The 144,179-nt window shown below is 45.6% G+C and overlaps 6 protein-coding genes, 1 long non-coding RNA gene and 1 pseudogene across 11 annotated transcripts in view; 3 read left to right on the top strand and 5 right to left on the bottom strand.

Moving 5' to 3' along the window:
* The window catches only part of igsf21a (immunoglobin superfamily, member 21a), a 164,371-nt gene extending 153,758 nt beyond the window's left edge, over positions 1-10,613 (top strand). The window contains exons 7-10 of the mRNA XM_077007700.1: positions 1-6; positions 2,696-2,888; positions 6,666-6,704; positions 9,142-10,613. The exon at positions 1-6 is cut by the window's left edge and continues 80 nt beyond it. Of these exons, the coding sequence (XP_076863815.1) occupies positions 1-6; positions 2,696-2,888; positions 6,666-6,704; positions 9,142-9,218 (315 nt within the window). The 3' untranslated portion in view covers positions 9,219-10,613. The remainder of the gene's footprint in view (positions 7-2,695; positions 2,889-6,665; positions 6,705-9,141) is intronic.
* Positions 9,599-23,852, bottom strand: cfap107 (cilia and flagella associated protein 107). Of its 3 annotated transcripts, none has more exons than XM_077007706.1 (4): positions 23,716-23,852; positions 21,074-21,184; positions 18,436-18,610; positions 9,599-9,675 (listed from the first exon to the last, which is right to left on the bottom strand). In XM_077007706.1, exons 1-4 carry the CDS (start codon positions 23,824-23,826, stop codon positions 9,608-9,610), a joined length of 465 nt encoding a protein of 154 aa, XP_076863821.1. In that variant the 5' UTR covers positions 23,827-23,852; the 3' UTR covers positions 9,599-9,607. The 3 variants fall into 3 exon arrangements, 2 of the variants coding, with proteins under 2 accessions (XP_076863821.1, XP_076863820.1); XM_077007705.1 differs by lacking the exon at positions 9,599-9,675 and adding an exon at positions 17,447-17,826; XR_013131560.1 differs by lacking the exons at positions 9,599-9,675; positions 23,716-23,852 and adding an exon at positions 21,892-23,651 and having other exon boundaries at positions 18,573-18,610; positions 21,074-21,468.
* Positions 13,320-16,618, top strand: klhdc7a (kelch domain containing 7A). Its single transcript, XM_077007699.1, has one exon. The coding sequence runs from the start codon at positions 13,473-13,475 to the stop codon at positions 15,831-15,833; it is 2,361 nt and encodes a 786-aa protein (XP_076863814.1). The 5' UTR covers positions 13,320-13,472; the 3' UTR covers positions 15,834-16,618.
* A 425-nt stretch (positions 23,853-24,277) lies between the features above and the next one.
* aadacl4 (arylacetamide deacetylase-like 4) lies at positions 24,278-31,585 on the bottom strand. Its single transcript, XM_077007701.1, has 4 exons — positions 31,150-31,585; positions 25,695-25,920; positions 25,533-25,596; positions 24,278-25,433 (listed from the first exon to the last, which is right to left on the bottom strand). Exons 1-4 carry the CDS (start codon positions 31,324-31,326, stop codon positions 24,641-24,643), a joined length of 1,260 nt encoding a protein of 419 aa, XP_076863816.1. The 5' UTR covers positions 31,327-31,585; the 3' UTR covers positions 24,278-24,640.
* A 1,561-nt stretch (positions 31,586-33,146) lies between these two features.
* dhrs3b (dehydrogenase/reductase (SDR family) member 3b) lies at positions 33,147-40,834 on the top strand. 2 transcript variants are annotated; one of them, XM_077007703.1, is made up of 7 exons: positions 33,147-33,438; positions 33,597-33,858; positions 38,571-38,714; positions 39,008-39,127; positions 39,576-39,814; positions 40,079-40,204; positions 40,316-40,834. In XM_077007703.1, the coding sequence occupies exons 2-7, from the start codon at positions 33,664-33,666 to the stop codon at positions 40,398-40,400; spliced, it is 909 nt and encodes a 302-aa protein (XP_076863818.1). In that variant the 5' UTR covers positions 33,147-33,438; positions 33,597-33,663; the 3' UTR covers positions 40,401-40,834. The 2 variants fall into 2 exon arrangements, with proteins under 2 accessions (XP_076863818.1, XP_076863817.1); XM_077007702.1 differs by having other exon boundaries at positions 33,561-33,858.
* Positions 40,835-72,523: 31,689 nt separating this feature from the next.
* lrrc38b (leucine rich repeat containing 38b) lies at positions 72,524-88,168 on the bottom strand. Its single transcript, XM_077007698.1, has 2 exons — positions 86,414-88,168; positions 72,524-74,357 (listed from the first exon to the last, which is right to left on the bottom strand). The coding sequence occupies exons 1-2, from the start codon at positions 87,039-87,041 to the stop codon at positions 74,119-74,121; spliced, it is 867 nt and encodes a 288-aa protein (XP_076863813.1). The 5' UTR covers positions 87,042-88,168; the 3' UTR covers positions 72,524-74,118.
* Positions 88,169-112,563: 24,395 nt separating this feature from the next.
* Positions 112,564-115,142, bottom strand: LOC143527096 (uncharacterized). The gene is made up of 3 exons (XR_013134029.1): positions 114,902-115,142; positions 113,254-113,307; positions 112,564-112,797 (listed from the first exon to the last, which is right to left on the bottom strand). It is a non-coding gene; the product is annotated as an uncharacterized LOC143527096 (long non-coding RNA).
* Positions 115,143-120,811: 5,669 nt separating this feature from the next.
* The window catches only part of LOC143519272 (ephrin type-B receptor 2-like), a 25,129-nt pseudogene continuing 1,761 nt past the window's right edge, over positions 120,812-144,179 (bottom strand). The window contains exons 2-14 of the transcript XR_013132442.1: positions 140,419-140,538; positions 139,247-139,452; positions 138,188-138,312; positions 135,668-135,830; positions 134,244-134,352; positions 133,331-133,395; positions 131,117-131,239; positions 130,783-131,030; positions 127,106-127,320; positions 126,859-127,009; positions 124,416-124,610; positions 122,879-123,034; positions 120,812-122,278 (exon numbers count right to left, since the gene is read on the bottom strand). The product of XR_013132442.1 is annotated as an ephrin type-B receptor 2-like (transcript). The remainder of the gene's footprint in view (positions 122,279-122,878; positions 123,035-124,415; positions 124,611-126,858; positions 127,010-127,105; positions 127,321-130,782; positions 131,031-131,116; positions 131,240-133,330; positions 133,396-134,243; positions 134,353-135,667; positions 135,831-138,187; positions 138,313-139,246; positions 139,453-140,418; positions 140,539-144,179) is intronic.

Here is a 144,179-nt window from a genome sequence, read left to right as displayed (position 1 = left end):
TTCCAGGTAGGGTCTCGGGGGGTAAGTGGATGGGTGGGGGTAGAGGGGCGAAGCTGGGACCATGTTCTGTTGGATTTGAGGGGACTTTGTGTTCAGTTAAGCCTGTGACAGCTGACTGCTACAGTGGCCACTTCCTACACAGTGCAATGAACAGAGAGTATTAGTCAGGTTTGAAGCCACTGTTAGCTCTCTATATGATATCACTGCAAATGCAGTAGGTCTGTCCTAAAGTGTTGGCTGTCTCTGATGAATGACATGATTCAATCATGCGTCTTTCTGTAAAACCAGTCAGTCAGTCAGTGGGTGTTCAGAAGAGAGGAGTTAGATGTGAAATCAATGATCCCACAGAGCCATTTTGTGCAGCAAACTTGCTAGCTAATTCCAGTTTATTTTAGAGTGTCTTGTGGTGTTTGCTTACTAGCTAATTCCAGCTTCTTTAGGGCTTCTTGTGGTGTTGACTAGCTGTTTGCCAGGCTCACCTCCAGGCAGGCTGATTGAAAACTGCACAAACCATCTGCCAGCTGTATGTTGTGTGTAACGTACATGTGTTTCATTTCTGGCTGCATTCGCTTGCTGGTTTTGGCCAAGCACACATGTGTACACGTGTGGTGTGTGTGTGTGTGTGTGTGTGTGTGTGTGTGTGTGTGTGTGTGTGTGTGTGTGTGTGTGTGTGTGTGTGTGTGTGTGTGTATGTGTGCTCTGTCAGCTTAGAGAGGAAATTAAACAGCCAGCTGTTTCAGTGCAACTATCACAACCAGGAAATCTCAATCCCACAGAATAATGAAACAGTGAGACTAGGCCGTGGATGCAGGACAAGCTCAGGACACTGATACGCCCTTTAAATAATCTCTGTGGATCTTCATGGCCGAGTGGACAATTGATGAGGCTGTTTGTTTTTAATACACTGTTATTGTGTTGGATTTGCTATAGTGGCTGAAGTGCAGGTTCCAGGGGCAGGAAGTGGCAGGACTGGACCGCAGGTGGTAGATCTAACAGGGCACATAACAGTCCTGTGCTCACCCCATGATCTCTGAGTATTTATCTAAAGTGCTCCGTTAAATATTGTTATGAGGGGTCCCTCCAAACAGGCTTCACTGGAACCTCCAGCTAAATCTGAATTTGCTCTGTACTAGCGAATGAAGATTTATATGCATCAAATAAAGAAACTCTCCTTCATCCCTTACCCAATCATGGCCCAGGGTTTCAAGTGTAGATAGTGATAACACGTGCATTTCTCTCTTTCTCTCTCTCTCTCTCTCTCTCTCTCTCTCTCTCTCTCTCTTAATGGGATTTTAAAAAGAAAAATAAAACATTTCCCCCTTTGGTTGATTTTCTGTCTTCAAAGACCATCACTCTGGTTCATATTTTATTTTCTTTTATATTTATTTTCTTTTATATTAGTTTCAGTTTCTTATTGATGGTTTTTCTATGTGGAGATGACAGGGGTATATCTCTGGCCCACTTATATTTCCACATTTGCTCATCTCTTAAACTCCAAAAGCCAAGAGGCATATGACAGAAATGTCTGCGTGAGCGCGTCCATACTTTCTTTTCTTCCTTTCTTCCTCTCTTCCTTTCTTCCTTTCTTTGAAAGTTGACGGTGACCTGACACTACATCACATCCAGCACAAACTCATTTCACTGCTGTCACAGAGTGAGTGTGGAGGGCCAGTCACACACACGCCCGTGTCTCCTATCGGTCATTATCAAAGGTCGCAACCTCTTCACACAAGGCCTGCTAAGCCAGACGGATGATGCCAGACACTTACTTATCACACAGAGAGCATAAGCAGCTTGTTCTTATCAAGGCTTTGGCTGCAGTCAATTATCCTGTTCCATCTCTGGATGGTGCAACAGCAGATCCAAATGGATCATAATTCACAATGTAAAAGCCACACGTGGAGTTTGTTTTCCTTCTAATGCCCAGAGATCGCATCCTACACCCCATCTTATAACAGCCTTTAGTACAGCATGTGCACGCGCAAACACACACACACACACACAACCTCACACACATACTGACACACACACACACACACACACACTCACACGCACACACACATTTGTTTAACGCATATGCTGTATAACAAACCTAGATATTTTTTCAACTGAATTCTATATCATTGTGTGAAATGCAAGACCTTTGGCACCGAATTAACAGATACACTATAGTGCTTTCTGTGTTAAATTAACACTGGTGTATTCTCTCTGCATTTGTTGTGATTTGCCTGTAGCTTTGAATAACCTTCAGTCTCTTGGCCTGCTGCTCAAAGGCACTGCTCTTTGTGTAGTGAATCAGTGGTGCTTGTTCTCTGGTTCAGTTCATGCACATACTCAGCTGGGTTTCCACTGTAGCAAAAAGAAAATCTTGATTATTGTTGGGATTCTAAATAAAACTTCATTAAAAGGAAGAGGAACTGTGCTGACTGGCATGTGTTGGATCTGTAGGGAGAATAGCAGAGAAATACTAAATTAAACAAATGATTTATTCATAATGTTAACTTACCAAAGCGTTGTGCTAATGGGTTTCTGTTATTGATATTACGAACTGTTTCATTGCTTCGGTTGCTTCTTTGTGTGCGTGTGTGTGTGTATGTGTGCATGTGTGTGTGTGCGTGCGTGTGTGTGTGTGTGTGTGTTCTCTATGCTTGTCTGTCTCTGTATTTCTCACCACACACTCTTAACGCTCCTGCAGAACGAGGTGTTCCCCGAGCCACTCTTCACCTGGACGCGGGTGGGGGGGCGTCTCCTGGATGGCAGCTCCGAGCAGGAGGGGAGGGGGCTGCTTCTGGAGAGGGTGCCGGCCGACCTCAACGGGTCCATGTACCGCTGCACCGCCCAGAACCCGCTGGGCTCCACCGACACACACACACGCCTCATTGTATTTGGTGAGTGTGTCCTCAGAGTGTGTATGCACACACACACACACACACTCACACACGCCTCATTGTCTTTGGTGAGTGTGTCCTCAGAGTGTGTATGCACACACACACACACACACACCTCAGTCTTTGGTGAGTGTGTCCTCAGAGTGTGTATGCACACACACACACACACACACACACACACACACACACACCTCATTGTCTTTGGTGAGTGTGTCCTCAGAGTGTATACACACATACACACACACGTTGATGTGCACAAACACACATGCACAGGTGTGTCTTCAACAAAACCTGAAACACAATTAATTTTTTTGTTGGATTTCAGAGATGTCTAATGTTTCTCTGATTTATGTTATAACATAGAGTGGATATATTTATTTGGAGCATTACTTCAATATTTTGTTTTCATCTCAAATAAATGAATCACGTCCACCTAATACACACACACACACACACACACACACACACACACACACACACACACTCCAACTTTTGACAAAATTATGTCCTTGGACACTGCTGTGAAGCATTGGGCAGAATACCAGTGAAACATCCACACCATGTGTCCTTGTACATTACTGAGATAAAATTATAGATAATGTAATTCCTTACGGATATACCAACCTACTGATTCACTGCATACAACCATTATTGCATATATCCTGCTCAAGGACCACATACACTATTTTCAAAGAAAGTGTAAGACGTCCATATGTAAAGGCCAAAACACATCCTGTGTAAGATGCCTGTGTTAGACGGCTGTGTTAGACGCCTGTGTTAGACGCCTGTGTTAGACGCCTGTGTTAGACGCCTGTGTTAGACGCCTGTGTTAGACGCCTGTGTTAGACGCCTGTGTTAGACGCCTGTGTTAGACTCCTGTGTAAGACGCCCGTGTAAGACCCCTGTGTAAGACACCTGTCTTTCCCTGTTTTTAAGGAGAGAAAAGTTTCACCCCCGTCTCCGTCTTTTATGTGTCTTTATACTAAACAAGACGAAGCTTTCCAGGTTGATGCCAGCTTGTTGCAAGTCATCACTGCACCTGTAGATGTCACTGTTTCTCACTACCCTGCCATGTGCCTGGGTGTGAGTAGCTGTCATTCTCCAGGGGCACAATGACGCTGGTGATTATCAGCCGGATTAGTGCAGCAGAGATACACACACATCAAATACACACACATACACATGTGCAAACTCACAAACTCAAAATATGTGCGTATTTTTGTTATGCATAAGAAATATATGTATGGACTTCTTTAGAAGTGGTGTTACAATCTCGCTTTTAAACTGGGATTCCTGTATTTCCACACTAAAGGGCGTACTTTAATAGCTTGTCCATAAGCTAAGTGGAGTCAGGTGCGCTAATCAAATGAGATGATTCCGGAGGCGTGGCTTAGTGTCACCCTGCCCTATAAGAAAGCTTGCTCAAGGGCAGTCTGATTATCTCTTTGAAGAGGTGGGTCTGATTATCTCTTTGAAGAGGTGGTTGTGGACTCCACTCAACAAAAATCTTTATGAGGACATTTGAAGAAGAATTTCAGACATTCATAAAGCGGCATGTAAGTGGAAGAAATTCCACACTGTCGTTGTGTTCCCGAGGAGTTGAGTTCCTGTAAAGATCTCTGTACAGGACATAAAAGGGAGCTCTAGGGTGACAAGACAAGACCAGTTTATGTGTCCACTATAAGACAGAAGGTACATGAAGGATGTTGAAGAACAATGAACGAGCTCCCGCAGGGCTCCTGAGACAATGTCCAATGGACAGAGGAAACAGTTGTGAGAAAATCTGGCAGAAATGTCCTGCACATCAACTTCAAAATCTGCATCCCAAGTGTGGTGGAAGACGCTCGGCGGCCTGGGCCTTGTTCACTGCCTCTGGGCCTGGCGGCTTGCTGTCTTTGAGGTAGCAATTAATTAAACATTTCATCATGAAACTTTACAGGAGAACCGGAGGATTTCTGTCTGTTACCTGAAGCGTAATGGACCTTGGATGAGGCAACAAGAATATGGTCCAGAATTCAGGAGTAAATCAGCAATAGAATGACACAAACGGAATTAAATTCATGTTCCCAGAATGGGAAAGACAGAACGCAGAGCTCAGCATAGTTGAGATGAATCACCTGAAGCAAGTTGTTCATGCAAGGAATCTCAAAAATGTCTATGAAGTGATTGTGTGTAGAGAATGAAAAAGGAGGCGCTACCAGATATTTAATACAAATGGTCATTTGCATTTTCTATCCAAGCTTTGAATATTAAATAATATGTTCACTAATGACGAGATGCAGTTGTTATAATGTACAGCTTATCAGTTTAGGTAGTTATTTCCACTTTATTGACATGTTTTTATTTGTAATACACAAATCCAGGTAATTCGTGGATATCTACACGAATTATTTGCTCTTTTATTTAAAATTTTTTCTTGTGGCTGCACACACATTAAATCTGTTACACCCCAGCCCCCCCAAAAAAAAGTCACAAACAGTTACAATCGCACACAAAGCACCATTATGTTTCTAAATACGGCATGTTAAGCATGCATGATAAACACAGCCGTCCAGGCCGAGTGAGGCGTCTTCGTTAGGCAGCAGAAGCCCTGTCTTTGTCCCGCTCTCTCCTGCAGCTCCAGATATTGAATTGAAAAAAGGACAGGCAGTCCATTAAGTGACAAATCGCCTGGCAGCCATACCCTCATTAACATCTAAAAATTCACAAATCGCTGGGCGGGCCGAGGGGGGAAAGCCATTTGTTGGGAAGTGCTGCTTTGCGGAAGGTGCTGTCTCTGGGACAGATTGAGCACAAAGAGCATTAATGCCCATTTAACGGCCATGACTAAATCCAGCGGCACACCACCTAACTGCTGCCCCCGCCACCACCCCCCCCCCCACCCCCCCACGCGGGTGCCATGGGGCGAAGTGGACCGGTCTGACGTCTCCCTGGTGCGGCTGGTGGAGTCCCAGGAGTCGGGTAGAGGCGGTGCAGGCTGGGTGACTGAACACTGACATGTTGGGCACAGGACTCCTCGTTACCCGTCTGACAGCCGCAATAAAGAATCGAGATTAGTAACAAGACCGAATGGAGCTCATAGCTTAAGGGGCTGGCAAGAGATGTGTGCCATAGAATAGGATGGGAACGCACTAATGTGGAAGATGTTTCTGGGATGATGCTAGCTGTGCATGTGGGTGTACAGATGTCTTCAGAGGGCTCAATAAGGTCAGAAAGGTCATGTTTTTAAAAACAGAGACAGCTCTTCTGGTCAGGATGCCAGTAAGAGCGCAGGTCTATGATACAGAGCCCTTCTTATTATACGAAAGAACAACAAACAAACCCAAATAACATTGACAGAAAATCTTTGCTTGAATATCCACAATGCACTTCTGCAGTGGTCTCTGAGTACGGATTCACGCGATTCGTTTTAATCACACTGGATTCTACAGGTCGTCTCTCCGCCCTGCAGCCGGCCACGGCCTCATCATCATGGTGGCACTTTGACAGCCTTTCTAAACCATAGCTGAACTTTCTGGCCTGTTACTGTTACTGAAGAAAAGCACCTCTCCACGACACCACACTGTCATGTTGTAACACTTTCTCTAGCCCAGCAGCCAATGACAGCTCTTACTGGTGTATCTAACACATACTCTTTCTCTTTCTTTGCGTGTGTGTGTGTGTGTGTATGTGCGTGTTTCTCTTCCTCGTCCCTGTCCCTCTCTCTCTTTCTCTCTCTCTCTCTCTCTCTCTCTCTCTCTCGCTCTCTCGCTCTCTGTCATCTTTCCTGTTCTACAGAAAACCCAAGTATGATGAAAAACACACAGAATCAGAACAGTAAGTATGGCAGCAGCGGGTGCTGTTCACTGTGAGGGGTTTCTGGGCTGGTGTGCAAGAGAGAACTTTTTTTTCCTTTCTCCTGCCTGCTCTTCTGTTCGAGGAAGCCCTGTGACATATTTGAAGAGACAAGAGAGCCAGTCATGAAGAATCACTCTAGCCCATCCTTTCAAACCAGCGTATGGATTGAAAATTGGATCCTCACACTGGTAATATTTGTGGGCCTCCGTGAGGAAGAAGTGTGCTCCTGGTCCCCATCGTGGGAGGAACTCCCTAAGCCAGTTAACAAGCTGCCTTCCCCGCTGAAGCTGTGGAAGTGTGGTGTGACCACGCTGCCTCCTCGGTGGAGGAGGCGTGGTGGCATCGCTGCAGTGGACGTGCCGTTGGAGTTTGCGGTCTGTTAGAACCGAGCCCTTCGTGAGGAGAGGAGGAAGGGGCCGCGTGTTCCTCGCTCGGGGCGTGCTGGGCCTCTGCACGATCGTGTACGCGTTAGTGGCTAGTCATCACTTTCACCGCCATGGACCTGCTGCACACACAGCACACTGATCAACTCCAGTTGCTTTATGCATATCTTACTGGGCTCATTTGCAGTTTCTTGGAGACTCGTATGTAAAGATGACAGATTGTCAAATGGAGGAATGGAAATGTGGGAGACATCCTCCTCACTGTTTCTCTCGCTTCCTTTTATGCACTCTCTCTCTCTCTCTCTCTCTCTCTCTCTCCCTCCCTCCCTCTCCGTCTTTCACGATCACCTTTCCCCTATGCACTCCGCAGTATCTACGGATGCTAATTTGAATATGCAAATCCGCCTGTGAGCAGGTGTGCAAATGTAAGGACAGAATCGGGGCGCGGCGATCGCGGCTCTCCAGCAGAGCCTCCAGACGCCCCTTGTATGCAAGTCAAATGGCTCGTAGAACAAGGCCCCGGGGACGGTGCCGCACGCGCGCCTGATTGGCGGTTTGAGCCGCACACCGGACCCTCAACACCCTGCACTCCAGCTCACAAAATGCCCCGCCAAACAGCCGTGCTGTTCCTACGAGTCCGTGCCGTGTGACTAACAACTCCTGCTACTGGACGACGGTGGATGGTGATAGAACACTGCACAAAGTGCCCGTGTCGGCCGTCATCTTTGCGCCGTTATTGGAAATTGTGTAATATGTGTACGAGTTGTGCTTGCAGTCGCTTAGCATTAGCGTGCAGCTCACTCAGAAGGGCTTTATAGTGCATTAGGCAATTACAGGCCACCGTCGCCAACTCTGCTGGGTCCTTGCCGGCTTCGCCTCCTGGTCGCAGCTTCAGAGAGGCGCTGGCAGGAGGAGAGACCGTACGCATGGCCCTCACAATGAGTGCAAGAAACTTCTGCGGTGCACCGACTTTAAAAGGCTTTTTTGGGAGAAACAAATATAATATGATTGCAAATCATAATTTAAAAAATCTTTCATTTCGGTGCACCCAGGGAAAACTCACGCCATGCTAGCGTTCAAAAGATGAATGGAAGATAGGGACTACCTCTCACAATACCTCACTGAGTAATCATATCCGCTATTCACTCCCGTGACACGCTTGCCTTGAGCCTCACGGCCCCCCTCCATGCTGAACACCCACCATTGTGTGTTGAAGGCATCATTTGGTTCCAAACATAAATGCTGCATGTACAGATGTGGGAAGAAGCATAAAAAAGAACCATCAGACCATATTTTTTCTTTTCTCAGAGGATCAGGTTCCTGCTCATTCCTGCGTCCACTGGTCTCGGGGTCCAGGTGATTTTGAAACGGCAGCTTTTTGAAAAGTGCAGCAGATTTTATAGAGAGACTCCTGAGCGGCTAAATCCCTCCTGCAAGGGTCTGAGCGGAGCGAGCTCGCCTGTTTCTTCCCTGACTGTGACCTTCTACCTGGGACCACTGCTCACCATGCTGGTTTAGTGTGGCTCTGTTACACACACGTCAGCTTGTTTCTGGGAGCAGTGCAGCCGCGCGTGTTCCGCAGACCAGACGTCTTCTCTGGAGCTCCCACTCTCCAAACCCGTTCATCTGTGCAGCTGCTATTGTAAAATGAAAACAGAAAGAGACACATTGTCTTGTAACTGTGATTTACGATTGTTAGTTACCCTTTTTCAAACGGCATCCCTGTCATTTGCTTTACGTCCTGAATATAATCCAGGTGAGTAATATAAAACCAAGCAGTTAAAACGTGTGCAGAATGTTTTGATGAAATGCACGTTTATATCGACAGGTGCAAACACCAGCTTTCCTGAGCTCAATGTGTATGAGCTATGACTTTGTGTCACGTTCTATTTTAAATAATTTATTTTGCGTTTACATATTCCATCGTCCATAAGAATGATAAGGGGTGTATTGCGTTTGACAGAAGCTATGGGAAGCCGTGGATGGAGGCCAGTGGAGATGGCTTCTCTGACCATGTGCTTCGCCCTTTACAGGTGGAGCTCCTGGCTGGTGTGTGGTGGGACTGCGGTGGCTGCTGATCGCGCTCACAGTGACGGCGGAGCTGACGTGAGCCTCCGTCACGGGGACAGGGAACTACGCGAAGAAATAAGAAGATAAAAAAAACATAAACAAAACAAAACAGGAACGCCCACACTTACACGTCAGCTCCGAGCAAGCACACACGTTCACATATCCTCACACACACTTGAATAGATTGTGAAGAGACCCACCTCGTGTCAGTCTATGGAAGACATCTGTATCCTCACCAGGGGGCGCTGTGTTCTCTATCTTTTTTTCTTTTCATGTAAAAACATGAAAAAAAGCCCCATCGATGAGGACGATGACGATATCAGTGTTTATAATAATAATTATTAAAAAAACAGTATAAGAAACAACACCCTACATTTAATTGCCCCACCTACAATTTAGATTTTCTTTTTCTTGTCTCACCTCTGTCAGTCAGTAAGAGAGATCTGTCAGTGTAAGAAGAAGAAACAGGATCCTGGACTTTAGTCTGGGTCTGTGGTCTGGACAGAAGGGAAGGACAAAGGCTAGCAGCTGTTCCTTTCAGGGTTTGCTCTTCTCCACCCAACACCACCCTCCTGTTCTCTAGCACAAGCAGGACACCCAACCGTTTCGGGACGCCACTCTTTTGCACCGTTTCTGTTTTTAGCACACTATTCTTTCTCGAATGGCTCATGGCTGGAATGTACAAAACAATCAAATAAGCAAACAAAAATAGACTTGATTCTGAAGTCCTGTGAACTGGTGACATTTTCTTTGAAGAGTAAAGGAACACCCTCTTTTTAAATGTATTTTGTGTACATCCCTGTAAATAATGAGAAATATATATAAAAAAAAATCAGATTCAAAGTTATAAGTGGGTTGGTGGGGGGAGGGGGGTGTAAAGGGTTTATGGTGAGAGAACTTGGAGGTTAGCATTCAATGGCTTTACTGCTTACAGTCCCCCTCAGTCTGTGTCATGAGAACTCATCCCAAGCCTTTCTAAGAATGGTTAACCCAAGAAGCCACGCCCCTCCTTCTGACCTCATGTTCCATCACAGTGCGTTGCCGTGAGACAGTCTTCAAAGGCCAGAAAAGTGAACCCATCCCTAACATGGTGTACGTCTGCCAATCCACAGGGCCGTGGTGCATGTGACCTGATGACTATTTCTCCTCTGCGGGTGTTTGGGGAAACCCCGCCCCCACCCCCACCCCCTGCCTCTCATCTCCTCCCCCCACCTGTTTCCTCCTTATTTTCTTGTTGCATAAAAATATTCAGTGACCTACATTGTGTACAGTATGTGACTCTTTCCTAACAGTTACTGCTAGGATCATGTTAACCATCATGACCCCCCCCCCCCCCTACTCCATCCTCCTCCCTCCAAAACAGCAAACTGAGTGTAAACAGGGTTGCATTTGTTTCATATCACCTGTATTAAAAAAATAGAGATGATCAACTTGACATGGCTGTGTGTGCTGATCCTGTGTATACTCTGGTCTGACTGAGGAGATCTAATGCGTGTTTACATCTGTGTACAGTTAAATGACCCTCATGCAGTCAACCACCAGCGATTTTGATTCGCTTCCAACTTTGGGAGAACAAAGTCAATATTTGCAGTAGCGTGTAAACTGTATTGAAGAATATGAACTGAAGAATACTGGCCTTGGGACTTGTGTGCTATTTGTCTTACATGTTAGTGTGTTCACATTTTATCCTGCACTATCTTTTGTGGAATTTTCCATTGACCTGTTTTCCAAATTAACGGACTTTTCCCCTAAAACCGATCACCCTTCACCAGGCTGGGTGTCAGACGACCAACCTTTACATCTGGAAGCTACTCAACAGCCTGGTCCAGCAACAGCCTGGTCCAGAAACAGCTCGGCTGGCTTCCCCCTTTCATCCAAACCCAAATGCGGTGCCTACAGCTTCTGTCTGTCTGGGCTTTGCTTGTTTAAAGTGAACTCCAGCCTCCCCCCTATTACTGCAGACAGACGAGAGCTAAACTCACTCCAAAGCCTCCTTAACTCCCTTCTCCACAAGCCTCCTGCCATCCATGGGCTGCGCTCTTAACACTTTTATGCTGGTGTGTACCTTTTTGTCCTTAGCCGCACACCGTCTGCCAGACTGCCCCTAAAAGTAATCCTATGATTTTTTTTTTTTTCCTTTTCCCCCACATTCAGAAGAATTGCAATTTAAGCCATTCCAGACACACCGTGTATTAAGGGATTAGGATACAAGCTTGGGTAGGAGGAGAGATTGTACGAGCTTAATGAAATAGGGCAGAGTCCCCATCCTATTCGGGTTAGTGTTCTTCCACTATGAGACTGGCTTCTTTAAGAGCACTACCGCCAGAACGAGGCTTGTTCCTCCCCTCAGTTGCAACTCTCAGATTGCGTTGGTCTCTTTTTCTTCCAGTCTGAAACATTTGTTCCATTTCAGTGCTCTTAGATTTGATGATCCCACCTAACACAGCCCATTCCTTTTCATATCTCAATTCACATTCACAGAAGGCCTGAGAATAGGCCTCAAGTTCAATAAAAGCATCAGAAATGGCTCAAATTGTCATTTAATGGTTTAATTATTCCGCATGAATAACACCCACCAAACCATTAGTTTGTTTACAGAATGATAGCGTTTGTGAAAGAAAGACCTACAAGCAACATGCTGTTTTCAACAGTAGCTTCAGGGGGAGAAAAACACCATTAGGACTAGAATATGCAAAAAGAATCCCCCAAAAAGCTCTGCCATCCGTGTGTTTGAAAGTAACGGATGTATTTGAACAGACGTACATGAAAATCAATTGCACATAGATCCGATTGTAATTAATTTGTGAACTGCACTATGCCTTTAGGTGTTATTGGTGTTATTTATGCCTATTTCTGAATCCTGTTTTAAATGTTTTATCGATTACTGGATTATGGTTATCACATTTTCTATGGTGTTCATATCTGTGCTATTTTTCCACTTCAAGGGAAGCAGTCAAAGGATTGGAAGCCTTGTGGTTTTAACAGTGTACAACCCAGGCCTTCAGTATCTATGGGTAGAGATATTATTCTCTTGAATGATAACTAAAAAAAACCTTTCACTCTTGACAAATGTACAATTTCAAATGGATTTTGTTATAGCAGTGTCAATGAATAATCCCAGCCAGGGTTGGGATCAAATTCACTTGGTATATTTTTGATATCAACTATAACAGACAGAGACTGACAAAATTCACATGCTGTCAAACCCACCGTTCTGTTCAATCCTCCAAAATGCTCCACGCCACGCATAGAAAGCAGACGGTTGGGGGAGCAGTCCTGCGTAACACAGCTGTGAATTATTCAGACCCAACTGTGTTTGCTGGTTCGGGTTCCCTCAGAGCAGACGGAAAAACAGTGCTATCAGGTACCAATGAAGTGCCTTAGTCCAAAATAGACAACATTCAGTTGTTTGACTGAAAAAGTTCTACAGTCACCAAGGAACCATGGTACACCAGAAGACTTGAATGTTTCATATAACCATCAACAGAACTCTCATCAAAAGAGCTTTAAATCTCACCTGAGTGAACATTTTGAATTAGAATAGAAACCAACGATTCCTAGAAACAAGTTTGAATATTTTTTGTATTAGCAAGGAAGTCTTTGACTGTGCAAACAGCTGTATTCTGGTCATTCTAACCCTGCATGTATTTAATATTTCATATCTGATATCTCCACCCAACACAAATGCTACGTCTCCACTGACATAGGCCTATGCGCTTAAGAGCTGGTTTCTGCTTTTAAAATCCTACAGGCCTATGTGAAGATAGACCTAAACCCTATTCAATGTTCCTCCTTGTAAAACAGTCCTTATTGTCATCACACAGCTTGCTTGAAGACACAAGCCTCACTTTAAATGCTATATTGTTCACTGTATGAATACGAGAGAAATGGCCTCAGTGCTTCTTTTCAATTTTACATTCTTTAAAGCAATGTGAAGCCACTTACTCAAATGAGAGAACATTTTACTGTTACCTGCAAATAACTCTTAGATAACTCCCTCCTGGGACCAAAGTAAAAACCCAGACAGTGTCATATATATGGCTCTTTAACACTGAGTTTATTGCAATTGCCTGCACCAGATGGAACAATACCTTGGTCTCCACCCCATGGCGTGCAGCATGCAAATTCTCTTCCCCGCAGGTATCAGGTTGCTAGTCCTCTGTGGCGAGGCAAAAGGAGTTGACAGTTCGCTTCTGTCCTCACCAGCGAGTTACACAGGCTGGGATGAGCTTGGAGCAGCATCCCAAGTAAACATCCAACATCCAGCGAACTGCCAAAACCTTTCAGGCCAGAAATGCCAATAGCGGATCTTTTGGGGGTGCGCTTTGACATGCAGCTCCTGGGAAAGTTGACCTTGTCTGTGGCCGCCGTTGTCCTCATCTCCTGGGCTTACAGATTCTACAGCTCCAGGGCTCAAGGCCAATCACAGATCGACGACACAATCCCTCTGCCCAGCAGCACTGAGACGGGCCCCGAAGCCTGCAGCAACTGCACACCAACGTTGCAACCGCAGGATAGAGCCACAAAAAAGGAATCTAATGGAGAAAGTCTGTCTGCTAGACAATCCTCTGAGGATTTTGGGCAAGAAATCTTTGAACCAGAGAAAACAAATGCCGTGCTTAAAAGGGAGCAGCCTAAAACCTGTACTGAGGATTGTGCAAACAACGCAGTGGAAAATTCCCCTTCGCTGGGGGAGTATAATGTGGAGGATTGTGGCCAGTATGTGCATGAGGCAAAGTATGAGGCAGAAGAGCAGATAGCAGAGCTGACTTTAGGAGCTCCTGACCAGGCAAACACTCCTACCGGCAGTCCGGATGGGTCTCGATCGCCCTGTGTGCTACGAAAACTTGAAGGTGGCATTGAAGTTGGCAGAGAGCTCAGGCAGGAGTTGGGTCACTTGGGCACTTTCTCTATGTTCCAGTCAAAGGCAGAGATCAAGATGGAGAATGCTGACCTGGTTGTGGATGGGCCAGGTCATCAGAACACTGGAGTACGTGGGAAGATTTATGATTATTATGTTGAGACATGCTCGCATTTTGTCTCTGATCTCAGCCCCACCCAGTCTCTGAGCCTCACCCAGTCTCTGAGCCCAACATTTGGACCGTGTGACGCAGGGATTTCGTTCGATATGCAACTTTCAGGATTATCCAGTATCACGGGCAGATCACAATCGCCATGCCCCCTACCTTCCTCTTTATTGATTAGAGATCTGGAACCCTCACCTGAGGTAGATATGCCACCTGTATCTCCTATTGGATCAGAACCGGCAACCTTCAGGCCAGCTCTGATCCGCAAGGACAGCTACCTCGCTGCAGCCGCCCATTCTGAGGTCCATGTACCTCTTCCTCCTCCCATGATCCCACCACTCCACACCCATACAGGAGAACCTTCCACTGAAGCACCACTACACTCGGCCTGTGTCTCTCTGAAAGAAACACCAGACGACGAAGACGAGTCCTCTGATGAACCGCGAGTACAAACAGTGGCCCGAGCCAAGTTTCTGAACTTCCCCCGGGAGAACGTGGGAAGTTCAGAGCTGGAGTGTTTAACTGGAAAACTTGATTTAGGCAACTGCCTGGAGGCACTCGTGCTGGCCAAAAGGCACGGACGCAGTGATCTCCGTGAGGCTGCTCTCCGGGTGATGTCCGACAATTTCTTTCAGGTCCTACGAGATACGACCCTGTATGGGCAGCTGAAGGCAGGGGAGCGGGATCACATCCAGAGGCAACGTATGAGTGGCAAGAGATGCTTAATGGTGGCAGACATGGAGTCCCCAGACTGGAGTAGACATCTGTCCCAGTTGACTAAATCTGAGGATGTTAAAGCATCCAGTGGACTATATTACTATGATGACTACAAAGACACCTGGCACCTTCAGTGCCAAATCCCTCAAGAAGTCTTATCCAAGGGTTGCGCCATGTGCACAATGGACAACTACCTGTTTGTAGCCACAGGCTTCCAGGGCACTGGTCGTCTAGCGGTACCTTCAAGGAAGGTGTTTTGTTACAATCCTATGACATCCATTTGGACTGAAATTAGCCCGATGAATGAGGCCAGGCCTCACTGTAAGCTTGTGACCCTGCAGGATCATGTCTACGCCATCGGAGGAGAGTGTCTATCAACGGTGGAGCGTTATGACCCCAGGACCAACAGATGGAGCTTTACCGCCCCGCTGCCCAACGAGACCTTCGCCGTTGCCCACCAGGCGACGGCTTGCAACGGGGAGCTTTTCGTCTCAGGGGGCACTCTGAGGTATACACTCTTACGCTACAACCCAAAGACTGACATGTGGAGGCAGAGCTTGATAGTCGGGAGCAAAGAGAGGACCACAGAGATGGTGGCAGTGCGGAACTCTGTCTACCGCTTCGACCTCAGCCCCTCTATGGGCATAAGCGTTTATCGCTACAACCCCATGGCACGGCTCTGGTGTGAGTGCTACTCCAAACGGATGGCGCATTGCCCCGCCTTTCAGTGTGTTGCCATGGATGACATCATCTACTGCGTCAGTCGTCAATTCACCCTGAGGTTTCTTGCCGACGACGTTACACCAGGGTTCGTGGCAGAGGATTTAAAAGTCCTCTCGGCTGCTAAGGGCATCCTGTTCCCTTTTGCCCTTGCACTGCCCGATAAAAGCACTCTTCAGACCAGGGTTTGAGCAAGGTCACCTCATGCCAGTGAAAGACTAAGTGGTAAGAACTTGCTGTTCATAGTCGAAGACTAGATTAAGCCCTCAGTACGTCACTGCTATGCATAGTCGTCCTAATCAGTGGCAGTAGAAGTGAAATATCAATGCTATTAAAGCCAGTAATTGTAAAGCAAGATCAGATTCATTACACACTCTCAGCTAGATAAATCTCCCATTTCAATGAGAGCTGTTTGTTATTGGGGTTTTCCATCCTCTCTTGGGTTTAAGTAAACTCTTAAATCTTGCTAATGCCTAGTGCTATTGCTTAAGTGTTTCACTCAAATATACTGTTCTGAAAATCAAATATACTGCTAAGAAACAGTGTAAGCAAAATGTCAAATAATCAATATGTTGAGCAAAGCAATTACCGAAGCAGCTGTAATGCAAAACCCAAATGGTTGTCATTTCTTGGATTTATGGAAGGCGACATAAGCATATTCATGACATGCTCTCATTCCTGTTCGAGAACTTGCATGCATGAATAATTTGAGATGATAAATTATTAAACGTCTTACGCATGTCCTTTACTGAAGTCAGTGTGTATTAATTGTTGCATGCAGACAAATGAAGAAGGTTCTCTTTAAAAGCAATAGAACAATCTCTGGTACTGCATTTCCTTCTGTGTCTGTCACGTTCCTAAGGATCACAGCCATATCAAGTACCTGATATATCTTCTTTGAATCTGTTATGTCAGTTATCACTTTCTGTATATAACTGTATTTATTAGCTCATTATTTATTTATACATTTTCACCAAATTAGAGGCTGTATGTCAGATGTTGGTGAAAGAAATATCTTAGTAGAAATTTGTCATGTTGAATACATTCAATGCAAACAATCCTGCTGATGAAATAAATTCTGTAACACAATGTGCCTTACAAATGAGGATGTGTAATCAAGCCTTCAGTTGCTGCTACACAGAGTAATGAAAGCACATTTAGATTTAACAGTGGTGAGCGGTCCAGTGCTCCACACCTGTCATCCTCGTCGGCCTGAGATCTGAGACTACAACACCATCGTGTGGCCATTACAGGAAGTTGGAAGGAACTCAATGGGCTAAGACCACACACACATTTGTTTGTGTTGTATCCAGCAGACTGACAGAGACAGATAGAGGGGTTTAGCTGCATTGCCAGACAGCAGGGAAACTATGACACAGATGGACGACCATCAAACATAAGCATCTTTGATTCCTAGTAATTACCCATGTTGATTTGCTGTAATTAAACACCTAATGGAATGAGAGTTGAACAGGTACCATTAGAATCTCACAAACCTGCCTCCCTTTCAGATTCACAGCACTGGACTGAACAGTTAATGTGTTTGTAAAGCTTTTCTGATACAACAATGAAGCGAATTGCATCCATCTCAGATATGAGTAAGAATAGTATTTGCAGGCCATTTTTTAATAAACTGATAAACATGGATTGGCACATATAGCTAATTGCATTTCTGTTCCTCTCTCTTTCTCTCTCTTCACACATACTTAAGTGATACATAAACACAAATGAAAACAAAACCATGGCAAAAATGCTGAACACAGAAAATGTAGTAGACACATAAAACCACACAACAAAGGCATGCTGAAAACCCCGAGCACTGTTTAATATTATTTTATTTGTTTCATGTTATCACTACTGGCCTTCGGCTGTTTACAAGTCTCACCACTGTTCTGTGGTTCTTCACCAGTGGACGGCAAGATTATACACACAACAGAGGCGGGAGCAGACAGGCTGCATCACCAGGCCCATGGTTCCGTCCCGGGTTCTGCCCTGAGTTCCGCTCCTGGTCTTGGCTGCTGCCGGAGATCAAGCGGGGCACTCGGGCGTGACGAGGCTGGCAGAAAGCACTCGTGGGGGGGAGGGTGTATGTGGCCGCATACACACTCAGCATGGGCACCTTTGCCCGCTGTTGCTCCACCCGTGCTCGCCACATCTCCACCAGACCGTAGTTAGTTGGAGGGCCTGCGTGTGTGTGTGTGTGTGTGTGTGTGTGTGTGTGTGTGTGTGTGTGTGTGTGTGTGTGTGTGTGTGTGTGTGTGTGTGTGAAGCACACACATGTAAAAGAGAGAGGGAGAAAGATGGGTAGGAACAGTAGGAGAAAGTGGAGGACTCAGCTGTTATGCTCTGCAGTCATTAATTACACAACTGACAGATTTGGAACATTTTCTCTCTGGGTGTAACTTTTAGCTACATCTTCTCATAACACACCACCATAACAAAGCCTCCTTTTTTTCACAAAACCTATAGCCAGATTCCCCTAACACACCACACCAAGCATTTATCAATTAACCCATCATCCATCAGTCACATTTGTTGGATGAATCAACCTAGGCGTGAAAAGCTGCAGTGCAGTCTTACCCCTGTGGAGTTTAGTTTCAGCACATCTGGCTCTGTTATTCAGGTACTACTGAAAACCTTGATTAACCAGTTCAGGTGTGATAGATTAAAACTGGAAATAACTCTGTCAGAGCTCTTAAATGAACTCATCACACAAAAAATGCACCACCTCCATACTGGCGGTGTGGGCACATCCGGCCTCATTCACAAGCACACAGAGCTACGGTTCAGTACCGGTTATCGGGTGGTCAGATCTCTCAGGGACCCAGGCCAGTTTGTCAGAATGCCAGGTGCGGTGGGCGGGGAGATGGGCGGGGACTCGCCGACCATAGGACTCATCATAGAGAGAAAGCAGGTAGTGAGAGGTGGGTGTGTCATGATGGGAGAGAAGAATCTTGGAGGGAAGACCCTGCAGGAATACAGTAGATGATACAAACAGTGACGTTAAATCCCACAACGGCTGAACTGGGTTTGTTTTATTATTATTATTTTAACCAACTAAATAGATATGGCTTCAATCACTGCAGTATAACATGGATGCAGAGCTTGAATTGCCCTCCTCTTTATGGCGTATCTTGAATGAAGTCTGACTACTGCATCTAATGCATTATATTGTATTTAGCTTCCTGCTGCAGGGTTTTAACAGGACAGAGTGTAGACATATTATAACGGTTTCTCAAAGTTCTGTATGCAGAAGAGCAGCCTCATGGATTGAGTCTCTGCAGCAATCACTGATTATTCAAAGATCCATTCAAGCAACTACAGTCTTTCATCATGATACTTATGTACCAAGACAACAGATTACCAATGGTGACTGGTATGGGTGTTTGAGTTCCAGCAAAATGAACCAATCAGACGAGGCACCAAGCGGGCCCGAGTCCAAGTGAATCGTGCCCTGGCCCACCTCTTCAAGCGGGCCCGGGCCCGGTTAACTGATCCGGGCCCGGGCACGGTTGGAGCGATCACACTAGCCAAACGAACCGTGCTTCGGCAGGGAACCGTGCCCGGGCCCGGATCACAGACCCTAGTGTGAGTACGCCCTTACTTGTTACTTGCAACTTAGTGACTTGTTCACATGTCTGGGTGTTATTAAAATAAATGCAAATAAAAACCTAGCTAAGCTAACCTTAGCTAGCAGACAAACCCAGATTAATACAATACTAAACTGGCTATAGCTGAATACAAGCAAAGAACCAACTAAGAGAGAGAAGCTGTTTTACTATGAGGTGATACCACTACACCAAACATTCCCAATGACAGACCTACTACACTCAACGTACCCAATAACGGACCTACCACACCCAACGTACCCAACAACAGTGCTACTACACCCAACTTGTCTTGTGCCTACCAGTAACCCAACAAGACTGTTGTTGTACGGCGTCGCTACCAGAAACAGCAACGACAGAGTGAGGCACCAAGGGTGAGGAATCAGTGAGGTCACTGGCAGAGTGAGAGGTGAGTGAGGTCACTCCCTGTAAGTGTGAGTGTAGGGTGACCCTTGTGAACAGAAATGCAGTAATGAATTGGGAGCCACCAATTATTTACAGCTGTGTCTACAGCAGTCTATCCTTTATAGCAGTCTCTTTCATTAACAGTAATCTCTGTTGTTTACAGCAGTCTCTTGTTTACAGCTGTCTTTCTCATTTATAGCAGTCTTGTTTACAGCAGTCTTTCTGATTTGCAGTAGTCTCGCTTACAGCAGTCTCTCTTGTTTACAACAGTGTCTCTTCTTTACAGCAGTCTCTCTTGTTTATAGCAGTCTCTCATATTTACAACAGTCTCTCTTACAAAAGACTCCCCCTGTAAATCACAGGTTCCCGGCCACCAGCTCACTCATGCTGAGAACTGCCATGCACGGTGTAATTGCTGCAGGGTTTTGATGAAACACTCTGGGCACTTATTCAAGCTCGAAGAAATTTGAAAAGGTGGCAGCTGTTAGGCAAACCCATAAGATCTGTAACAAACAACAAAGTGCAGATGCTTTGCAAATGACAGCAAAGAGATTCGTCATTGTGCTTTTAGGACAAGGCTCACATTTACTGACAGGAGGAAATTTCAAGCTTCTCAAGTTTTTTTTTTTAGTCCTTGATAAACTTGTCTACTTCCTCAACCATCACCTTGGTGTAAACAAGCATTTGTCTTTCGCATATTGTTTATCAGAAGAATCAGAACCCAACAGGGAATTGATAGAACAGGCAAATGCACTTCAGACCATCCAAGACGTCACATTTATTAACAAGCGGATGCATTTCAAATCATTTATTATGTCTGGGCACGGCAGACCTCATTTAAAGATACGAAACACAATGCAGAGTCATAGGACTCTGTCAGCATCCGTACACATTCATTCAACCCTGCAGTTCCCACCTCGGCCGTTTCCAGCAGAGAGGACCAGGGCTCAGGTTCCTGCATGGAACATGAAAACATGGACCAGGAGCAAAGATGACCTCCATTCCAAAGACTCTGCAGCTCCAACAGCAATTGGATCATGGCTTATAAAAACTCACCTAGACGTCTGGCTGAGTCTGAATGAGTCCCGTTATCCTGTGAGTATATGGGCTGTGCAATTACGCTGTTGGTTTGAGTGAGTGATGGTTTAGTCTTGATTTTTGTTTCAGTGCATCAGTGCATGCGGGGAAATAAATAAATAAATAAGGTGATGTGGAGATGTGTATGATCCAGGTTAGCTGTATCATAAGTACTGATCTTTTGTAGCTAAATCGTGAGTACTGATCTTTTCAGGTCCGTGATACAGCTTTTCCCTGCTGTATTAGTCAGCAAATAATGAAAATTGTGGCAAGCTGGGCCCTGGGGAAATGGTGAGATGTTCGGAGATGTTCTGATCGTTTAAGTGGTGGATGGATCAAACCTCAGATCGACGCAGTGCAGTCCTCCTCACAATGACATCCGGCTTGTGCTCCGACTGGGGCCGGAAGTCTTGCCGATGGGTGGTGTTCAGTGGCTTACACTCCCGGGTGAACTGTCTCGCACACATGGAAACAAACAGAGAGACAGAGAGCGTGTGAGACAGAGTCAGAGGAGGACAGATAGAGAGACAAAGAAAGAGACAAAGGGAGAGAGAGAAATAAGGTGAGAAAATAGCTTAACCTCAGCGCTCAACAACCAGAGCACATACTCAGCGTCCGTATCGATTGGGAATGGCCGCACTGTATGTCTCTCTATCTGAGCTGAGAGCAGGGCAGCTGCAGGAGACCTGGACGATGGCCATTCATCCGACGTCTCAGCTCCTCAAGCACTCCAGCTCTGTTGAGCAGGCCGAACATGTTCTTATCAATGCTACATAGATCTGGCTCTTGCCTGGAGAATCTTGTTCTCGTCTATTGAAGACCTGGATGTCTGGGGTTCAGGCCACAGAGACTAATTCCTTTGCACTCAGAAACAACTGCAGCTGTTTGCAAGAGCAGCAGCAGCTAATGAGAACTGCTGACCTGGTTCAAATAAGCATACAAATGAAGCTAACTGTAACTCATCTGTAAATCATCTGTTCGATCTTACAGATACAAAGGTGCCCTTACGTAAATTCAGCGGTATAGACAGCGGCAAGTTAACATGCAGGATAAATCAAAATGGCTAACATTCAGAGCTCAGATACTAAACTCTGGGATTTATATCTTATACACTTGCTGTTTCGAGTAGTCTTCAAAAGATTCTTTAGCCCGTACCCACCCGAAACGATTCATGCACGCTTCTGACCACGATCTGTGTGGTCACATGTCCACTGCTGACGGTGGTACTGCGGACCAGGATGTCTGATCCTCGTCGTATTCCCTCTACACCACATCCGTTCGTCAGTGTCGTGCACCTGCACTACTGCCGGGGGGTTCAGATTTCTGCAGATTGGTACCTATTGTTTCTGCCTCATTCATATGGCTCACATGAAAAGCAACTCCCATTAGGTGGCAGTGGTCCAAGAAAAATGAACCCTCATTGCTGAGGAAGCAGTGCTATCCTTGCCTAAATAAGTCTTTTTGTCTGTGGTTCCTTTGCACTGGAAGTAAAGTTGGCATTAAGTTGGCTAATGACTTGGAATCAACAGAGATGAAATGCACACATACCACCACATTGAGAGAAGCTTTTGGAAAGTGTTGGGTTTTAATTGTTGATGGTATAACTGTCTCTATTTCTGTATTGCTTGATGTACTTAAAAAATATGATCTTGGTGAACTGCTAGACGAGCAGTTTAATTTTACTAGATTAGATGCCTTGGCTGACTAAACGTTAATCTTTCTCTGCAATTTCTAAGTTTATGAGTCACAAGAGGACATAAATCATAAGATTTTGCTTTCAGGACCAAGAGAAAATAAGTTAGGGTATTAAAAGCAAGAAATAGCAATCCCTGTCATTACAATACTGCTGTTAAAACCACAGCAACTTGCACATGGCTTACAGGCTAAAATGAACTGCACTCGTACCAGTATCTACTGCATATCCATGTCCCTAACATCAACAACGCAGGCCACGCTCTGCTGTTAGCAGTCATGTTTTTATTACAGTGCAGTGTGCCTTTGTGGTCTATGTCTCATCTCACTCACAGGTCTGGGGAAAGAGCTTGACAACCTGCTAGACTCCAGATAGTTCACGTTTGAATCTTTTGAAGTCTGAAGATTGTTCTGCAAAGCATGTAACAATGGACCTGTGTCTCCATGGGAACCTGTGTAGGTTCTGTGTAGCATGTGAAGTCAAGCAGAGGGTTTGCAGGCCAAACTCTGCTCTCTTGTCCTCATTTACTGCCATGACTGGGCATATCTGTGGTCTATCTGTGTGGATGATGAGAGGGTCAACCAATGAGAGTGGTCACTCTGGCTCTGCCATACCATAAATGGTCATGTTTCAGGACCTTAAATCAATGTCCTACCAGTTGTGAGTTCCTGTGGCTGATTCCTGATTGTTCTCCTATGGTGGAGAAGAAACCATTAAGTGCTTACCTTTGATTGGTCTGTGGTGCCAAACTGTTCTTGGTCAAGAAAAGGCTAAAGCAATTCTGGGCCTGGGTGTGTTTTTCTCTGAGAATAGAGCTGTGTCAGACCGAGGAATCTCTCTCCACTGGTCTTGTGGGATTGCTGTCTCTCTCTCTCACACACACGTTTACACCCTCTCTCTTTCTCTCTCCATTTCATAACTAACGTTCAGTTCTACATGTTCTATTCCACATTTGAGTGAGGTAACATTCCATTACCTTATAACAATATAGTGAACAATTGTACTGTGTATCTTATTGGCTCATATGAATCCTGTGTCACCTTGAACCCACATGAAGCTCAAGTCTTCAGCTACTAACTAGACTGAAGAACCAGCTGTAGTTTTATGCATAGACCACACCCATTCTCTGTAAATTATCCAATAAAATAAATAAACCAATAAAATAAATCATGTACATAATAAAAATGTCATGTACATTTATCATTACACTACATTTAGGCTCATTTTAAAAGTCTGTCATGTGCCCTGTGTTCGTTGAACCACGCCAAGGTTGGTGCTGCATCGTAATACCTGTAGCCTCTCCTCCGCCCAGTTCCCAACCAGAACTTTGTTGGAGTACGTCTGCTCTATCCTCCACCCGGGCTGACTCCATTTGTTATAAGCCACGTCCTTTCCCTGCATGCTGTAACCTTTACAGTAACTCTACGATCCGCACCTGGCTGTTACAAACACTGCAGCATGGACAAACTAGAATGGAAGGTGAAAATGATATGGGCTACAAACCTCTATTGTGATACAGTAACAGTGTGTGTGTGTGTGTGTGTGTGTGTGTGTTGGGGGGGGGGGGGGGGGGGGTTGCCATGGACACAGCAAACATTCATTCTGCAACTGCAGAAGTGGCCACGGAACTGAAGGAGATTTGGACTCTGCTCCGAGTGCATGATAAACACTCCCGAGTTAATGAACGTCACGTCACCTGCACGGCCCATTGGAATGTGTCTGAGCCTCATACTAATGACGAGCTGCATTAGTTGAGGTGTGGGATGAATCTGATACACACACCTCTCAACCTGTTGGACTTTGTTCTGTACAACTGAATAGAAAATTGAAAGAAACCACAGACAAAAAAAAATAAATCACGCACAATAACTCATTTGTATGACCATGTGCATAAACATGTTAGTTGATAGAGAAATCTGTGTAACAATGGGCTTGATTATGCCGAATTACAGATATTTTAGAACCTTGCTTATAATTTTTTCTTGCATGTTTCTTGCTGCATTCAAAGCTCGGTCGGTGGATTTGATGAGCACAAAATCATTCATCTATCTCTAATCATCTTCCCTTGGAGACAGACGCAACTTCTCATCTGTTCAACTGTTCATGTGTTTTGTGTTGTTCACAACAGATACAAAGGCACGTGCTTATGATGTTTCCATGGTCATGGAGCATCATGGGTAGTATATTTACGGATTATTGCTCAAAAGTGCAGGCTCTACAGCGTCTTTATGTAGTTCACGGTTTCTTCCATGGCTCTCTGACCTCCAGGAAAGCTCAAAGCGCCTTTGTTAAAGAAACAGAATATGCCATGGAAGCCATCAGGGACGTGGTACCAGGTGACATCCACGCCCAGATCCTTCAGCCTCTTCTGGAACAGGACCCCTTCGTCCCGCAGTACATCGTACTCACAGGTCAGGATGAAAGTGGGTGGAGTGAGACACAGGACATCATCCTCGGACAGCAGAGGGGAGACATCGGGATGCAGGCTTTCTTTGACCATGTGATACAGCTCGCTGTCGTAGGCCACGTCCGCCTGCCTTTGGACACCTCGCTGTGGCACTCTGCGAAACTCCGGCGGCAGGTTAGCCGGGTCCAGCCACTTCCTGTAGCGCAATCTCAGCTCGGGGGGAACGTGCTTGCCTTCCAGAACGTCAGTACAAATGGACATGTCCCCACTGAGGTACTGTAGGTAGTAGAAGGCCATGCGGGCCCGGAACAGCATGGGCACCGCATGGTTCTGCAGGTATGACGGCAGGTTGAAGTCGGCCATCTGCAGCACGGGGTAGATGAGGACCAGGGCGCAGGGTGGCACCAGACGCCCATCCCGTCTCTTCGTCAGCCTCTGGCTGAGAGCGGCCACCAGGTTTCCCCCGGCGCTGTCCCCGCCCATCGCCACCCGCCGCGGGTCCACACCGAAGTCACGCCTGGCTACTGACAGGAAGTGACACGTGGCAGCTTCACAGTCGTCCAGGGGAGCGGGGAACCTGTGCTCAGGGGCCAGTCTGTAACTACCAACAATACAAACATGCACCATTTTATAGCAATCTACATCAAAATGTGAAAAACGTTTTGAACGTTACTGTGCATATTATCACTTTTGACTTTACCCAACGGACACGACGGTGGTGTCGGTCTCTGTCGCAATGTGCTGACAAACCGCATCATATGATTCTAGGAAAGTTGATTAAAGGTGATTTATTACTACAACTCGAGCACATGCAGGTCTGTGATCATGCGGTCTGAAGAAAGCTCCGGGCCGGGCGTGTTACCTATACTCCCGAAGATCCATCCTCCACCGTGGAAGTAGAGGAGGCCTCTCTTCAGCTGGGACGGGCTTGCGGTGGGTTGGTACACCCTCACGGGCACCCCGCTGAACGTCAGGTCCTTAATATGAAGCCCAGGAGGAGGCGGCTGTTTGCGGGGCGCAGCCAAACCAAATAACCACCGGGTAAAACCCACCTGACTACACAAACCCAGTCGTTCCAAGATCTGGCCCTGGAAATTGATTAAGCATACAAAGCTCTGTAAATATTGTAAATAAACTAATTAATAATAGTTTTAAGCAAAAGGTCCCCAACTATAAAAACATCTATAAACCGTAAGGAATTTGGCATAATCATAAACATCTTCATATCAAGAGATAAACTCAAACAGCTTTCACAGTACAGCAGATAAAAGTCCATTTGACCTATGTTTTGGTGTTTGTACATGAATTAGAGTTATTCAATGCTTTGTTTAATCCCCTTGAGCGTGAGCAATGAGTCAGCGATTACATAACAGACCACTACAGACTCTCCCATGGCCTTGCACGCTCACTGAGCATGCTCAGTTCACCGTTGCAACGTAATGCAGGTGCTCGAAGTGGACCAGTTCTCACCGGTACACAGTTCCACATTTTACTCTTTGATGTACTGTGACATTTATTTATTTTGCATACCAGCACATCTCACATGTTCGTACTCTACTCTGCCCTCTCCCAATCAGGTTCCGGGTGATTCATAATGACCCTGTATAAACTACATTACCCAGGGGGCACTATGTGACATTAAGTCAGTAGAAGACATTAAATGTTTTAAGTGCTAAATCATTTAAATATTAAATTCCCTGTAGACATTAACAATGTAATATTAAATGATTTGCTAATGCCGCTCCATACACGTGCCAGCGTGTGAATATGGGGAGTTTTGCACCCACTTGAAGCACTTGATACGACCTTGTCTAACCGTAACAGGTGTGATTGTGTAAATGGAAGACATAGGGGACAGGGGGTTTTTACAATCTTCACTGCATTTGTATGTTGTATGTACTAATATTTACAGTGGTGGAATATATACACAGACAGAACAAAGTGCACACCGGTACAAACGTCAAAAGTGACCCAGGCCAAAACAACAAACAAAAACCACACTAGAAATACACAACTATACTAGCAGGGTGAAAAAAAGACAAACACTACACTGACTTCCTATATACAAACAAAATGGCCACCATAATAAAACCACCAGTATATACAGTTTAAGGGACAAGCAAAATCAATGTCAGTAAACCAGGCAACAGAGTCACACACAAAATAGCTGTAGCTCCTAAAACCTAACAGCAATAGTGCCTCCCAAAGTTTACACACATTATGGCATCTGCCACTTGTCTAGGGCCAACAAAGCGGTGAAGAGGAGCATTGTTAAGTGTAATGTTTAAATGCGTGTTGTTGAATGTTGTTCTTTGATGAAGTCTTACTGTGTAATTATTGTTTAGAGATGTCTACCATCCGTCTCGTGTTTTTTTTTACCATCTCTTCACACATTTCTCTCCATCAGTCCTGATGAAAACCGAACTGAGTGGATGTGGACATACGGACCCAGTGCAGAAGCCCTTTGTGTAGGCTGTAGCCTCCAGCTGCATGACCGTGTCATGTGTAGGAGGAGCAGGTGCCTGTACGGTGTCTGACAGCTGTAGTGGGAGACTGGGCAGGATGTGTGGCTGACGCTGGCTAAGATGGCCTGTGTGTGTAAGACTGATGCTGAAGGAACTTGTTTACATTCAACTGGCCGGTTTACTGCACAGACGAGGACCTGCTGTCTACCAGTCGCTGGAAAACACATGCCACAGGCCCTGGTCCAGCGTTTTTGCACAAGTGCACCTATGGACAGGCACATTGAACGTCCTATCTCCCTTCCCAATACAGACACTGGGTACTGCTATGTTCCTGTAGCCATAAATTATGTCAGATTACGTCCACGGCATGGACACAATGTGGATGTGTGTGTGTCAAGTCAAATTTATTTATATAGTGCTTTTCACAACACATGTCACAAAGCAGCTTTACAATCGTATGGGTCCAGATCCCTAATCAGTCCCACCAGGATTTCGCGGGCCTTTTTTGTGATTGTTGCGGGCTAAAATGTTTGATGTTGCGGGTGTTTTTCAAAAAAAGTGCGATGGAAATTGAGGTGTGTTTTTGCTTTTTTGTGAGTACATTGCAATAGGGAGTAAATGTTGTATGGTTTCCTCTATTTAGTAGTCCATTTTAATTATCTATTTACCTATTTATTCAGGGTTGCCAACATTTCAAGATCGCTTGGAGTGAGATTTGAACCTGGAGGAGGCGAACATTAATTGTTGACGGGGCGGGGTTAGCGAACGTAAGTTGTTACCGGGCGGCCTGTAAAATGAACACAAATTAAGTATTATATCGAGATCGATCGCCAGTGGTTGGCGCCAGAGTGAACTAGTAACTCAGATATGGATCAGAGATAAATAAACTTTATCTCTGACTTTAAACTTTATCTCAGTTTAAAGTTTAAACTTATAAACTTTCTCAGACCCTCGCCGCTTGCATGCGCTGCAGTGACTTCGCGGGCTACCGTTGCATTGTGGGGAATGTAGTGTTTGTGCGTGCAAATCACCATCGGGCGGCCGGGCAGGTTCTAATAGTAATTAAATATCATCCAGGGGGCCATAGATAATCAAAGGTTCTTGTTCCCCGGCCAAGTAATCACAGTCCCTTCGATGCAGATGGTGTGTGTATGTGTGTACATACATACATTTTATTTTATATAGTGGGGAAAATAAGTATTTAGTCAGTCACCAATTGTGCAAGTTCTCCCACTTAAAAAGATGAGAGAGGCCTGTAATTGACATCATAGGTAGACCTCAACTATGAGAGACAAAATGTGAAAAAAAAGAGAAAATCATTTTGTCTGAGTTTTAAAGAATTTATTTGCAAATAATGGTGGAAAATAAGTATTTGGTCACCTACAAACAAGCAAGACTTCTGGCTGTCACAGACCTGTAACTTCTTTTTTAAGAGGCTCCTCTTTCCCCCACTCATTACCTGTATTAATGGCACCTGTTTGAAGTCATTAACAGTATAAAAGACACCTGCCCACAACCTCAAACAGTCACACTCCAAACTCCACTATGGTGAAGACAAAAGAGCTGTCGGAGGACACCAGAAACCGAATTGTAGACCAGCACCAGGCTGGGAAGACTGAATCTGCAATAGGCAAGCAACTTGGTGTGAAGAAATCTACTGTGGGAGCAATGATCAGAAAATGGAAGACCTACAAGACCACTACTAATCTCCCTCGATCTGGGGCTCCACGCAAGATCTCAGCCCGTGGGGTCAAAATGATCACAAGAACGGTGATGAAAAATCCCAGAACCACAAGGGGGGATCTAGTGAATGACCTGCAGAAAGCTGGGACCAACATTACAAAGGCTACCATCAGCAACACACTATGACGCCAGGGACTCAGATCTTGCAATGCCAGACGTGTCCCCCTGCTTAAGCCAGTCCATACCCAGGCACGTCTGAAGTTTGCTAGAGAGCATTTGGATGTTCCAGAAGAGTATTGGGAGAATATCATATGGTCAGATGAAACCAAAGTAGAACTATTTGGTAAAAACACAACTCGTGGTGTTTGGAGGACAGTGAATGCTGAGTTGCATCCAAAGAACACCATACGAACTGTGAAGCATGGGGGTGGCAACATCATGCTTTGGGGCTGTTTCTCTGCAAGGGGACCAGGACGACTGGTCCGTGTACATGAAAGAATGAATGGGGCCATGTATTGTGAGATTTTGGGTGCAAACCTCCTTCCATCAGCAAGGGCAATGAAGATGAAACTTGGCTGGGTCTTTCAGCATGACAATGATCCCAAGCACAATGCCAGGGCAACAAAGGAGTGGCTTCGTAAGAAACATTTCAAAGTCCTGGAGTGGCCTAGCCAGTCTCCCGATCTCAACCCCATCGAAAACCTTTGGAGGGAGTTAAAAGTTCGTGTTGCCCGCCGACAGCCCCAAAACATCACTGCTCTAGAAGAGATCTGCATGGAGGAATGGGCCAACATACCAGCAACAGTGTGTGCCAACCTTGTGAAGACTTGCAGAAACCGTTTGACCTCTGTCATTGCCAACAGAGGATATACAACAAAGTATTGAGATGAACTTTTGTTATTGACCAAATACTTATTTTCCACCATTATTTGCAAATAAATTCTTTAAAAGTCAGACAAAATGATTTTCTCAATTTTTTTTCACATTTTGTCTCTCATAGTTGAGGTCTACCTATGATGTCAATTACCGGCCTCTCTCATCTTTTTAAGTGGGAGAACTTGCACAATTGGTGACTGACTAAATACTTATTTTCCCCACTGTATGAGAGAGAGAGTACTGTGCAGAATGTTTAGGTGGGTGTTTCTAAAGAATGCTTTCAAAATCTGAAACCGGAGTAAAATAAGAGTTCATCTAGGCTTGAATGATAAACCAATTATACTAAACCGGTGGTGATGATCATAATTTTCTTACGCAAGTTGAAACACAGTAATTAACTGAAACTGTAACACCTGTGTAGGAAGCTTAGAACGTAGTGAGGAACAGCTCAACTCTGCTACAAAGGTGAAGCTGTTTCTCAGTCACTTGTCGTACACCGTGGCAAGACAAAGGGTAGTTCTTCTACATCAGCAAGGTCTCCCCCAGGCAAATATTTCAAAGCAAACTGGGGTTTCAAGATGTGCTGTAGAAGAAGCGCAAAGAAATGTTTAATGTTGAAGTTCAGCAGATGATGGACACATCATGTTTGCTTCCCTTCAAAATCAGAAGATGTCCAGTAGTGCAATCAGCTCAGCACTGTCAGAAACGAGTGGAAGTCAGGTACACCCATCTACCCAGCAGTGGCCTTCACAGAAGAACTGTGGTCCAAATGCCATATCTTCAACGTGGAAACAAGGCCAAGTGACTCGTGTATAGGAAAACATAGGAACCAGGGTGCAGAAAAGTGGTAACTAGAGGAGTGATGAGTAAAAAATGTGAAATATGTGACTAACAGAAGGCAGTTTGTTCTCTGAAGGGCTGGAGAGTTGCACAGTAACAAGTGTCTGCAGGGAAGAATGGTGGAGTGTCCTTACAAGTTTGGGGCTGTAGTTCAGCAAATGGAGTTGGGGATTTGGTCAGGATTATTAGTGTCCTCGGTGCTGAGAAATGCAGTCAGATACCTATCCATCATGCTTCATCCATCAGGGAGGTGTCTGATTAGTTCCAGATTTATTTATTTATTTAAATTCATTCACTTTGTATTTTGTTAACTGAAAAACTATTAACACTTCTATTTTTAAAGCATTCTTACTTTGCGTTATTTTAAACACCTGCCTAAAACTATTGTACAATACTTGCACAATCTACTTAGATCAACAGAGACACAATTCTGCATTTTTTTTGCACACTCACCAAAACTGCTGTTCCTACAAAAACACAATGCAGTGCATGGAGCTTTCGACGATGAACAATTCCAGGTGGAATTTCCGAATTCATCGCTTCCGAATACACCAAGCCAACGCACAGCAAGCAGAAGGCCGCAACCAGGGCGGCGAATCCAATGATCAAAATCGCGGTTCCTATGTACATGTCTGTCTCGGAGAGGGCGCGGGAGACTCTGGGCTGGAGACGCGCTCGAGCTCTACTGCCTGCACGCGCCTTTTCATGACGCAGACACGTTATCTCGTGCCTTTCGCAACAGTTTAACCGGTTGACCTTCTAAAGGTGGAAAAATCGCGATAAGAATGCCTCACGCTTTAATATTATTTTAAAAAATACCTCAGTGCTCACATAATTTGAAGTAAAGCCCCTATAATTACGATAATAGTGGAAGAACTAAACGTATGCAACAGATAAATCTTCGTTTTTTAATGCGTATAGGCCGGGCGTAACCCACTGTTGTTCAGTGGCTGGCACGAGAACGCACAACTGCGTCGTCTACGGGGTGTTGATTTAATTAATCCTCGTAACTTTCCCGGATGATCTATAGATGGCAGTGACACTCTAGCTGATGAATGCGCCGCAGCACCCGGCGCTGACACACTCCATGAAGTGATACACGTCCTACACCAGAAACATCGCGCGCTAAAACTGTGCACGACATAAAGGAAACACTTCTAGTTTGTCATTTCGGTTTTTAATTCCCGTGCTCTTTTCGTTTGCTTCAAGCGCTTCTTCGCTTTCGGACTGTTGCAGATGGAGCACGTTTCATGGCGCCACATTTTCCACAGCCGTTTAGCCGCTCCTCCGAGGCTCGGGGCTATTACCGAGACGCTGCGACCAGCACAAAGCCGCCATTGTGAAGTTGCATTTACACTCACTCCAGTTCGGGCAGGCCATTCAGCATTTACCCAGTAAATGCTGAGGCCTGGGCCAAAACCCACACGCTGGAATCTCTCCGCCAGCTCCTGGATTTACAGTGGGGCTTTAGGAGGTATTTACAAAGGTCTCCGTGTTCTTGCCCTCAGCGTCCAGAGGAAATGGTTCTCTTTGCCCGGGCCTGGAAGCTTTGGAGTGTTTGTGTAACACCGCCAGAGGACTTTGGAGGAAAGAGGCCAAAAGCCGAATCCCTCGACACACAAACGTGCGCGCGACCACACACACGCGTGCACGAGCATTCAGTATCAGCCTGTCACTATTAGCTCCGCGCTCGTGGCCATGCCATTATAACGTTCAACACCTTTGTATAAAGGTCTCATTTCTCCGGTCTTAAGCGAGATCAGCTGAGCGTGCGGAATGTGATGATGAAGACACTGGGACATTATTCCTCACCAGGAGATGCCCATTCAAGATATGAACGTGCTGAAAAAATCCGTGTCAAATGTTTGGTTCCTGCCTACAATTTACATGCTTACATGTCCTTTAGCAACATGTGTAGTAATGCTCGGAAACGTCTACTACCTTATATTAACTGTAAATACCTTATTTTAACGGCACTGCTCTTCGCAATTAAAACTTAGAATCACAGAGTATCCCAGTTTTCATTTGTCTTGTGAGCAGGAAACTTCATACATTTTTTGCTTAACGAAAATGCTTCTTGTCAAACCGGTTGGAGGAAATATTACCCTGTGTACGACACAGCTGCATTTCAATCACGTTCACACTTGCGACTACTTGCGAAACTCCTCCGTTACCACAAAGTAGTGCAGTTTGATTCTGTGCACTCCTGCAGCAGTGATGCCTTCAGTGAATAGCTGTTAGGCGTAGGCACGGTTCAGCTGTGTATAAACATTAAATATTTCATGTAGAGTACAATCTGAATCTACAATTGGTTTCAGTTCCCTTCTAAAAGATGACCGTCCTCGCTAAACAGAGTCGATCATGACCGCCGGTTGAAAAGGCAACAGAATTGCTAGTGTCGGGGGGGTGAGGGGTGGGGACAGAGGCAGGCGAAAACACCCACTCACAGGACACTCCGTCAAGAAATACTCCTCAGCTGTCAATCAGGATTAATCCGCACTTTAAAAGTCCTATCAGATCCGAGATAGTGTCATAGCCGTATTCTCACTCTTGAAGAGGTGGTTCCGTCTGCAGCGATAGCGCAGGGCACGCGCGCACCACTGCCGCCACCAGCGCGCACCACCTCACACTTGTCGCTGCGGGACCACAGCGCGCTGACACTGTTGAAGGACTACACTACTTCCATTCAGCTGGTGCATAACTGAGGAACACTATATTACTTCCAGTCGCCTGCAGAACAAGGTGCGAAAATGAAATACACTCTTCTCTGAATGTAATCTTGGAACACCATATTGGTGAATAATATACGAGAGGATCAGTGTCAGCAAAGATAGACGGTGCGTGTGTGTGTTTCCCCCCCAAAGCGTTAGCCCTAAAGCACAGGTCACTTTGGGCTGCAGGGACTAAAGCGGACCAGTTTCAGGGAGCGCTGACAGAAGTGAACCGGGCTACTCGCATCGGTGTGCAATGGATATCAGAGCGGTGTGCTCCGTGCTGCTGCTGCCTGTTCAGATACTCTACTACACTGTCAAGGCAAGTTTGCGCTTCTTCCTGCCGAGCAGCCGGAGAGACTTGAGCGGGAATATTGTGTTGATCACCGGCGGGGGACGGGGCATCGGACGTCACCTGGCCAAGGAGTTCGCCAAATGTGGAGCTAAAAAGGTAAACACGAGTCACAAACGTGCGCGTGGTGCAGATGGCAGCGTCACCTGGTTAAAGCTTAAGCGCTTTTAATACCTGTTAACTAGATGTATTCAAAGGGTAATTTGATACAAAGCAAGTGATTTGTAGCGCTAAAATAACTGACAAGATTTCGTGAACGCTGTTATGCTCACTGTCTTTGTGCAGCTTGTTATGAACTTTTGATAATTCTCTGTCCTGCAAAGGGAAAATATAGAGCACAGCAGAGTCAGAGAATAACCAGGAACGACAATAGAGTCTTTCTTCTGGGGAAATGCTTTGTTTACTTCATTCATTAACAGATATATCTGATTCATTAATTCATAGGGACTTAAACATGACCTTTAATGCAACAGTGCAGAATGGTACATCATTTACCATAAAGAATAACACAAAGTAGCACTGTTGCAGTACTTTGGAAATAACCCAATATGCCCCAGCCATGCCCACTGTGGAAGAGTACACACACACACACACACACACACACATCCAGTGCTTTTAGGCTTCATGTCCTTCAGGGCAGGTCTGGATCTAAGTGTGTGTTCAGTGGCATCCCTCTGAATGGGAAGAGTAGAGCGGTAAGACCATGAGACACCTCTGCCTCCTAGACCAGTCCCTCTGCCTCCTAGACCAGTCCCTCTGCCTCTTCCACAGAGCCCTGCAAGGCTGCGTCTCATTCCCAAACACCAAACCTTGCTCATTTCCCCTACACATTTTCACTTGGCATTGTCCATCAGTTTTAGTATTTGATGTGTATTAAAATGGACCCAAGCCTGAAATGTGTCCTATTAATTAAAAAACACTCGTAAAAGTCGAATTTTGTAGTCGTTGCAGCAGAATGTTGTGTCATTATGTCTGTGTGTCACTATTCGGTTTGCTGTGCACTGCCAAGATGTGTCTGATTTACGGCATCTGTAATTGTAAACACAGTTCCGTGCAACAACGCAAGTGTGTTCATCCTTGCATTGTGGATTCTCTTCGGAAAAGAGAGGAAGAAGAGGGAATGAATGCTTCGTATTCCGTAGTTTCTGTTTGAATGACCATAAGGCTTCAGTGACCACAATAACAAAGACGTCTCCTTAGCCCAACCACCGGGTTTGATTTATTTTTGTTATGACTGCTTTTAAAACAAAAATAAGATGACAACCGTCCAGCGCTTTTCCAGAGGGCCGGGCGTGGACTTTGGCATTCCGTGTGGTCAGAGTTACTAGAAGCCCAGCCTAAATCACTAAATCATTCAGAGAAAACACCAAACATTCATTGTTCCTTGCCAGGACAGCTCCCTAGGGAGGTCGCGCGAGGCGGCCGGCCACAGAGCGCGCTCTATACAGCAGCTCCACAAAGACAGACTCCCTCTCTCCCAGCACGCCGTCACTGGCCATTGTCAAGGTGTGAGTGTTTTACGAACAACACCTGTGCTTGTTAGCCCATTCTTAAGGGATTGTAATGAGGTTGACAGCCCAGAGCCCTCAAAGCGCTTTGAAAAGGCAGAAAGTCCTGTGGACCAGCCCTGCCTCCGGGTGCAGATTGTCCTGCTTGGCTCCTGCCTTCTATTGAAGAGGCCGTCCCACGCATCACTGGATTTCAGTTCAGCAAGACCTCTGTAATTAGAGTGGAGCCTTCAGGTGTTCCTGGCCTCACACCATGGGAAGCACGCAAACGCAGGCGCGGTGTGCTGTTTATTTAGATCACCTAGCAGCTGCCATCAGCCTAAGGGGCAGTGTGGAGCCATTCTGCTTTTTTGCCTTTTTTTATATGCCCAGGGCACAAGGACAGCCCCAAAGGTGCTGAGGTTAAAGCTGGTGGATAGGTGTTAAGGAAGTGAGCCTCATGTAAAGTGTGTGTGTGTGTGTGTGTGTGTGTGTGTTGGGGGATGGGTGACCAGGAGCATACAGTTCCCAGCTGGGCAGTGCCCTGCGGCTGACCCCATGGTCTCCACACTAATTAGACAGCGGCAGGCGGCTGCCTCCTGAACTCCCCATCTCCCCTTCTCTCACACACACACACACACACACACACACACACACACACACACACACACACACAAAGTAACAAATTCCCATAAAATGCTGTCTGTCAAGAAACATTTACATTACTACTGTGTCCTACCGATTCGTTTTCAACAATTATTAAAATCAAAAACAGCATGTGAGCAGAAGAGCACAGGGTTACAAACCACTCCGTACTGGTCTTGAAACTGTAGTTAGGACTACAACCACACAGAGTCCCGGGGATAAACCGTCCATGCAGGGGACAACAGTCAGCATAAATGTATTTCTGTTGTTCATCATGTATGACTATTTCTGTGGTTGGAAGCCACAGTCCAGGACCAAAAACTGCTTACTAAAATCCTCTGGGTCAGTGTTGATGACTTCAGGCAGCAGTGAGTTTGCACTGTATGACAGGAGTACTTAAGGCATGTGCTTGTTATATTTCCCTGTTGTGTGCTAATGCAGTGTGGTTAGTATTTACTTTAAAGACTTGTGTTAAATGGCTCCTCGATGACTGTGTTGGAGGGCCCCCTCATGAGATCTGTTCTCTAAAGAAAGTATCAGGTGTGTTGTCAAATCCCATTATAACCTTAATCTGGAGCTCTCCAGTAAGTCCCTTAATAGCCAAGCAAACAGAGGAGATGCATGCAAACACACCATGCCAGGTTTGTCCAGTGTCGACCAATCACGGGAGGCCGACACACCGTTCCCTGAACTGGCTCTCATCCGGAAAACAAAGGCGGGGAGGTGGACTCCCCCGCCCTGCTGTGCATGGATAAACCATCTCCATTCACTGGATTTAGCACAGTGAGACAGCAAACAATACATTAAGATGCCTAAGGTTAAGACCCCTGTGGTTAATTGCATTTGAAGAAGATTCTGCCTTTCCTTACCCAAATGGGATTTTATGTGGAGATAATAGAACTGGTATTTTCAAAGTGTCGAGAAATCTGCTTTTGTCAGGAACCTTTGCAAGGCCTGCAATTTAGAATCTACATGCACGTGTCAATTTAGAGTCCAGATGAGTTGGGCGGCACTCTTTTAGGAAAGTGACACAGGAGATGGAGACTTCCACAAGAAAGAAGAATGGACACAGAATAACAGGGCTGATCATGAGTAGCCCACCATTGCTCCAGAAATAAGGTGCATTGTCAAGTCCCAGTTATCCAGCAGTGTGAATGGTTAAATGAGCAGCATCTGTGTGAATCTGATCATTAAAAGCTCAATGTTGTGGGAGAGATATTTATGTTAGTACCTTTGATTGGAGGGTTAGGTGTTAGGTTGCAGACTTTATTTAAATTAATCTTATCTGCTAATGGCATTGCAGCGTAGCTACAAAGTCAGTTTAGTACACGTTCTGAGAAGAATGGGAAATTCTGGAATTGTGATTACACTTAATCATAGCTGCAAATACATAATGTATAACCTCTTGTGCAATATATGTAAAAAATATGATAAAAATATTTCATTACTATGGGTTGTCATGCACTGTCCACAATTTTAGCTCCCATCTGTCTCTCACTCTCTCTCTTCACACACACACACACACAAACAGTATTTCCCCTGTGCTACTCAAAATGGCTGGACCCATATGCTCATCAAGCCATGTAATCAGACCGTGTGTGTGTGTGTGTGTGTGTGTGTGTGTGTGTGTGTGTGTGTGTGTGTGTGTGTGTGTGTGTGTGTGTGTGTGTGTGTGTGTGTGTGTGTGTGTGTGTGTGTGTGTGTGTGTGTGTGTGTGTGTGTGTGTGTTTATGAGAGAGAGATAAAGAGGAGGTAGCATCATTGCCTATTACATTACCTTTCACTGACCCCACAGACTGACGGATCTAATTGGCCAATCACTGGTCTGCCCCAGCCAATCCACTCACACGGTCATCTCTCTTAATCCTGGTCATCTCTCTTAATCCCTCACCAAAGTATGTGTGGCTTGTAAAAAAAGGTCTCCCTTTTCTCTCAGTGAAAGGGATTCTTCTGTTCCTCACATACCAGACTCACCAACAAAAACACATTTCATATGCTTGGTTGGTATAGGTGTCCTTTTTACGATGTCTTCAGAGAGGTGGAAACAAACACTGGGAGCTTATTAGCAACGTCAAGCAAGGTCAAACCAAAACGGGGCAGGAGAGATTTCTGTGGCCAGCGGACCAGCTGCTCACAACCAGCCAGATGTGCAGTTGCCTCAGAGCGCAAAGCCGAATAAAATGGGTAGCCATTAGTGTGCAAACAGGAGCTTTACATTAGCAGGTAAAATGGCGTTCGGATGGGCAGTGAGTCCTGGGTGATCTGACTATGGAAAGGTTAACTTAGAAATTTTCACATTGGACATTTCTACATAGTGATCAATTTCTCATTGTTTTTCCTACAACCTTCCAAGACCTTCCAAGCAATGTGGTTAAAATTAAAAACAGGCTTGGGCCGATCCCGTAGTCTTATACTGGCCTACAATGCTGTATTGTTTTAATCCCATCGACTACAATGGTTTCACTGAAATGTGCACCACAACCTGAAGACCTCATAGACTAATTTTCTCATTAAGTTTTTCTCTTTAACATTAAATTTGCATATTACTTTAGTTCTAATGGTTCAGCGTCAGCTCATTCAAATTCGCCAGCCATTTTTTTCTTTTGAAAACCTCAGCGATGCATTTTTATCGTTCTTACTCGTGCTAACCTTTGAACTGTGGTCCCTGTCTCCAATCAGCTGATCCTGTGGGGCCGCACGGAGAAGTGTCTGAAAGAGACGTGTGAGGAGATTGCCCTCATGGGAACAGAGTGCCACTACTTTGTATGCGATGTGGCCAACAGAGAAGAAGTATATAAGCAAGCCAAGGTGGTACGAGAAAAGGTAAGACATTGATCTTCATCAGTAGAGACCTCCATCAGGTCCTGGTGAGGAGGTGCACGTGTCTGGTCTCCTTTGGTCGTGGTGTGGGGGTTGATTCTGCTTAACCAGTAACTCCGACAGCTTGAGTAACATTGTTCATTTGAGATGTCTGGATAAGATAAGAACGCGCAGGCATGACAAGTTGGCAGAGGCATGTGAACTTGGGAATGCAGACAGAAATGTAAGCGGATCAGCCTTTCGTGAGGACCACCGTCGTCTTACAGGTGGTTCATCCCTTGTTTTTATAATGGCAGGTCGGGGACGTGACTATCTTGGTGAACAACGCAGCGGTTGTGCATGGGAAGACCCTGATGGACAGCGATGATGACGCCCTGTCCAAGTCTCAGCACATCAACATAATGGGACAGTTCTGGGTGAGTGGAAAACCAGGGGGCAGAACAGTGCTAAAATGGAGGGATGGAGAGAGGGAGAGAGAGAGGGAGAATAGGGGAGTCCTAATGACTGGTCCTTCTTCTGCAGGCCCCTACACCTCTGGGCATCATTTGCTGAGAATGTGAGGGAAATTCCAAATTGCAGTCTAGCTGTGAAGCACTTGGTCCATCACAGTCATTGTGTGGGCCTCCTGCAAACTTGTGGCATGTGGACATTTTTAGCTTGACTTGAGATCAAACGGGCTTATGGGAGGAGGAGAGGATTGTGGGTGTCTGCCGGGGAAATGGAAACCATGCCTGTGGTTACGCCGCTCCTGACATGACCACTTTTCCCTGTCTGCATGCCTTCCGCCTTCAGACGATTCAATGCATTCACCTTCTTTTTTCATCCTTTTTTGTTTGTTTGTTTGTTTTGGCCTCTTTCTCCCAGACTACTAAAGCATTCTTGCCGCGCATGTTGGAGTTGCAGAGCGGACATGTGGTGTGTGTGAACTCCATCCTTTCTCTGTCACCCATACCCGGCACCATAGACTACTGCACGTCCAAAGCCTCATCGCTGGCCTTCATGGAGAGCCTGACCCTGGGCCTGCTGGACTGCCCTGGAGTCGGCTGTACCACAGTCCTCCCGTTCCACACCAACACGGAGATGTTCCAGGGAATGAGAGTGAGGTGAGCTCTTCCACAAAACCCTACCCTGCTGGTTTCTTCTTAAGCAGCATTTTGAATGTCTGCACACGCACAACCCTTTGAAACCCAAGCGTATTTGGCAATTAGTCCTACAGTATATTACTCAGTGAATTATTCAGTACAGTACTACACTGGACCTAATACAGTCATCACAAGGTCATCACAAAGTTGAGATTCTGGTATCCACTCACGGGTCTAACGTGAGTGATCGGAGTTTTAACGCAAACTCCAATGGGTGTGCTGCAGATTCCCCAGACTCTTCCCTCCCCTCAAGCCTGAGATGGTTGCCCAGCGGACCGTGGATGCAGTGAGGACCAACACAGCCTTCATCTATCTCCCCTGGACCATGCGTGTGTTGGTCATTCTCAAAAGGTATGTTCTCCAGAACAGTAATGGGAGAAGCAGAGCAGTGCATAAGCATTACTTTAGGAAACTTGTATTTGGTGATTGATCCCCCATTTTCCCGTTTTCTGTTCCAAACAGCATCTTGCCCCAGCGTGCTCTGGTGGAAATCCATAAGTTCTCAGGAACCTACACTTGCATGCACACTTTCAAGGGACGTACATAAGAACAAGGACAGCGTACAGGAAATTCCTGGCTAATGCTGAAACCGGTCCATGCTCCGCACCTGTGCGCTAAAGCACAGCCAATGACAAAGGGAAGTCCGTGAAGCAATGAGCCTTAGCTGAGTTTCGGGGGAAACACTGATGGGAGAACAGGTCGAGGAGTGAAGCAGGACACTGCTGTGCATGGGGCTCGGGCTGCAGAACTGATCTCTGGTCAGCTCTTATTCCCCACATGTGTCTCTGAATGAAGTTTTAAATGTTCACCCGCTCCGAACACAGATGGGCCAGAAAACGTAAAAGAGAATCTGAAGGTTCTTCGCAGCCAGCACTGTTCTGTTTTTTATAATTAACCTTTTTTATCCTTAGTCTGTTTTCAATGAACTAATGACATTGTAAGTTCAACATTTGAATAAAGGGACATTTTGGGATCAAAGGCTTTTTGGGGGAGAATGTGTGGTAAATGGAATAAAACATGGGCAGAGATTCTTGACGGGTGAGGGAATCCGGCCGTACCGAGCTTACACTGTTGCAAGATTGGGTGGACATCTCTTCACCCAATGTGACGTAGCTCCTTCCAAACATGACCTCAGGGTGTGCGTGTGTGTGTGTGTGCTTGCATGTGTGTGCACATGTGTGCGCGTACTAAATCTGCACACACCTGATTGTCCACTACGTGGGTCCACTTACTCCATTGAGCCCACCACATTTCTCTCACTCTCTCACTCTGTATCACTCCCCTTAAATCAGGCCTGGAATGTCACCCCGCTCTACACCAGGAGAAACATTCATTTGGCCCGAAGCCTCAAGAGGATTTGAGGAGAATAAAACGTTCAGATGGATCTCCTTTCTGGTTTTTGAAAAAAATGCTGAGTCCTTCTTTTCAGGATAACATTCTCCCCGTGTCCAAAGTGCAGAGATTGCATGAATGGGGGGGGGGGGGTGCTTAGAGTCTGTTTTATGATACACTGTAAATATTTAACCAGAAATCCATCTGGATTAACCCTCCTTAGTATTTATGTTCTGCCAAACAGCATCTCATCAGGAACAGTTAAGTGATCTTAGAAGTCAAAGGAGAGCTGTGGTCATGGAAGATGACTCTGGGGCAAAACCTACACCTGGACCAACAACAGAATCAAATCTATGAAATGGTTAGAGAGAATACATTAAGACAGAGCAGTGGAGAGCCATCTGATGTAGTACAGTCTGGAATTCCAGATTCCTCACTGTAGTTTGTTGACACAATCTCAGAACCACCAAGCAAGACAACAAAGGGGGTTGAAAGGTCAAAGATGATATACTTCTAAATGACACTGTGGTGTCTAGAATGCATTCGGCAAGACGTTGATGGCCTTCGCTTTGTTTACTGCACTCAGTGATGATGTCATTTCTGTTAACACAATTCAGGTGTTCAGTCTGAGAAATGGCCTTGACTTAAAGAAGGGCTTGGCTCATTAAAATGATATGTTTTCGAGAATTAAATAATGGAATTTGGAGTTGGGATGTTGTCTAGCCTGGAGTGATGCAGGCCTAGACAGAACAGAAACGATACCATGAGAGGGAGAAGCGGTTGATCTGTGAAACTATTAATCGAGTATAGGAAAAGGTCCCAAGCTCATTTGCCAAGCATAACAGTGTAAACATGACTGGAAACAAACAAACAAACAACAAAGAGGAGAGGCTGAGGAACATGAGCAAACAGGTCATGACGCAGGAGGGCATCCAGCAGGAGCCTGGGGCAGGTTCTGGAGGTGGGGCGGGGTAAAGATCAGCACCAGGTCTGCGCTGGAGAAGGACTAAGGGCAGTCGGAGTGCTTCCAAAGCAGGAGCTCCAGCAGTCACTACAGATGTAACGGATGGGAAGTCCATGAGTGGCTTTGTGTAATCTAATCCATTATCGAATAAGTGCCAAGGGAAAGAGTGTAATCCTCGAGAAAATGTCATATTTGTAGGAGAATACAAAAAACAGAGACTAGATTCAGGCAGTCAAGATCTTCCAGAAATGTTGAGCAATCACTCTTTGAATCTCAAAGGCAGTTACATGACATTTCAGTGAAATTCAGCTGTAAGTTCAAACTGGAGTTGTTAGCCGATGCTCTAGATCTTCCTAATAGGCATCAGGTATCACAAGGACATATAGGTGTTTCAACCAAACACCTAAACAGTTTTGGCATTTTTCACAAGCATTTATCCTCACAATGTGAACTTTGCAATGCTGCCTAGCATCATTGGTTTTGCCCCGATGCAGATCTAGCAGAGTGGCCCTGTTTTGGCTTCCAGCAGAAGCCAGTTTGTTTCGCTCTGCAAGCCTGAACACGACGAGAAGATAAAAGCAGGGGAAGTGACCGACCTCTGGCAGCCAGACGGGCACATAAACATTGGTTTGAATAGCAGAAAACCGCAAACACCTTCTACGGCGATTACGACAGTGCTGCTGTATTGTGATCTGAATTTGACCTATGCTGCAGACACAGGGGTTTGGGGGAAGAGGGGGGCGTGGTAGGAGGGTGAAGGAAAAAATGATGGGGAATGTGCTCAGCTCTGGGAAATGGGAGCCTCTTTATGGGGACTGTTTCTCATTGGCCCAGAGCGGCCTGTTTCGAAAGCAAGGGAGAAGTGTGCGGAGTCGGTGGTGGGTCACGGAGCTACGGAGCACTGCACATATGTGCGGGAGGCAGAGGAGGGGGGCTGGGCCCAATGTCCCTGAAGACAGGTTCAGTGCAGGGTTAGCCAAATATGGGATAAATCATGACACATACAGAAGCACTGAGAGAATCTGAGAGAGAAGGGGAGAGACGGAGAGAGAGAGAAAGAGAGAGAGAGAGAGAGAGAAAGGAGCAAGCGGCTCACCTAGGCCTGTGTGCGGCAGTTTGAAGGACCAGCCACAGGTGCAGAGCAGTTAGTAAGCCATAAAATATCATACTTTTGGTTTACTCATAAAAATCAGCTTGAATAATTCTGACTAATCTTTTAGGAGTTAAACGATCCATTAGAAGATATCTGACTTGGACTGTTTTCCAGATATGGAAAGGCCAGACTCTCATGGCACTGAAACAGTGAAACAGTCAATTATTCAGTGGTGTTTTCAAAAGGAAAAACCTTCTTAAGGCTCTCAGTGGTTCTGCCATGACTTGCAGGGTGATGAGAGTTTAAGCTATACTGCATGGCTTCCATTCCCTCTCCCAGGTCTCTGCCATTCCAGCAAAAAGGTTTGCGAGAATCATAAGCCTTAGGCATATGCGCTATATGCATGGAAGCTGCTGTAATCCATTCTTCTACAACCCCCGCCCGCCTCCACCCACACCTCCACCCACACCCCCACCCACACCCCCACCCTGCTCTTTGTATAATCCCACAGATACTATGACTCTATAATTCCAGACTGGGAAATGGTGAGGCTTTAACAGGGAAGCCTCTTTATTTTGTAACCCTCTAAAAGGCAATGTCAGGGTTGAGAAACTCTAGGAAAGGCATAAATCAGTGCGTCAAAATGTGGAATCTGGAAGCGCCACTGCTAAACATACATGCTGTAGCAATATTTGAAGAAATATCCCATCATTATACAGATATGGCCCATCGACAACGCTTATTAATTTATATACATGAATAGCATGTTTCACTGGGTCTAGAACCTATAATTAATCACTTAATCTACTAACACATTGCAACTGTAAAAGTCATTGTTACCTTCAAACTGAGTCAGTGTTCAGGAGTGAATGTGAGCCGTATCCGCTAGCGACGGAGCCCCTCCATTAGCTCTGGAGCCATTTTGGCGAGCCTTCATCCATCATTTAGAAGCTCGTATGACAAAGCGTAACAGAACTGACCCTTGGCGAGGTCTGCCATCTCCACGCCTCAGCTGCCATGTCAGCTAAGAATTATGGGTAACTGGGGCTGGAGGTCAAGGGTTTTGCTCATCGAGTGTGTTCACAGCAAGTCTAGATATCTGACACCTTTTCAGAGTCTAGAACAAGTCTTTGCTCTGTACTGGGTTCTCAAGGTTTTATAGCTCAGGCTCCTCATTCTACCCAAAGAACAACTGACAAGGAAATTGTATGTTTTTACATGACAATTCTACTGCATGAACCAGAAACACAAGTGGCATTTTAGCAAAGAACACACTCAGTGGAAGACAAAAATTATATTTAGCATGTAGTTCACAGATAGTCCCGATGCTGAACTGAGAACTAGTTACTGAAATAAGTAGGAAGCCTTAAAATGATACTAGAGGAATAGACAGCTTTTTGAGAAGTGTTAAACTTTACTACGAAATCTAGTTCCAGGTAGGAAATAAAATGTAAAATTCTGGGTGAGCCCGTTTGCATATTAGTGTTTTGTTCTGTTTTTTTGATAATACTTCCTTTCAGTCAGACTGTATGAGGAGGACTGTGACTTATCAACAGGCCACTTCAGGATAACCACGCTGAACTTCCCGCTGATTTAGTTCTCATTAGTGCTGGATTCTGGAACCACGTTATCGCAGCAAACGATCAAAGCCACGGCAACAACAGAGATGTAGAAATCACATCTCGTTCCAGGCGCACAGTTGGTGAGGAATTGCATAATAATGAACGGAGAACAGTCTAGGACGTGCTGATAGGATACCCCTTCTCCAGGCCACGCCCCCATCCAATCAGGCCCCAGCCTCCCTCAGCATACACATCACACCACAGCTTCCTCTGCTGAGGAAACTTAGGGGGCAAAAAAAAAAACACAAAAAAATGGAAAATGTTAATGGGAGAAAAAGAGACTTTTGTTCTGTTAATTTCAGGAAATGAATATTTTTAAATGAGTGATACATCATGTGAATGTAACAACATGATGCGATTGCGTCCACTGATGTGTACAGACACTTGGCTGGAGGCAGTAGTAGACATGTCCTCCAACCCTGGAAAAGAAGGCGAAAGCTTATTCAGGGTTGAATGCAACACACAGGGTAAGTCGGGGTGTGTACCTTAGTGTATGCGGGTGTTCCTGAGGGTATTTATAAAGCTTTCCAGGCAGGGCGTTCAAGAGCTCGGGCTCAAAGCACCTTCTCCAGGTGGACATTTTCAGACGTGTTATTTATGATCTGGGCCAAGTCCTTGCCCACCAAGCTCCAGCGCCGCCCCAGAGGAACCTGGCCCTCATTACAGCTGACGGCACAATGCAAGGTAAAAACGTTAGTAGGTCGTAAAAAGGGTATGAGCTATTCCTGACGCCCAGAGTGAGCAGAGGAAACAGCTTTAGAGGTTCACATAGTCTTTAAACACGCAGAACTGCTCATGGCTGAGAGAGCGACCAGATGTCTTCAGAAGCCTCATTAATGAATGCCAACAGAGGTCCTTCAGAAGAGACTAAGTGAGCTCCAGTGTGTGACCTGTTACTTTGCATTTGCTCTCACTGGATTTATGGGGCACTAAATCTGTGAAACTAAATCACAAACATCACAGAGATCTCCACGACAACTGGCTTGAGTTTATCAATAAATCTGTCAGATTAGTCATCACTGATCTTTCAGAATAGACTGCTGAGAGAGATATTTTAGATAAATATCTGTCTAGCAAATCCATCACTTGGTGTCAGAAACCCTTTCTCCGATGCCCTAAACATTATATGATGAGGAGGAGCTAATTCTAAAATGTACATCTCAACCCAAATGAACAGAGGACATTCAGCAAAGGGGATGATTCACCCTCGAAACAGCCCATGGTGTGAGACGCTGTGGTGATTACGATGGGAGGCTGTGTCTTCCTAAGCCATGCCCAGAAGAGGAAGGATATGAACTCCTCCACTAATGCGTCAGCTAGCGGTAAACACACGGCTCACGCTAAGACACACCGCAGGAATATAGCTTTTACACAGGTGCTGGGGCCCTTTGCCTTAACTATGTTTACAATAAAACCACCAACACACGATGCGGAACTACCTCACATTGCTGTGTTGGTACTCTCAACACAGAGGAATGAAGGGTTGAAGGCCACAGGATAAAACACTCACACCAGCTCTTTAGAGGTGGTGAGGCCCGTGTGGGAGGAGTCAGATGAGTACAGGTCATGGCTTCCTCTTTGGTGCTACGCTGTTTGTTTCCACACTCGCCCACACGCCAGCCAGGCTTAAAATAAACCCAGGAGTGCCTGGGAGGAACTTGCACCAGCGCGTTATTGAGCGCGGCCCAAAACAAACACGAGCCAGGCGGGAGTCGAACGTAAGGAGCAAAGTCGTGCACTACACCGTCAACAACGCCCTCGCGTTCACACGTATGCGTAAGTTCAGTTGTGCACAGTAGACTTAGTAAATGTTTTGCTGCTTTGTGCTGTTCCTGCACACACACACACACACACACACCTATCCAACACACACACAGCAGCAGCACCAGAAGAGCCTTGCGGAAGCTGAAAAGAGCTGATAGAGCTGAAAAATGACAAATGACCAAATGACCTTTGTCAGAACTGTACCAGAGACACCTACCACTGCTCCCAGAACTGTACCAGAGACACCTACCACTGCTCCCAGAACTGTACCAGAGACACCTACCACTGCTTCTAGAACTGTACCAGAGACACCTACCACTGCTCTCAGAACTGTACCAGAGACACCTACCACTGCTCCTAGAACTGTACCAGAGACACCTACCACTGCTTCTAGAACTGTACCAGAGACACCTACCATTGCTCTCAGAACTGTACCAGAGACACCTACCACCGCTCCTAGAACTGTACCAGAGACACCTACCACTGCTCCCAGAACTGTATCAGAGATACCTATCACTGCTCCCAGAACTGTACCAGAGACACCCACCACTGCTCCCAGAACTGTACCAGAGACACCCATCACTGCTCCCAGAACTGTACCAGAGACACCTACCACTGCTCTCAGAACTGTACCAGAGACACCCACCACTGCTCCCAGAACTGTACCAGAGACACCCACCACTGCTCCCAGAACTGTACCAGAGACACCCACCACTGCTCCCAGAACTGTAACCAGGACACCTACCACTGCTTTTATCACTGCATCATGTTATCTAAGCTCATTGCAATCTCAAAATGAAACAACGCTCTGACGATATTGTGATGATTGTATCTGTTTTGAAATGTTTTGAAATGTGTGTGAAAGCACATCAGATGGCAGAAAGCACACTTTTATGTCTAAAATAAACAAGTAAATGACTTAATTCAAGGGATTTAGGAAAAAGAACATATGAATGTACACTGCAAGTCTGCCCGATTCGTCAGATGAATGAGTGACATGTTTGCTTCAAATTCTTAAAGCTCCTGTCATCACTTGGTAATAGGAGTGAGAATGAAATCTGGAGAAGCAATGCTCCGCGATTTTATGGTGTGGGGAATTCCAGTTGCATTAGCCCAGTGCAATGTCCCTGAATTTACAGGACCTTCTAATGACAGGAAATTGCTTCAGGAAGGTGAAGAATTATGTGTTAAGAGAGACTTATCAAGGCCTAAGCCCAGACAGGCAACTGAAACTGAACCCAAAGTGTCCTGGCGTGAACAAAAACAACATGCATGTTCTTGTAAGGGCTAATCTTCGCAACAGCTGGTATTTCCATCTTCGCGAGTGTCTTCAGAGGTCATCGCACATGAGTTCAACTTCATGGCGTGTGTCTCATTCCCTCAAGTGCTGTGGTACCCGCCACATGAACCGAGCCAGGGCGGATCCGCCGACGCCGAGCCGGGCCGGGCCGGATCAGGGCCTTGGAGTCTGCACATCTGGCTCATATCTGCACCTTGCGTCCAATTGATTTTTTTTTTGTACTGATGGCTTCCAGTAGTTTCACAAAGGCCCAATTGTTTAGAAGTTGTCGGGTTTTCCTTCTTCCGGACGCGCTGGCGCCGACAGACCCAGCTGGGACTGCTTTTCCGGGCCACAGTCACGGACCCACCATGAGCAGAGACGGGGAGGAGCTCAATGGCTGCCTCCTCTTTAGTTGCTAAATGGAGATCAGAAGACCTCCACGCTTTAGCCTTTAGAAATGCAGCAGGAGAGGTCTGCTGTGCTTACAAGTAAAAGAGGGTTGAGGTTTGAATGATCACAGCTCACATGAATTACAGAGCAAAGCAACCCTCTCTGATAGGAACATTTGTCCAGTTGGCTTCCACAGATCTCTCTCATGCAAACTCAGTCTCCATGAACCATGGCCTGAACCACAACGTGAGCCTGACAATCAGGTTCAAATTCAGGTCATGCTCTTGGATTGACACATGGCTCTCTCTCTCTCTCTCTCTCTCTCTCTCTCTCTCTCTCTCTCTCTCTCACACACACACACACATGCGATTTTGCTTAGTGGTCTTTCCCATTTCAGCCATACTTGCAGAAATCTGAGCATTCTTTATTTTCAACACTCTTTTCTGGATTCAGCTAGCTGTCATATCTGATTTTACCCTGCACAATTATGCTTTCTGAAAAATAAAAAAATGATTGAACGTAACATGAATATGTTTCATTTAGTTTCAGTTTGCTTAATTATAGCTTTTGTCATTCTTTCCCATTCAAAGAGACAGAAAAAACAAGACATGTGAATGTAGATGCAATGTGTCTTTGTTCCTGGATGGCTGTAGACGTGCCTTGTAAAACTGAGACAGAGTGCCAGTGTGATGCCCTTGTTGTTCCTCACCAGGCATGAATGTTTGTGTCTGGGAGAGTGAAAGTCCCGGAATGTCCCGGAATGTCCCGGCAGAGGGACACACATCGCGCGCGCTCTGCGTGTGAACTTTGGCTGAACTCGTGGGGTCCTGTTTCGGGCACGCTCTGACCGCCTCCCCTCACGACCTGGCTCACGACTCGGCGGTTCACCAGGAGGTCCTGTGCTCAGACACACCACTCACACCAACCCCTGCTATTCCTCGCCGAGGACCCCCCCACATACACACACACACACACACTCACATCCCACACAGCTTGTCTGCTGGACTGCAGACCGGGAAGGAGAAATCTGTCTTTGTCGTGTCTGTAGAAGCACAGACACACAAACGCATAACAAATTGTTTCACATACCAGACCCACTGCGTTAACACAAACTCAAGCTGAGTCTATGAAAAACATCTCAGCACGTTCAACAAAGGCTTCGGTGTCATCCAGAGTGCAATATTTGCATACATGTCCTGATTTAGTTCAGCTTTGGCCACTGCTGTAACGTCAACAGATTTCAGAGCTCTGACTAACACTCAAAGAGCAAAGAAAAGAAACTAAAACCATAACAAAAAGGAAATGATAAAGCCTGCAATAATCTGGACTTAGCAAAAATCTTGATGTTGGGTACTAACTATGTACTATGTGAACCCTCTGTTTTTATTGCCATCTAAAACTAATTGTGCACAAAGCAAATGTGGTTAAAGTTTTACAGTATTACAGTAAGTAGCAGGATGTTGTAGATTACAACGCGTTGAAGGAGGTCCCAAAGAAGGCTGCTTCTCTGAAGCATTGTCTCCATGCTCAGAAGTTCAGATTCTGAACTCACACGTCATTTGTCTGATTTATCATCATCATCTTTATGGTCTGATGCCGTTACAAAAATAATAGCGTATATGAGGAAATAAGCTGTTATGCATTCAAAGAGGCATTTGACTATTCACACAGGTCATTACGGTAAGAATTACAATCTCAGAGAAAGCAACCCTATTAGAAAACTTAAACGCCCTCTCCTGCTCACGAAAAAAAGAAATATTCTCAAATAGCTACAAGATAACAGACGAAACACCTCAAATGACAACAGATTTGTTCAGTGCTGTTTTTTTTTATTCTTTAAAAGTCTTTTGCCAATCTTCAAAAACCTGAGTGCATCTGGCTTAGCTAATCATTTAAAACATGTATCATAGCACATTTTTCAGTAATCAATCAAAAGAGGGCAAGTTAGAGAAAGTACTCAAACTTATGAAAGCTGCATAGGCCAAGTACTGAAGAGCACAGCTGTCAATCAACAGCGGCACACGAGGGAACTCCCTGTTTTTAAAGGGGACATTCTGAGCATCTGTCATGTAACTGTACAACAGTGATCCTGTGTGTGTGATTGGCCCCTCCTCCCGTCCCATTAACTCCCTCCCACTACTCGATTACTGTCCTGCTCCTGACATAATGGGACAGACCACTTAGCCAATCAAAAGCCCCCTGCTGGGACAGGCTGAGCAACCTGCCAGATTAGCACGGGCCTCCCCTGACTCCTCGTCTAGCGTGACCAACAGCTCACTGTCTCCTACTCGTCTGAGTCTGACCAATCTAGCGTCTTGTTCTCCATATGGCTAACGCCTGTGAAGTGTTACTGCACAGGTGGCAGAAAGGGGCTGTGGCAGAAAGATGAATAAGATGGATTTCTGCCAGAAAAGAGTTACATAACGGGTTGAGTGTCATATTCAATCACTGAGAAAGTTTTCATTCAGGACATTGCATTGAGGCCAGGATGTTGAGGCCCAAAGAAGAGCCCTGGTGCATGCTGGACTTTTGAGTGTGGGGTCTTATGTAAGCCCCCCCCCCCCCAAAAAAGTGGGCAGTGCTGGTCACCCTCAGAGGTGCTTTCCCACCCTCTCAGCTCCTCACGCTGACCTGCCCCTCTCTGGGCGGACCCCCCTCACCCGGCACTGGACTGCACAAAGTAGGTTTGAGTTTCAGGGCTGGGGGGGAGGGGGCAAGTGGGCTCCTTGCCAGGGTCAAAGGTCACCTCTAGCAGCCCCCCCCCCCCTCCCTTTTCTTTCCATGGACCACTCGGCCACACTCTCCCACTCAGTGAGAGAATGACCTGAACTTGGGATGACCTCTCCGAGTTTCCTTCCCGCTGGGTTCATCTGCAGGGCACCACTCCCCGCCCCCATCCCAGAATGCACCACTCCCCGCCCCCGTCCCAGAATGCTTCTTGCATGGAAGCGTCCTCCTCTCCTCTGTCTCTCTGCAGCTCCACTCACGTTGATAGGGGGCTGAGTGTAAGACTCGCCTCTCACCTAAGCCTTATCACCGCGTTAGCACTTCCTACGTCTGACAGGAAGATGATAGCTCTTTCAAGTTTACGGCCTCCCACCACGCTGTGCACCGCCTTTAACCAACCCCAGAATCCCGGCTCCCGGCTCTGGGCTTCAGGCTATGAAGGATGTATATGAAAGATGTATATGAGGCTTGTTGCCTCTTTGTCTGTGTGACCAGGCCAGGCCAGGCCAGGCCACTAACTAACTGACAGACAGACAGACAGACAGACAGACAGACAGATAGATAGATAGATAGATAGATAGATAGATAGATAGATAGACAGGAGAAAGGGAATGAGAATTTAAAATGAAGAAACAATGCAACAGAGAATGAAAGAGAGAGAGAAAGAGAGAGAGAGGCAGAGAGGGGTGGGAGAGAGGGAGCGAGAAAGAGACAGAGGCATATATGACTCATAAGACACTTGAAGCTCATTAAACAGAATGAGCAGGATAGTGGCTGTGAAGTGGAGAGTTAACTAGACAGGAAATTCTTCCACTTTTAACTCAGTCCACTCTGCATGAGGTTCAAATTACCGGGTTCCACAGCTCACAGGGCTGGGTCATCCTCGGAGGGCTGGGTCATGAATGGGATCAGTAAAATAATAACTGCTACATTCGTGAAATGGAAAATTGTAGTGCTGCAAAATCTGAGGAGAAACTAGAGATCTTACAGGATCATTTGGTGCCCAATCTCCTTAGTCATGCACACATGGGCCATTAGTAGAAGTCTCCATGCCAAAGACCACTTCAATCTGAGCCTGCATCAGAGGATGTGGATCATGTTTTGGTGTACTTTTAAGGGTTTGGGTGTGCTCTTTCCATTCTAGATAAGTCCTTTGGGTTTGTGGCATGCTGTATGCTTTTACTGTGCACTGATGTTTCTTGTGTATGCCTTAGGTTTGAGGCTGCTCTTTATGGGGTTTGGTGTGCTCTTTATGGGTTTTGTTGTGCCCCTTATGGGTTTTGGTGTGCTCTTTACAGGTTTTGGTGTGCTCTTTACGGGTTTTGGTGTGCTCTTTATGGGCTTTGTGTGCTCTTTACGGGTTTTGGTGTGCCTTTTAGCATATTTGTGTGCTCTTTAAGGTTTTGGTGCACTCTCTAGGGTTTGAATGTGCCCTGTAGGTTTTGATGTGCTTTATTGTATTTCGGTGTGTTCTTCATGGTTTTGGTGTGTTCTTTTATGCAGCTGAGGACCAGAGTGCTCTGAGGCAGCCTGAACTACAGCTCTGGGAGCCTGAAGGAACCCCAGGAATCACACTGAGACAAAGAGGACCGGACTGGCATGGGCTGACAGCAACATAAAGAAACAAGGTTTACTAGGCAGGGAGCAGCGGGCCAGGCACAAAGCAGAAGCTCAGACAGAAAGACAATGGGCATGTTCTCAACATGAGAGAGAGAGGGGGAGAGAGAAGGGGAGAAAGAGAGAGAGGAAGAGAGGGAGAGACAGGTAGAGAGAGAAGGGACAGGGAGAAAGAGAGAGAGATGGAGAGAGAGGAGAAGAGAGAGAGAGAGAGAGAGAGAGAGAGAGAGAGAGAGAGAGAGGTGTTGAATGCTTGCGCTTGATCCATATTTTGTCATCACACTGCGGAATTGAGTGTTTAAAATGCTGTTTATGAAAATTGGATTTCCATTAAGTACCATCACAAAGAATTTTAACAAGAGACAAACCAAAGTCTTGGCAGACAGTATTGTGTTTTATTCTTAAGAGTTTGGGCATGAGTAATGAGTGCAAATTTGTTCATTTTCACAAAATTAACCTCATGACTATCAGTAATTTAAAACAGACAGGAAAAACACAAGAGCTCCAGCATAGTTCAAACAAAACAAGAGTTCTTCAGTATGTGCAATACACTCCACTACACTTCTACATGAAAACAACAAAGCAAAATAAAAGTAAATATTTCAACCGCTTCAAATCAAGCGCAGGACCACTGCACTACATTTGGCTCTCCTCTTTCAGTGAAAGGGGGATGGGGTGGTGTTCAAACAGACCTGGTCCTAGTCACACACCCACAGGCCCGTGGGGAGGTTCACCTACTCCTTGGTCCATGGGAAAGCTGGACGGAATCCATGTGTCAGCATTCAATTCAATGCAGACTGGAGCAACTGTCAAGCATCAGAATAGGTTAGTTATGCCTTCATAAGTTGAGTGAACCGAAGTCCACCGAATCAAGACTAAATCAACATATATTTGAATAGCTGTATACAGTCATGCTTTCTAGCTCTTGGCTGCTTACCTTTCCTTTAGTGGAGTGGAATATAAAACAAAAATAAAATTCCTAACTTCTCCTTCTCTGGGCGGTCATTTTCCTTCAAGCTTGGATCCTTTACCAGAGGTCTGGAAGCTTGAGGGTCCTGTACAATACTTTGGCTGCTCCCAGGACTGCACTCTTCTGGACAGACATCTTGGATGTTGTTCCTGGGATCTGCTGGAGCCATTCTCCCAGTTTGGGGGTTACAGCCCATAATGCTCCGATTGCCATGGGAACCACTGTTGCCTTCTCCTTTGACATCTTTTTCCAGCTCCTCTCTCAGCTCTTGGTATTTCTCAAGCTTGTCCTGTTACTTGTTCCAGATGTTGCTATCACTACAGCCCTCTTCTGCTGTTTGTCCATCACTGCTATGTCCATTTGGTCAGCCATTACCTTTTTATGAGTCTATATCTGGATCTTCTCCACGATCTTAGCTTGGTCACTGTTTGGCGGTGCATCCCACTTTGACCTTGGAATCTCCTGCTTGTACCGATCACAGATGTTTCTGTATACTGTCTCAGACACTTGATTATGGCGTTCCATGTAGACCCCGCCCGCTAGCATCTTGCATCCTGCTGTTATGCGCTGGACTGGGGGACAGGCACAGCCTGCATCTGGGCTCCTTATGGTGTGGTGGATCACAGCTTCTATTGATCTTGTATTCAGAGCTTGTTCCTGTGTTGCCATGATTAGTGCCTGTGTGCTGTTTTTCAATCCAGCCTTTTCCAGCCATCGGTAGGATTTCTCCATATCAGTCACTTCCACTGTTTGCTGGTGGTGCGTATTGTGCAGGGGTTTCTCCACCTTTGATGGTTCCTGTTCTTCCTCATCTCCATCCTCATCAGGTTCCTGCTGTCTGAGGTCCTCACTAAGCACTTCGTCACTTGGGTCCATCTTCCCAGTGTACTCCTGGATCTTGAATGTTTAATGGTGGATGGAGGTGCTGATGCTCACTAGTCCTCACCCCCTCCTGCCTAGTGTAGAGATTTGGGACGAAGCCCTCTGTGCATTGTGAGGAGTTTCCTTGTCTTGATGTCAGGGGCTTCTCTCTCCACCTTTGGCCAGATATTATACCAGCTCGGTATCCTGGTGACTGGTAGAGTCATGTGGTGATAGTCTGGTTCTTGTTCTTCCCATTCAGCTGACTTCTCAGGACCTGTCTCACTCTTCTCAGGATCTGTCTCATTCTTTTCAGGACCTGTCTCACTCTTCTCAGGACCTGTCTCACACTTCTCAGGATTTGTCTCACTCTTCTCAGGACCTGTCTCACTCTTCTCAGGATCTGTCTCACACTTCTCAGGACCTGTCTCACTCTTCTCGGGACCTCTCACACTTCTCAAGACCTGTCTCACTCTTCTCAGGACCTGTTTCACTCTTCTCAGAACCTGTCTCACTCTCTTTAGGTATTTAGCTAAACTTCTTTGTTGGATTTTTTGAGAAAACCAAAATTTGCTCACATTTTTGCCACTTTGAGGAGCCCCAGCTGAATATATTCAGCTCTGTGGGTTCATAGATGATTTTTGCTCATGGTTTACCTGTTCACATGATGGATGCAATTATCTATAAAAAAGCTACAAACGTATTTTTACACCCATTTATCATCTTAGAAATAAAGCAGTGTCTCATATAATGCTTAAACACATCATAATCCTCCCAGGTGATGCTGACGCCACACCCCTTTTAAGGATCCACCACTAATCTCCTGTAGACAAAAATCTCAGATGTGCTCATCAAGAGTGAGATGAAAAAGTAGTAGAGTGATAACTGTGGTACTGTAGCCTACTGTACCTCTAGATGTGCTACACAGACTTGCATTAACGCAGCCACTAGAACAACCAGCCCTAAGGATCAGCTGTCATCACCCAGTCCTCATGCATTACTGCAGAGGTCAGTAATAGACCTCTGAGATGTGATCAGCTCTTCTTTGGAGAAGCCAAGAGCAAGCTTGCTGATCATTTCATTGAAGACCTTTGCCCTATCAGAAAAAAAGGATTTGTCATTTCCAATTACAAAGGATGTTAATGGCGATTGACATTGCCTTAATAACATATCCGAAATCAACAGGGAAATGGATGGATCTATACTGTTTTGAAAATAAACTGGTTTCACTTTCTAGAACGTCAGACACACTTTGCTTGTACAACTGACGAAGAACCTGTGTCTGAAGACCCTGTGTCTGAAGGACCTGTGTCTGAAAACCTCAGTCTGAAGGACCTGTGTCTGAAGAACCTGTGTCTGAAGAACCTGTGTCTGAAGAACCTGTGTCTGAAGAACCTGTATCTGAAGAACCTGTGTCTGAAGAACCTGTGTCTGAAGCTTGTGCACTTCAGTGTAGTTTTTATTACCTCTACACCTTTGCCACAGTACACTACAGGTCTTCCATACAATATACGACAGCATAGGATCCATGCATAGTCAGCACTGAAAATGTCAGCTGCACACATGCAGCTAATTCTGCTACTACGAGTGAGTGTGGCTGTCCAGATCTGCTGCAGGTGCTGTCTGTCCTGGGGGGCCGGTGCCTGGCTTAATGCATTTGATGCATGAGCACACGGGGAACATCTCCAGTCCACACACCCTCACACAGACCCACTGTCTTCCTCTGACACACAAACCTACGGGGAGGCAAGAACAACAGTTTCATGAGACACATGGTTAACTTATATTCAAACAGACATATTTCTATCATTAATGTTCATCAATGTTTATACTGGAACATGTCTGCAATAGGATGCACTGTATCAGTCACTAATGCTTCAAGAATTGTGAGTATATTTTTGTACATCCTACTTCATTTTGAATTGTGTTACTGAAAGCAATGCATGTGTTCATTAAAAGCAAAACAACTGAGTTAATATTCTTATATTTTTTCTTACTCTTTTTTCTCTTTCTGTTTTACTAACTAAAGGTATGCATGCTGGCATGCTTTGACATTGTCTGGCCAAGCTCTTACTGTAAATCATTCCTCATTCTCTCCTGCCACCTAGTGGTTGTTCGGAGAATAGCCTAATCATACCTTAGCATAGCCATAGATAGACACGAGTCCCTTCAAAGCAGGCTTCTTAGAAATAAAGGCATGTTATTCATGCTGGTAGCTGTTATTACATAATCACAGTGACAGCAACAAAATTAACATGCCAATGTTCAAAGCGCTACGGGAGTAATGCTAATCCTTACATTTACATATATTTTGCATATATTCTCTTTTCAGAGCGATTTACGTGCTTCACTGTCTCCGTGGAAGAAATCCTTATGCTAGCATGCTAGGACTAAAGACATGGGTGCTGGTTCAGAAAAGAGTTTTGATGATGTATGTCCTGTAGGGGGTGCTAGTTCGAGTTCGAGAGATATTAAATGTGCAAAAAGGTTGCAAGATGCAAATCATCGGGTCTTTGATGTTTTTTTGTACCCTTTAACTGAACTGAGTGAACTGAGTCGTTATGAGAGAAGCTCAGTTTTAAACTGGGAGACAAGCAAGATGACTCAAAGAAAACTCAGGGAATGCTCAGCAGTTGACTCAGAGTTGTCTCAGACTCAGAGTTGTCTCAGACTCAGAGTTGTCTCAGGCCAGACTCAGAGTTGTCCCAGGACACACTCAGTTGTCTCAGGTCACACTCAGAGTTGTCTCAGGCCAGACTAAGAGTTGTCTCAGACTCAGAGTTGTCTCAGGCCAGACTCAGAGATCATCTCAGGACACACTCGGAGTCATCTCAGGACACACTCAGAGTCGGCTCAGGACACACTCAGAGTTGTCTCAGGCCAGACTAAGAGTTGTCTCAGACTCAGAGTTGTCTCAGGCCAGACACAGAGATCGTAACCCTCGGGAGCTGGAGGATACACGACAATGCTGTAGATCACAAAACACCACATTAATAACGGCATAGGAATGGTATATGAAGACATGCACATGCTAAAATAATATTGTTTGGTAAAACCGAGCTGACTGGTGCCCCCTTCTGTTTAAAAGCGCATAATCCACTAAGCCTAAGGTGTGGTGTTGGGCTATATGGCCCTGCAAACCAAAGGAATATTTGTAATTGTGATCTGCGTTTATATATACACACACACACACATATATATATATATATATATATATATATATATATATATATATATATATATATATATATATATATATATATATATATTACCTGTCATCAGGCAAAAATCACACAAAATATTAGCTCAGTATTAAGAGATTGATATCGCTTTCATAAAACTATTTGTCAGGGTGTATATATATATTATGATAATTCTACTTTCCCGATGGTGTTTGGTGAAGATGTTTTTTTCTCCGTTTTGTGCCGTTTCTGTGCCCATATCTTAGTTAAGTTCCAGAAACAAAGATTTTTTGCATTGTTGACTTGTTGCTGAATTTTGTTTCAAGAATACAAAACTAAAACTAATACTAATGCATGCGGACTAATCCGCATTTATCATGATCTACTGAATCAGAAGGGGGGGAAAGTTAACATAGTTTTAACAAGATTATGTTCTAACATAATAGTAAATTACTTATTTACAGTATTTAGACGTAGAAACTATGTATTCAGATACTTTCGGTTCTTCAGTCGTGTTTGACTAGTTTGTGTGATGGCATCACTGTAAACATCTGAGTCTACATTACCATGTTTAACCAGACGGGGGCACTACATAACAATATTTTACAATTTGTCCGGGGGGTGCTTGATGAACAAAGGAGCCAAAATAATGTGAACATTTTGTGACTTTATATGGGGCAGACAGATAAACTTTTATCCTTTAACTGTGCGTACCAGTACATCTCTGTGTATAGTTGGTGGGGTAATTTTATCTACATAATGCATTTGTATTTGAATGGAAATTTCTTGAATGTTTTGTTCCATGTTTCTGAGGCTATTGCTTATAGTCTTGGCTATAGTTCACATTTATTTTCATGAACTGGTTTCCCAGAACAAGATAAATCATGAAGCCATACAAAAACAGACTTTCAGCAGTGAATTGTCCATCAGGTTGCCTGTCAGATTCCTCCTGTAAAAAGGATCCAGCTGATGCAAATCCTCCATAACTTTAGCTGGTCTACCAAAAGAAAGCAGTTTCCTTTCATACACCAGCTACAGAAAAATACAGGTAGATTGAAATGACAAAATTCTGTCTTTGTTGTATGATGTTTTTGAATTTGTTAATTATATTTCAAACCAACACAATTATTCACTGTACATTTGCCTTTAAGGTGAATGAAGTGCTGAATGTTTGAATTTCATCATGGACCTTCATCATGGACCTTCATCGTGGACCTTTATCGTGGACCTTCATCGTGGACCTTCATCGTGGATCTTCATCGTGGATCTTCATCGTGGACCTTCATCGTGGACCTTCATCGTGGACCATCAGCATGCTTCATTTGCTCCTCCAGGATTCAGTGTGGTGTTCACATCTCCTGTATGGGAGAGACAGGCTGATCTTCTGACCTTTCATGCTCCTCACAGGACCTGCTGAACTGCTGATGTCTACTCCCATGAAGATTCAGATTAGGACATTATGTGACAAGGAGACATTGTGATAGACACAGTTTACTCCCTGATGCAATCTTGTAGTCAAAACTAACTAACTAACTAACTAACTATCTATCTATCTATCTATCTATCTATCTATCTATCTATCTATCTATCTATCTATCTATCTATCTATCTATCTATCTATCTATCTATCTATCTATCTATCTAATCTGCCAGGTCTGTCTGTCATATGTCATGTCTGTCTGTCATATGTTATGTACAATGTTGGCAAAGCAAATAAATTCTAAAACAAACAAACAAACAAACAAGAATAAGAGCAATGAAGTAAACACTAACAATTAATCAAAACTAATGTACAAATAATGAAATCATTTTGAGATTTTGAGGCTTATTAAGTTACCCACTGAATCCTCTCTCTCTCTCTCTCTCTCTCTCTCTCTCTCTCTCTCTCTCTCTCTCTCTCAGCATACTGTACACTTTCAATATTAATAAATCAAACTAGATTTGATTACACGAGACATCAGATTTGCTGTTACCAAAGCAAAACATTTCTTTTACGTCTGAGGGAGGAGGTCACGGCTGTGAGAGAGGATGTCTTTCCTGGAGGACACAGCGTGTGTGATTCACGTCTTTTGCCATATTAGTCAATGGAGCGTCTGTACACTCATGATCAGGTTCTTGATTGACACTGGCTGCAATACTGAGCTCACACACACACACACACACACACACACACACACACACACACACACACACACACACAGAGAGACACATGCACTTACAGTTTTTCTCAGTCGGTTTGGTTCATTTCTCAGATCAGAATTGAAATTCTCAAAACAGTTCATTCAGTCTCCACATCTCCTTGTCACTTGTGCACATCATAATTGAATTTCTCCTTGTATTTAACAAATGCTTTTGTATATATTGCAAATGCTTTTGTACATATTGCAAATGGACATGGGCAGTTGTCTGTTGTTTTTTACATTATCAGTTGCTTATGACATGTTTATCAAAATGTGTTGTATGGATTGGCTGTTGAATTGTCTTACCCTCCCAAACATTTAGTCTTTAGGTCATCGCCTAGGTCATTATATGCAAAAGTGCTGAACATGTTCTGAATGAACTGAATGTTCACTTGTAAACAATTTAATCAAATTAGGATAAATTAACAAAATGTAACAAAAAATAACCTAAATAAATAAATGTAAAATGATGCCTTAGAGATTATGACAACATGTTCAGCACTTTTGCATATAATGACCTAGGCGATGACCTAAAGACTAAATGTTTGGGAGGGTAAGACAATTCAACAGACTATCCATACAACACATTTTGATAAACATGACATAAGCAACACATAATGTAAAAAACAACAGACAACTGTCCATGTTCATTTGCAATATGTACAAAAGCATTTGCAAAATGTTAAACACAAGGAGAAATTCAATTATGATGTGCACAAGTGACAAGGAGATGTGGAGACTGAATGAACTGTTCTGAGAATTTCAATTCTGATCAGAGAAATGAACCGAATCGACTGAGAAAAACTGTAAATGTACGTGGCCATACATTTCTATTGTAAATACAATTCTACTGTAAATAAATATACTTAATTTAGCATTGTAATACTCGTTGCATTGGATATTACTGTGGAAATGTATATTTATGTTGGATTACACATTTGTGTACACTGGAATGTACACAATTGAAAAAATACACAAGAAGACACATGAGTGAATAAAACCATTAACAACATTGACCAAGCCAGAGTTGGAAACTCAGGCTCCGTCAGAAATGCCGTTCTTCCCTCCTATACAGCACGCCAAAGCAGTACCAGATAGAGGGTAGTGTGTCCGAATACACAGTAGGCATTAAACAGTAAGCGAAAAATACCAGGATGACTTACTGAATCTGGAGCCATTTTGAAGTATGCGATTGCAGCACACTTCCCTATCCCATAATTCAACTGGAGCATTTAACTGTGATCATGTGATGTTATATGTCATATGACGTAGGTAAAATGGCGGACGTAGTATGTATGAGGTTGTATGTATACAGCCCAGTCGCCTACTGAAAGAACATACTGCATTGAGTATGCTCAAGTATTTAGCGTACTGCTCAAGTATGCTATTTCAGATTGAGCCAAGCTTCCATACTGAGCTCTCAGACTGGGGGTGGGGTGGGGGCGGGACTTAACGAAGCGTGCAGGCCTAGCCTCAAAATGCTTTGCCTGTTTGTTATTAAATATGCTAAATTGCTAATATGCTATACTATTACTCCAATGCGCTATTTTGCTAATGTGCTGTTAAGCAAGGGATGTATTTATATTTACTGTAACACTTTGAAGCATTGCAGTACAGTAACCTTCCCTGTGCTTTCGTCTGTCTCAGACAGCAGTAATAGAGTAATATAAGAGGTGAACTCTGTACAGAAAGACTAAGTGCTCTTATATTATATTCCAAAGCACATTACAAAGCTTCATTACTTTCCCTTTCTTTCTTTTGTCCTCCAATGCAGTCAGCTGATCTCTGGCCTTAAGACAAACACATTGATATTTCATAATTCTGAGTTTTATTGCTCCGCACGTTTCGGGGGTTGGCTTCTGGAACGCCCTTGGATATCCGCGTAACAACACACCGACAAGCTGTCATCCCAATCCTCCCCATCTTCACTGGGAAAGAACAATGTTGAAAACCGAGCTGGGACAGCCGAAGCACTGCCTCACGTTTACAGGGGATTATGCGCAGGGGCAATTGGGGTAAACTGGCCTCTCAGGGATGTGCGATTGTTAAGCCTTTCTGACATCTTTTTGGGCCTCGGCAGACGAGAATGTGCAATAAGCTTCTTGTTAAAAGTCCTCCAGAGGGAGCAGCGGTGGTATTTAACCCACAGAGCTGCTGAAGGAATGAACCTCTACACTCCTGCTCTTCGCTAACAGCTCGGGGAGCACATGCACTTAGGTGGGACTCGCCTTGACAAACTCTACAGCACTGGAAGAACCAAAATACTGAGAAAGAACCTGTAAACATCTCCCAGTTATATAAAGCACTGGGACAGATTATCATATGGAACAAAGTAGGAGAGGGAAAAATACTCAACAACTCCCAGCACCTTTGCCAGGAAAAGCAAATCAGGGGGCGTGTCCTCTAGAGACAGAGAAGTCTGCCCCTACTGGCCACAAACATCATTAAAATATTATAGTTTCAGAGCTATACTGTATGTGGTCTAATATGTAGCACCACTACGTTAGCTTACAGTTAGCCATGTGAGTGACGCAGAAGTGCACTGAGGCCGTGTCACATTAGTCCAGCTGTGTGCAAACAGCAGGTGAGGCAATCACAGAGACTGATTCAAGGTGACTGATTCTTCCCCACTGTGGACTTATTTTTACTGTTCCCTCTTCCTCCTGTACCTCACAGGCTCTGTAGAGGAGTCCTATATACACTAGATATTACAACTCAAGGGTATGGTGGGAAAAATGTGCACTCCACCTTAACAGAGTGACAGTAGCTGACTGTGCTATTACTCTCTGTGATTCTGTGCTCGTGCTTCTCTCTCTCTCTCTCTCTCTCTCTCTCTCTCGCTCTCTCTCTCTCTCTCTCTATCTATCTATCTCTCTCTCTCTCTCTCCCTCTCCCTAGCTCTGTTTTCTGTGTGTCCCCACTTCTCTCATGATAGGAAGGGTTAGATTATAAAGAGGGCTTGATGAGATGGGAGACACTAAAGTGTGCAAACTGTCACCACACGCTTATTGTAGTCTTTGTTATATGGCGGAGACCTTGACATTTATGATGTGAGAGGCGAGATGAGAAGGAGAATGGGGAGACACACAGATGGAAGAGCCCTGGAGCAGGGAGGCTTCTGCTCACACGCTTTACTGTTCTGCAAAAACATTCACCAATCCTGAAGCCCCAAGCATTTAAAAATACTGTTTTTTTAGATTTTTTTTTTTAGAAATTTTTAGATTTTAGAGAGTAATGCCCCTTAATTTTGGGGGAGGGGAGGGAAATATCACTGATCAAAAAGCTCATTTTAAAACACAGTGCTAGTGGACCCCCTGCCTGCTTGAATTGGTATTGACTGGTTTTCCACTGACAACACACATACTCTTGATCTTACAAGAAACCTAAATTAGGTAGGAAATTAAGGCCCCTGCCACTTTACAAAGACAAATTAAAGCTTTATTCGAGGAATAGAGTGACTGCAAGTGCAATTCAGGAGGCATGTAAAAGATGCACAAAAAAATTCACAGTACTGCTCCATCCTTAAAACAAGTGGTTAGCAGGTCCACCTTCGACAATTCTATTGGTCAGTCTCTACAGCTTCAAACAGCCAATCAGTGAATAAAGGAGCGCACGCAGCAGGTCAGAAACCAACCAGCTAAGTACCTCACACAAGCTTAACATACATCTCAGTGTACATAATGAAGCAGCCAGTGGGCTATAATGAAAACTTTCATACGTTTCATTCTGCTTCCTGAAAGGATGGAACCTGTCTGGGGAAAGGTGGCTGGCCACATAATGAAATCAATTCTCTGTCTCTTACCACATAAGCTGATGACTTGTGTTGCTATTATGTGTATCGCTGCTGAGGGCTTCTGTCCCGCTGAGTTAACAGGTTATTGATTATGGGCCGCATAGTTAAAACGTTAAAAAGGTAAAAACTGCCTTCTTTTTCCGTTTTGTTCCGTGGGTGGTACAGCCAGTCGATCGCCATTGACCAGTTAATGCTGGAAACATTCATTCATTGGAAGAATTAATATCTGCTAAGAATTTGCTGTTCTCTGCATCATGGGATGACAGATGTCTGGTTATATGTCATCTGTCCATGGATGGACACCTATTGGAGCTTTTGATTGATGGTGGTTGATTTCCATTGATCAATATTATTTTAGTGTGCCATCTCAGAATACAAGCAAAAACCTTGTATTTCATTGGTTTACAGTTTTTCTCAGTCGATTTGGCTCATTTCTCACATCATGATTTACATTGGCATCACAACTAGTGCATTTCTCAAAACAGTTAGTGCAAACAGCAAAACTTAATGAAATACCTGCAAAAGCAGATACTTCACTCAAAATTCTTTGTTTTTGCCCCAAAATCAAATATTTAGGTCATTCAATTTGTCAGTGCCATCAGAATATCTAGTCTGTGTGCCATTGCCTATGAACAAGACAGTCAAAATACTTAGTCATGTTGTCAGTGCAACTATAAGTCACAGTCAGTGTAGACTGTATATTCTGATGGAAACTAGCTAAGCTTTTGATTTCAAGAACGCTGCACATTCTGTGGTATATCAAATACATGTTACACACAAAGTTTCACATGACTGTATGTGGGAGACTGATAGCAAGGAATTGGACTGTACTCAAATTTGTACAGCAATATTGTTTGACGGTATTGTTCGCACTGGAATTTATTGACAAAAACAAATCTGATTGAAATTCAGAAAAGACTGACTGGAAAAACTGCAAAATTAGAAACTTATTCTACACATTCAAAACAACCTGAGCACATACAGCCTCCTCTTGCTGTGTGAAAATGGAACCTCTGCTACCACTATGAGCTACTCTTGATATCCTATATGGTATAAGAATGCAAAAATGCAAAAAATAAATAAATACTGTAATTGAATAACATGTCAGAATGTATGTCAATGTGTAGCATTACAGCAGAGAGCACATTTCTGAATTACACACGTTTTCTCTATGAAATGTTTGAAAGATTGAAGTTCTTTCAATATTCGGCTGTACCAAGCAACCAGCTTCAGCCAGTGTGAGACCATGACTTACATGTAAAACATGGTCCACAATTCTTGCCCTTACTGTATTTCACTGTTTTGTCCCCTCAGCCTTACACCACACAGTCTTACCCCTCTACACCACGGTCTTACCCCTCTACACCACACAGTCTTACTTCTCCTATTGGCAGTTCACCCTATACATGGCCTTGTCTTTCCATCCATGGCCTTGTCTTATCCTTTATGATACTGCAGTGTGTAGTGTCTATAAATGTTTGCCAATTACAGTAAAGGTCCATGAGACGCACCTCTGACCTGTGGTTGAGACCATTGGGTGATCTAAGCCTTCACCAATTCCCTTTCTTACTGTAACTGAATGTTCACCTGCAAACAATTTAATCAAATTAGGATAAATGACCAAAATATAACAAAAAAATTAACTAAAAAATAAATGTAAAATGATGCTTTAGAGATTATGACAACATGTTCAGCACTTTTGCATATAATGACCTAGGCGATGACCTCAAGACTAAATGTTTGGGAGTGTAAGACAATTCAACAGACAATCCGTACAACACATTTTGATAAACATGACATAAGCAACCCATAATGTAAAAAACAACAGACAACTGCCCATGTCCATTTGCAATATGTACAAAAGCATTTGCAAAATGATAAACACAAGGAGAAATACAATTATGATGTGCACAAGTAACAAGGAGATGTGGAGACTGAATGAACAGTTTTGAGAATTTCAATTCTGATCTGAGAAATGAACCAAACCGACTGAGAAAAACTGTAACAGATCACCTCATAGGCCACCTACTGTATAATTAAAAGTTTGTGCTTTAAATTATAGCCAGTTAGGATGCAAATACCAAGAAGAAATATCTGATCTCTCTGGACCATGGCTCCGGTCCATTCCAGAACCCTTGGTATCTGATCTCTCTGGACCAATATGCTTTGTCTTAGGTCATCTGTGTCACTGAGGAATTCAGATGTTTAGTGTGTGCTCACTAACTTCATAGGTCAGCGTGTCCATTCAGGGTCTTTTGAATAAGGTCATTAGTGAATAGAGATGTGGAGGACGTGACGTGAAGGTTGTGACGTGAAGGACAAGACGTGCGGGATCCACGTGGGTCCAGTTTCAACCATTGTCCTACCACAGTACTGCAGACTCATCATTTTTTAACTCAGTAAAAATAGGCCATCTTTTTTTTAATCTATTTTTTAGAAGATTTAGAAACAAAATGTTCATCCTCATGTTTTCTCACAGTACAAAAGAACTGATGTCCCTGTGTTCTTCACTAACTAGAGCAGATGCAGGTGTAGGTAATCGTGAGACAATATATAAGTGCAAAGTTTGCATTTCGTAATATTTTCCTTTGAGGCATGTTTTTTTTTTACATTATTTGAAATGTGTTAATAAATTCTTGGAATATTACAATAGTAGATATAAGTGTATATATTTATAGTCCTGAAATCAGAATTTGTCTTAAATGTCAAGTGCATTTTGACATTTTCAGATTAATTGAACCAATTAAACAGGGATTTCATCCTATCATCTTATCCATGTTCAATAGAGCAGTGGTCCGATTACATATCAAACAATATTTTCATGGACCGGCCTTTAAAATGTGGGGGGTAAATACAACAAAGGGAATGAGGGAATGATGTGTAGGACTGTACCATCTGTGCATTAGGGAATGATGTGTAGGACTGTACCACCTGTGTGTGAGGGTATGATGCATAGGACTGTATCACCTGTGTGTGAGGGTATGATGCATAGGACTGTACCACCTGTGTGTGAGGGAATGATGCATAGGACTGTACCACCTGTGTGTGAGGGTATAATGCATAGGACTGTATCACCTGTGTGTGAGGGTATGATGCATAGGACTGTACCACCTGTGTGTGAGGGAATGATGTATAGGACTGTACCACCTGTGTGTGAGGGGATGATGTATAGGACTGTACCACCTGTGTGTGAGGGGATGATGTATAGGACTGTACCACGTGTGTGAGGGAATGATGTGTAGGACTGTACCATCTGTGCATTAGGGAATGATGTATAGGACTGTACCACCTGTGTGTGAGGGTATGATGTATAGGACTGTACCATGTGTGTGAGGGAATGATGTGTAGGACTGTACCACCTGTGTGTGAGGGAATGATGTATAGGACTATACCACCTATGTGTGAGGGGATGATGTATAGGACTGTACCATCTGTGCATTAGGGAATGATGTGTAGGACTGTACCATCTGTGCATTAGGGAATGATATATAGGACTGTACTACCTGTATGTGAGGGGATGATGTATAGGACTGTACCACCTGAGCATTAGGGAATGATGTATAGGACTGTACCACCTGTGTGTGAGGGAATGATGTGTATGATTGTACCACCTGTGTGTGAGGGGATGATGTATAGGACCCATAGGGATGCTCACAGTCCTCCCCTGGCATGGGGTTTGGTTTTTCCCACCAATCCCAGCCCAGTGGAGTTTGCTGTGCTGGGTTAGTCTGATGCGTGAAGCATCATTAGAGCCATTATTATTATATTAGAGCATCATCGCCCCATTAGTGTCCATTCGCTCCACATTGTCAAACCCGCCCGCTGTAATCACTGATCGATCACTGTCAATTCACTGTCAATTCACTGATCGATCAATGTCAATTCAATTTTGACAGTTAGTAGAGACACTGGAGGGAGTGTTATCAGTGGGTTGTTATTTTAATTTGAGCAGATAATACATGTGTTTGTTTGTGTATGTGCGTGTGTAATTGTGTGCGCAAGCATGTATATGTGTGCGTGTGTGTGTGTGTGTGTGTGTGTGTGTGTGTGTGTGTGTGTGTGTGTGCGCGCGCGCTCCTTTGGTTACGGATCCTCTGCATGTCTCCACGCCAGCAGACATACGGGATGAGAAATGTCATGAGTCAGCCTTCAGTAATCTACCCGCATCCTAGAAACACAAGACACTTCATGTCATGGAACTACCCATGGGACATCCAAGATGCCCCGTGACGTGAGCCCGCAGAGGTAAAAACACCTGTGTATGTGTGTATTCCTCAAATGTCACCTGCATGATTCCTGGTGTGGAACTGAAGCATAGTACACAAACTGTGTCAGTGTGTTTCAAGAGTTTGTGCACTTGTATGTCAACTGTCAGCTGTTTGCAACAAACAAGTGTAAAAATGAAAACCAGTGTCTGAGCATCCTGATTGGTGACATGAGATGTTTGCTTATATAGCAGTGTAAGGGGAATGGATCTGTTCAGCCTGCCTTCTCCCTGTGTCCACATATGAACATCTGTCAGGTCTGCATACGTCACTTAGAATTCAAGGTGGACACGAGCCACTAAACCAACGAGACACACAAACACAGCTAGACAGGTGTGCACATAGCCATAGCCACCGGCAGGGAGACATGCTGATATACACACAGGTTGACCGTCTCTCACAGTCAGACAGGGCTAGTGGTCACATATGAATATGTGTCCAGTGGTGTTCACTGAGAGGCTTGCTTGTGTTTCACCCTAGTGTGGCACACACACACACACACACACACACACACACACACACACACACACACTTTTTCTCCCTCTGTCACACACAGTCAGTGCTGCATCACTCTAACCTGCCCTGCTTCCGTTGTCCTTGTTTTCCACGTCACCCCAGTCCGATTTATTTGTCCCTTCTAAGACAAAACAGCAGCGTTTAAAAGGTAAGAACACTGCCTGGTGCATCACCCCAACCCCATAACTCAAAGCGACAGCTGAAAGTTCGGCTGTCATTTCAGAGTTGTTACTGCCAATATCTGATACCCACAACCAGGCCCGTTGACAGTCTTGCTGGGGCCCGGGACAAGAAAGTTTCATGTGCTTTTTATCACATTATTTATTGGCTGTTTATTTTCAAAACGCCCAATCTTAACGTCTTCACGTTCTCTCATGTTTCATCCTGGAATTACAAGAGGCTCGTATTTGTTAACGTAATACAAGAGAACTGTTCAGTCAGATAGCTATTTGTTGTGAAATGAAGTAGTTACAATTTCAAGCATTTTCAAGTACTTTAGCCTAAATCCCAGCACTTTTCAAACCTGGAACACAATGCAACATTAAAATTCATCAGGTAAATGTTTTTCCTTTCTTTTCTGCGCTCCAGATTTGTGTTTACTTTAACTATCCACCACTGTATTTCCCACTGTTGGGCGGGTACCAGCCCGCTACGATTGGTGTTGGATCAAACCATTTTTCAGTGGGAGGCGGGGGTCTATGCACTTAATGGAAAATATGCAGATAGGTAAAAAACATATATGTTTTAGCCATTGAGCTTATTTTGAGTACAGAATGTTATATTAATGAAAGATTTCAAGATTATTTAAAATTATAGACTTTCAATAAAAAATAAATTGCTGGGCTCTTTGATGGGCCCCCCTGGCCCTGGGGCCCGGGACAACAGACCCGGTTGTCCCACCCTGTCGACGGGGCTGCCCACAACAACCGGTTTGCACTGAAAGCTGAAGCTCTGACCTCAGTCCAGCCTAGGGGGATAGTAGTGAGTTGAACTAGCATTAGGACCTGGGGGAGGTGCTTCCGTAACCCGAGTGTCCTACATCACCTCAGATCTAACCTAGGCAGGAGGAGGCAGGACTCTGAGATTTCTCCCTAGGAGTCAGCTTACTCCATTTCTCACAGGAGTTTCTAGGTCACATCTTACTTACAATTCACCTGCTCACACCAAACTCCTGCAGGAAAGGAGCTGAGACAAGCCGAGCCGAGACGAGACGAGAGTATAATGATGCTGAGCACTAGTTTTATTTTTTCCGAGTAGGTCTGTTTGATTCCTATGAGCAAATTGAAATGGTTTGTATTTCCTTTTCCAGTCTCCTGGTGTAGCTACACAGAGTTTCTGGTTACTCTATGGTGCATGTGTGTGACTGAGTAAGTCTGAGAGAGAGAGAGAGAGAGAGAGAGAGAGAGAGAGAGAGAGAGATGTAGGAGGGAGAGAGATAAAGTCACAGCTCGACAGGTTAATCTACAGGGACGGCTCTTGTAGGCTTTCACATGGACATCAGCTAATAAGGAAACCTGAACACACCCGATGGCCAACCCTGAGTGACCCCTCCCCTGAGTGACCCCTCTGATGAGTGCCCCCTCCCCTTTCTCCTCCCCCTCTCTCCAGGCTCAGGAGTGGCTCCTCCCCCAGCACGTGGGAGGTGCAGGGCAGCATCTCTCGCCCATCCCTCTGTGCTCACACCTCAGCGTCAGCCTCCGGGCCTGTTCCCATGGCAACCTAACGAGGTAAAGGCATGCAGCGGGGTCCTTCATATTTAGATCCCTCCGTGCCAGCGAGTTCTCTGTGTTTTGTGCACCGTGTGAAGAGGTAATGGGATTAATGCCGTTACGTCTCCCGCACGAGTCGAGCCATCACCGCGCCCCTGGGATGAGCCTGCAAGAATCTGGTGCTCCCTCCACAGGTCCCATGACAACCTCGTGAGCCTCCTGTTATGTTTTCATTTTAAAACATAAAAAATAATGAGACCTTATAAGGACCAAATGATAATGAAAATCAAGCTTGTATAGGCTATAAATAAATCAGCTTCTAATGCTTCAAGAGAGGATGTTGTAGATTGCAGGCATGCATACTGCCGTAATCATTATGGCTTGTATAGCTGAATCGCTATTAAAATCAGAATCCTCGTGGCTGCCAAAGTTGAATCACAATTACATTCAGAATTCTCATGACTCCCAAAACTGGTTAGAATCAGAAACCTCACAACCTCCATAACTGAATCATGAGTCCTCTGAGCTTCTGTAGATGAATCTGGAGCTGAATCAGAATACTCCTGGCCTGAAGTGCCCCCATGTCCTCTGCTCCACTCACTAACACCATCTATAAACTGTTGCCTTCATCAGAGGAATCATTAGACCCTTGCTTTGTTTGTAAACTATTTACATTTCGCCACCTTCCTGCTGCTAAGCAAAGTGTCCCTCTAATGCAGCAGCCATTATACACCAATTAGGAGACACATCGAACTAGTAGACACGTTGAATAAGGAGATGTGTTGAACTAGGAGACACATTGAACTAGGAAACACGTTGAATTAGGAGACGCGTCACCACGGAGATCGTGATGGATGGATTGCCTGTTAAGCAATTCTAGCTCCAGTCTTCTCTCCACTCTGGATCTGGATAAATCTACTGTAATAACTGTTTACCGAGCAACCAAACAGGTCTGTCCACACCCAGAGTTGACTGTCAGCAAGACACTAAATTCTGGAAAAGCGCTATATCTTCTTGGCAGATAACAGAAATAGCTCTTGGTTAATTACCATCTGCAGAAGTGCCTAGTGTGCACTGTGAGTTAACGTTTCATAATGGAGTCACAGGGCTTTCAGAGATCTGGTACCTGATCTTAATATTGTTCAAAATATGCCTGCACATTGCCAACTATAAAGCACTTTAATGAGAGTGACACACAACCTCACTCCTCAACTTTAACCTCACTCCTCAACCTCAACTTCACTCCTCAACCTCAATCTTTTGGGAATGAGCAAACCTCACATTCAGATAAATCATGCAAAATGTAATAAATGATGATAAAAAAGGATAAATTTATTATATGTTCTTAACAGTATACTGTTTCTGGGGACAAAAAGAAAAAGTGTGTATTGCTCTTTAAGATCATGCAGGGAAAAATAACCCAAAATAGCAAAATAAAGAATATTTGGGTTTTTCATTTTACCATAACTACATAGTAGTTAGATATCTACTGGTATACACAATGTTCAATTAAGACTGAGGACGGACATTTTTCATGTTATAGTGTTACATACATATAAGTTTACACTTCAGTGTAACAGCAATCGTATGGTACAACATACATATGACAAATCACACTCCTGCTCCCTGCAAAACACACTTACTGAACTCAGACACAGACAATAGAACAGGCACACACCATATTTTTTTCAGACAAACACAAAGCTAATTATTATAATTGCACAGCCCAACAGGTGTTAATCTGCCATGGTTTGGACCGCAAGCGGAAGCATGAATTTTAGATATTGCTTTCCAAATGTACTGCATAGAGCACGTGTGTGATGGTACTCAATAACACACTCATCTGTGCACCCTTTCTAACGCAGAAGAGCTTTATGTTGCAAAATCTTTGCGATTTGGCCTCTCAATGTCTCTGACTTGAGCTACAAATGCTACATCCAGCCGGATGTCTGTGGTCCGTCTCCTGACACAGGCTGTGACGTTCTCACACTCTCTCTGAAAATTTAAAAACGGCAGTGGAAGTGCTGGGCACAGATTCATCAGCAGCGTGAATGTCTGCAGGAAGATAGCGCTGTCCAATACTCAAAAATACACACTGAATGTGGTTAGATGAGAGTATAGAGTCAAGAGTATTAGGTTCTATGTTTAATCACATAAAGCTTGATTTAGTTCACATTGTCTGGAAAATCTGAAAATACACATTATAGGAATGTTAGCTAGTGATTGAGTTTTATATAGGCTAGTAATGGAGTGTCTAAGAGTATAGGCTGTTGTTCCTGCCTGTGAATCCTGTCTCAGAGTTCAGAGTTCAGCAAACATTCCGAACTTCTCCCTTCTATTTCCTTATGTGAGATGCAACACTTCGTGAATCCGACCAGTCATAACTGGATTCATTTTGTGTAGTTGTGTGAATAAATATAATATTTTATTACATATTTTGTTATAAAATTATATTTGTTATATTGGTATCTTTTCTAAGCTTTTATAATTTTTTTTTTTTCATGCAAGCTGGACATCTTGAGAATTTCAAAATAATATGCTTCCACCTTATAGTTCTCATATCCAATATATTATTTATGTGTTATATATGTAAATAAATACAATTTAAATTAATTTAAGGCAAAACAGCTCCTGGGCTGCCCATGACAATGAGATATGCAACACAGAACACCGACATTGGAACAAATCCGTGTTCGGAGAACATTTGTAAAATTCTCTGCTGTATTCAGAGACTTTTACATCACAACCTCCACACATATAGAGTTTACAGAGTGTAACACAAAGCCCTTGGTTGATTGAGCAGGAGATCATCATAATGCATGAACTATGGGAAAAGAAAGAACCTAGCAGTTTCCTCTATCTGACCTACTCTGAAGGACCTCCTTTGTACAAGGTGGAATCTGAAGAGATAGACTAGCTGCGTTTAGGGGTTCTTCATCATAAGCTGTGTAGCATCCAAACTCCATGTCTCTATTAGTTTACAGAAGACTCCATTGAACAGATAAAGTTATTACAATATGATTCTTTGGGTAGTTCTCAGCAACACATGAGGGGAAGATCATGAGGGAAAGATCTGCCTTCATCACCTCCACCTCTTTTCATCACCTATACCTCTACTTGCCCTCACACTAAGTCGATATCTGGAATGAAAATCATATTTAAAGGTAAATACACAATTACATCATGTAATTTGATCATGCCGCAGTCGTCTTTGAAAACAAAGATGAATCTATATTTGACACGTATCAAACGTCTCATTCGTTAATCCTCTGAACATCATCTTTGGTAGAGCCGGGTGAGACTGTCCACCACACAGACGAGGAAGTGAACCAGGTGGGGACGGGGTGCAGGGTTGAACACAGCAAGCCCCTCAGAGCTTCGGGCGTGTCATCTCACTCTTTAGTGAACGTTCAGTTCACAAGATTCCTCCTGAACTCACAATATAGGAAACTACTGGATTTACACAGAAAAAACATCTCCCATCTGCGTTACATGGCTAGGAAATTTTAAATGGTTTTCTGCCAATGATGATGAAAGCTGATTATCTGTGCTAATTTGGCACAACAAACGATTTTATATTTTGTTTCCATTATCATTATTTAATCTAATGCTTTATTGAAGATATAGATTTTTAAGACTATCTGCTTAGATGGCAGAACTTTTTCAAATCAGATCCACACCCAAAGTCCTGGAGGCTTGAACACTATAACTAGTTTTCCAAAGTCTCCACTGATGATAGGACCCATCTCCCATTCTAATCCTACATCGTGGGGCTTCACCATACTGTCCTGCAGCCCTGGCTCTCACCTGTCCAGCTCTTCAGGTGTCTCTGCGCCTGGTGTCTGATTTTTCATATACGTCCTGTCTCGAGTTCAAAAGTCTGAGGTCCTGCAGTCATTCAGGCAGGTCCCCACAGTTCTGTAGCGGGACACGGCTGGCCCGGGGGGGTGAGGGTGGGGGTTGTTGGGTGGTAAGTGCTGCAGCCCCCTCACTCTTCCTCACTCTTCCTCATCGTCACCTTTGTTGCCCTTGAAAAGCTGGAAGCAGTGGACGGTTGAGGCCAGGAAGAAGCTGGCCAGGATGGCCACCAAGGACACGGAGATGCCCGAGAAGATGATGATGAGCAGGTCGGTGAGGGTGAGGGAGTTCTGGCACTCCCGGAAGCTGTCCTGCGAGAGCAGACTGAGAGGCACCTGGTGGCCATCAGGGGGCAAAGAGCACTCCATACCTTCGATACCTGTATGAGGAGAGCAGAGGTTAATCACACCGCAGCCAACCTCCCACTTCATTAGAAACATGTATCCATTAGACACATCTTACAAATGTACAGCTATGAAGCAAAGTCCATCTGTTGCCACACACAGTTTGTGTTAGCTCTTCTCCGCTCCCAGTGGTCAGTGTCTGTCCACAGGGCTGGTACGATCTTGGATATTTTCGGTTCGCGGACCACTCCCAACCCCACAGTGATGTGTCAAACCTTTAGCAGCTATACCCTGCCTGAGAGTCCTGACACCACCCACTACCATGCAGCTATGTGCACGGCTCAGTGTTTTTGAGAATGTGCGAGGTGGGTGTATTTGTTAGATCCGTGGCAGGAAAAAGCATATTGGCACTGAAACTTGTAGATTTGGGAAAAAAAACCTCAAATATAACTGGTATTTTCCCCTACCTGCATAATCAACAGTTCAAATTTAAATAAATTATTTACAAAAATGTCTTCATAACCTTGTCAGTGGAGTTCCTCACTTGATATAATAATTGTACTGTCAGCTTGCTTAGCAGATTTCATCTGTCAAGAGAGAAACCGCTGGCATCATCATTTGCATCATTATTCGGGGTACACGAACCAGAACCCGGACGTAACACAATATTTATGACACGGCTATTGGGGAAACACCTTGAGCAGACATTCTACTGAAGAGAGGTCTGATAAATCTGCCACTAAGTGTGTCCTTCTGAATTTTAATCAGCTGTAAAATAAATGCGGCCGTTCTCCATGGTGTCCTTCCATAGTGTGCGGAGAGGAAGGTGTGTTTATACACGGTGATGGGACGCAGCCAAGGGCATTCAAGACCACAGTGAAACCACACACCACCGCTTCATCAGACATGTGACTATCGACTTTCAAATGCAACTTTCAGCAGCGGTCTAGCATGTATTTAGTACAACCCAGTGTAATGTAAATGAACTTTAGTCTTTCTTTGATTGGTTTTCACTGATGTTGCTCTAGGATGGATTCAAGCCTGCAGGACAGCTATCGTGGGGTTTTAATCTCTGTTCCCCAAAGAGAGATATTTTGTACATTTGACACATTGCCCTTGTAATGACAGATGTGACTAGTCTGACAGCAGCCTTCTCTCACATCACTTATGATGACCAGTGAATTCAGAGCATGTTTAAAAAAATCCCACATGCAAGATCACAAACCACAATCCCACATTTATCAACATAAAAAGCAAAATCCATAGATTCAGCAAAACTTGTCATAGACACAGTGTTACTATTCGATCTGAAGGCATAATGTAGTCTGTTATGATTTAGTTGGGAAGAAAAAGGTGGCGTGTAAAATAAAGCATGATGATCGTGCACTGTGAGGAACATACATACATCTTCTGAAAACCATTTTGAATAGTTTTATGGTTTGATCATCAGCAGTTTCATAGAAACTAAACATCTGTTCATTAAAAGTATGCAAGAAGTCACTGTTCAGAAAATCAGGAGCATATAATGACATCTGAGTGACCTGCATCTCTGAGGAAGAGGAGGAGGAGGAGCAGGACCCCAGAGGAAGCTCTCTCACAGACAGGACGCTTAACGGGACTGTTGCTAAGCACCCAAAAACTGAAGCCTTACTTCAGATCTGAGTCGGCACCTGTCCGACCCAGTGGCACTGAAACATAAACGCACGAGCTTCAAGAAACTAGAGTTTACAGCACGGCTGCTGAGCAGAGACAGAGAAAGATGAGATGTAGCCTGTTGGACAAGACCAGGACCCCTGTCTGATGGAAAAAGAAACCTGGGTCGTCCCATGTCCATTTTTCCAGCATCTAGATGCATTTACGTTTGGACAAAGCCGAAGGACTCATTTAGATTTCAGAGCTTGGTGCGAACAGTTAAAGATGCCATGTCCTGTGTCCATATAGGACGGCCTTCTCATGCGAGTCACTAGGGAAACGTTTGAGCTGCATGCTGATGTAGTCGCCAACGCATGTCATTTCAAGAGTGAAGAGGGATAGCGTTGGTTCACCATGGGGTTTGAGGTTAGGGAGGTTAAACCCTGCCGGAAGATTCTGGAACACCCATTTTAGGTAGTTGACTTTTAAGTAATAAAATTATGTTTTATTACGTTGTCTACCAATATAAACCTAAGTGATAGATCTTTCAATCTACAACATGCATATCATTTATACATAACTGTTATAAAACACAGTCTTGTAACAGCAGCTAAGAAACAGAATTCACCCTGGTAGGGTCTGACAGCCTTCTGGAGGAGAGGAGAGTGAAGCGGTGTACTGTAGCTCCATGAAGCTCTCGCCTACAGTTTGCAGAAGCACAGGAGGGGGGTACAGCGAACCTGTACAGCCCAAGCCTACAGTTTGTGTGGGATACAAGCAGCAACACAGTGTGAATCTTCTATGTTTTTGCGATTCACTATTATACCGCATTAATCCTTTACAGTATATATACTGGCTCATATGACCGGTGACCACACTTACAAAGTAAATGCTGCTTCCATGTTTGAAAACAGAGGTGATATTTGTTGATATAAATTTTTTACTTGCAGGCCTGTCCACAGAAAGCCAGTGTGGTTTGGTGTGGGTGAGGGCTTTACTGCTGTAGGCAGACATAAACTGAGGGTTATTTCAAATCACAAAACAATCTCAATTTAATGACCACCAATAAATTACATATTGTATTAGCCCTTTAGCAGCAATATTTATGTATGTAATAAGCACAGATCAGTACAGATCACTTTTCCAAACCACAAACCAGTATTAGGATTATGAAAATATGATCCCATAAGATTACATCGGGTCTTGAAACCTATACATTAGAAATTGCATGTGGGATTACCATGCGTGAGGTCCAGAAGGATGTAATGAAATAACGAAAGGTACCAGACGTTTGGGAAAAAGCTTTCACCAAGAAGCCCACGCAGAATGATTCTGTCCAATCAGACGGAGGTTGCAAGTCGCTAAGTACAAGTTAAGCCGAGATTATCAGCCTAAGCTCTAATGAGGCGTGTGGCTAATGCGAAACCTTCAATCTTTCACCCATTCCAATGTTCTGGCGTCACAATCACTACCTATGGTCTTAAGAACATCCCTTCAACACTTAGAAGGAGTGTTAGGAAAACAGCTCATGTGTGATGGTCTATACTTAAGTGTCAGCCAAACTCACAGGAGGCAAAAGAGATAAACGGTTTCTATTTATAGTCTCAGAGTCCTCTGTGGCCCAGACTCGTCCCCTGTCTGGTGATGCAGCAGACTGAACACTGGCCTTTGGTTCTTGCCGGGCTGGTGGTTCTTTACATGAGACTCCAACCTGTCACTGCAGGTTGATTAATGCCCTTTATGACCCAGGTGTGGCCTGTTTAACATATGGCTTATATCTGGATCATTAACTCCCCCCCCCCCCCCCCCTGTGTTCAGGAGACAGTAGTGACAGGCTATGTTCTTATGAAGCCAAAAAGCATTAATATACTTTTGACCTCCAAGGATTACGACTTGAGAACAGTATGTTCATGGTTTATTTCAGACATTGTGTGCTGTACACTGTGCAAAGTTCATGATATTTCAATCAAATTTTGAAGAAGCACATATAAATCATATATTACTTCTCAAGGACATGTCAGATGTTGACATGAAAGGGAAAAAAAACCCCACATACATTATGTACACATTCAGAACCAATATGAACCTTCAAATGTGTAAATGCACATTCAAATGTGTAAAAACATCATTCAAATGTTTATATTTTGACCTTCTCCTGCAGTGTAAAACTTCTTTAACATCTTGTCACTGATATAAATACAATAAGCATAATAATCCAATAATATTCACTGAAAATCATTTTAGTACTTTTCAGGTTTTCTTGAATTTCCCTTCATGTTTAGTTTTATTGTGCATAGTAAAAAAAGTGTAAAACACACTATGTGGACAAAAGTATTGGGACAATTCAATACATTCTGGTGTTTCATGCATGATTTAGAATAGGGTGTTCTAATAGGGTGCGTCTGTAGTTATAGTTTTGTGCATATAGTGTGTGTGTGTGTGTGTGTGTGTGTGTGTGTGTGTGTGTGTGTGTATAACTGCATCCCATCATAGATTATCATGATCTTCCAGACTTGGCACCATGCAAATCATTCATAATACATCCCTCCAATCACGGTTCTTTACAGCCACATTACAACACTAACTACATCAGCTGCATTACAGCCCATAGGAGCACATTTACTTGAGCCCTAAATGGATTTCACACCCTACTGTATGACAACTGTGGAATGAGAAAAATAATTGTTGCCACTGGCATACTGAAGTTTGTACGACGAAGGTTGTGTAATGAAGTCAGTCACCCTGCGCTGGGTTCAAACACCAATCGCCGTACACAGAACTGAGAGAGGCACCTAGCTGGGTAGACGCCCTATGCAGAGCAGGTAAGGAACTATAAACTAAATCAAAAGAACCAAAAGCAAAACAATAGCCCCGTGGGGAGGTAACACTAGCTGGACTTGGGAGCGTATTAGGCGGAACTATCCCTATAAGTAAACCAAATGGGGGTTGGGGTTTAGTGGGGAGTTTAAACCACCGCTTTGAGGGTTACCACGCCAGTGCATCTGCAGCACACCGCAGTAGTACAAGCTTCTGAAAGCTCACTGAAAAAAAACCTGTCAGGGGAACAGGAGTGTAGTGGGAAAACTAAAACGACTCGGAGGTGGGCTTTTCCGAGAAGGCAGAAGGCTAAAAGAAATACAAGAAAAGATGAGGGAAGCCAGAGGAGTCCCCAAAGGATTGATGGGAGAACACCAGTAAGAGGTAGAGGAGATTCAGGAGGCATAGGTACGACTCCGGAGAGAAGGTGAGATGCAAGGGAGAAAGAGGATATCCAAGAGACGGCCAAGAGACGGCCAAGATACGGCCAAGAGACGGCCAAGAGACGGCTTTCGGGCTGTCTAACCTAACCTGTCTAACCTCCTTTGCCAAAAGCTTGAAAAAAAAGCTCTGCCACAAGGGGCCGTTGAGCTGTTTTGAGGCAGGTAGGAGGACAGGTGTGGCTAAGTGCCCCTGATTACCCAAAAGCCACCCTGCCCCACCCTCTGGTGGCCAAAGGCAGTTTAGCAGATGGCCCGAGCCTCAGATGAACCTTTGCAGATTCATTTTTAAATATGCTAGCGCTTATTAGCACTTGTCTCTGCAAGCTTCTGCAATAACGGTGAAATACAAATTTTGCTTACAATGGGACAATGAGAGAGGAAACCAACCACCAAATATACAAACAAAAACCCCTCCTGCTTGGTATTACTGCTAAATGTAGATCTTAGGTGTGTAAGATAACCTTAAAACATGTTTCCTGGTTTGCGCATCCAAGATATCGGTTTAGTGAAGATGACCAGGTTACATGGAGACACTGGAGAAGCGGTCAACCGTGCCTCCTCGTTTCTGGTTTCTTGAATCGTGGCGGCGGTGTTGGCATTAGTGCAGGAGGCTGTGCTCATGCGTACACACAGGTGAGACAGTGTTGGGAGACTTTCTCCCTGCCATCTGTAAGCGCTGAGTCACTTGCGGTCACTCATGCTGTTCACAGAACCCTTACGAAGGACAGGGCACAAGAGCAAGCTTTCCACTCTCTAATGTCAGGCCCATTGCAGCTCCTACAGTGCACTCGCACCGAGCGGGTGGTTTGGTCACGCCCGTGCTATGGGCTTCTTGAGAAATTATAAAGGTGCTCCTTGACACGCTCCTGCGAGAAACTCTTCAAGGCTAAAACGGAGTTAATGAGGTGATGTGAGATGAGTGACATGAGGCTGTCATCGTGAAGAGACACCTGTAACGTCACGGCTGAAACATCCGAGCAGACAGCCGGGCTGGGAGGATCGTCAGCGTTTGATGGATCACATGTGGGAAAGGGGGTGGGGGTGGACAGAGCTGCCCACTCCGTCACAACGTGAATGATGTACCTGTCTAGTCTCTGCAGCCTCATATAGGAATCTGACATCTCCTCACTCTCGCCGTCCAGCTGGACGGACCACGGCACCTAGATGAGGTCACGTGATGCGCGACTCACGCCCCAGCCTCGTGCAAGATCCGTATACCGTGCGGTCGATAATCTCCTCGAGCACGACCGCATGGAGTGAACTCGGAATGAAGCTCCTCCCACACACAGAGGACAAACTAAAAGCTGGTCACACTACAGGATATACAGAACATCCTCTTCCCATGCAATCGAAACCTTCCTTATTAAACATCAATGTGTATTGGTCATAAATCAATATGTGAGATGTTTCAATTCATATCATATCAAGCCTTCATTGCACGGCATTATGCTAACTCAAACTGCGATATCTTGTTTAATCTCAAGCATGAAAGCTTTACCTTGCTAACTAACACTGGAGAATGTAGAGAATTATAATTTGATGCATTTGCTGTGGTTCCAGGAGAACCAATATGATTCACCAACAGAAAATAGAAGCACTTAATAAACCTTTTACGATTTAAACCAACAAGCTGAGAAAGACAGATTTAGAGACAAACAGACAGAGAGACAGACAGAGAGAGAGAGAGATACAGAGAGAGAGATATAATAGCACAGAGAGAAGAGAGAAAGAACAAGAAATAAAAAAGCCAGAGATTATGTGGGCAGAGCTGGGAGATGTGGGGGATGGGGAGTGGGGTGTTTTCTTCCATGATGCCATGAGCGTGCGGAGGCTGTGTGACTCACTCAGATCAGGAGGGGTTTTCCTCATGCGGGGGTCTCTGTGACATCACAGTCACACGGTCGTTATCCAGCACGGTAGAAACGCATGTCATGCATACCGCTAAGCTTCCAGCATTAAACATCGAGTAAAATAAACACTGGAATTAAAATGTGTCTAATGTTACAATGATGCTTGTGCATTGCTTGTGCTGGTGAATGTGATGGTAGCATACCTGCACGAGTGACAGAGTTTTAATGGAATGTTTACATTTATAATGTTTATAAATCTATAGTCATTAAATATATTGTACCTCTGGGTACTTCTGATTTGCCAAAAGCAGAAGCTTCTTGTGTAGGTGGGAATGTGAAATTGTGTGGATGGTTTATGTTGAGTCACCACATTACATTGGTAGCTCTGTTCTATGGCCAATCACTGATTAGGGGATGCTAACTGCACAGACATCATTGAGGAATCCACAAACCCACCTCTACACGTGTACTGTTTGCAGTCTGACTGTCCTACTTCCTCAGGGGAGTGGCCCAAAGTACCCCTAATAACTGATCTGAAATCAGCCTGGTCATTGCTCATTTACCATAATGCGTTAAGTAGTGCCGCATGATACTGCTAGATTAGCCTTGACCTGTGCACGGTCCAGGTCATAGCAGGCCGAGACCCGGTTCCTCTCTGAATTATAAATGCACTTTGTTCATGCTTAACCCAAAAGCAGTGCCAACAGCAGAGGATCGTGTTTACACTCATTTTCCTGCTAAAAGATTCATGGTGGTGGCTGGTGGCAGATTCCACCTCTCAGCTCTCGACACCACCCAACAGGAAACCGTGCCAGTTAAACTCATGTGCTTAGAACACCAGGTTACCTCGTTTCATTGAGGACATTCAGACACGAGTTATGATGTCATACGTTGGTCCAATCCTGGAAGACATTTTAAGAAACTAAGGTTTTTAATACTCCAAGCAATGTAAATTTTACCTAATGCACTTTATATGGAAAGAAGGGCATGTTGAAGATACTTTAGATTATTTAGATTTTTCAGCTCCTGCATCAGTGATGATAGTTATGCTTTTCAATACCTCGTTTCTCTGCATTTAAGAGCCAAACTGCAAGGAGACCTCATTAAAGAAACGGAGCCTGGAGCTGCATGGGTTCACACCCAACGGCACATCAGGCATCACCATGTGTGTGTGAGTGAGTGAATGAGTACAGAGAAATCACACAGACCTAGTTACGGACCCAGATCCTGCACTAATACTGCCGACACTGCACAAATACTGCAGACCCTGGACTACAACCTCAGATCTTACTCCAGCTATGTCAAAGTCGGGATTATAAAGAGATCCGTTTTGGCTTTGCACTTACACAGAACTAAATGTGTCTCATCTCCCTGATATGGATTGTGTTTGTCAAATAGATCAGCTGTGATTTTTTTTTTATTGTTTCACATGTGACAATGTTCTTATGTTTACCAGATTAAGCTGCTCGTCATTGAAAAAGACTGACAGGGGCACCAAGTGGTGGTTTTATCGATTAGATAATTTTATGTATTTATATCTATATGTGCATTTATGCACATCATGTCTCATTATGTAGAGGATTACCCAGAAACCAACATTTTCCAGATCAGCTTCCATCGGTCACGCATACCTCTTTGTCACTACTACTGGAGTTTAAATATTGTCCCTCCTGGGCAATATCACAGAGCATCCAAGAACACACACACACACACAGACACAAACCCAGACACACACACACACACACACACACACACACACACACACAGACCCAGACACACACACACACACACACACACACAGACCCAGACACACACACACACACACACAGACACAAACCCAGACACACACACACACACACACAGTCATTTTCAACAACGAGTATTTATGTGTGCATAGTTATCTTGTTTTCATGCTGCCTGAATTTAGATGGAAGTAGTCAGGTTTACTAGTCAGCACACTGCCAAGAATCCAAATGTATTATGATTGTATCGGGGGAGTCATTCTTTGGATGACTTTGATAGTGGTGATACATAGTTCATGAATCAGTGTGAATCAGTCACTGGACAAACAGAGACATACAAAACTGACAATGATAGTATAAATGTTAATACTAATAATTATTATAATAAAATAATATATATAATTATATATATATGAGATCTCAAAAAAAGTGTTAATGAAAATATCAAATCAAAATATCTATATTAGTATATTGAACTATAGATCTTCACAACAAACATCTTAGTTGTTGGGGTGTGTCTGTGTGCATGTCTGCAGTACTGTGTGAAGATCCAAACAAAACAAATACAGGAAATATGTACAGAAAATTAAAAACAAAACAATTTTCTGAACAAAATGGCTTCTGCAGGCAAACGGCAGTATTTTAGCATGACCTCCCTTGGCACTAAGAACATCTTGAGCTCCTTCTATGGAGACTGTGCTGAACTTCTCTGAAGTAATCTGGTTAGTCCAGGCTTCAGGCTTCGAGCCGCTCTTCCCAGAGTTCTTCTTTAGATTTAGGCCATCCTGTCCTGCTATTGCTCAAGAGTATGGGAAGGTCACAATAAACGCTTACCTCTGTATCCTACAGAAACTGTATTTTTCTCCAGGGGAGAGGGGGGTGGGGTGGTAAATGCTAAATGCTGTTCCATTGATATGTAGTCTGTAAATAAGACTATCCAGTAACTGGTGGTAGTGGTTTCCAGTTCTTTGGGTTATCTTGGCCATGTTTAACCCCACCACCTGTCCTCTACTGTTGCCATGGTTAATGTGAATGTCTGATGTTACCCTTGGTTAACCTGATGTGACACCTAACGGGTAGATTTCAACATTTTAAATACGTAAGTTAAACAACATATTATTTTACAGTGATGACTTTTTTTCTATAACTAAAGTTTCACCAAGATAATTTAGTTATCATGAAGTCTGACTTTTACAAATCTAACCATTTCAAGCTAACAATCTGTCACAGTCAAAGCCAATAGTGTAAGTTAATATCCAGTTATTCAAGCACTTTTCTGGACAACGTATGGGCCTCTTCCTGGACATCACAGTATTAGAAAGGTGCAGTTCCTCAGCAGGATTTCATTGCACAACCATCATAGGAATCAAACAGCCTTTTACTCTTGTATTAATATTCAAAGTACCCGTATCTTCATTATAAGAATTATAATAAATTATAATAAATTTAAAAATTATAATAAATTTAATAAGAGAAGAGAAAATCAGTGAATGCAGGTCAAAGGTGAGCAGCACATTTGGTTTCTCTTCCTCACATTCCTATGTATTTCAGAAATGTCACAACAGAAGAGTCATTGGGTTTTACCAGTTAGAAAATCCATCCTTTCATTTAGAGGGTGAAGCATCCATCCTGGGCCTCAAGCCAGATGATATGTAATGGAAAATTTGCAGTCTTGCGAGGCGACCTATCAGAAGCTGCATCAGGGACTCAACAGCCAGGTTCACGAGGGTAATAAACCTTCCCGCCGACATGAGGGCCAGTGTCATTACCACAATTTGATTTAAAACCTAATTTTCCTCAGTAGTGAAAGCTGTATATCAGTTTCACCCACTGTATTTTATTTCACAGTTACTAGCATATTTGAGATAATTGGTAATGTTTCCTCAGTAAAAGCTCAATTCAAATTAACAACACTAAAACTTATTTCCAATAACAAGAGCACTTCTGGGGGATTATTTTTCAATTCCACTGCTTCCAGAGTCGAGCACTCTCTTTCAGTCTGCAGTGGCGTTTTGGAGAAACCTCCATAAATATAAATATACACAAGCCCTCGACCCGCTGTTTCTTGGAGCCGGTACAGTTGGGAAACCCACCGGCTGGCACGGGGTCCATCTCCTGCCTCACCGCACGCGCGTTTTGAAAGGTCACTCCGCCCTATTCGCGCTTTTGACCAGCTGCAGCCCGACCACCCTAAGTCATACAAAGCCGGCGATGCAGAAAGAAGAGGAGGACAAGAGGTGACGCTAGCGCTCCTGTCTGGGTGGGGAGGCATGTGCCCTCACGCTGGGCATCTGGGGGGGGGGGGGGGGGGGGGGGGGGATCAGATCCGGAGGTTTGGCTGCTCCCTCCTGCCCCTGCCCCTGCCCCTGCTGCTGTAGGAAGTTCAGACTCCTTTCTCCCCAAAGCCTCTTCATCCACACTGAAAGTTCCCGATAAACGGCTGAGAGGCACCCAGACGAAGATGGAATATTCTGACCAGCTCAGGATGTGATTGGAGCCAAAATCCACAAATAGTTATATCAGGAAGAATTCTGTCAGGAGAAATTACATACTCTCAATGCTCCTTAGCGTCACGCTACTCAGGGGGACCACAATCAAAGACAACACAAGGTCATGTGCATATGTAAATGTACAGGGAGGCGGGGTCATGTGCTCCCTTTGAGAGACAGACGGCAGACACAGAGGGACGAGGACAGCTGTCCGCCGTGCAGGACTCATTACACTCCACGATCGTCCAAGACAAACTGACTGGAACATTTGGTTTCGCTCTCAAACAACTGAGCATGTGCCATCTTACAGAGCATTAGTAAACAGCATTACACAGCATTATTAAATAGTGCCTTCACTTCCCTTACGCACTAGTAAAACTGGTAAAGACGACTTGGCTTCTCTTCTGATTCTTGAACCACATCTCTGTATGAGTAGGTTCTAGACTGGTTGGCTCTTCCACAAACGTGTTTTGGTGGCTATGTCAGAGATGGATCAAGGGCCTCAACATGAAGACCATCTCTATAATTATGGCCATAATGCAGGATTATATCTGGTCACTCCAAACAAGCTCCTCCCATCACCCTCTGTTGCCATGCCCACCCAGGTGGAAACACAAAGCTAGATCTCACAACGCTTCAAAGCAGGACGGTATTCTAATAAAACTGGTCATATGAACAGCATGCAAATAAATGTCAGACTTACACACCCCTCAAATCTACATACGGGCCACGCCCACATACTGTTGGTGGTGTGGTGAAAACATTGTTTTCTCCTTTTATGGAATGCTAACTGGGCACTGTCCTGTAGCCATAGCGACCCAGAGGTCTACTGTTGAAACGGTGCCCTCAGCTGTCTGTCATGTCTCTGGAAATCCCTTCTAGTTAGGGTATGAGAGGAAGCTAAATTTAGATCAAAGGGAGGGGTTCCACTTTAAACTGGGGTATTATAAATAGCATAGAACAGTGTACTGCTCTGAATAATATGCTATGATAATGATAATTGACTATTACGTCAATGATTTGTAACATTAATGATTTGTGATTAAGTTACAAAAACAATGACAAGATGAATATATGTGTTGTATATGATAGGACACCAGCAAAATTTTAAAACTTACCATTTGGTAGCTTGTGACTGTTTTCGATTAGCCAATTGAAGAAGTTGGCAAAGTTACAGTTACACACCCAAGGGTTCCCTTCTAATCTCACCAAACGCAGAGAAGGCAGTTCGCTCAGCGCCTCCACCTCCAGGCCAGAGAGAGCATTGCGCTCCAGTTCAAGTTCTCGCAGCGAGGTCAAGCCCTGGAAGGCATGCTCGTTGACCTGCCGCAGGTGAGGGTTGTTGTCCAAGCGCAGTTTGATTAGGCTCTGGGACTCACCAAAAGCCCCTTCAGGGATTTCGGTCAGGTTGTTACTGCCGAGGTCCAGGAAGACCAGCCTGGAGGAGGTGCTTAGCGTGCCCGGGTCGATTTGCGAAAGAGAGTTGTTCCGCAGATCCAGGTACACTAAGTCACTGTAGAGCAAGAAGAAATCCTCCGGGATGTAAGGAATCCAGTTGTCGGAGAGCAGGAGCCTGCGCACGTCCAGCGGGATGTCGTCGGGAAGGCGGGTGAGACCTCGTCCGCTACAGTCCACCGTGTGGGGGCCCGGACACTGGCAGGTGGCTGGACAGTTCTCTCCTCGGGTCAGGAAGGCAAATAAAATCAAGGCAAGGAGAGGCTGAAGGTGGCAGACACATGGCCACATGGTCAAGAAGAAGGAGAGAGAGGCGGAGAGATAGAGGAGGGCAAGGAGAGGGAGCAATCAAGGGAGCTGGGGTTAAGGGTCAAAGGGCAGGAGTTTAGGAGAGGGGAAGGGGAAGGGGAAGATGAAGGAAGATGGAGTCAGTGCCTGCACAAAAGCATCCTGCTCCTCGCGTGGTGAAATCCTAAAGATGTTCTTCCAGGGAGGCGCGAGAGTGAGACGCTGGATGCTGGTTTCCGAGAGATCATGTAGCAAGCAGCTGTGCAACGGAACATTAGACTACTGTCTTTGCAGGAGTACAGGGGAGGAGAGATAAACCATGAGAGAGGGAGGGAGGAGGGCAGGGAGGGGGAGAGAGAGGGAGAGAGAGAGAGAGACAGAGAGAGAGAGAGAAAGAGACAGACAGACAGGGAGAGAGAACAAGAGAGAGACAGACAGGGAGAGAGAGAGGGGGAGAGACAGGAAGAGAGAGAGACAGAGATGGGGAGAGAGAGAGACAGAGAGAAAGATAGATGGGGTGAGAGAGATGGGAGAGAGAGAGAGATAGATGGGGAGAGAGAGAAAGAGCGCACAAGCGAACGAGCACGAAAGGAAAAGGGGAGGGGATATTAACAGAGGTAAACAGATCCTAGCAAAACACTGTCGGAGGAAAAATTAGGAGCCGAGATATTTTAAGATGTAATTTAAAGATGTCTTTTTTCCTTTTTTCTTCATTTATCCACAGTCGATTGCACACAATCGCCCGTCTGCCTGACACAAAAGGATCCCACGTGCAGCGTGTCCAGCCTGCCGAGCCAAGCGTGCTGTTCCATCCCTCCATTTATCTCCCGACTGAACGCAGGATTGACAGCGACTGCCGGCGTGAGCTTGACCCCAAGCACTAGAGTCTGGAGTCACGAATCCACCATGGTCCTAACGACAGGAAAATTCCCCTAGTCACGCGCTGAAGTGTGAGGCACGCACTCCGCTCTCTTCTGCCGACTCCCGCGTGCGCCCAGATCTGAGCTTCGACACAGGCGTTACAGTTTTGGCAGCTCTGTTGCTATGGTAAAGAATGTCTAATATTCCCATAGAAGTCTGTGTGCAGATGAAAGTCCGGGCCAGTTCTGTGGAGACGTCTGTCTGTGTGTTGGCGTCTTCAATGCTGCGTTGTGTTGCCTTCTTGTTTTATTGTGAAGAGACGATGTAGCATTTGTCACATTTCCAAGTAAAAAAAAAAGACAACTCAATCCCCCAAAATAACATGATATATCAAATAATTAATGTTTCTGAACATTACACTGTAAACAATTGTTGCCATTCATGCCTAGTTCCTCTTATTGGAGTTAGCTTTATTATTGTTAGTAGTATTATGAGTGCGGTGTGTGTAAACAGACCAGGTCATTCCCCCCAGCGATGTGGTCACTGGCACTGTGTATCCACGGAACAAAGGACAACATTCCTATTGATACAACTCTCCGCCGCCTCAGTAACTCAATCCCCCTTAGTGGAGATAGGCTGGAGATGCCACATGGCTAACATGTTCAGACTCTGAACTCCCCTCCTCTCCCCCTCCACCTACCCCACAGGGATCTCCACACAAGCAAATGGAGTTAGAGAAGTGGAGCGAGGTGGTGTCATGCGTCACAGGAAGTCAGACGTAGTAGATAGGATTGAGAAGGAGATGGGTAACGGTTCATAACAGGGTTAAAGAAAACAGGACTAACAGGACGTGGGTCGACTCCGGGGTGAGTCGATCTGACCCTGGACCCAGGAAATTCGCCACACGCACAGAACCCAGCGACCGGCTGTTCTTAATCACAGCTGAGGGAGATGTGTAAAAGTCATATCGGTGATGTGATCCTGAGACAGTGGTGTGCAGTTCAAAAAGAAGCACCACCCCCCTCCAAAAAAGGAATCCAAAATGCTGCTGAAAACTTTGCACAACTCGCTGAATTACTGCGACCTTTTTCAGTGATCTTTTCAATTAGATATGCTACCGTGTCTTTCTCACTTGTAGTCGCCACTCACACTTCACTGGTTAAAGTGGAGCCCCTTCTTCAGAATGCTGGGAAGGAGCGGGCCGTTCTAGCCCTGCCCCTCTAGTGGAAATCTAATTTCACTGGTCAGATTTCCTGTCATTTTGCTAATAGATTACATTACAGAACCCTTCAAAATATCACCAGGAGAGGCACGTAGGCACCCACACAGCAGGAGTCCCTGCGGCCATATTAATGAGCAGCCTGGATCAGTTCCACCAACACAAATGCGCCTTATAGGGAAAAACATTCTAGATATTCAAGATATTCTACATGAATAGATTCTTTTTTTTTATTTTACATTATTTCTGAAATATATGTTTGTATTACTCGTTTTGTCCATTTTTTTTGGCCTGACTGCACGTAGACTGCAGAGGAACATGGTGCCTTTAAGAAATCAGTGTCTTACTGGGACACACTGTTGGGGAATTACAATCTCAGTATCTATACAACATCAATATATGTCTTTGTAATGAACATAAGTCCAGATTAAACCGAATGCATGTACATAAGCCAGCTCCACAACTCTGACCTAAATAAAGATCAGGGTGTTTCATGAGTTTTGCTTTACCCACCTAAAAAATTACAAGGGGGAGCAAAAAGGGCATCAACAGCAAAAACAACAATGACTAGCACCACCTCCTCCATCACCAACTACTCCAACACCATGTCTCCATCACCACCTCCTCCATCACCACCTCCTCCTTCACCACCTACTCCATCACCACCTACTCCATCACCATGTCCTCCAGTAATACCTCCTCCATCACCACCTCCTCCTTCACCACCTACTCCATCACCACCTACTCCAACACCATGTCCTCCAGTAATACCTCCTCCATCACCACCTCCTCCATTACCATGTCCTTCATCACCACGTCCTCCATCACCACCTACTCCAACACCATGTCCTCCAGTAACACCTCCTCCATCACCACCTACTCCAACACCATGTCCTCCAGTAATACCTCCTCCATCACCACAAACTCCAACACCATGTCCTCCAGTAATACCTCTTCCATCACCACCTCCTCCATCACCACCTCATCCATCACCACCTCCTCCATCACCACCTACTCCAACACCACCTTCTCCAGCACCATGTCCTCCAGTAACACCTCCTCCATCACCACCTCATCCATCATCACCTCCCCCATCACCACCTACTCCAACACCATGTCCTCCAGTAACACCTCCTCCATCACCATGTCCTTCATCACCACCTCCTCCATCACCACCTACTCCAACACCATGTCCTCCAGTAACACCTCCTCCATCACCACCTACTCCAACACCATGTCCTCCAGTAACACCTCCTCCATCACCACATACTCCAACACCATGTCCTCCAGTAATACCTCTTCCATCACCACCTCCTCCATCACCACCTCATCCATCACCACCTCATCCATCACCACCTACTCCAACACCACCTTCTCCAGCACCATGTCCTCCAGTAACACCTCCTCCATCACCACCTCATCCATCAACACCTCCTCCATCACCACCTACTCCAACACCATGTCCTCCAGTAACACCTCCTCCATCACCACCTCCTCCATCACCACCTACTCCAACACCATGTCCTCCAGTAACACCTCCTCCATCACGACCTCCTCCATCACCACCTACTCCAACACCATGTCCTCCAGTAACACCTCCTCCATCACCACCTACTCCAACACCATGTCCTCCAGTAACACCTCCTCCATCACCATGTCCTCCAGTAACACCTCCTCCATCACCACCTACTCCAACACCATGTCCTCCAGTAATACCTCCTCCATCACCACCTCCTCCATCACCACATACTCCAACACCATGTCCTCCAGTAATACCTCTTCCATCACCACCTCCTCCATCACCACCTCATCCATCACCACCTCCTCCATCACCACCTACTCCAACACCACCTTCTCCAGCACCATGTCCTCCAGTAACACCTCCTCCATCACCACCTCATCCATCATCACCTCCTCCATCACCACCTACTCCAACACCATGTCCTCCAGTAACACCTCCTCCATCACCATGTCCTTCATCACCACCTCCTCCATCACCACCTACTCCAACACCATGTCCTCCAGTAACACCTCCTCCATCACCACATACTCCAACACCATGTCCTCCAGTAATACCTCTTCCATCACCACCTCATCCATCACCACCTCATCCATCACCACCTACTCCAACACCACCTTCTCCAGCACCATGTCCTCCAGTAACACCTCCTCCATCACCACCTCATCCATCAACACCTCCTTCATCACCACCTACTCCAACACCATGTCCTCCAGTAACACCTCCTCCATCACCACCTCATCCATCAACACCTCCTCCATCACCACCTACTCCAACACCATGTCCTCCAGTAACACCTCCTCCATCACGACCTCCTCCATCACCACCTACTCCAACACCATGTCCTCCAGTAACACCTCCTCCATCACCACCTACTCCAACACCATGTCCTCCAGTAACACCTCCTCCATCACCATGTCCTGCAGTAACACCTCCTCCATCACCACCTTCTCCAACATCATGTCCTCCAGTATCACCTCCTCCATCACCACCTCTTCCATCACCACCTACTCCAACACCATGTCCTCCAGTAACACCTCCTCCATCACCACCTCTTCCATCACCACCTACTCCAACACCACCTCCTCCAACACCATGTCCTCCAGTAACACCTCCTCCATCACCACCTCCTCCATCACCATGTCCTGCAGTAACACCTCCTCCATCACCACCTCCTCCATCACCACCTTCTCCAACACCATGTCTTCCAGTATCACCTCCTCCATCACCACCTCTTCCATCACCACCTCCTCCAACACCATGTCCTCCAGTAACACCTCCTCCATCACCACCTCTTCCATCACCACCTCATCCATCACCACCTCATCCATCACCACCTACTCCAACACCACCTTCTCCAGCACCATGTCCTCCAGTAACACCTCCTCCATCACCACCTCATCCATCAACACCTCCTTCATCACCACCTACTCCAACACCATGTCCTCCAGTAACACCTCCTCCATCACCACCTCATCCATCAACACCTCCTCCATCACCACCTACTCCAACACCATGTCCTCCAGTAACACCTCCTCCATCACGACCTCCTCCATCACCACCTACTCCAACACCATGTCCTCCAGTAACACCTCCTCCATCACCACCTACTCCAACACCATGTCCTCCAGTAACACCTCCTCCATCACCATGTCCTGCAGTAACACCTCCTCCATCACCACCTTCTCCAACATCATGTCCTCCAGTATCACCTCCTCCATCACCACCTCTTCCATCACCACCTACTCCAACACCATGTCCTCCAGTAACACCTCCTCCATCACCACCTCTTCCATCACCACCTACTCCAACACCACCTCCTCCAACACCATGTCCTCCAGTAACACCTCCTCCATCACCACCTCCTCCATCACCACCTTCTCCAACACCATGTCTTCCAGTATCACCTCCTCCATCACCACCTCTTCCATCACCACCTCCTCCAACACCATGTCCTCCAGTAACACCTCCTCCATCACCACCTCTTCCATCACCACCTACTCCAACACCACCTCATCCATCACCACCTTCTCCAACACCATGTCCTCCAGTAATACCTCCTCCATCACCACCTACTCCAACACCATGTCCTCCAGCAACACCTCCTCCATCACCATGTCCTGCAGTAACACCTCCTTCATCACCACCTTCTCCAACACCATGTCCTCCAGTAACACCTCCTCCATCACCACTTCTTCCATCACCACCTACTCCAAAACCATCTCATCCATCACCACTTCATCCATCACCACCTCCTCCATCACCATGTCCTGCAGTAACACCTCCTTCATCACCACCTTCTCCAACACCATGTCCTCCAGTATCACCTCCTCCATCACCACCTCCTCCAGTATCACCTCCTCCAACACCATGTCCTCCAGTAACACCTCCTCCATCACCACCTCTTCCATCACCACCTACTCCAAAACCACCTCATCCATCACCACTTCATCCATCACCACTTTCTCCAACACCATGTCCTCCAGTAACACTGTAGTGACTACTACTCCTCACAGCGAATTCCCTAATGGACAGGCACTTGGTCACTCAAGGTGTCTTAACCCTTTAAGTGACACTGGGGGAGCAGCGCCTGCGCGCGCGAGGGAGGGGGAATGAGGGGGGAGAGCGAAGAGTGCCATTGTTCAGTTGCGTTGTAAATAAAGTTTCCCTCTGCGGGATATTTTGGATTAAGCAGTTTCTGCCTCAGTTACCGAACCCTCTTCAACACCTCCTCCATCACCACCTCATCCATCACCACCTACTCCGTTACCACCTTCCCCAACACCATGTCCACCAATAACACCTCCTCCATCACCACCTCATCCATCACCACCTCCTCCATCACCACCTTATCCAACACCATGTCCTCCAGTAACACCTACTCCATCACCACCTCATCCATCACCACCTTATCCAACACCATGTCCTCCAGTAACACCTACTCCATCACCACCTACTCCAATACCATGTCCTCCAGTAACACCTCCTCCATCACCACCTACTCCAACACCATGTCCTCCATCACCACCTCCTCCAACACCGTGTCCTCCATTACCACCTTATCCAACACCATGTCCTCCAGTAACACCTACTCCATCACCACTTCATCCATCACCACCTACTCCAATACCATGTCCTCCAGTAACACCTCCTCCATCACCACCTACTCCAACACCATGTCCTCCATCACCACCTCCAACACCGTGTCCTCCATAACCACCTCTCCAACACCACCTCCTCCAACAAAACACCAGGTTCTACTGATAACATAGCAGCATGTGAGTCTGAAATGTGCAGTTTTCTCACACACACACAAATAGCCTACACACAGAATATATTTCAATCCTGAGTGACTTGTAACACGTCTACTACTGAAGGCACGAGGACATTGGATTCCATTTAAAAAACACTGTTCATAAGAATGACAAACCACCTGCCTGACATGTAGGCCACTCTGGTGCACAGACGCAAACAATGTTTTAAAATAAATACAGCACACCTCTTGCTGAGACCTCCGTGTAGTGACCTGTGGTGTTATGTGTCTTTTTATAATAAATTAAGAGCCAAGTCCACATACATTTATGCAGAGTAGTCAACACTGTCTGCTCCACAGTGATTAAGAACCGTGCCGATAAGAAAGCCGTTAAAGTATCTGGAACACTGCTTCTGTCATCCGTAATAGTCTGATCTCCCCAAGGCACAGTTCTCTGCAGATGCTCCATAGTTAACTGTGCTTGTGTAAAATTAAGTCTCCTGTACTGTTACCTCAGCAGGCTACTGCTTGGTCCATGAATGGAAACCTTCCAACAATCCCCTAAATTAGTTCAGAAATGAGGCCATAATATTTTCACTTTAATTAGTTCCATGCCAAAACCAAACACCTGCAAGAATGTTCACTTCAACATCACCTGATTAGGATGTGTAGAACAAGACAACCAGTGATCACGTGTACCTGCCATCAAAAAAAGAAACCTGAACGCTCATTTTCTCAAATTACCTCAGAACAGTAGGTAACAAAAACCTACATTTAAGCAGGAATAGCACTTCACCTTTATGATTCGACGTGTCTCTCTATCACAATCATGCACCTTCTTCCCATCCAGGGTGATAATTCCCTGCAAACAAGACTGCAAAGAGCCAATTTGCTGTTGGCAGCCATTGACTGGTTTGTATCAGGCCCACGGTTACTAGGCTCAGGGGAGCCAGGTCTGGAAATATGACCCATGAGGGCTGCAAAGTCCTATTTGACTGATCACCTCCTCCGTTGGGTCACTCCATTGATCCAGCACCAGTGTGGCCATCAAACATTAGTTAAATATCTGTAACTGCAAATCACCATGCATACCATCATAATATTAGCAATATAAAGGTTTATGTTAAATAAAATAAAAAAACACTTATTAGATCTTTGAATATTTCTAGTACTCTGGTCATATTCTAATAGTCTGAGTTTCTGACTAAAATGTGACTCATTGGGAATAACAATTATACACAATTATTATCTACAATTTAGAACAATGCAGTTGTTGAATAATGACACAAAATGACAAAGAAATTTAATGAAGTGCTTCATGAAAGTAGCTAAATGAAACAGCTAATCAATAACATCAATGGTATTGACAATAAAAGAATTACTGGCAATGTTTTTATTGTTGCATAGCAAAACCACTTCACCAAGTTAAGGAGCACCTGACATTTTTGAAAGAACAAACATTTCTAACAAAAGTTTCCTTGCAAGGCATTTTGAAATAAGTCTGACCTTGTAGCAGCTCACAGGGGTGTGTGTGCAGTGGGTCTTGAAGGGAAAACCGTTCATTAAACCAGTGCCATACTCATCTATGCGCTTTGAGGCCCGTGACGTTGAAAACCATTAGCGAGGCTGATGGCTAAGTCTGGCCTCCGTTAAGCTGTAGAGTTTCTCTAATTTTAAGGACTCTTTCTATATTTGAAAGCAAAGGTCCTAGCAAAGGATAAGAAAATAATTTAATTTTGTACTTAGTCATGTCTGCTACCAGAAGCCTGTCGTGGTGCCATTTGTTATAACACACTCCCTAGAGAGCTGCATTGTTAAAACATTAAACAGATAAATTAGTAGATAAATTCCTGAATGCTCTATATATATGGACTCAGAAATGACCAAGGCTGAAATCAGCACCTGTCACCCTGCCTCCAAAATAATGACCACTGTGAAGTTCACGAAAGCTGGTGCAAAGCTGCTGTTTAGATCCACACAGGAAAGAATGAACGCTTAGAGCAAAGGGGTGGGAGCTCCGAGTGCTGGCGGAGGCGCGGGTGGAGGCGCGGGTGGAGATGTGTGTGGAGGCGCGGGTGGAGGCACGGGTGTATGTGGAGGCGCGGGTGGAGATGTGGGTGTAGGTGTGGGTGGAGGCGCGGGTGTAGGTGTGGGTGGAGGTGTGGGCGCGGGTGGAGGCGCGGGGGTAGGTGCGGGTGTAGGCGTAGGTGGAGGCACGGGTGTAGGCGCGGGTGTAGGTGTGGGTGTAGGCGTGGGTGGAGGCGCGGGTGTAGGCGCGGGTGTAGGTGTGGGTGTAGGCGCAGGTGGAGGTGTGGGTGTAAGCACGGGTGTAGGCGCGGGTGTAGGCCTGGGTGGAGGTGTGGGTGTAGGTGTGGGTGTAGGCGTAGGTGGAGGCACGGGTGTAGGCGCGGGTGTAGGTGTGGGTGGAGGTGTGGGTGTAGGCGCGGGTGTAGGTGTGGGTGGAGGCACGCGTGGAGGTGTAGGCGCGGGTGTAGACGTGGGTGGAAGCATGAGTGTAGGCACGGGTGTAGGCGTGGGTGGAGGCGCGGGTGTAGGCACGGGTGTAGGCGTGGGTGGAGGCGCGGGTGTAGGCGTGGGTGTAGGTGTGGGTGTAGGCGTAGGTGGAGGCACGGGTGTAGGTGTGGGTGTAGGCGCGGGTGTAGACGTGGGTAGAGGCGTGGGTGGAGGCGTGGGTGTAGGTGTGGGTGTAGGTGTAGGCGTAGGTGGAGGCACGGGTGTAGGTGCGGGTGTAGGCGTGGGTGGAGGCGTGGGTGTAGGTGTGGGTGTAGGCGTAGGTGGAGGCACGGGTGTAGGTGTGGGTGTAGGCATGGGTGGAGGTGTGGGTGTAGGTGCGGGTGTAGGCGTGGGTGGAGGCGTGGGTGTAGGTGTGGGTGTAGGCGTAGGTGGAGGCACGGGTGTAGGTGTGGGTGTAGGCATGGGTGGAGGTGTGGGTGTAGGTGCGGGTGTAGGCGTGGGTGGAGGCGCGGGTGTAGGTGTGGGTGTAGGCGCGGGTGTAGACGTGGGAGGAGGCACAGGCAGAGGCGCAGGTGGAGGGTCTCTGTCCAAAGACTGCGGAGCTGAAAGGACATCAGAACTGACCCACAGCCAAGTTCTCTCCAGGGCAGCTCTGGCTCTGTCTGGGCTGATTCATGCTCTACTCATCAGAGTATAATCAACTGTGCATTGCACATCTAATTTAAATGCCATACCAAGAATTTATAACTGCCTTAAATTCAGGGACTTGGCCTGGTCAATAAATTATCTCTGCATATCATGAACTGGTGATTGTCGGACGCCTCTCACCACCCTTCTGGGTTTCTACCTCTGCATTTTAAAATGGCAGTGGGTGTGTTTACATGCACCTCATAATACGATCATAACAGGATTTCTCCAGTTATCTGATTATTCATTTGGTCATGTAAATGGTACGCTCTGAATTCTTTGATTGTATAATGATGTAGGAGTCCGATAAAGAGAGCTGGATTTTAGCTCATTAGCTTTTGGATTTCTCAGTCTGCACATACTCACAAAGAATGCAGAGGCATACCTATTAAAGTGGCCAGTACTTATTAAAGTGTGTCATTAGCCTATTCCAATGTCGCCCAACTCCTGAACGTAATTACATGCATTAATCATTGCATGCCAAAAAAGTTACTACAACTTTTATTACCCCGAAGCTCATTTTGTAGTGTCAATTAAAAAGAATACTTTCCCCATGTAATGCCTGCTGTAGGGTAGATGCTGAAATTGAAATACAGTAGCTCAGTGCTGCCATGCGAAAGGGTAAAGTGTACTAAGCACACTCGGCGTCCCTGGTGAGCGGACGGAAGCAGTCCGGGGTGGGAAGACGGGGTGCTGGGGGGACGGCAGCTAAAAGAGCCCCAGATGCAATTAAAGCCCAGCACATCAATAAGTGATGAATGTCAGGAGCAGCGTGTTGTTTGGCTTGGCAGGGTGCTGGTGGCCTGCGGTCCTGATTGCCAGACCAGAAGGCAGGAAGACACAGACACAAACAAGTGGTGGATAAGGTTGCTCTTCACCAGCCTGGTCTGAGATCAGTTTCGGGGCTTTTTTAAGTGGGATCTGACCGCACAGTTCCTAGATATGCTGCCACAGGGCCAGAGACACAGGCATCGGGGAAAATGTCACCTCCGTTTGAGCTGATCTCAGAATATGGTGGCCATTCAAATAAGGCAGCCATTGACCTCTTAAGCTGCATAGAGAACAGTGGGGGGTTATGGCATGGTTTTAGCAGAGGGCTTAAGAGAGAGGAGTCCGAGCCCTGTGAGAACAGCAGCTGATAGAACAGTTACCTCATTTCTGAGTCTGTGATGGAGCAGACGTCTGACTCCCCGCCAACAGCAGGGCTTAATTTGTAAATTAAAGGCAGAAAACACATACATATTAAATGCTAAACATGACCCTTATGAGGCCCATTACATACAAACCCCTGATGTTATTACCTTTGGAGTAGTAAAGAAGGACTGGCTGATCCTTCCAGCACTGGCCAGCTGCTGCAGACACGTCTTTAAACGGAATGGCCCGATAAACACCAGCTCTGCAGGTCACTTTCATTGTGTTGGTTCTGTTCATTCTCTTAGCAATCTTGCAAGAAATTCCAAAATCAGAATATAATTTGTTTGGGTTTTTTTTGGTTACATATACATGAATTTGCCTTGGTGAGTGGCATTATCCATGTCCAATAAAAGTATATACTTGGCTATAGCTACAAGGAAACATTAAATAGCAGTGACTGTTTTAGCAGAGAAAAGCTAAGATATTGTAAGCATTTTAATACTAGAGAGCTGAATTATTTCAGCGAGACAACTGCTGAAAGAGAACAATCAGCTGTAGAAATATTAAATAATATTGTTTAATATTAACAATATTAAAGCTTAATTATACTTGAAGATCTTAAAATGAAACTAATGTTAAATTAACATTTATATCGTCATTTAATTTTAGTGTAATTTTAAGATATTCAATAACAATTAAGCTTTAATATTTCTACAGCTGATTATTTCCGGTGTAAATATTTAATGGTCCAGCATGCCTGCCGGCAAAAACACCCTTCCTCTCTCATGTTTGCCATTTACAGCCAAATTCATAAAAAGCATCACATTTCTAAGAGTGGCAGCAGTGCAAATGCCACTATGTTTTGCATGGGAGGAGTCACTACCGGAACAACTGCTGAGATGGGAGGAGTCACTACCGGAACGACTGCTGAGATGGGAGGAGTCCCTACAGGAGCAACTGCTGAGATGGGAGGAGTCCCTACAGGAACAACTGCGCTGATAGAGCGATGGACAACATCTGTGCAGCCAACCGCGAAATCTTTATAGATCTGAAAACTATATTCCCCACATGTTACTAGGTTGACTCTCTTTTTCTCTATACACATCACCGTATTCGTCTTTCTTATGCGTCTCTTCCTGCGGCGGTGGGCCCTGCGATGTCTCCTGGAGGTTCTCTGGTCAATGAACTCAGAGCTGAGAGGAGACCAGGAGATCTAGACCACAGTCAGGATATCTAGTCCACAGCTAGGAGATCTAGACCACAGCCAACTGCTCCTCAGGGTAGCTCGGATTCTCCAACACCAGATCACTCTCATCCCAGTGAAGGAAAACCAGTAATCCCTCAATCCCAGTAAACAACCCTTACTGTGACCACAGAACCCTCCATCATAAAACACAGCAATGCCTCTCTGTGATAGGAATATGTTTAATGTGTACTTCATGAACATTCAATCATCATTTACGGCACATCTAATTTTAATAACATGCTAATAACTCTGCATTATAATCAGGGAACTGGCTGGCCAGTAATTGATGTCTTTATGCCATAAACTGGTAATCTGAATATCTCTCTCACCCTGCTGAGTAAGTACACTGCAACCAGCACATTGGAAAACGAGAAATAATCATTTACGATGTGCTGAGACGTGGGGAAGCTTGGATGACTGCGGCAGTTGCTAAAGCAACATCCTGGGAATACTTACAAGGTCCCAGAATAGGAGCTCTAGTTTGAACTTGCTTTTTAGAACAGAGCCTCCCCATAAAGGATGGACAACAGGAACATGTCAGCCATGTTGGCGTTCCCTACACTGCTTACACCAGACTGCAATATTACAGTCTCCTCTTGCTCACCCCGATGGCCAATTACACTTGCAGTGATTGAAATTATGAAACTGCATTGAAAGCACTTCTTTAATGAGTACAAACAGCCTTAAAGCTCTCTGTGTGTGTGTGTGTGTGTGTGTGTGTGTGTGTGTGTGTGTGTGTGTGTGTGTGTGTGTGTGTGTGTGTGTGTGTGTGTGTGTGTGTGTGTGTGTGTGTGTGTGTGTGTTATATCAGTATGTGTTATGTCTGGGGTTCATATTTCCAAAAGAAGCTGGCCTGAATAGGCCCTCTGAGCAGAGTCATTAGAATGAGGGAGAAGCATTTGAGCTTTGCTTGAGCTGAGTTTGAGTTCCATTTAAGTATTCTGTCCGTGCGTGATGCATCTCAGCTGCAGGCTGAATTGTGCAATCGCACGGCTCCTCGCTGAGAGAACAGGGAGGGAAGAACCACACACTCTCCCTTGAGATGACACCAGCGGAGACAAATGGAAACAAAGCAGGTCAATACATGCTTCCATCACCCAGCTGGGCAGCCTCAACTACCTTTCTGCTCATGGCCGACGCTTCATGAGGCAGAGAGTGTGAGATGGCCAGCTAACCTTTGGAGTGTATTCCAGAGGGGCGTATCTCACTCGGGTTCACACCTGCACTGCTGCAGGAGGTGTGTATACACATGTAACTGACTGTAAGTGGCATGAGGTCGCCTTTCGATTTCTGCATCAGAACTTTTGTTTTTTTTTATCTTAGCATGAGGGAATCTAACGCCACAAGATGTGTGATAATCTGAACTTCCTTTGAACTACACAATGTGCTTTGCTGCATAAAGACTTCCTAAAACTAACACTCACAATTTTAATTGTATTGTTTGATTTTTAAAATCAAAAACAATGGGGAATATGAAGGAAACGCTAAATGGTCATCATACCATAATAATCCTCCTTTTGCTCTTAGCAGCCTATCACGGTCTGGTCGTCCTGTCCAGTCATGCTGGTGGTATACATGGCATTATACATTGTGTAAAAAAACCTTATAATGGGAGGTGATGTCAGATGGAGAGAATAAAAGAGAGAGAAAGTGAGAGAGAGAGAGAACATACCCTGAGGGAAAAAAGAGAACTTTTCATTCAATAGCTTTTCATTCAACTGCATGTTGAAATAAAATGCCTAGGCTTAAAGAATCTGAAATGGGTTGTTCTTCACCACAGAGGATGTGCGCTGTGAATTTGAGGGACAGTGGGGCTCACACACTGGTGCAAAGCATGCTGGGAGACACGACGTCTCTGCTAACCTCTCCCAGACACTTCAAAAGGCGTGCTCACAGCAGCAGAGTCGTGGGGAGCTTGAAAGGAGGGTGGTCCAGTGGCAGGGTGATGGTAGGGTCATGAAGCCACACCAGGTTTAAAATCATTCAGGATACGAGACCTACGAGGTCATGCTGCAGAACAAGCAGACAGACACACACGCCCTGCCTTTAAGACACCAGCTGTGTCCACGCTGAGACTATGCTCCTGGGTCTAATGGACTGCTCGAGACAACTGGGTATGGTTAACATGAGCACCACATGCATAATTATTTATGGGTCCTGTTTAAACCAAACCATAAGGTAACATTAGCTGCAGTAGAAACCGGTGTAGTAATGGTTCACTATGCCTGTGGTTCACCGTACTCATAGAGTCCCAGTTTCCCTCGAAAACGCCTCCATATCTTTCTGACGGTAGTGCAGAAAATCCTGAGACTCCCATCCCGTCTTATATGGCTCTGCTCCACTTGGCTAATCGAATTTTCTCTGTCACTTTAGTCCTGAGCTTTCAGCCTTGCGCCCCGGGGCTCTCTGTGAGGGACTCGTGTCTTGACGTCACTCCCTCAGCCTTGACATCTCCTCTCCACCCTTCATCTAGGCTACATCCACCCAGGCTCCACCACCATTGAGCATGCATGCAAAGCAAAGCAGACCTCATTTCAAAAGCACGCAATATCCAGCACGGTCCCACAAACTCCACGGCTACCGGTTTTTGCAGAGATACATCCATCAAGAACAATAAAACAAAACAAAAGCAAAGTGATAGTAACATGCGCAAGCGTAGGGGAGGACAATGAGACACAGGGAGACGCAGTGAGACAGAGCTGAGTCCATGAGAAACTGACATTCTTATTACATACTCGTCCGCTTCTACAGAAGTATTACTAATAATTCATTCAAATAGTAAACATGCCCAACACAAAGGAGACACAGGTGGCATTTTTTATTGTTACTTTAAATTGTATCATTTAATCAATTCTAATTATTTAATGTTATTTCATTTTCCCTTAATTATCTTTTTTTCCCTTTGGACAGTGTCCTTGAGTTTCTTGCAAGGTGTGATAAAAATAAAATTCAGGATGCTTATGCCAGCTTCACTCAAGATTACAATCATCAAGCACATGTATACGTTAGAAAATCACCAACTATCCACACTACAATTTGCAGTCCAACATTAACGTAATTAAGAAGCAGTCATACATTTAGACTCCCTGGAGCTTAGAAACATGGGTGTGGTGTGTGTTGCTGGTGATGGCTTCATCGTGGAGTAGTGAGGAGCCCTCGTTTTGTTTCTCGCACCAGTACGAGACTGAGCATTAATGAACGCTCCGGCCTGCTCACATGGAGGACTTGATCATCAGCTGAGGAGTGATCAGGTGTGTTAAACCTGCTCTATAATTACTGGGTCAGGTGTGTTCTAGCAGCCCAGAGCAGCTCCTGCTAGACACTAATATGTCCATCAAACCTCCGGGACTGAACACATTTCCTGTCACAGCAGGCACCAGTGAGCGAATCCCAAGCCGCATGCACTTACGTTAGACCGACTGCCTCAGCAAACAAATCCTGAATCCAATAGAGTGATTTCACAGACTTATAGCTCTGGGGAACACTACTGTGTGCCATATGCAGAATAAAATCACCACGCATGGCGCTCATTTTCTCGTTTTCTCATGGTTCTTTTCAATAACTCAGGTGGAGCAACGTGACCCGCCGTTCAAATACATCTATAATGAGAGTGAGACACCCAGCATTGGTGATGCAGAGCACGTCACATCACACACATTGCGCCTCACTCCTCTCTCTTCACTTCCCACTCCCCTGTCCTCACTCCTCACTCCCCTCTCACTACTCCTCACTCCCCTCTCCTCCCCCCTCCTCTCCTCACTCCCCTCTCCCCACTTTAGTTACAGTCTTGTTCATGCATTCAGCCAGCGAGATCCAATATGGTTGCCTCTCATTTCATCTTTATACAGTACGCTACACAAAAGTCTCTGGTAATATGGCTGATACAATGGCCATACGCCTTACAAGAGCATAAAGACCAATTTACTGCCATCATAACCACTGAGCTTAATACGGCACTAAAATGGCACATTCTGCCCCGACTCCGGTGCCATATTCTCGGGGATTTGTCATGACCCTGAAGGGGTCGTGAGACAGTCTGGTTGCTGTGACAGCCTGGAAGAACTTTATTAGCATGCAGTCCGTGACCCTGTGGGCAGGGGGCAGGCCGGGCGGGGCCGAGTTCAGACCAGAAGGACAAGGGAAAGAAATGAATCCCTAAGAAAAAAAGACAACCACCGCCCCCTGTGCTTCAGAGAGCACCATCCTCCATCACACTGCCTTTACCTACAGGGGGCGCCACTTTGCTGTTTGCACTTTCCCCATCTCACATCCACACCCATGACCATGATTAAGCCTGGACACACTCCCACTGGCCTCACCGAGCTCTTCTGACACAATTTCTATCAAAGGCTAAGGGCAGCGACCACACCCGGGTCTCAACCCCAGATCCTACAGGCAACTATCACCGAGCGCCAGCTCTCTGGCACAGAAGCCAGAGCAGCCAATGTTCCTCCACCTCAATCACAACGCCCTTCTCCCCAACCCTCCGGTATTTTCACGTCTCAGTTAGCAGGTTTCTCACTGGGGTCCATTTCAAAGCAAAACTTCGCTAACTGTGATGAAACGAACATTCATACAGTTGTCAGCAGAAATACTGGTCAAGACGGCCGGACTGGTGGCTTTATCTTAAAGATGCTCGTGCCCGTGACATCATGGATGTGTATCACCTGAGAAGGTTTACCTGTGAAGGACCTTCACTCCTGCAGCCTCATGAGTGGTGCAACCACCAAGTCCAATAATTTGAACCTTCTGCTCAGGTTTGCACCACTGGACACCGTGACACCGAAGCAAAAGCTAATATAACATTACCCAACACTTACACTGCTAAATAGTAAAGAAACAAGGCATGATGACGAATGATCAGCTTGACCATGGTTCTTTCAATTCAAGACACGTTTTCGGTTGTTCTGTCATCGTGTCAGCAGTCTGCCTGTGTTCTCCATGGAGTGAAAGGGTGTGAGGAACAGTGACAGCTTGCTTTCTATTGTATCTCACCGAGGATGCAGGAGTCAGAACATCTGGAATCAGTATTGGAATATGGTATTTTTTTCAGTGCCAGGGCAGTTGCCATGGAAACGCCTCACGTCATTGAGGGGTAGGGTGGGGAGGTGGTCCGATTCTACATTCTGCCCCTCGAGCCTCTCCCATGTGACGTGGAGATAAAGTCAATCACACACACACACCAAGCTCTGTGTCTGTCATATTGCAGACGTCCTCTTTTCTTGAAGCCAAAGGAGGGATCTTTGAGCGGTGCCGTAGATGTCCCTCCCGTTAGCAGCTGATCCACAAGTGTAAGAACATTTTGTCAGAGAGGGTGACAGTGAGGAGTGGCAAACTTGAAAGGATAATGTGATGACATTTGAGCAGCGAGGGATGTGTCAGCACCCCTCATCCGGGCAAGGAACCACGATAACCCAGCAGGTGATGGATAATTCCATTACAGGGTGACATCCACATATGCACACAGATTCCTGTCCCAGCAGATGAAGAGACTATCAATTCAACACCCTTCATCCACTTCCCTCTGAAGAAAAGATATAGTCGTCACACACAGGTCAGACTCATTTAACAGAACAGGCTCATTGGCTCAATGAAATATATTAGGCCCACAAATCCAATATGCCAGTCAATGCCATGTGTTAACTGAGGTTAGCAGTTCTAATTCTTATTTAAGGATTCATTCAGGTCACCTCTTTTGAACTCACACTGCTGTTTGTCCAGCAGAAAGGTTCTAGTCTTTGCCCAGACGTGTGACTGCCGTGCTAGCATCACACGGACCCGGACACCAGTGAAGTTGTCTGGGTCTGAAGACGTCCGTCATAAGCAGTTCCTCATGTATGGCTCTTCCGAACATTTGCACTTCTCTTATTCAAGCAATGTGACGTATGCAAAGTCGGCCCAGATGCGATTCTAACACAGAACAGGTAACCAAACGTACTCATCGATGAGCGGAGAGACCCAACAGACAGGCTCAGGCATTCCGCAGACAGGCTCAGACATTCCGCAGACAGGCTCAGACATTCCGCAGACAGGCTCAGACATTCCGCAGACAGGCTCAGGCATTTTGCAGACAGGCTCAGGCATTTTGCAGACAGGCTCAGGCATTCTGCAGACAGGTTCAGGCATTCTGCAGACAGGTTCAGGCATTCCGCAGACAGGTTCAGACAGTCCGCAGACAGGCTCAGGCATTCCGCAGACAGGCTCAGGCATTCCGCAGACAGGCTCAGTCATTCTGCAGACAGGTTCAGGCATCCCGTGGCTTGTCCCCTTTTGCCTTTGATGAAATGTCTCCGGTGGCTCGACCCTGTCGCCCAGTGACCCTGTGACCCTATGACCCTGTCTGTGTGCCCGACTTACAGCAGTGATAACAGCCTTATCGGAGGCTTCTCCATCACTGCCTCCACCTGCCAGCGTTCAGACAGACGGGGAACAAGAAGGAGGGGAAGGAGGACGAGAGGTTCTGCAGACGGTGACGGTGGTGCTGTGTAAAACTCTTCATGGCTACAACATGTAGAATTCGTTACACATATGACCTCTAAATTTAGGCCTGAAAATGATTACCTCTGTTTTAAACACCCAGAATGAAGAACAGGTTTCTATGAACATGTAGCACAACTAATCGACATTCTCAGGAAACCAAAGCAGGTTGTTTCAATTGCGCAATGGAAATGCAGACATCCCAAGTCTCCCGGAAGCTGCGGGAGTCTCCCGCATTTCGGTAGTGTCTCCCTGATACCCGCGAGTTACATATAATCTCCCGGAATTAAGAACGACTGACCCACACAAACGCGCACACAGGCGACAGACTTTTTATTCTCTAATCGCGAGAGGGAAGGAGAGAGAAAGGGTTCTGATTGGCCTGTTCTCCACTCAACAACTTACTTACATTCGCCGCCACCCCCCGCTCAACAACTTTCACTTGACCCCAACCCCCCCCCAACAACTTTCACTTGACCCCATACCCCCCCCCCGGCTCAACAACTTAACCTCCCTGAAATCAATTTTAGCAACTTGGGATGCCTGGAAATGGATCACGCCCAATGAATGAGCATGTTTTAAAGGACAGCAGGCCCCAATAAATCTAAACCCAAATGTTCCTCTCCTAGACCTGAAAATGCATCTGACTTTGTAGAACAAGTAAGCAACTGCTGTTATATGAACAATTGCTGTATGAAAACTAAACAAACAGTGGATGCGAGGGAAACATCCTTTCAAAAATATTTTTTTGTATGAGCACAAAAGGAATATATTTGATATACTACTATTGCTTATAAACATGGGTTATTTCCCTCTATCTCTCACACACAATTTCATTACTTTATATTGCACCCCTGACATAGTAGCAAGCTTCCATCAGTCAGTATGCTAGCAAATATGAGTTCCTTGAAGCACAAACCCAGCAAGCAGTGTAACCGAGCCCAGCGAGCCGGTATGTGCCACTGCAGTAGTCAGGCTCCGGACTCCAGGCTGGAATACATCAGTGATTGGCTGCTCTTCATGTCACTCCAGGCTGGAATACACCAGTGATTGGCTGCTCTTCATGTCACTCTAGGCTGGAATACAGGAGTGATTGGCTGCACCTCAGTCTTGGAAACTAAGGATAGAAACCAAGATGAAGGCAACTCTGATGGGAGAGAGCGGACAGAAGGGTTCAAAGGTCAAAGGTGAGGCTTGGGTACAGAGAACATGCACTGAGCGATTAGCAGCACTGGCATCCAGACTACACACTGAAAGCAGCGGTCGTGAGATTTCCAAAGTGTTTCAGTAACGGAGCAACACAACTCTGACTGTAGATCCACGCAGAGCTGCAGCAGAAGAGCACTAGAGGAGCATACTGGAGAATGAACCATGATCATAACACCAGTGCTCAGTGGTTAAGAGATCTCAAAGCAGAAAACCACAATCTCCCAGAGCAGGAGATTTATGAGCATTATAATAGCAGATATTCCAGAGTGGAATGATCCATGCCTACCAACTAATAAAATAACAGCTCTGAATGGCCTCCTCACAGAACAATTGACCCAGCAGATAAAGACCATCTCACGTCCATACTGGCTAAAACAAGTCCTGGTCAAAAAGGACCCCAGCAACGGCCAAACCCAATTCTACTATCTCAAACCCCATTCTACTACCTCAAACCCCACTCTCCTATATCAAACCCAATTCTACTATCTCAAACCCAATTCTACTATCTCAAACCCCATTCTACTACCTCAAACCCCATTCTACTACCTCAAACCCAATTCTACTATCTCAAACCCCATTCTACTACCTCAAACCCCATTCTACTACCTCAAACCCCACTCTCCTACATCAAACCCCATTCTACTACCTCAAACCCCACTCTCCTATATCAAACCCAATTCTACTATCTCAAACCCCATTCTACTACCTCAAACCCCATTCTACTACCTCAAACCCCATTCTACTATCTCAAACCCCACTCTCCTACATCAAACCCAATTCTACTATCTCAAACCCCATTCTACTATCTCAAACCCCATTCTACTATCTCAAACCCCATTCTACTACCTCAAACCCCACTCTCCTATATCAAACCCCATTCTACTACCTCAAACCCCACTCTCCTACATCAAACCCCATTCTACTATCTCAAACCCCACTCTCCTACATCAAACCCCATTCTAGTACCTCAAACCCCACTCTACTACCCGGATCTGCCTGCCCACAACCTGGAAGTTCCTCTTTGGAATACTAGCCACTAAGGTGTGTGCCCAACTCAAAAGATACAGCTACTACAGCTACTCACAGATAACACCGTCCACCAAGACTCCAAGACCAAACAGTCCAACCTAAATGTTGCCTGGACAGTACATATCAGGACTACCTAACTGGATACCCGAATACCTTCAACCAGGACCTTCAACTCAGTGTAACATGGGAGGACAATACTAAAACTCACACTGATTCTAAATTGTAAAGAATACACTGAAATTAAACATATCAATTGCATTTGGCTCATATTGTTATGACATATTTCAAAAGAACTGAACTGCCACCTGGTGGTTATAGAATGAAGAAACACTCAAATCCAGCATGGGCATGCCACACAAAATATTAAAGTAATAAAAGACATTTCTGAAAGTGCTAAATTCACAAATGAAGATGTGCATCATTTTCAGGTTTATTACGGTTTTGCATTTTGAGGTAAATATTCAGTATGATTTTTCAAACCATTTTTTAAAGCAAAATAATTGCACATCAGCATGGTTTTGTGAAACTGTGACCTTATAAAACTTCTTATAAAGAGCGATTCAGCTATAGATAATGGAAAAAACGGAACAACCTTAGATAAAACCTAATGCAGCTATATGAGGGACCTTTGAAAGATACCGAGGGGAATCTTAATGACACGCCCCGATACACTGGGATTTGTCCGTGTTTTATGCTTGCTTTTGATACAGAAACACGTCAGAAAGGTGCACAGACAAATTTTTTGACTCTCGTTACATTTTTTGTGAATTTGAAATGAAATTGTGACATTTAATTCAAATGAAGGTTATGCATTATATTTGGTTACCCATATAGGAACCATATTAATAAATGAATTACTTTTGAAACAGGAGACAACGTGCAATACTTATTTTCACTCTAAATGCAACTTTGACCAAGCCCTCTCACACCTGAAACAATAGAACTTCAAGGTTTGCGTCTTGCTTCCCCTGGTACTCTTGACAGATGGAAATGTCTCCTTTAAGTGCGCTAAACTCTTTAAGAGCTAATAGGTTGGTATCTAAGATAAAGTGTCTGGCACTCGGGATTGCCGTATTGATTGAAACCGCTCATTCGGTTTCATTAGGCAAAACCCCATTCCAGGCTCGCCCGATAGTTAAACTCACTAAGCTGCGGGCATTGTTCTTTTACGATTAGTAAAATGTCTGATTTTGTTCAACTATTGAGTGCAACTCGCCGCTTTGCTCGGTGGACGAGCGCGTGAACAGGCGGCCCTGTACTTCACGTGACCACAACCAGGACTCACCGCTGACGAGGGCTGGGGAGACATCACCACACCCTGTTCCCACTCTGTCTCTAATCTTCTGTCTTATCAGTCCGAAATATATTTATTTATTTATTTATTATTAATAAATAACATAACATTAGCCTATATTATGTAATTTTTAAATTAAGAATGAGATTTACGCTTTTTCCTTGCCACTTGGTGGTTTGTCATTAACGTTACTTGCTTTAGTCTGCCCCCTAGTGTGCGCTCTCAGTATTTGTTAATGATGATATTACTGGTTTTCTGTAGGCCTACTACAAATGCAAATGTTATACACTGTAGTACACAGCAGCATTAACTGTCTTGACAGACGTAACTCCTGCTTAGTTCTTTAAATTACATTTGAAGATACACTTGAAGTTAAATCAGGAAGTCTCAGTGTAAGTGCACTTTGTGCTAAGTAGAAATAAACAGACTCTTTCAAAGCCAACAGAAACATTTGACTTCTCTTTGAGGGCATCTCACTGGAGTGTATATTATTCAAGAGATGTAAGGTTAATAACTCAGCACTTTTATGCATACCCCTGTTTCATTGGAAATATTGTTTATTATTCCTGTCACAGGCCGATAATGCAAACTGAATAAGACTGAACTAATACACTTGTGCTTCTTTTACTTGGTAATGCATGAACTGCCACATTGTGAACTAACTAAAACATACAACATGTCACAGTTAGGAAAGCATGCTTTAGTTTCTTGGCATGTATCACTTATAAGCAATAGTTACTCAGCATAATGTAAAGATTGCCTTTAGACACATTGCTCTGTTTGGACTCAAACAACAGATCCTTAACTGTAATTTTTGATTTGACAGAACATCAGTTTCTCTGATAAAATCATCAACCTTAGCAAACAAAGTATCCAGCATCAGTACTTGGTTTTCTGAGTTTGGAATGAATACGTTTCCTGGTCATTTGAGCTTCCACGTCTTTAACACAGTCCTCCTTTTTTTCTTAGCTTCCTTGCTGAATTTGGCCAGCCTAGAATGGAATTTCTGGCATAAAACTTCCAAGGGGTTGTAAATAAGGTGTGAACAGCAAAAGACCTGAAACAAATCTGAAACACCATACTGCTCCCTGTTAAGATCATGCACATGTGAATAGTGTCCAATGCAGTTCTCAAGTTCACATCTGGCAGTTCCAGAAAACACGTCCAGGAAACAGTGTACACACCACTGACACATTTGCTCAGAACTGACACTGTTATGGTGGATCCACAAACCTCATGGAAATACATCTAGCAGTTCCTATTTAACTAAGCATACAGCTATTTAAATTACAATTAGGTCGCCATCGTCAAAAACACATGTTGGGTATGAGGTAGGACAAAAATTATACAGCGTATTTATATGGTAAATAGGATAGCTCAGGGTGGCCATGATGTAGCTTGAAACCCATAAGAACATGGGAAAATGGGCCAGACTGAATGCTGAATGACATCCATTCAGCAAGCCCCCCCCCCCCCCCCCCCCCCCCTATAATTTCATAAGTACCCTAGACGGTTTTAAGTCAAGGACATGCGTTTCCTCTGTTAGACAGCCTCAACATGTAGTGGTTGTTTCACCATGTATTGACCTCTTCAAATCATGTTTCTAAAGTTAGAGCTCCTATGTACTTTCAGAAACTTTAGTAGCATTTAGTAGTAGCATGAGAGGTCAATTAGCATATCACAGCTTTATATTAAATGTATCAAATCAATTAGCATATCATAGCTATATATCAAAGGTATAAAATCAATTAGCATATCATAACTATATATTAAATATATTGAATTAGCATATTATGGTCATGCTGTTTACAAATCTCAATATATATTTTTGTTAGTTCATGAATATTGTAAAAACACAGGATTGTATTAAAAATCTGTGAACACAAAGGCCTCAAAAAGGCTCTGCATATTACAGCATATTATATGAGCACCCACCATTGTCCAATCACAAGCCCAGATAGGTTGTAGGCTAATTGTCTAACCATGATTGAAATGGACCTAAAGAATTATACAAATAGCATTTATAGATCAGAAAAAAAAATGGTGGCCTATGTCCATCTGACTTATCCTGAGTAAAACTGGACACCCATCATTTTGTCAATGAAGCTAAAAAAGATTTTACCTTTAAACTTCACTCAACAAAAACACGTTAAAACATGGTGTGCTACCATTGTGTTCCAAATGCATGAGCTTCCACGAGCTTTGCAACTCTATCATGCCCATAAATGTCTTCAAATCTGGGCATTATGGGATGTATTCCACCTCCACAGTGTTTTTTATATTTCTAGATTACGGTCTGTTTTCTGTTGTATTACTCTGGCATAATCATACCGAATTCAGGATATAAGACCCTTGTCTCCTCTTCAGGATACTGTCTTGAAAATATAAATATTCCTGCCAATGTTTCCATGATCATAAATAACTCAACATAAATTGCATTTAATAAATTATCATTCAGAATTAATCACAATTATAAAATTTTGAACTTCTAAAGTTTACGTTCTACTATATACTAAGCACTAGAGGGCAGTCAAGAGCACTGTTTTTACACTAACAGATGCTGTGTGCGTGCATAACATTCTCAGTGTCCTATTATTGATTTGGCAGCTAGGATCACTGTTGCTCCAGGGCAGGATTAATATGATAGCATTTTGTGACATGTTGCTATGTTTGTGTGTGTGTGTGTGTGTGTGTGTGTGTGTGTGTGTGTGTGTGTGTGTGTGTGTGTGTGTGTGTGTGTGTGTATGTGTGTATGTGTGTTGGTGCTCTCATGCCGTTATACTGTTTATGGATTTAATAACAAGGGAGGTCACACCAAATACCAACCTTTCGTGTAGAAGCCATTTTGTTCTGCAAAATGTTTTTTTTTATTTCATATTTTTTATAATATGAAAATACATATTTACTTTATTTTTTATTTGTATTAACAAAATAAAATCTTACCATTGCTCTACAGTATGTTGACTATTGATCAATAAATATTATAATAAATTCACGAATAATATATCATTATAACTTTTGCATTTGCATAAAACATGATCTCAAAAAACATTTATTAGTATATTTTTTTGTAGTAGTAGTATTTTGAGTTGAACACAAGTTAGTATAACTGTCTCCAAGGTTTAACCTTTAACTGTCATTTGGAACAACCATTTTCCATAATATTTAGGAGCAGTCAGACGTGTGCAATCAATAGTTGAAAATTGCACCATCTGAACCATGTGGACCGCAGACCAATCTCACCCACAGCAAGAGTGACAGCGATGAAGCCGTCTCGCAGACAGCTGGCGTTCACTTTGGTATCATAGCCCTCTGTTGCCATCGTCAGACCCCAGACATCACATGTTTCAAGTCTCCTTTAATATCGAAGTAATAATAACCAAAGACAGCAGAGACAGAGAGCCACCATGGGTCAAAAACACTGCTGTTCAGTGATCAACCCAGAAATGTGTTTCATAGAAGACAAAAGATAACTCTTTCAGAGCTGCATTTATCAAGGAACACAGTCAGAATTCAGAGCTATGCTAAGCAAAGGACACTGAGTACTGCATAGTCAGAATATGGGCACGTAATGGGAAATTTATTTCTTTAAAATACCAGAACATTTCTTTGAAGAAAAAAAGGCACTTTAAACACTAAAAACTAAGTTGGTCTTTGATACTGTGAAAAAGCATCAAACTGAAAGCCTTTCCTGCTCCCAGCTGAGATCTTTCTCTAAATCACTCGTCCGTTACACTGCATGTAACCCCAGACAAGCGCAACTTGAAACTATATGGAAATTCTTAATACAGTGCAGATTTTCAAAATCTTACCAGCTCATTTGGAGCAAATTTGTCCCAGGCACACATTTGGCCAAGATGCACAAACTGGAGGAGATAAAACACAGACGCACACATGTGCGAGAGAGACAGGGAGAGGGGGAGAGACAGGGAGAGGGGGAGAGACAGGGAGAGACAGGGAGAGGGGGAGAGACAGGGAGACACAGGGAGAGGGGGAGAGACGGAGAGAGGGGGAAAAAAGGGGGAGAGAGGGTGAGACAGGGTGAATAGCTCCAACATAACACTGAGATGCTATAGAATTGAACATTTATGATCAGTTCTTTCAAAATATAGTCATCTAATCACTTAGAATTTAATGGTTTTGTAGATGCAAGTTTAAAAACAAACGATTATTAGAAATCAGAATAGAATCAGAATATAAAAACCTGGTGCTAAACAATTTTTTAATAATCATTCTCAGTTTGGAGTTCAGGAAAACACACACACACACACACACACACACACACACACACATGCAAACAAACAAAAAAGACCATTTTCCCATGACAACTTGGTGTTGAGTTTGACCTGTTCAGACTGACCTTTTTAAGCACATCTTGGACTTTTTTGGTGTGACTGTCCTGAACTTTTATTAAGTAATCTTCTATGAATCTTCTATACAGAAGCTGTTTTTCTGATTATTTACAATTGCTTTTGTATTTTCTGGTGCATTCTAATAAAGAGATTGAGAGAACTATTTGGTCATTACACATTGTTCAAACAAGAAGTCCAATTATGGCCTAAGACGTTTGCACGTTTGGACGCGAGACGTCCTTTATGCAGTAGAGCATTCCTCTTATTTTTATGATCATCGTGAACCAAGTGTACATGCAGATGTTTTAATGCACATGTATTACCATTGGTGTCTTGAGTTTGTCTGTTTTGTGTATGCTGTATAATCCAGTATAACGGCATTAGTTATAAATACATGGACACAGCCAACAGAAACAAACAATTCCCTATTTCTGAATATCACTAAAGAACGTTTATCTTTTAAAATATTTCATTTTAATTCTTCGTTGTTCTTTTCAAAATGTTTTGCAAAATAATAATAATAATAATAATAATAATAATAATAATAATTGTAATAAAAATAGCTTTTCTGTTATAATTTTTTGTGTTCTTGTATTTTACCATTAACTAATGAAGAATAATATTTGTCATTTGTAAATGATCCCCAGGAGCACACAGTACTGATGGTGACTGCACAGGTGGTGATACTATCTGTAGCATTTTAAAAAATTAAGTATTTAGAAAAAATATATGAAGAAAACAAACATTTCATAAATTGTAGGAATTGTGAAAACAGTACTTTCTCTGTTTATGTTCTAACCATCTCAATAAAAACAACAAAAATAACAAATCATCGAGTATATTTCTGGTATTTATTGTAGTAAAAAAAAGTGTAATATGTTTAATATATGCACAGTGATATATTATACTATATGTGAAGATACATATGATAGCTTATTTCCAATCTAACAGAAATATCCAGTCATACTGCACCATTTTAATGTTCTTACAGACAGAATTAAAAGTGTATATAAAATCAGTGCAATTCATTTTAAATAACTAAACACATTCCAATCATATTGTAGAAAAAATATGCATTTTTAAGTGAGAGATAAATGATTTCACTTACCCGTGCCATCCTTTATTTGCTTGTTTATGTTCTGAGTGAAGTGTCTAAAGTGAAGTCCTGCCCCGCTGTGTCGTGCGTGGACCGATGTAGGAAACAGGTGCTCTTTCCCTTCCATAAGGACACAAAAACCATGAGAACAACTTTGCAGAAGGCTTCTCATGGCTAGCAGGCCTGCCGCACTCTCTTCCACCCTAATTACATGCACTTCTACCAAGGCAAAGAATTTTACACCGGCTCATGAAATGTCATATAATGTAATGGATCACTGCAATTAAACGTAGTGACCTGAACCATCTGTGTCATCTCTGTCTGCATGTTCTTGTTAAAGAGATGTTCATATCTATATGGCAGACTGCTATATTTGCAGACATGTGCCATCATCTCAAGTAACTGAATCATGCTGCAAAACAAATGTAGACACAGTAGAAATCGGCTTTCGCGTGACTGCTTGCTTTCCAGCTAGAACAAACGTTCCTTTTACACTTTCTAAGTAGATCTCACAAATGATTCACTTCTAATGTCTTTTTAATATTGAGACTGCAAACGTGGCGTTACACGCACAAGAGGATTTGAAAGTGTTTCTTAAAGGCAGGGGGCGACCTGACTCGTATCACACACATCTACGTAAGCCAGAACAAACTAGTCATTATAAGCTAAACATTTTTCAGCAATGATAAATGAGGATCCTGAGTTGGACTTGGCAGCTAAAGTCATCTTATGGTTGAACCGGAGACTTCCAGGACGGCCTTCAGAGAGCAGAACCCCACCCACGCCCCTTTAACCGGCCCGAGTTGCTATTAAAGGTCTGCAGGACACACATGTGCAGTAAGAAGAGCGATTGATCAGTGGTGACTGTGTTGTGGGCAGAGCTTTCCCGTGCGGAGAGCGTTTAGTCGGGGCCCTTTTCTTTCCCCTCGAGTGAGACGGAGACATTATCGGTTCGAAATGACCTTGACAAGCAGTGGTGTGTGGAACGGAGCTGTCCTGCACTGCATGTCTTGGACGGTTAATTTCATCAGTGTTATTTTCCCACTATGAATCACTCAGTGTTTAACCAGATCGTTTAAAACTAATACAGCACTTTTGCAGTGGTTATTATGTGATGGGTCAACCTTGAACAGGAAGCCAAGCTGGAGGTGGGTTGCCCAGGCATGGCGGCAGCGGTGGCGCCCCCTGCTGGGCTGGTGTGGTTAACAGGGTGGGAAGGGTGAGCTCGGCTGGACGGGATCAGCAGGCTGCCAGCGCTGAACTCTCTTCAATTTTTTTTGTCCTTTTGAATTTTATTTTTTTTTACAGGCCTGCCACTCAGAGGGAGGTCAAACAGAGGTCACCGAGCCTTTCACGAGTCTAGCCGCTAACGAGGGCTTCAGCACGCACATGGCCGTCAGGCTGGGCTTAAGGAGCAGCAGGGCACTGCGCCGGGCCCAAACCCAGCAGGGCACTGTGCCGGGCTCAAACCCAAAAAGGCCACAGGGCACACAGCCCTGAAGCCACGACGGCATTTCTGTGCGGAGCGTGAATTAGGGCGCACACTGCCGCAGGGTGACTCCAGCATGAACTCACCGAAGACACGTTATACTTCACCGGTTTGCAGCTATTGTGATTAAAACTAAATTTAACTGAATCCAGATATGATGGTCTAGTTGATAAAACAAAGCGACAACAGACACAGGCTTATAACAGATCTCATTTCATTTTTTTTTAATGAGGAGAGTCAAGTTGGGCTTTTCAATTTTTAGAAAATAAACCAATAACAATATTACAAATAATGAAATTGTTACATCATTCACAGGGTTACAGTCAAATGTACATTTTATACATGGAAACTTCCCTTGCTTGTCACAGTGGTGAGGGGCGGGTAGCACTCTACACAGACCTGCCACAGGGAAGCGTCCCCACTGCCCTGTTCACTCTACACAGACCTGCCACAGGGAAGCGTCCCCACTGCCCTGTTCACTCTACACAGACCTGCCACAGGGAAGCGTCCCCACTGCCCTGTTCACTCTACACAGACCTGCCACAGGGAAGCGTCCCCACTGCCCTGTTCACTCTACACAGACCTGCCACAGGGAAGCGTCCCCACTGCCCTGTTCAGAGTCAGGGCTGACACAGGGAAGAGCCACAGTACTGCCATCCTAACATCAGAGGGCACTATTACACTATGAGCCAATGGTACCGTATTCAGGAGCCATTTTCTCTGCGTGACAACACTTTTGAGCATATCTGGGGCTATGTTCAGACTGCCAGGCCAAATCAGATTTTTTGGCATACCCAGAGTAGATCCAGATTAATTTCTGATAGTCCAGACAGCAAAAAATACAAATAAATAAATAAAACAAAAACATGAAATCTTACGTATTTGGAGGTGAATTGTAATGGGATTCCAGTCAGATTTTTACAAATGTGACTCAGTCCGGACGTTCTAGCTGTCTTCTGTGTCACTAGTAAAAGTAAAAAAAAAAATAAAAAGTCAAATCCAGAGTGATGTGACGTAAGTGCTGGGATTGAAGAAGAGTGCGAGGATGAAGCACTTTGGAAAAGACCAGCAGCACTTTAGGGGGAATCTTCTATACAAGTGAAACTCGAAAGAAACTACCGGAACAATTCACCAACACAGTCACGTTGTCACTGACGACAACCTCATTACCACAGAAACCCATGCAAACAGGTTGGTGAGTACTAGACACACAAATCTGATCACTTGCAAATGATAGTTGGACTTTCCTCTCAAGAGATCTGATTTGAGAAGCAAATCCGATTTGCCTGTAGTCTGAACACAGTGTTGAGGAGACGGGTCATAACACAGACGTATGAGGACGTGGCAGGGCCAGTCTGACTTTACATTTGCCCAGTCATCACTGTATTGGTGACCCGTGTTTATCGCTCTTATGCTTACCACTGGCAACCGGCACAACCCAGCACCAATGGTGGACACCCCTGGTGTGTGAAATCATGGTTGTTGAGTTAGTATACATGTGCCTAATTCACCACTTCACCATCTTCACTCAAGCGAAACTAAATGGGTAGGGGAGGGTGTGGCTGAAAGTTAGAGAGGTCTGAATACTCGCTAGTTAGTGACAAAATCGCTAAGTTGCCAATTCTGCTGCCACCTTATTGCCATTCTCAAGAAGGATGCGTCTCAGGCCACACCTCATTTAGGGGGTGCACACTCTAAAACTGGCAGTTCTGGGGGGAAGGGTGGGGGCCAGTGTCCCTGTCACAACATCCTTGCTCCAAACACCCACCCCCCCCCCCCCCCCAAAAAAAAACTGTGACTTTTAGAGTGTGCAATGTAGTCCACATGAAAGGGCCCAGAACTGATAACTCGCACTGCACAACGTTCTTACACACTCGCGGCGTTCTGATTCAGACCAACTCTAAGTTCTACACCGCATGCCAGTAAATGGACGATCTGGACCGTCAACTGGGAGGGACGGGCAGAATATGAAACAGAATGAAGCAGTTAGCCTCCTGCGGAGATGTAAACTGGCTCTTGTGGTTAAGAACACAATGGCAGACCTACGCTGCGCCTTTAAGATGAGACGTACCGATGTAAACAGAGGGCTTGTGTTTTACTGGAACAGAACTTCTCTCCGTATGGCTGGTCCGGCTTTACTGGCTCTGGCTCAGATGGGTTGAGCGGCATTGGCGTGTCCCGTCCGGCTCACGTGGACGCAGGACTCACGTGGACTCACTGGCCCAGACTGGAGGTGGAGGAGAGGTGGAGGAGGGTGGTGCCTCCAGCAGGGCCCACACGCCTGTGCTGAGTTTGGGATGGTAGAACATGGACCTTTGGCTTGGAGCCACATTCAGATGATTGCTGGACCACCAGTGGCCACTGAACCTGGTACAGCTGAGTAACACACATTAACACTGTGAGCATGCATTTATATATGTGCAGTCATATATACACCACAGGTCTGCAATCTGATGGAATCTTTCCAACGGGAAATACGAGTCTGCTGAGACACAAACGACGGGACCCTGTTATGTATCCGAGTAGCGAGCTGTTTGAACATCTTCTACCACTTCAAATGGCTCCTGCAGCCTGGAGACTAATTCTGCCCAAATTCACATAAGCTCTAAGCGTGAAACTCCAGCAGTTCAAATTGCATATAGAAATCCCATTCCCTTTTCGACCAGCTTCATTTCAGGAGAAGTGTATTACACATACAGGGTTTCAGGTAAGGGCAAAGCTGTCAGAGGAGAGTGGGGTTTTTTTTCCCTTTAGCTTCAAACAGAAGTGAAACACTCTAAAACACCCTCTAATACACCCATCACTCTCCTCCCACGAGAAAGACACAAATGCATGTTCTCCGGCTGTTCCAGTGACCGGAGTGAAATTCAAATGTGTTCGAATTCTTCTTTTTTACAGTACAACTCGCTGCTTCTAATTTAGCAAACTGAAGATACAAGAGGCAAGACAGATGAGGAGTTATTCTGAGGAAGCAGCACCATCTTGCACCTACGCCTCACTAAGACACAGAGGAACCAATAAATATTGAAGGACTGTTGACTGAAGTAGGAGGTTAGGGTCTCGTAAAGGGACTGAAATGTGGTAGCATACCAGGGAAAGTCCAAAAAGTTAAAAACGAGTACATCTCTCTCTCTCTCTCTCTCGTCCTTTCTCCACATTCTCCCACTGTTTCGCCTATGAAATAGTCATGGCATTGCAAGGAAGTGTTCAGATCCTGGCAGCAGAACGTTACTGTTCGCCCTCTAGTTAAATAAATCATCACCCCTCTCGAAGACCAAGTGGAGACAAAGTTAGGGAGCATCACAATCAGACCAGCCAAACAAGAATCTTTGCCAAGTTGGACCGCATCTTCAAAGCCTTATTGCGACGCACCAATCTGGGGCTCACGCCCACCACTGCTAATGTGATGCAGCATTTTACAGTCAAATGCTGCATGATAGTGTTAGTGATACGTAACTACTCCTGTGGAAGGATGTGTGTAGGACAGCAAGCGTCAGGTGGGAGACTTGCCTCACCAGGATGAGCCCTGAAACACACACACACTGTTCAGGAGCTTCTCAGTCTGGAGCAGCCGATGGAGCTCGCTCGAACTGAAACGTGCTCAAAGTGACTAGCAGAGCTGTACCGAGAGGTTTGAATGCATCAGAGATGACCATGAACCCTGAGGTGATGAAATGGAGGAAGTCTTGAACTGAGCTAGACAGTGTAATTCAGGACTGATGACCACAAATGACCTTGATGGCTGGATACACACACAACAGCACTCCAGTGGGCGAAATTCAGTATCTGTGTCATAGTCCAGGAGAAGCTGGATGTGTTGTCACCCTCCTCCAATTAGAGAGCAGACTCCTTACTATCCCACAATCCCCTAGGCCTGATGCAGGAAGGACAGGACTCTGCCCTGCTCTTGGCATCACGGAAAAGTCCAGAATGAACGTCAACAGCTCTCTGTACACTAAAGTCCAACACCTTTAGCAAAAATCTCTGAAAGGAAAAGCCTATTTACACAGACGTTTACATGTTTCTGATGGTTTTATCTTGGTGCTTCAGGACTACTAGTCTCTGATAGTTTTTAGGTAACGGTTATGAGCTATGCTGAGAAATTTGTATCCAACCGTATAAACCACATATGTAATACGTCAAGTATCACCATTATTACTGCAGCTCGGAGTTAACCAGGAATGATCAGAATTGGCTTCTCACCTTCTAACTAATGTGATGTCATCCTTTAATGCTGAGACCTCAGACACCCTAATACTTCATTATAAAAAAATCTTTTAAAAGATGACATTTTGGAAGTAAGAAAAATATAAGCACATCAAAACAGTGATCTGTAAAGTGTAATAAATCCAGGCTTTCACACTTCGAGCTCTCACCCACACACTGCCCATACCACCCCCCCCCCCCCCCCCCCCCCCCCCCACACACACACACACACACACACACATCAGGGCTCCAAAAAAAAAATAAAGGAAAGATCTAGATATGCTAAATATCTAAACATGTGCACACAGGGCCCTTCTATGTAAACAATTCATAAAAAGCACCCAAACACACTCTCTATCTCTCCACTCTCACAGGGGAAGCATCTCTTTATGTTTCTTATACTAAATCCACAAATGTTGTCTAGATCAAACATCGACACTGGTTTTCCTCTACTCATAATGACACAAACAAACAGAAGAAAGCATGAATGTATGAACCCTGAACTCAAAGCACAGACCCACCCTGCTCCACCTCTGGCTCATCTTGATGATGTAATGTCAAGTGCGTCTGATATGTACAGAGGGGATGACCTGTGAGGCAGGACAGGAAGATGTCCCATTTGGCAGGTTATGATGTCTATAAAAAGATAATAATAATAATAAAATGGTAATTTCCCATGGAGACTGGAAGCAGAGAAAATCTTCATCACAATTTCAACACTGTCGACAACGTTTAGGAGAGAAGACATCTTTTGTTTTCTTTTCTTTTCTTTAAGTGTATCAAACAGCTAAAGTGACAGCTTTAGTCTCTTCGGTTCTCTGTAGCAGGAACGTCTGCTCAGACGAAGTTCCATCTCATGCTGCTCACCTCTGCGTTCGGTGGTGAGACTGGGATTGCGGTTCCGTGGACTGGTTTGCCTGTGACCACCGAGGGGGCATTCAGTCCTTCTCCTCAGGATTTCCTCAACCAAACAGGATGAAGAAAACGTGCAGTGGAGCAGTGGCCCGCAGCCCTCCTCTTCCTCACCCTTTTAAAGGGTAGCCTTGCAATTCAGTTCATCTAGATTACAATTTTACACATATCTATATATGTCATATAGATTCCTTGTGTTCACATAGCTTTTTTTTCTTTAAAAATTTCTTTTAGAAAAATTCTTAAGAAGAACAAAGATGACAACAAAGAAATGTAAAATGCAAAAAAAATTAAAATAATAATAATAATAATCACACATAGGCAGAGAAGGGAAGCGCATGCTCCTGATTGATGAAAATCCCTCTTTGCTACATTTGGTAGCAGTTTCACCAGCAAGCCTGACATTTAGATGTTCAGTCGATTTCTATGGCACCATTTTCTCAGTGGGAACCCCAGAGGCTATCTGGGAGACTGTGGGGGGTGGAGTCTGTCTGGAAAGGGGGAGGCGGGGCTCAGGGAACACAGAAGGCCAATGAGAGAGTTTAGATGAGAGGACTTGAGGAGACCCCTCCCCCCCACACGGGGCAACTTCAGACTCAAGGCCTTAGCCCTCATCCACCTAGCACTGGTCATGTGGCCCCGCCTCCCTCCCCGTCTGAGGTGGGGCCTAGGGTCAAACCTCCACCGACTGGATCTGGTTCATCTGTGCCCTCATCAACTGCACACTGTTGAGGATCTTCTTCTGATGGCCTGCCAGAGTCACGCCCACACGAAGGATGTCCCTGTGACAAAACAGGAGACAACACAGGTATCAGCAGAAGAATCTGAGAGAGTATCAATGTAGCTCAAGTTTGCAGTATGTGGGGTACGGCTGTGATAAACTGCAGGAGAGGCTAGATCAGAGAGCTCACGGTGGTTAAACTCATCTAGAAACATCCATCATTTCCCTGGATTACTGCACCTCAGTCATCCTCAGTAATGTTGCTAATTACCACAATATATTTATGGCTCATGTAGAAAGATGGCAGCAAACACACCGAGAACATTACACTGGCTGAACTGCACTGGGACTGCAGGGACAGAGATGAACAAAGACCCAGCAGTCAGCAGTTCTGAAGTCATGGGGAGAACCAGCCAGTGTGCTGACTTAGTGTTTTACGCCTGGATGCTCGCCAGACCTGCACTCCACACACATCTCTCTCTCTCTCTTTCTCACTGTCTCCCTCTTTCTCCCTCTCTGTCTCTCTCACTCTCTATGTCTCCCCCTCTCTGTCCCCCCGTTTCTGTCCCCCATCTCCCCCTCTCTCTCTCTAACTCTTTCTCTGTCTACCCCCTCCGTCTCCCTCTCTGTCCCCCCGTTTCTGTCCCACTGCAGCACTTACTCCATGGTCATCTGTGAGACCAGGTCAAAGCTGGTGAAGTCGGCACTGGTGAAGTTGTCTTTGTACTGTCCCATCTTGATGGCGTCCAGCCACTCATCCACCGTGCTGAAGCTGGAGAAGTCGGGGACGCTGCGATCCAGCAATGGCAGGTGCACCCTGCGCAGGACACAGAGCATACACATCACGGCCACGCCCATGACCATGCCCATACCCCTGACCACGCCCATGGCCACGCCCACACCCATGGCCATCACTGCACGTGCTGCTTTGTCTCCTTCACTCAAACTCAGTTGACGTTGTTAATTATTCTCATGCATGACAGCCTGTGCACATAATGGTCTCAGTCCTCGGACAATAATGGCGATCCATTTACAAAGATCAGCTTAGCCAAGAATGAAAAAAGAAAAAAAAGAAAAAGAGGCAATGTCATCAAAGACGGGTGACGTGGACGTGATCGGTGGCACAATGGAATCATGGGAACAGGTTTTCCTAGAGGAAACTACAGAAATAGGCGATGCTTTCAGCACAAGCCAGCTGAGGGCATATTCCCCTCAGGGGTTATGTATACCTTGGAGGACATATCGGAGGGAAATTTCCAGACATAAATAGAAAACGCATATAAACAGTACACACACACACACACACACACACACACACATACACACACACACACACACACACACACACACACACAAACACACAAACACACAAACACACACACAACACAAACACACACACAATCACAATCTATCCACACCCACAGACCTAGACAATGCCAGGTATTGTAACTAAAAATGTGTCTTTAGTAGTATCCTCTGAATGAGAAGTTACAAAGCCCTTTAAAGCACAGATATATCCCCTGTCATTCATGGGTTCCCCCCACTGGAATAATACCGAGAGGCTCATATCCTGTTTTCTCACTGTCCGTATAGGCAACGCAGTTTCTGTCACCTCTCTTAGACGATACCGAACGGTTTACATTTTAAAGAATACTTAATGCTCAACTTTAGAGCCATGAGCAGCCCTGGCTGTATTCTCCCGGTCATAATTCCTGTGCCTTGTGATAAGTCATATTCATTAATGTGTTGTGTGTATATCCAAAACCAAGCATTTCACCAAAAACCACAACACCCTAAAACCACTTTCAAATGCTCTGAACCCAGAGAAAATAAACTAGAAGTTTTACACCGGGCTGGTACTGGAACCATGTGTTTTCCCCTCATACACTGCACATGACTTCCAGACCCCCAGACAGGGCTCACAGCGGCGCATCCCCGGCCTGAGCAGGCGCCTTGGTGGGCGAGTGGGGACCCTGGTGGGTGGGTGGGGGCCCTGGCGGGCAGGTGGGGGCCCAGGTGGGCGGGTGGGGGCCGGGGCGGGGGAGTGGGGACCCTGGCGGGTGGGTGGGGACCCTAGTGGGCGGGTGGGGGCCCTGGTTGGTGGGTGGGGGCCGGGGCGGGGGGAGTGGGGACCCTCGCGGGTGGGTGGGGGACCCTAGTGGGCGGGTGGGGGCCCTGGTTGGTGGGTGGGGGCATACCCTGAGGAGAGGGGCGTCATGGCCTTCAGGCTACTGGGGTTGCGGATCAATCTTGTCCAGGTTGTTGACGATCTGGCTGAACTTGGGACGGTTGTTGCGGTCCTTCTGCCAGCAGTCCAGCATGAGCTGGTGCAGCGCGCTGGGACAGTCCATGGGCGGCGGCAGCCGGTAGTCCTGCTCGATGGCGTTGATCACCTGCAGGGGGCGTACAGAGCTCTTTAGTGTCTGAGAGTTTTTAGAAGAAGCTAACACAGAAGCAGATAGTCATTTTCCCTTTGGAACACAGCACTGTTTTAATAGCACTGTGTACTGGGGGGGGGGGGGGGGGGGGGGGGGGGGGGGGGGGGGGGGGGGGGGGGGGGGGGGGAGGGGGTGGGGGGGGGGGGGGGGGGGGGTGTGTACTGGGGATGTGTGTGTACTGGGGGTGTGTGTACTGGATGTATGTGTACTGGGGGTGTGTGTGTACTGGATGTGTGTACTGGATGTGTGTGTACTGGGGGTGTGTGTACTGGATGTGTGTGTACTGGGGGTGTGTGTACTGGGATGTGTGTGTACTGGGGATGTGTGTGTACTGGGGGTGTGTGTACTGGGGGTGTGTGTACTGGATGTATGTGTACTGGATGTATGTGTACTGGGGATGTGTGTGTACTGGGGGGGTGTGTGTACTGGATGTAAGTGTACTGGGGATGTGTGTGTACTGGGGGTGTGTGTACTGAATGTATGTGTACTGGCTAGCAGCACTGCGGGAGGCTGGGAATTGATCTGTTCTCCTTATAAACACACTGTGATCATTATCTCTGTCTGAAGGGGACCCAGGAAAGCCATTTATCTTTACACACACACACACACACACACACACACACACACACACACACACACACACACACACACACACACACACACACACACACACACTGTCTCTCCCTCCCACTCTCTCTCTCTCACACACACACACACACACACACACACACACACCCACAACACACCCACACACACACACACACACACACACACACACACACACACACACACACACACACACACACACACACACACACACACACACAGGCACAGGCACGCACGCTCATATGTATACACACACCGTTAATCTGGACAGTACAGTACAGTGTTATCGCAGCACTATCTAAAACCATGTAAGACATTCTGGATATGAGCCTGCAAGCAAGAGCGATTCTTCAGCCGCTCACACCACGCGGTGTGGACGTGAGCGTGAGCGAGACAGCTGTGTGGCGTTGGGGCGCTCGGCTGCTGACGAGCACGCGCTGCTCCGCCAGCACCAGCACGACTCCACCACCACTCCATCTGTCACGCAGCTCTCACTCACACTCAGCCGTGCAATTACTGTCAGACCAAAACATGATTAACACCGCACACTAAAATACACACTGACTAATTTCTGTGTTTAGAAAATATGCTGCAAGTTGTAACAGGAAATTCCCACTTGTCGCTCCGTGTTTAGATACGTCTGGTCGTCTGTGCTGCCGTCTACGTTTCTGGGATTGTGAAAAGTGAAGTTCTGAGGGGTTTTTGAGATCCTGCTCTGATTGGACTTCACCGTGACATCATCTTTGTGTGATCAGAGTGTTGGACCAGTGGTAGAGGAGTCTGTGTGTGCAGTTAACCAACCACATGTGGCACGGTGTCTGAGCATCAGACACACACACACACACACACACACACACACACACACACACACACACACACACACACACACACACACAGGTTACAGGGCCCTGGTGAGACCCTGTGACTCTCCAGGTCATTAAAGAGTAACAGCGCTCCTTTCAGAACCCGATTAATCTCATCCAGCCGGTGCAGAACCCCAGCCCACGGGCCGGACCAACACCATCAGGAGTCGCTAATAAGATAACTGCTGAGATCTGGGCCCCCTCTTAGCGCATTAGCACAACGCATTTTCAATCTGAAACTTATTTTCATTATGGGGTCCATAATTCGGTCTCAGCCACCCAGGGGGAGGGTGGCAGTGTGAGTGTGAGTGTAAAGAGGCCCGGAGCAGCCCAGTCAACCTCTGTGTTCCCTACTGACTGTGCAGGACATTCAGTCAGACCTTAGATTTAGTTTAACGCTTCAGTCTGAGCATGCCGTGCTCCTTTTAGTTCATCTAAAAAGATAAAAAATTTTCCTAGAGATTTTCTCCTTTTTAGCTTGATTAAAAACTCCACATGGTTCTTTAAGTTTCTTGTAGATGAATTTACACTGCATTAATGTTTTACTAAATGTTTGTCTAAAGCATTTCAAGTTGTTTTTGTGTGATTGGTGTTGGATTGTGGTGCTGTGAACCGTAGCCAGAGAAGATCACATACCACAGGACAGCGGTGCGTTAGTCTATAAGCCACTCAAATGACAACATGTTGGCATGGATGTGAAAGTATTATGCAAATTCAGGTAGGAGGGTACGTACGTCCTGATTGGTCATGTCCCAGTAGGGCCTCTCCCCGTATGACATCACCTCCCACATGACGATGCCGTAGCTCCACACGTCACTGGCTGAGGTGAACTTCCTGTACTGAATGGCCTCCGGCGCCGTCCAGCGGATTGGATCTTCCCCCCCTGTGTCACATGGATTGAAGGAATAATGTACATAGTGTAACCAGTACTACACAAGAGCAGAGAGGCGTGGCAGAGAGGTGAAGAGGCGGAGCCTCACCAGGGCGCTGGTGTACGTGGGATCGGACGTGTCGTCCTCCAGGAAGCGCGAGAGCCCAAAGTCGGACACCTTACACACCAGGTTGCTGTTGACCAGGATGTTGCGGGCGGCCAGGTCGCGGTGCACGTAGTTCATGTCCGAGAGGTACTTCATACCCGAGCCGATCCCGCGGAGCATCCCCACCAGCTGGATCACGGTAAACTGCCCGTCGTTTTGCTGGAACGCAGAAAAACACGAGGTCATGGTGGCTGGTCACAGTGGTCCATTAATGGCTACGTCCCACGGCACAGGCTCAGAGGCCTGGTTTGGGGCTGAGACAGTGGGGGGGCGTGTCCTGCAGGGGGACCCAGCTGTTCGTCCTGGCCGGGCACACAAGGAGCCTGCTGCCCCCACACAGCTGCCTCTCCAGCTGCTTCCATCTGCAGGCCCACCACAGACACGGCCATAAAACACACTGATCTCAGCAGACAGGAGGAGCCAGCCCAGCTCACACACACACACACACACACACACACACACACACACACACACACACACACACACACACACACACACACACACACACACACATACCCTCACACACATGTGCACATACACACTCTCCACACAGACAAGCAAAACCTACGGTGTCCCATCCTCTTCTCAACTGCATTGTGTGTTACACTGAAACTCTTCCCCTACGATACAGTGCCTCCGAAAAAACTTTCCCCACTCATTAAGTGAACTGGGTTCTTCCTCCCAGTATTCCATGTCCTTACAATCTCCACTTCCTCCACAGAAATTAAGTCCTAATAATTATTCATAAGGCTCAAATCATAGCCAAATACAAGCCAGCACTCTAATCCCCTCGTACTGAATGCGTAGAGTTTAATCGGAGGAAGCGTAGTCCAAAGTAATTAGGCGCACAGCCGGAGCTAGGTAAACAGTGTGCATTCCCTCATATCTCAGCAGAGGCTCTCTCTCAGTCACCTAACTCAAACATGCTTGCAAGCTAGGTACGCAGACACAGGCGTTTGAATTTCTTACTCCATTACTAATGCTGAGAATCATTTTGATGGACTGTTCTCTCCCCCTCTTTCTCTCCCTCTCTCTCTTTCTCCCTCTCTCTCTGCAATACTTCCTCTTTGAGCTTTTATACAGAACCAGCATCCTCTCCCACAGTTCTTAGCGGTGGGACCCTGTGCTGTATGTCTGCAGTGCTTCAGCGGGGACCTGTCACACTCAGACAAGCCATGAAACTGTCAGCCAACGCCATGGGCTACACACAACGTTTGTTTTGGGAACACTGGTTTGTTGTCGCGATCGCACGGGAGTCTGCGGCGAAATCACACAAACAAGACCCGACGGTTGCACGTCCATCACGCGGCGGTGCACGCAGCCTGCGGCGAAACGCAAATGAAGGTGCACCTCCCTAACATGATCTCCGTGTCGGAGACCGCCAAGGCTTGGTGTACGTGCAATAGCGCTGTGGGAAAACGAATAGATTCTCATCTGAGACCGTGTGGTGCGTCGACTCACTAACAAGGCAGCGGGCCATGGTCCCTGTTCTCAGACACGTGGAGACACCTAGGGCTTGCAAAATGATTCTGCAGTAAACTCAACACCGAGGAACGGTAGTGAGTATTAAACAGACTTGACGCCTCTTGAAGGAAAATAAAACACAAAACACAAATCAAGAATAAAGCCAGAAGCTCGGAGCCCTTGGAGCTGCCTTCACACTCGTTTTGCCTTCACACTCGTTTTGCCTTCGCTGTGAGCCATCACACGTTCTCCCGCGCCAGTTTTCCAGCAGCGCGGGAGGGCACGTGCGGGCGGCCGTGGTGTCAGCCCAGCGTATGCAGCGTGTCCACACCAGCTCACCGTGCCAGCTCACCACGCGACTCCAGCAAACGGCATCCGTCCACAGAGAGACCCGCGGCGGAGAGACACGCGGCGGAGAGACACGCGGCAGAGAGACACGCGGCAGAGACCCCCGGCGGAGAGACCCCCGGCGGAGAGACCCCCGGTGGAGAGACCCGCGGCGAAGAGACACCCGACGGAGAGACCCCCGACGAAGAGACCCCCGGTGGAGAGACCCGCGGCGAAGAGACACCCGACGGAGAGACACCCGACGGAGAGACCCCCGGCGGAGAGACCCCCGACGGAGAGACCCCCGACGGAGAGACACCCGGTGGAGAGACCCGCGGCGGAGAGACACCCGGTGGAGAGACCCGCGGCGGAGAGACACCCGGTGGAGAGACCCGCGGCGGAGAGACACCCGGTGGAGAGACCCGCGGCGGAGAGACACCCGGCTCTAGGACCAAGCCCGTTGGCGTGGTCAAAGGCAGGCCTTCTCCTTCCTGTTTACATCGTCATATCGGGGCTTCGTCATCGTGGATGCTTTTTGTTTGTGATCATTACTCTTCCTCACACTTAATCTGTGTCGAAGATAAAATACGTTTTCACTCATGACAGATCAGAGCGAAAGCTTCACTAATGAGTAAAATAAATCAGTTTCCTCAAAGATCACACGGCCTCCATTAGCATAAATCACGGCAGTTTCTTTCGCCTCTTAACTTCAAACACACAGGAAGACCAATTAACAGTGATCAAGGTCTTCTGGACAGCCACCGTTCCTGCAGGGTTCCTGCAGGGTTCCTGCCTCCAACCAGACTGATCCACTGCACTCACTTCCTCGATCCCTCTGCGCCAAAGTGGCTTCGCTGCTTTGGGATCAGTTAGCTGTTCCCTTTCAGCCAATCGTCTGCAGACAGCCAGACAGCTGCCGCCAGCCGTTTCCCCCCATGTACCATCGTATATGTGGGCTTCCCGTTTAATGTGCATATAATATGCATGAGATTAAAGCGATCGGCTCGGCTGCTGGGCTCCTGATCAACGTGTGTGATGCTGTACATCGCACAGGTATATTTATTACGCTGGCGTTTCGCTGAAGTCTGTAACACGGGGAAAGCGTGACAGATGAGATACGAGAGCGTGACTAACAACGGCGCTGCGTTTCAAGAATACCGAATGATTTCGGAGCAGACACTACTACGAACCCCCCCACCCCACCCAACAAACCCCCCCCCCCCCCCCCCCCCCCCCCCCCCCCCCCCCCCCCGGGTCTCGGAGCAGACACTACTATGAGCCCCCCCACCCACCCAACAAACCCCATGCACCCCACCCCCCAAGAAGATGAAGGGAAGCAGTGGAGGGCTATTAGAACACAGCAACTGCAGGAATCAATATGGGAGTGATGTTCTCTGTCGGGGGGAAGGGACTGCTGCTGGCAAAGGATGATGGGAATTAGACAGACCCCCGAGGCGGATTACCTGATGGACACGGCACGGGAGAAGAGGGGACATTTAAAGCATGTGTATGTCAGTGCTCACTCACGTCCACGCACGCATAGACTAATGAGCCACTTGCTTTCGGCTGCACGTCTTTGTGTACGGCTAGGCAGATGAGTCTGGGTGTGTCTGGGCACTTACAGTGTCTAGAAGGGATTAAAGGATTCCAATCAATTTCCTTTTGCCTGATCGTTTCCTTCAGCCACCGTCTGACAGATTTTGTTCCCGCCATTTTAAAACATACATCTAAAAGCACGCAGCGTGTCGTCTGATGTGTATTTCCTATATGTGCCTTTCTGTATGTGTGTATGTGTGTGTGTGTGTGTGTGTGTGTGTGTGCTTTACTCACCCTAAGGAAAGAATCCAAGGAGCCATTCTCCATGAACTCTGTGATGATCATAACAGGACTGCTCTTGGTCACCACCCCCTCCAGATGAATGACATTTGGGTGGTCAAATTGGCCCATGATGCTGGCTTCGCTCAGGAAGTCCCGCCTCTGCTTCTCCGTGTAGCCCGACTTGAGCGTCTTGATGGCCACAAACATCTCCCTCTTCCCCGGCAGCTTCAGGTTGCCACTGCACACTTCCCCAAACTCTCCTGAGGAGGGATAAAGGTCAGAGGTCAAAGGTTGCAGCAGGGAACGTGTGGTCACAGCGTGAGACGCATGTCCTGCTTGACCTTACCTGCCCCGATGACCTGCTCGATCTTCACGCACGAGATGTCGATCTCCTTGGCAAACTCCCGCACGGCTTCGTTTGGGTCTTCGTATGTAAACGGATCGATGTAGATCTTCATTCCTGGTGTCACTTGGAAAAACAAAGAGATGCTATAATATTCAAAGCTCCGCAGGCTCATTTAAACTCAACTTTAAGAAACAGCAAACGGTCACATGAGCCCTGGGGGCTGCTAAGGCACCAAGGGGCAGTAGTGGGATTGTAGTGGGGCTGTAGTGGGGCTGTAGTGGGATTGTAGTGGGGCTGTGGTGGGGCTGTAGTGGGGCTGTAGTGGGATTGTAGTGGGGCTGTGGTGGGGCTGTAGTGGGGCAGTAGTGGGATTGTAGTGGGGCTGTGGTGGGGCTGTAGTGGGGCTGTAGTGGGGCTGTAGTGGGGCAGTAGTGGGATTGTAGTGGGGCTGTAGTGGGGCTGTAGTGGGATTGTAGTGGGGCTGTGGTGGGGCTGTGGTGGGGCTGTAGTGGGATTGTAGTGGGGCTGTGGTGGGGCAGTAGTGGGATTGTAGTGGGATTGTAGTGGGGCTGTGGTGGGGCTGTAGTGGGGCTGTAGTGGGATTGTAGTGGGGCTGTTTAACCAGTTTAGGGTACCATCAGTCATTTCCGAACAGGCAAACCAAATGGTTTTTTGATGGCAGGTGAACTGATGTCAGACATTTTAAGGGAGCCATGCTTTAAATCCGATTATACAGCCTCTTGGTTCCACATGTGGCCCTGGGCTGTTAAACGCCTGCTGTGCATGCGTGTGGTCAGCTGGGTACAGCCTGCTGCACAGAGTTGCGTCTGGGGGTTTGGCAGAACGGCCTAACCCATGTTCACACCAGGATCAGGAGGAGAACTTGGACAAAAGAACTGAATGGAATATCAAAGTGAGGAGAAGAGATCTGGACCCACCCAAGGTGACATGGTGCCAGATGGTGGTGTAATTGCACACACTGTTTCAGGGCTCCTCTTATATCCAACATTGACACAGAGGGTCTCTGAACTGATCTGCTAGCTGCTGAGGAAGGTTCTAGAAAGTCACACTAGGAGCGGAAATCGCGTGACCTCACACGCCACCCTTCGGTCTGTATAGCTTCTGGAACCAAGCGTTAATGGAGGAACGCTAGCCCTGCTTTTCAAGGGTTCAGCAGGCTACGCTGAGCCCGGAGATGACTTCCATAAACACACCGTTTACCGCAATCTTCCACCATTGATTACAGCAGCCGAAAGCTGTCTCAATTGATAAGGAAGGGCAGAGGGAAAATGAGAAATCTCAGGAAGAGAAGTGTGAGCATTTACTCACACAGCAGCACGAGTGAACATGAGTGATAAGTGAGCCAGAAAGGAACAGGAGAGAGGGAGGGGGAGAGAGAGAGAGAGGGAGGAGAGAGAGAGAGAGAGAGGGAGGGAGGGGGAGAGAGAGAGAGAGAGTGGGGGAGAGAGAGAGGAGAGGGGAGAGAGAGAGAGAGAGAGAGAGAGAGAGAGAGAGAGAGAGGGGAAGAGAGAAAGAGAGTACATGAGATAGCCTTACCATGTGAGGAGGAGGAGGACAGAGAGAAAGGTTCAGGTTTCATGGATGCATGTATAGTATCTTCATTCTAAATAAGCTTTAATAAATGTTTATTGCTGTGTTTTATGACTGTAAAAGGAACTCTCCGCTGCAGCAGTGAAGTTTCAGAAGGGATTACTCACACAACAGCATTTATTTACTACATAAACATTACAATGTCTGTTTATGAGCTTAACAGCACTGTGCCTTTGCAGCACTGTGAGAAGACTACGATGACATTTACAAAACCAGAAATATGACCATCTGTGATGGAGGAGTGGTTTTCAGGGGGGGGGGGCATCTCGTGAAAGGTTTTTTTTTTCGTCTTTTGTCCTCTTTGTCCAAGCACAGTCAGCCAAACCCCAGGTCATACTGTTAGACAGGGAATGATGGCACAGACAATAGCCAGAAATAATATATGTATTGTTTAGCCTCTCCAATTCTTAAAGGTACATTATTCTGTAAGTAATTTAATGACTATGCTGATGCTAATATGGCCTGCAGGTGAAAGGATGAGGACTGAGAGTCAGGACATCTTGAGTGTGAAGGGTTAAGCCTCAAAGCAGGTGGGTGTATGGGTCAGTGGCAGTTTCATTTGTGTGTGTGTGTTTTGTAGTGGGGCAGGCTAGGAATACTCACTGTGTCCGCTGGTGTAGTGCTGCAGTTTGTCGGTGTACTCTGAGTCCGCTCTGTCAAAGCCGCGGCTGCAGGGACACACGCGCATACACACACACACACACACACACACACACACACACACACACACACACACACACACACACAGAGTGATAGAGGTGGTGGTCTCACGCAGGCAGGAAGCCAGAGGAAACCAGTGCGGTGGAACTGGCCAGGACTCCAGCCCCGTCTGGCTCGTTACGCCCTCTTTACAAGCCCCGCGCTGGTCCTCGAATGAACAATGGTAGGAAAACACCTTCGCATCTGTGTAAGGGACTGGGGTTTGTGAATGAGGTGGTGGTCTGATTATCAGGGGAGGTATGCTTTGGTGCCTGGTGGTCTGATTGGAGGAAGTATATTGTAATGGGTAGTGGTCTGGTTATTAGGGGAGGTATGCTGTAATGGGTGGTGGTCTGATTATTAGGGGAGGTATGCTGTAATGGGTGGTGGTCTGATTATTAGGGGAGCTATGCTTGTAATGGGTGGTTGTCTGATTATTATGGGAGGTATGCTGTAATGGGTGGTGGTCTGATTATTAGGGAAGGTATGCTGTAATGGGTGGTGGTCTGATTATTATGGGAGGTATGCTGTAATGGGTGGTGGTCTGATTATTAGGGAAGGTATGCTGTAATGGGTGGTGGTCTGATTATTAGGGGAGGTATGCTGTGATGGGTGGTGGTCTGATTATTAGGGGAGGTATGCTGTAATGGGTGGTGGTCTGATTATTAGGGGAGGTATGCTGTAATGGGTGGTAGTCTGATTGTTAGGGGAGATATGCTGTAATGGGTGTTGGTCTCATCATTAGGGGCGGTATGCTGTAATGGGTGGTGGTCTGATTATGCTCAGATGGCTAAAGGTCAAAACAGCGCTAACCTACCGGTTACACACAATGATGATGACCACCAGGGCAACGAGGAAGACCAGACCAGCAGCAGCTGAACCAATGATGAGAGGCAGCTTCTCCTGTATGCTGGTGTTGTATTCTTCTGTAGGCACACACACACACACACACACACACACACACACACACACACACACATTAATGCTTCCGTACAAATCCCGAGTGTAGAGTGTCTAAATGTGATCCACCCTGCAGCAATGGGGACTCCGTGGAGATCATCACCGCGTACATAACGTAGCCTGTAGTGCAGATTGGCACAGGTGAGAGACCTGCACGGTGTCCTCAGCGGGGAGCTGTGGGCCAGGCAGCCCAGCACTGGATGCCCAGAGGGTGGACGCGGCTCAGGCACAGACCCCTCCAACATATGGGCAGCCGATGGAGGGAATGTGTCAGGCTGTGTGCTCTCAGCATGGGCCAGACGGCTGGGGAGGTGGGGAGGGTGCACCACTCTCTCTCTCTTTCTCTCTCTCTCTCTCTCTCTCTCTCTTTCTCTTTCTCTCTCTCTCTTTCTCTCTCTGCCTCTGCCTATCCTAATTAAAGCCCATCCAAGCGCCACACAGACACAACAGCAGAGCTAACCGCCCACTGGTTGGCTCAGGAAGCCCCGCAGAGCGAGAGAGGCAGCCAGAGAGCGCGTGGCCGGCCTCAACGGCTCAGAGCAGCCCACCAGGCTGGGAGCAGCCCACCAGGGGCGCGCAGAATCACGTTCTCGCCTCTCACCGATTCGCCATCATAAATAAATTATGCGCAGCACCGGCGGTTTGAATTGAACTTAAATTCGTCCTGTGTTCTGTTTGCAAACATGCCCGCCACCCTGCTCAGTCTGCTGCTCAGTCTGCATGCCAGACCGTCACCGCTGCTGGGAACCCGGACGGGGCTAATTCTGGAAGAGAGCAGTGTGGGTAGAACAGAACAGGGTCATAACAGAGCATGGCAGCATCTCCCCTGGCATTAGAGGTGTTAGCGACCTTCCCCACGCTGCCCCATGCAGTTGCCCCACACGTCTGCCCCAGTTCAAGCTTCCTGCACTCCAGCTGGGCTGATGCACTAGAAGGCCTCTGGAGCCATCCTGCTGATACACTGCAGAATCAGCCCCGGGACAGAACTGACCTAGTGTGGTGTGTTTAATGATTTTATAACACTTGCCATAACAGAAAGAGACGTCTCCTCTCCCTACGCTGATCATCAGATGAATAAATCTAGAGTGAATGAACATTATCAAATAAATCACAACCTCATCTCAAGCTCTTGGACCTGAGGAGATTGTTCGCCCGTATGTCACAGAGTGAAAACGATGTCAGGGCAGACTGGATTCGGGCAAAACTCAGACCTGTCGTAAAAGATTCTGACAGGTCATCTTGTCCCCGTGCACGTCCCCAGTGTGGGAGCAGACTGCTTACCCTCGGTCATGGTCTGGAAGTACATCTTTCCGCTGTAGCGTCCGAACCCGGCCACGGTACGCGCCCGCACCTGGAAGACGTAGATACCTCCGGGCTTGAGGTTGCGGATGGTGGCCGTGTTGGTCTGACTCCTCACCGTGGAGGAATTGTGCTCGCTCTGGACCTGAGCCGTGTACAGGAAGAGCAGGGGCAGAGAGAGGAAGTGATGAAAGTGGAAACAGAAGTGCAATTCACAGTATGGACACCGGGTGGCGGAAGTGGCAGCTGGGGCTAAGTGAAGGGTTGCCGGGCACACACCCGTAGCTGTGACATTTCTAGGCCACTCACGATTCATGATGGCGTGAGAGTCATGCCTGTGCTTGGTGTGTTTATCTACATGTAGGAGAGAGTGGGCGTGTCTACCTGTGTTAGTAAGTAAGACAGAGGAGCTAGTGTGTTAGGGTTGTCGCGATACCAAGACTATGACTTCGATATGACATCTGCCTAAATATCTTGATACTGATACTGAAACAATTCCACAGCAAAAACCTAAAATATCAGGAAAGGTAATGGAAAAACAGATGATGGTACATGGAAGTTCCTTTTTCATTCATTAAAAAAGAGCAAAATATTTAGACATTGGCAGTGCAAAGCAGTGCAGGATGTTGTACTGTATAGTGCTAATATAACCATAATCTCTTCTGTTTTGCTAACAAAATATTTTATCTTTGCATATTTTAGTAATATAAATAATTACTCACAAACTGACATTACCTTGCGTTTGCAAATAGAAATGTTTGTAAGGGCAATTAAACATTGAAATAATTAAAAAAATAATTATAATACGTAATGCCTTGGAATGCTGCCACTGTTATCTATCACAGATAGATAGAGAGATGTTTCCTGATGTATCGCCTCCATTATTCTGCCCAGGCTTTGAACATCTTTGGCAGACGTGTTTTGTTTTGTCTATATGCTTGCATTAAATGTCTGCAACGTATGTGAAATAATTTGGCACCGCATATCTCTGTTTTGTCTATACACTGTAGACGGTGGGCGAAGACGGTGGGCGGGGACGGTTGCGTTAGCAGCCGTGCGTCTCGTTTTGTTGTCCTCCTCGTAGTGGAAGAGCAGACACAAAGCTGAGTGCACACACAGAGTCCCTGCACATCGACCCAACACACAGGAAACACCACTTATTCAAATCACTGTCATTCTTAAAGTACCACTACTAATGGGTGATTATACCCATTTATAACAGCAGGGTAGTGAAATGACTCTGTTCTCCAAGCAAAACTAGTGTGTGTGTGTCCACATCTGTATGTGTATGCATTTGTGTGTATGTGTGTGTGTGTGTGTGTTATATTGCCGTGGCTGCTCCTGTCAGCCCAATCTCTTGATGCTCTGATATGAGTTTTGCAGCAGTCGGCAAGTCTGTTTTGACAGCAATGTCTGAGAAAGGAATTATACTAAGGAAAGAGTTACAGTGAGAACTAGGACATTTACTGCCTGTGTGTGTGTGTTTTCACATGGGAGTGTGTGAGTGTGTGTGACTAGGTGTGTGTCTGTGTGAGTGTCCTGTAAAACACATTAATTTATCCATAATTTAGCAGGTTTATGACAACAGATTCCTTGACTCTCCTGAGATGCTGTAAATTTGTGTGTGTATGTTGCATTTATTTAGAAGTTACACAGATAAATACATGAAGGACCACCTAACTGGCATTTTCCATAAGGCATAAGGTTTCACAGAGATCTACATTTTAATATGGCACTGGAAAAATCCAGGTAACTATGTAATGTATTTTCAGTAAACTGAAGGTCAATCCAAACAGACATGCAGTTCTAAGATTTTACAATGTTCACAGTGCCCAGGATCCTGTGTGTGTGTGTGTGTGTGTGTGTGTGTGTGTGTGTGTGTGTGTGTGTGTGTGTGTGTGTGTGTGTTGTGGGCAATAGGAGATGACAGCTTGTGTATGTGACTGCGTGCGTGTGTTTTCTACAAGTGTCTACCGAGGAATTCGTTTCTCAAATGCTATTTTTATTGCAGCCAGTGCTCCATTGTTTTAACCACAAATCCCTTCAGCCGGCAGCCGTTAGGAGTCAACCGTGAGGAGGGGTTCTGTGAGGAGGGGTTCTGTGAGGAGGGGTTCTGTGAGGAGCCCCCCCCACACACACACACACACTTTGTGACTGACTGCAATTATAAGCTGTTTTGATGGATCAGTAGTTAAGCGGTTTGTTTCTGCCAGTACCCTCAAATACTACAAAAAATACATAAATGAGGAATCAAAAGACAGAATTTTCATATAAAACAATGTGGTGCAGTGTTTTTGGCTTAGCAGGAATGAACATGGGACAATGGCCACCCTTACAGTGAAATGAAGAAGGATTAAAGGAATGTAAATATAAAACACAGAGCAAGTCTATGATCACAGTGACCAACATTATGGGTATATAAAAAAAGACACATTAGGAAAAGATGTTGTGGTTGCTTGTGGGTTTACAAGCGCCCGTCTGTGGAGGGTGTGAGTTCAGTACCTTCTCATAGTACTGCAGCTCGTAGTCCAGAATGACCCCGTTAGGCTGGTCGGGTTGAGACCAGGAGAGAGTGATGCTGTCTACTGTGTGGCTGACCTGATGTATTATAGACACTGTGGATGGAGCTGAGAGAGAGAGAGAGAGAGAGAGAGAGAGAGAGAGAGAGAGAGAGAGAGAGAGAGAGAAAACTATTACAAATAGCTAAATCATGATTAATGTTCACAGTCAAAATTATAGCCATGCCCTGCAAACTATTTAAGAATGCAGTCATAGCTACGCTTACGCAATGGAAACCCAGGGTGAGACGGGTCATGGTGCTGCAGTTCTCTGGACCGGAGAGATCCGTGACCAGGGCCACGCACCCACTTCATCTACAGTCCCGCCACAGCCGTCCCAACCATGAAGCTCTGAGACTTTTTCGTGTTCTCTGCTGCTGTAAACCCTCTCCTGGGGCAGAAATAGCTTTCTTACCCCCACCCACAAACCCCACACATCTGATGCACACAATAGCAACTTTGGGTCCTGGAGCGGGGTGATGTTATGTTGAGGTGTACAAAGGGGTGCACGTTTTGGTGTGCAGCTGACAGCTTGATGCGCACTCCCGTGGACCTGACGATTCAGGAGGCTCTGAGATGCGCTGGACTGCCAGAGGCACCAGAACTTTCCTGTGAGTTTACTTTCCCCTAATCCTAGCGTGAGCTCACCGTGCAGTTCCAATCCAGCGGTGCTGAAAACAGTGGCTCTTTTCTGTCAGGCCCCTCGGGCCCCCGCAAGGCGCCGTTTTGAGTGCCACTGAACGATCGGGCTGTTCCTCGTTAAATATGGCGGGTCAGAGAGGAGTGTCCGGGCTGCTGCGGGACTCGGGAGGAGGACAAGCGGGATACAGATCGCCTGAGATTTATGGTCCAGGCACACCCCACCTTCATTCCACCTTCACCCCACATTCACCTCACCTTCTCGGGGATCTGGCCTCATAAAGACACACACCTCCCCAGGTCTGCTGGTTGGAAAAGTCCCAAGGCCTACGAGTGACATGCCAGCTGCATGCTTTTATCCAACCAACAGAGCGGCGGTGTTGAGCGACCGACAGCCTCTCCGAGAGGCTGGCGTGATCGTTGCTCTTCATTAGAGTAAATATGCCAGAGGATGACGAATGGCTGTTCCCCTGGACTCCATTTCCCAGAGGGCCTTGCAGCTCCTCTGCCACATGCATCAGACCCCTCTTAATTGAAACGCCGAGTTTGGTTCTTGGCACGAGACGACGCCTAATGAGGCAGAGAGCGTGGCTTCCACAACAAGGAGCTGCTGCAGGTTTCCCATTATGAGTGTATTTTTAAAGGCTGGCACATGCTGTTCACGTGCTCCGTTTTCATTGGGCCCCACTGTGCCCCGCTGTTGAAGGGAACACGATCTGAGGCGCCACAAACAAAGGGCGGGTACACCATCCCACACGCCCCCACGGACACGTGCCGCGACAGGTGGATTTGTTCTTGACGGCAGAATAAAGCAGCGCCCAACAAAGGTTCGTCATCACAAGCAATCAGCGCAAGAGCCAGAGGGCATCATGGGTGTTCAGGTGAGAGCAAAGCACCCCTGTTATGGGAGGAAAGTGTCAAATTAATCCAATTATGTCCATCACATCCGCTTTTGTGGAGAGTACAGTGAGGAGCGTGATTACGGGAGATCACATCCAGGCATGTGTGCAGCTTTTGCACACAATTAATCCCCATGATACAGATGAAGAGAACTATTCATCCAACATCAAAAGGGTTATCTTTCCTTCCTGGACAGGAGAGACACACTGAAACGATCGTCCCATGCTCTGCAAACAGTGTGTGTGTGTGTGTGTGTGTGTGTGTGTGTGTGTGTGTGTGTGTGTGTGTGTGTGTGTGTGTGTATGCCCAGAGCTTTTGAGAGGGTAGTGTATTAATAATCAAGTGTAAGGTATGCTAATCTGAACCCATATGTATACAGTGTACACTTGCAAGAAGCTAAAGAGGGAGGGAATACAGTAGAGGAAGACAGGAGAGGAAGACAGGAGAGGGAGGGAATACAGTAGAGGAAGACAGGATAGGAAGACAGGAGAGGGAGGGAAAACAGGAGGCATGGAAATATAATGGAGAGGAAACGAGTTTTATTTGTTTGTGCTGTCTGTTCTTGGACAGAGCTCCGTGATTGGTCCCAGATCTCTTCAGCTCCGTGATTGGTCCCAGCTCCCCCCAGCTGCCGACCTGCTGTCCGGGCTGGGATCTGACAGAAAGCCCAGGCTCTGAGCACGGATCTCCCGCACAAAGTCTTGGCTGCGGCCGCACTTCACGATGTAAATGGCTCCTTTCCGGGACGTGTGCCAACTGCATTTGAACGCACAGGAGCAAATTCTTTGATAAATGATAAATATACAGTTTATAATGCCACAGGCAGCCATTTAGACCTATTGGGATTTAATGGGGCATGGTCTTATAAACATAAATAAGCCATTTGCTGGTCTCTGATCCATCTAAAAGGGGTAAATAAATATTCTCTACAGTTATTACTCTGGCCAGTTACGCTGTGCCCATTTGTGGGGTTTTCCCTCAATCCCGCCCACTGCTTTTGTCCCAAAAAAACGTCTTTAAAATGAGCAATTAATCTTAATTAAGGAAACTCATGTGATCTCTGAGAGGGTCACCTTGTCCGACTGCTCCAGCGGTCTCAGCCCCCGTGCGCATTTCAGAGCGGGAAGGGAGAACCGCTTTAAGAGGGCCGGTCCTAGAACACAGCGGGTGTCTGACGGGCTTTGGTAGCCTGTTATATAGATTGCTACTCTGAGCGAATTTCATCCCACTTTTCCCCATGACCGGTGCAGTTTAAAAATCAGCGCATTTCAAAGAGGAACTTTCTGCTAATGTTGTGAGTTCACGAGGTGGCATTGTGGGATAGGGAAGACAACGAGGGGAGAAAACGGCAGCATACGCAGAATCGAAAGCCTCGTCCAATCGACCAATCAGAGGCTTTCTCTGGGTGTGGGGCTTTTGCCAAATCCCATTGGTTCTCCCATATGGCCGCGTATAAAAGGCTGTGCGAGCATGTGGATGTCATTTGGAGCTGGGTTGTGGTATGGTGAGTGACAAGGAGTTTAAGGGAGGCTGGTGGAGGTAGCTCCATCAGGTCAGCACCCATAAAACCGACTCCACCCACCCCCATTAGCCCTGATCCCCTTCCACAGTAAAACCTTTCTTCCCCCAAGGCTTTTCCCAGAATGCCTCGCTGCATGCTTCCGTACCCTGACGAAGCTTTGTTCGTGTTTCAGACAGTACCACCTTTTAGGTGCATTTGCATCTACTCTTAGCAAAAAGAACAAAAAATCAACAAAAGCAGCAAAAAACCCAAAAAAAAACCCTTCTGGCAAGCATCCCTGTTTCCCATCTGCAAAGGATTGTGGGTTTTATGTCTCCGCAGAGTTTCCAGTGCAGTAAAACAGCACAGAGCGATTTCAGTTCATCAAGCTCTAAACCATCCACGCTGGAAAAGACTGAAGCATTAATGGAGTCCAATGCACACCATAAGCTAATTCAAAAATAGGCAGTTCAGAGGCTTACCAACACTTGCGAATGCTTGCAGAGTTTTGCGTCTAATCTGCGAGCACGGAAACAGCCGGGGAGAAACAAACGGCACAAATCGGAGGATTCCTGCTAGCCAGCGACACTTATGGTGGACCTACAAGATCTGATCCAGATCTGTTGTTGGTGATTTTGTTGTTGCATTCAATCCCAAATAGATTTCAATAGATTATGGATTGTTGGATCAATAGATTATGGATAGCTAGAAAAATGTAGGGTAGTGTTCAGGTCACACCGTTTCCTGGCAGTGAGGATGATGGGGGTTTGGGCGAGTGGTAAAGAGAGGGCATCGTGCGCAGAGGGAGGCCGGCGGCCTGTGAGCTGAGTCAGGATTACGCCTCGCTCTTCCCGTCAGCGGAGAGGGAAACGGGAGGACGCGGCGCCGCTTCAGGGGACGCCAGCCGTAAATGGGTCACGGTTCCGACCGGAGGACGACGGCGCGGCGTGAACCCAGCTGTGCGGCTCCGCCTGTGATCCCAGCAAAGCCGAACGCAGGCGGACGGACGCGGAGGGATTAGACTGGAGGAGAAGCCCAAAAGAATACTCTCCCCTAAAAAGAAAAGAATGCACAGCGAAGAAAAAAAAACCCCATCTGGATAATATTTACACCAGACGCTAAGGAGGAGAAACCATTCAGCCTGGTTCATCTGTACCTCAAAGCTGGATCTGTGTGATTCCGTTAGCAGCAGATAAATACATAACACACAGACGCAAAAATTTAAATAAAAATCTAACCAGGCTGAAACCAAGGCATAATTAGAATTAGTACGACATACCGAGAACTTCACACACCGATGGTTCACAAAGTAAAACATTCACGCTTATTATCATATGATGCAGAAACTCTAAGGCATTATCCATCCATCACATTCACAGATGATGTCTGGAGAGGACGAAGCCATTACACCGACACGTGTTACAGCCGCGCACACACATCAGAGGACACGGGCTGCTGTGTGTGTGTGTGTGTGTGTGTGTGTGTGTGTGTGTGTGTGTGTGCGGTCTGCGTGTGAGCTTCCGTATGCTGTCACTCTTTGTTACACATCACTGCCATGCTCTGTAGCGCACATGCTCAGAGAACAGTCCTCCATGCATCCACACGCCGACACGTAAAACCCGTTATCACGCCACGCCGTCCGCGGCGTTCCGACCATAATCAGATACAAGGCCCGGATAACGGAGCATAAACAAGTCAGCCGCGGTCCAGAGGGAGCGGATGAACGAATCTCCTGAAAGCAGAAGGCAAAGACAGGAGGCACCAGCCCCGGCAATGCCTGCAGGTCAGCCGGATCAGCACCAAGACCAGAACCAGAACCAGAGGCATCAGGAGATTAAGACAGAGCGCAAATTATACAGGGAGATGAACGCCCGAAAGTGACACTTCAGAAGGGACGTTTTTACACTAGCAGTGGCTAAACCAGGACCAGCCAGTTTCCATTTCTTCCCGTTTAAGTGTAATGAATGAAAATTCACTTACTGTTTCTGAAGAAGAAAAAGGTGAAGGCATTAAGCAGATTGTATTTGTTAATTTCATCATAAATCAGTGAGGTCCACTATGCTGATTCACTGATGAGGTCCACACATAAAAGGGTAGAATTTATAACCACCGGACTGTGTTATTACCCTTGATTAAATGTACATTTTTAAATTCAGGGTCTTAAATCAGAAATTTCCGGTACGCATGTGTAAATGTTGATGCTTAACACAAATGATGTACAAATCTCAAATGATTTGTAAGGTGGTGCGGTCTCCAAACCGATGACGGTGATGACGAGCAAGCCTGTGGATTCATGTCAGCGCTCTTTTAAAGAAACGTGTAATTAAGTGCGTATTTTACACACTGGTCACTGCCTAGCCAACGACTCCCCTGTCCTCCTCCACACACACACACACACACACACACACACACACACACACACACACACGCTTCTCCACCAGCCTCTTCAGGATCATCAGTATGCCAGAGAGCTCCGCCGGTCACTGCAGGACTACCCCTCCTATCGCATGGGCTCCAGGCATCTTTGGCCCCAACCAGTTGCCCTTCGACCCCGCCTGACACCTCCCATATGTGGCCTCTCTGCCTGCATCAGCCCCAGAGTAGAAGACCGGCCCCCACCGATGCTTTAAATGCACAAGAGAAGGTAGTGGCAGGGGCTGGTGAGTTGAGGAGCAGGTCACAGTCTCCTTCAGCTCCAACCATCACCCCCCAAACCTCTCTGAGCTGCTTGTTAAATAAGGACAAGGCATACGCAGCACCAGAGCTCCAGCTGGCCATACGGGAACGTTTGTTTCAACACGTGTCACGGCCACGCCCACCGCAAGCCCCACACCGCTGGTGCAGCAGCACATTGCCACACCCACCATCTGCACATAGCCACGCCCACCAGCAGCAC

This window comes from Brachyhypopomus gauderio, chromosome 1 (assembly GCF_052324685.1).
Source record: "Brachyhypopomus gauderio isolate BG-103 chromosome 1, BGAUD_0.2, whole genome shotgun sequence".
Classification (NCBI taxonomy): Eukaryota; Metazoa; Chordata; class Actinopteri; order Gymnotiformes; family Hypopomidae; genus Brachyhypopomus; species Brachyhypopomus gauderio.
This window is presented reverse-complemented; position numbering and strand designations above follow the sequence as displayed.

Coding starts and splice junctions, on each gene's coding strand:
- lrrc38b (XM_077007698.1), bottom strand. CDS start 87,041: ATGTGGCCATGTGTCTGCCACCTTCAGCCTCTCCTTGCCTTGATTTTA. Junction 74,358..86,413: donor CAGTCACAAGCTACCAAATG/GTAAGTTTTAAA, acceptor CTCCTCATACAG/GTATCGAAGGTATGGAGTGC.
- klhdc7a (XM_077007699.1), top strand. CDS start 13,473: ATGCCAATAGCGGATCTTTTGGGGGTGCGCTTTGACATGCAGCTCCTG.
- aadacl4 (XM_077007701.1), bottom strand. CDS start 31,326: ATGTACATAGGAACCGCGATTTTGATCATTGGATTCGCCGCCCTGGTT. Junction 25,921..31,149: donor TTGTAGGAACAGCAGTTTTG/GTGAGTGTGCAA, acceptor ATCAATTTCCAG/GGCCAGATCTTGGAACGACT. Junction 25,597..25,694: donor ATGGATCTTCGGGAGTATAG/GTAACACGCCCG, acceptor CAACTTTCCTAG/AATCATATGATGCGGTTTGT.
- dhrs3b (XM_077007703.1), top strand. CDS start 33,664: ATGGATATCAGAGCGGTGTGCTCCGTGCTGCTGCTGCCTGTTCAGATA. Junction 38,715..39,007: donor CCAAGGTGGTACGAGAAAAG/GTAAGACATTGA, acceptor TTATAATGGCAG/GTCGGGGACGTGACTATCTT. Junction 39,815..40,078: donor TTCCAGGGAATGAGAGTGAG/GTGAGCTCTTCC, acceptor GGTGTGCTGCAG/ATTCCCCAGACTCTTCCCTC.
- cfap107 (XM_077007705.1), bottom strand. CDS start 23,826: ATGCAGGGAAAGGACGTGGCTTATAACAAATGGAGTCAGCCCGGGTGG. Junction 21,185..23,715: donor GGGCGGAGGAGAGGCTACAG/GTATTACGATGC, acceptor TGTGCGAGACAG/TTCACCCGGGAGTGTAAGCC. Junction 17,827..18,435: donor ATCTGACCACCCGATAACCG/GTACTGAACCGT, acceptor ACACACACGCAG/GCCCTCCAACTAACTACGGT.